This window comes from Carettochelys insculpta, chromosome 15, assembly GCF_033958435.1.
Source record: "Carettochelys insculpta isolate YL-2023 chromosome 15, ASM3395843v1, whole genome shotgun sequence".
Taxonomy (NCBI): domain Eukaryota; kingdom Metazoa; phylum Chordata; order Testudines; family Carettochelyidae; genus Carettochelys; species Carettochelys insculpta.
In genome coordinates, this window is record NC_134151.1 from 38676746 (window position 1) to 38804700 (window position 127955).

General features: G+C 55.9%; 9 protein-coding genes across 18 annotated transcripts in view; 5 read left to right on the forward strand and 4 right to left on the reverse strand.

Moving 5' to 3' along the window:
* Window positions 1-1728, forward strand: part of CPLX2 (complexin 2) — a 12901-nt gene extending 11173 nt beyond the window's left edge. Inside the window, exon 4 of the mRNA XM_075009673.1 lies at window positions 1-1728. This exon is cut by the window's left edge and continues 1336 nt beyond it. The gene's annotated coding sequence lies outside the window, so the exon portion shown is untranslated.
* An 18666-nt stretch (window positions 1729-20394) lies between these two features.
* On the reverse strand, window positions 20395-28412 carry THOC3 (THO complex subunit 3). Its single transcript, XM_075009968.1, has 6 exons — window positions 28138-28412; window positions 27268-27424; window positions 25248-25452; window positions 23747-23908; window positions 23564-23664; window positions 20395-23275 (listed from the first exon to the last, which is right to left on the reverse strand). Exons 1-6 carry the CDS (start codon window positions 28318-28320, stop codon window positions 23112-23114), a joined length of 972 nt encoding a protein of 323 aa, XP_074866069.1. The 5' UTR covers window positions 28321-28412; the 3' UTR covers window positions 20395-23111.
* A 116-nt stretch (window positions 28413-28528) lies between these two features.
* SIMC1 (SUMO interacting motifs containing 1) lies at window positions 28529-41834 on the forward strand. Of its 4 annotated transcripts, none has more exons than XM_075009963.1 (10): window positions 28529-28916; window positions 33738-34460; window positions 35965-36194; window positions 36814-36883; window positions 37637-37785; window positions 38133-38315; window positions 38834-38962; window positions 40363-40519; window positions 40595-40679; window positions 41460-41834. In XM_075009963.1, exons 1-10 carry the CDS (start codon window positions 28824-28826, stop codon window positions 41675-41677), a joined length of 2037 nt encoding a protein of 678 aa, XP_074866064.1. In that variant the 5' UTR covers window positions 28529-28823; the 3' UTR covers window positions 41678-41834. The 4 variants fall into 4 exon arrangements, with proteins under 4 accessions (XP_074866064.1, XP_074866065.1, XP_074866067.1 ...); XM_075009964.1 differs by having other exon boundaries at window positions 33738-34139; XM_075009966.1 differs by having other exon boundaries at window positions 33738-34001.
* A 3069-nt stretch (window positions 41835-44903) lies between these two features.
* KIAA1191 (KIAA1191 ortholog) lies at window positions 44904-57602 on the reverse strand. 4 transcript variants are annotated; one of them, XM_075009969.1, is made up of 7 exons: window positions 57390-57602; window positions 55051-55241; window positions 53452-53578; window positions 51490-51614; window positions 50238-50344; window positions 49676-49824; window positions 44904-46481 (listed from the first exon to the last, which is right to left on the reverse strand). In XM_075009969.1, the coding sequence occupies exons 1-7, from the start codon at window positions 57415-57417 to the stop codon at window positions 46273-46275; spliced, it is 936 nt and encodes a 311-aa protein (XP_074866070.1). In that variant the 5' UTR covers window positions 57418-57602; the 3' UTR covers window positions 44904-46272. The 4 variants fall into 4 exon arrangements, with proteins under 4 accessions (XP_074866070.1, XP_074866072.1, XP_074866073.1 ...); XM_075009971.1 differs by having other exon boundaries at window positions 57370-57602; XM_075009972.1 differs by lacking the exon at window positions 57390-57602 and adding an exon at window positions 56827-57355.
* Window positions 57603-57716: 114 nt separating this feature from the next.
* ARL10 (ARF like GTPase 10) lies at window positions 57717-64060 on the forward strand. Of its 2 annotated transcripts, none has more exons than XM_075009668.1 (4): window positions 57717-58328; window positions 59971-60139; window positions 60688-60863; window positions 62464-64060. In XM_075009668.1, exons 1-4 carry the CDS (start codon window positions 58185-58187, stop codon window positions 62638-62640), a joined length of 666 nt encoding a protein of 221 aa, XP_074865769.1. In that variant the 5' UTR covers window positions 57717-58184; the 3' UTR covers window positions 62641-64060. The 2 variants fall into 2 exon arrangements, with proteins under 2 accessions (XP_074865769.1, XP_074865770.1); XM_075009669.1 differs by having other exon boundaries at window positions 57724-57790.
* Window positions 64061-64252: 192 nt separating this feature from the next.
* Window positions 64253-70960, reverse strand: NOP16 (NOP16 nucleolar protein). The gene is made up of 5 exons (XM_075009670.1): window positions 70780-70960; window positions 70447-70561; window positions 66291-66360; window positions 65010-65116; window positions 64253-64620 (listed from the first exon to the last, which is right to left on the reverse strand). The coding sequence occupies exons 1-5, from the start codon at window positions 70884-70886 to the stop codon at window positions 64477-64479; spliced, it is 543 nt and encodes a 180-aa protein (XP_074865771.1). The 5' UTR covers window positions 70887-70960; the 3' UTR covers window positions 64253-64476.
* Window positions 70961-71087: 127 nt separating this feature from the next.
* HIGD2A (HIG1 hypoxia inducible domain family member 2A) lies at window positions 71088-72760 on the forward strand. Its single transcript, XM_075009671.1, has 2 exons — window positions 71088-71290; window positions 72397-72760. The coding sequence occupies exons 1-2, from the start codon at window positions 71152-71154 to the stop codon at window positions 72561-72563; spliced, it is 306 nt and encodes a 101-aa protein (XP_074865772.1). The 5' UTR covers window positions 71088-71151; the 3' UTR covers window positions 72564-72760.
* Window positions 72761-76900: 4140 nt separating this feature from the next.
* CLTB (clathrin light chain B) lies at window positions 76901-81982 on the reverse strand. The gene is made up of 7 exons (XM_075010110.1): window positions 81976-81982; window positions 80968-81030; window positions 80835-80881; window positions 79190-79307; window positions 78487-78598; window positions 77972-78025; window positions 76901-77072 (listed from the first exon to the last, which is right to left on the reverse strand). The coding sequence occupies exons 1-7, from the start codon at window positions 81980-81982 to the stop codon at window positions 76901-76903; spliced, it is 573 nt and encodes a 190-aa protein (XP_074866211.1).
* Window positions 81983-86122: 4140 nt separating this feature from the next.
* FAF2 (Fas associated factor family member 2) lies at window positions 86123-120875 on the forward strand. 3 transcript variants are annotated; one of them, XM_075009432.1, is made up of 11 exons: window positions 86123-87216; window positions 103702-103770; window positions 106278-106412; window positions 107218-107294; window positions 115706-115844; window positions 116787-116872; window positions 116954-117045; window positions 117992-118169; window positions 119035-119206; window positions 119464-119607; window positions 120077-120875. In XM_075009432.1, the coding sequence occupies exons 1-11, from the start codon at window positions 86182-86184 to the stop codon at window positions 120257-120259; spliced, it is 2310 nt and encodes a 769-aa protein (XP_074865533.1). In that variant the 5' UTR covers window positions 86123-86181; the 3' UTR covers window positions 120260-120875. The 3 variants fall into 3 exon arrangements, with proteins under 3 accessions (XP_074865533.1, XP_074865534.1, XP_074865536.1); XM_075009433.1 differs by having other exon boundaries at window positions 106278-106355; XM_075009435.1 differs by lacking the exon at window positions 86123-87216 and adding an exon at window positions 95699-96210.
* Window positions 120876-127955: the final 7080 nt, after the last annotated feature.

Genomic DNA, 127955 nt, shown 5'->3' on the forward strand with positions numbered 1-127955 from the left:
TCCCCTTCTCCAGGGGTTGCGTTTGCATTCAGATTGCGTTGGAGAGAAGCCACAAAGTCCCCTTCCGCATCCGTGTCCTGCTCCGATAGTTAAAGCCATATCAGTTAGACTGCAATACTTCAAGGCACTCCAGCGAGCTGCGCTCCCCCCCAGGTGAGCAGCTGCCCCGGGCAGGGCCTCTGCCCCCATTGTCCACGTCTCAGGCCACCGTCGGCCCGTGTCTGTGTCCACATCTGTGTCTGTGTAACGGGTAAACCCCCCACCCTCGTCATGTCTGCTAGTCACTGCTCAGATGCTCACCGCATGGCCCCTGGGCCGGGCAGGGAGGGGGACTCGGAGAGGGCTGGCACTGGCCCTTGGGCCCCCTGGGGGGAGGGGACAATTAATTGGGCTGGGAGCCTGAGGCTGGGCAGGACGGGTGACGTGCAGCCTCCCTGCTCCCATTTCATCCCTCCCCGCCCTGGTATCCCGCCAGGCCTGCCCCCAGCATGCCATGGGGGTGAAGTGCGGCGCTGTGGCTGTGTATTTTCTCTGCATGATCACGGGGCGGGGGGCTGCCCTGGCACCCCCAGCTCATTTCACCCGCTGCCGTTCTCTGCTGCTCCCCCGCCCAGCAGCTGATGCCTGAGAACTGCAATAAACACAAACTCCACCACGGGGCTAAGGGCTGATGAGCCGGGCCGGGCTCCCCTGGGCGGCCTGCGTTCGGTTTCTACTTCTCCCACTAAACCCGGAGGTCTGCGACCCTCTGCAGAGGAGGTGGCTGGAGCTGGCTGCTCCGGGGTCCCGCCAGGCTGGGCGACGCAGAGGGCCAGCTGGCAGCTCCCAGGCGTGTGCACAGAAGGCCACGTCCTTTCCCAGGGGCAGCGAGGACACCGCCCGCGGCCGGCCCAGCACACAGCACCCCCGGTTTGTGCCACACAGGCGTTTCGGTGTCTCTTCCCGTCGCCTGCGGTTCCGCCCACCCTGGGAACCGGCGCGCCAGGTGCACCAGTCTCAAGGGTTTGCGTGTGACAGCTTCTGCGTTTGTAGCTTTGAGTGTGCAAATGTGTGTCCGAATACAACCATTTGGCACACTGGTGCATGCATGCGTCTCAGCCAGCGGGCACACCCTAACGCTGCTCCCGGGCCGCTAAGTTTGTCTGGGAAGGTGTGACGGGGGAGTGAATGCACACTTGCCCACGCTTTGCTTGTGTCCCTGAGGGGCAATTGCCAAGTGCAGGGCCTCCCCGTGGACCCCTGGCCAGCGGAGCAGTGCCAGGTACATCCGCTAGCCACAGCTGGCCCTGGAGCTGCCCTGCCCCGGCGACTGTGGCTCTCACCCGCTGGCAGCGAGCGCTACCGGGTGGCTGATCCCCTCTCCCTGGCCCTGCACGTGAACCCTTCAGCCTGCTTGGCCTGCCTCCCCTGCCCGGGCCCCGGGCTTTCCCCAGCCACAGCAGTGCACTGCTATTGGGGCAGCTCTGAGCCCCCCACCCAGGGGGCTGGCATCTGAAAGGGAGGGGGCTCTGGGGAGCCCACCAGGCTGGGCTCCTGCAGCTGTGGGACGGCAGCCTGGTGTGCAACCCTCTGGCTCCATCCCACCCACAGTTCCAGCCTCTCAGCAGAGCCCCAGCCTGACCCTGCCCCAGTCTGACGGTGCTTACACCTGCCGGAGCCATACTGGGGGCAGGGGCCCTCGCCAGCCATGCGGTGACCATCCCACTCCAACTAGTCTTTGAAGAAACAATAAAATAAAGGGATTTGTACATTGCCAGATGTCTGCTCCATGTGCGCTGCGCCCCAGCTAGCGACAGCCCCACCCTCGGCCCAGCAGGGCTCAGCGCAGGGCCCCCAGCGTCTTGCGGTCTCCTCCAGGGCCGGAGAGGAGGGGGAGGAGTTGCAAAGGAATGCCCCGCAGCTGGCGGTGGGTAACACAGAGGCAGGTGGAATTTCAGGTTGCTCAATGCACTTTGAAAGCAGAATCCCCACGGGGTGGGCAGACATGGGGGCTGAAGGCTGTTACCTCTCTTGGAGGACATCTTGGAGTCCTGGGGGACCTTCTCCGAAAACACCTGCTCAAGGCGCTGCAGCAGCCAGAAGAGCGACCCGAACGGTGAGACCCTTTAGGAAAGGGACCGGTGAGAAGACAGACTGTGTTACTCTGCCGGGATGTAACCCGCGGTGCACCCGCAGCTCGAACTGCAGGCCCGGCACAGTGCCTCATGGAGAAAAAGCAACAGCAGAATTGGCAAAGCTGAAGGGAAGGGCTGGGCCATGGACATGACTTGGGTAAGGAGCAGCTGTTGCTGGAGGAGGAGGAGGGATTAGAAGTTCACAACTCCCCGAGGACAAGCCCATCAGTGAAGAGTAGCCAGGCTGGGCAGAGACACGCTGACAGGGTGTGATAGGGTTCGGGGGTCCCCCAAGCTCTGCACCCCATCCGCAGGCAGGAGAGTCTCTCACTCAGCAGGAAAACAGCGGGTTTATTAGCCGACAGGACACAGCGTCGTACAGAGGAGTCAGTACAGCAGGCAGAGACAGCCAGTCCCATCCATGTTGGGGAGAGGAGGCCCCCAGGGGCCCCCAGAGCCAGGGCCTTTCCCCCTCCTTGGTCTCTGTCTCTCCCAGCCCAGACTCACTGCTTCCAACTCCCAGTTCCAATTCAAACCCCTCAGGCTCCACCTCCTCCTTTGTCTGCAGTACAAAGGTGTTACCTGGTCGTCAGGGTTACCCTCAGCAGGAGCCCCCCACCCTCTGTGAGCCCCTCACACACACACAGGTATCCCCCACTCCATCACATCTCTCCCCCCTTCCAGACCGAACTGAGCGGCGTCACTCAACTGGTGACCTGGGGAAGTTCGGGGCTCTCCCCTTGTGACAGGGCATCGGCTGTATCCTCTGTTCTCCCCTCCATGTGCACCACCTCCACATCATAGTCCTGCTGGGGGAGGCTCCAAGTCAGGAGCTTGGTCTTGGCCCTTTTCATGTGATGCAGCCGGGCAAGTCCCTTTAGGTCCCTTGGGTTGGTTGGTCTCCCTGCTTCGGCCCCGGTCCGTCAGCCACGTTCTCAAGTCGGGCAGGCAGAGCCCATACAGATGCTGCAGCACCAACAGATCAAACAGGTCTTTTGTGGTCTGGGTCCTGCCCCATCTGACCACCAGTCCATACAGCTGCTCCGGCAAATGTCTGGAATTCAGTTACAGTCCAGTAACGGAAGGTACAAATGCTTCCACCCTTGGCATTTAGCCAGACCACCGGACAGAAGGTTAGGGTCCCTTTCCTCCCTTCTGCTACCAGCTCCTTTATCTTCATCAGTCAGCTTAACGCCATTGCCCATCTGTTCTTGTGTCCTGGCGAGAGGATGACTGGTAGGACAGAGTCCTCTCACCCCCTCCCAGTAACACCTCAGCATCAGGCAAAGAACAAGTACCAGAATCGTCTGGTCTCTGGGATTCCCTGATGATACTAACTGGATCAGACCAAGTTAAAGCATCATCCCCCCTGAGAGACACAGAGGCAGGCCCACTTCCCATCTGGGCTTCAGCTGCCCTCAGATCCAGCTCTGGGATCTGGGGCTCTCCATCTCGAGCCCCCACAGCCTCAGGCAAAGGATTCACTTCCCCAGAAGCAGAAGCACTTTTTTTGCACCAAGGACCAGTGTCCTTAGCAGGGACACCACTGCCCATCCCAGAGCCATTCCCTCTGCTCCAGCCCCCATGGCTGGGTTTAGGCACACCTGGAATGCTCTTTCCTGGTGGTTCCTTCTCCAGCCACCCCAGGCTGGGGAAGTCTTCCTTAGACAATGGGCTAGTTTCCTCATTGGCACCTTTTCCAAACGCAGGCTCTGCTCTCTCCCCAGGCTGCTGCTGCTGTTCAACACAGACAGACAATGGGAGACACTTTCTCCTTTGTCCCAGCCCCCCGGCTGGTCTCCACACACACAAAGGTGAAGCAGCTTCTCTCAAAGACAACTTGCCATTCCCAGTGGACAAGCTGCTTTCCTGCACAGACACACAGGCACCTTCCTCGGCCCAGGCCTGGAAAACTCTTCGCAGGTCTGTCTTGGCCACTAGTAGATGATGGGTTGGAATTGCTCCTTCCCTCCTTGAGCTGTGGCAGGCCACTCGGTTCAGAGCTCCATGCAGTCCAGGGTTCCCTGCCCCGATCCAGGCTCACCTCTGCAGGATTTTCCTTAACCCTCAGCTCTGCCACTGCACATCCACGCTGCCTTGTCCAGCTTCTTTAATCTCGATTCGGTTTCCAGGTGCTGCCACTTCACAGCGGAGTTGCTGAGCGTGGTTGCAGGCTCTCAGGCTGATGCCCTCTGCACCCCACGCTTCCTGGAAGAATCCCTTCAGTGTGCCAGGCTCCTTGCGGGTCACAAGCTCCCCGGGGTTAGGCCGTAGGCCCCTCTGCCCTCTGGGACCGACTCCAACAGACTCTCAGAGGAACCCCTTCTTCAGTGTGACACCCGCTCTCAAGGACCATAAGCACCCTGTCTTGGGAAGAACTCATTCAGCATCAGCCTCTTTGTGGGTCACTTGTTTTCTGGGGGTTGGGCCCTCGGCCCCTCCACCTTCTGGGACCGACTCCAAAGATTCCCAGGAGTAACCCCTGCTTGGGTGTGGCACCCCCTCTCGAGAACCACGACCGCAGTTGCTTGGGTTCGGCCGCAGGCCCCTCCGCCTTGGGGAGCTGCACCTCACTGCCCTTCAGCACACCTGGGTCTCGCAGGCCCCACTTCTTCCGGGGCCCCGGTCACTTACTGCTGGATGCTCCATCCTCAGGGTGCAGAACATCCCACTCCTGACACCAGTGTGATGGGGTTCTGGGGTCCCCCAAGCTCTGCACCCCGTCCGCAGGCAGGAGAGTCTCTCACTCAGCAGGAGAACAGCAGGTTTATTAGCCGACAGGACACAGCATCGTACAGAGGAGTCAGTGCAGCAGGCAGAGACAGCCAGTCCAATCCATGTTGGGGAGAGGAGGCCCCGAGGGGCCCCCAGAGCCGGGGCCTGGCCCCCTCCTTTGTCTTTCTCTCTCTCCCAGCCCAGACTAACTGCTTCCCAACTCCCAGTTCCAATTCAACCCCCTCAGGCTCCACCTCCTCCTTTGTCTGCAGTACAAAGGTGTTACCTGGTTGTCAGGGTTACCCTCAGCAGGAGCCCCCCACCCTCTGTGAGCCACTCACACACACACAGGTATCCCCCACTCCAACACACAGGGTTTCTGGGCACAGCTAGAGAAATCAGACCAGGGTGCCTTTAAAACCAGGACATTTTCTGGGCTGGGATTTCCTTCTCACTGAGGCAAATCCAGCCAGCCACAACAGCACCTCTGCCAGCCCCACTGGCCAGCCAGAAGCCACACCAGCAAAGCCAGAGACTTCTCAGTGGCTAGACCAGCCCAGACCAACCACCCCAAACTTGGGTGAGAGGTTATTAAACCTGTTTCACCAAACCCACACAGATTCTTCCAGGCCCCCAAGGGTCCAGCTATGGTCCCTGGTCAATGTCTACTTGGATCTTACCCAAACACCATGCTCACAAATCCTTCAGACCTAAGTGTCTAAAGGTTTAGTAACAAGAAAGAAGAGGGTTAGAGAAAAGACTTGCTAAAGCCCTGCTTCCCTTACAGCTACTGACGCAGCCAGCAATGTGCTTTGCCGATCCTTGAAAGTCTCTGAAAGTCCATTCCTGGTGACATAGTTTTAGTTACTGGAGCATTGTAGATCTGGCCAGCTGGAGTCAGCAGGCTGGTGCAGAGGTCCTTGGGAACGGGATAGCAGCTTCTCTCCCCAAGGTGGATGCTGCTAGGTCCACCTGATACTTCCCCCTTGTGTTTAGGGACCAAGCCCTTTCTATCAGGCCTTTGAGGGGCTATTGTGACAAACCGCCATTGGTCACTGGTTCGGCCAGCACGCCCCAGTCAGTCACATGGCAGGTGGGATGATATCTGGACATCTGATTTCAATTCCTTTGCTCAGCCCAGGTCACCTGGCTGCATGCCAGCGACACGGCCCAAGCCTCTGGGATGTGGGTTTGGCGTCTGAGCAGCTGGTTTCCACCCCACTATTCAGCCCAATGTCCTGGCTGGGGCTGAGTTCACCCCTATTGTGACGCTCCGTACTGAAGCATTGCTAATACAGCCACCGAGCTAGGATCTGTAGCTCTCCCTAAAGCAGGACACAGCCATACAAGTAGCACCCACAGACTCAGGGCAGCATCAGCGTTCATTAGACACCGCACGCCGCTCCCTTGGCACAATATTTGGGGCCGATAGCTACATTGGACTCATAAAACGGCTTCCATATGCAATATAAAAATCCGGCACGTGCCATACACCCACGCTGGGAGCCCTGCAGGCGGGTCGCAGCGCCCCGTTGAGAAAAACTGTGGTAGAACTGGAAATCCTTCAGGGACGGGCTGGGCCACAGGCAACTAGGGCGAGGAGCAGCCGTCGCCGGAGGCGGAGGGATTAAGAGACCGCTCAGCGCCCGGAGGACAGGCCCATCGGTGACTAGTGGCCAGGCTGGGCAGAGACACACCCATCTGACTGCGGAAGCTTGGCCCGGAGGCCGGGGCCTGGTTGCTTGGTGGCTGCCCTGGGCTGAGCCTTTCCTTTGAGGCATGGATGGACCACTCCCTGCCCCAGGAGGGCTGTTCTCATGCTCTGCCAGCAGCCCCCTGTGCTCCTCCGCGGGGCAGAGGCCTATGACCTTGTTGGCCTCACTCTGGGGGCCATTTGGGGCCCATCCTGCCCACAGCTCTCTGCCTCTCTAGGACAGGACAGGCCCACATGGTCTCTGCTCTCACCATCCTCTGCACAGCCGGGCAACGGGCCTGTCGCCGCAGCCCAGCTCTGGCAGAATGGCCACACCACCCCAGCTGGGCTGTTCAGGCCCCCCTCTGGCTGCAGCACAGGGCTTGGGGGAGAGTCCATGGCAGCATCACAGCCTGACCCAGAGGCACACAGCATCCCCAGCCCCCAAGGCAGGTGCCCCTCCCGCACTGCTCCTCCCATGGGCAGAGCCCCACAGCCAGGCCTTGGCTCCAGGAGCTGCCTGCGCCCTGGCTGCCCGTCCCTGGGGCACTGTGATGGAGCGGGGAATACCTGTGTGTGTGTGAGGGGCTCACAGAGGGTGTGGGGCTCCTGCTGAGGGTAACCTTGATGACCAGCAACGAAGGGTCCTGTGGCACCTGAAAGACTAACAGAAAAGTTTAGAGCATGAGCTTTCGTGAGCTAACTCACTTCTTCAGATGCTGGTCCTGGAAATCTGCAAGGTGATCAGGTGACACCTTTGTACTGCAGACAAAGGAGGAGGTGGAGCCTGAGGGGTTTGAATTGGAACTGGGAGTTGGAAGCAGTGAGTCTGGGCTGGGAGAGACAGAGACCAAGGAGGGGGCAAGGCTGTGGCTCTGGGGGCCCCTCGGGGCCTCCTCTCCCCAATCTGGACTGGACTGGCTGTCTCTGCCGGCTGTACTGACTCCTCTGTACGACGCTGTGCCCTGTTGTCTAATAAACCCGCTGTTCTCCTGCTGAGTGAGAGTCACTCCTGCCTGCGGACGGGGTGCAGCGCTTGGGGAACCCCAAACCCCATCACACTGGTGAAGAATCCCTGGAAGAATCCCTTCAGTGTGCCAGGCTCCTTGCAGGTCACAAGCTCCCTGGGGTTAGGCCGTAGGCCCCTCCGCCCTCTGGGACCGACTCCAACAGACTCCCAGCGGAACCCCTTCTTCGCTGTGACACCCACTTTAAAGGGCCACAACCACACTGTCTTGGGAAGGACTCATTCAGCGCGTCAGCCTCCTCGCGGGTCACTTGTTCCTGGGGGTTGGGCCCTCGGCCCCTCCGCCTTCTGGGACTGACTCCAACGGACTCCCAGGAGTAACCCCTCCTCGGGTGTGACACCCCCTTTCGAGGACCACGACCGCAGTTGCTTGGGTTCGGCCGCAGGCCCCTCCGCCTTGGGGAACTGCACCTCACTGCCCTTCAGCACACCTGGGTCTCGCAGGCCCCACTTCTTCCGGGGCCCCGGTCACTTACTGCTGGATGCTCCATCCTCGGGGTGCAGAACATCCCACTTCTGACACCAGTGTGATGGGGTTCTGGGGTCCCCCAAGCTCTGCACCCTGTCCGCAGGCAGGAGAGTCTCTCACTCAGCAGGAGAACAGCAGGTTTATTAGCCGACAGGACACAGCATCGTACAGAGGAGTCAGTACAGCAGGCCGAGACAGCCAGTCCCATCCATGTTGGGGAGAGGAGGCCCCGAGGGGCCCCCAGAGCCGGGGCCTTGCCCCCTCCTTTGTCTCTCTCTCTCTCCCAGCCCAGACTAACTGCTTCCCAACTCCCAGTTCCAATTCAAACCCCTCAGGCTCCACCTCCTCCTTTGTCTGCAGTACAAAGGTGTTACCTGGTTGTCAGGGTTACCCTCAGCAGGAGCCCCACACCCTCTGTGAGCCACACACACACAGGTATCCCCCACTCCATCACAGAAGTGGACCTACCTCTGTCTCTCAGGGAGGATGATGCTTTAACTCGGTCTGATCCAGTTAGTATCATCAGGGAATCCCAGAGACCAGATGATTCTAGTACTTGTTCTTTGCCTGATGCTGAGGTTTTACTGGGAGGGGTGAGAGGACTCTGTCCCACCACAGTCATCCTCTCACCAGGACACAGGAAGAGCAAACTGGCAATGGAGTTAACGCTGACTGATGAAGATAAAGGAGCTGGTAGCAGAAGGGAGGAAAGGGATCCTGACCTTCTCTCCGGTGGTACCAGCTGTCTGCCTGGAGGGGGATTATGTAGGAATCTGCCTGATGGGCCAGAAGTGATCCTGGGTGTAGGTGAACCCCAAGAGCTGGTTGTGGCTCAAGGGAGCAGTGCCCCTGTGGATGCAGACAGGGGTGAGTTGTTGTTTGGGGGAGCTCTTGAGGAAGAGAATTTCCCTGAAACTTTTCCTGACCCGTCTGTGGGGACTGCAGAAAATGGGAGTGAGGTGAAGGAAAATAAACAGGAAAGGTGCTTGTCTGTCTGTAAGAGCCAGAGCAGCCCTTTGCCTGTGGAGAAGTTTGTTTCAGCTCCTGATAGCCAGGACCTGCCTGAGTGTGAAACCACTGGCTGTGCTCTGCAAGGGTCCAAAGCAGCCAGAGAGATCAGATTTCCACCCCAGGGGGCAAGGGAGAAGATTAGAACTTGGTGCTAAGAAAGGCCTCAGCCATTTATCCCCAAAATACCAGATTCTCAAGGATGTTACACAAAGGTTGTGGTCTACCAAAGAGCAACATAAATGTGCAGTTGCAATGGGTTTGTTCTGTTACTCACGCTGACTGCTGTAACCAAGGGGTGCTGCTACCAAAAGCTGTAGAATTGTACCATGCACTGAATGTTTGGAAAGAGCCATGTGACATGATGACATTGATGTATATGCATGAATTGTGTGTGTGTGATGGGGTTTTGGGGTCCCCAAAGCTCTGCACCCTGTCCGCAGGCAGGAGAGTCTCTCACTCAGCAGGAAAACAGCAGGTTTATTAGCCGACAGGACACAGCATCGTACAGAGGAGTCAGTACAGCCGGCAGAGACAGCCAGTCCCATCCATGTTGGGGAGAGGAGGCCCCGAGGGGCCCCCAGAGCTGGGGCTTTGCCCCCTCCTTTGTCTCTCTCTCTCCCTCAGCCCAGACTAACTGCTTCCAACTTCCAGTTCCAATTCAAACCCCTCAGGCTCCACCTCCTCCTTTGTCTGCAGTACAAAGGTGTTACCTGGTCGTCAGGGTTACCCTCAGCAGGAGCCCCACACCCTCTGTGAGTCACTCACATACACACAGGTATCCCCCACTCCATCACAGTGTGGGAGGAGTTTGTAATTCTGAAATGTCACCGTTGTTCCCTGTAACTAGTCTTGCAACCTCTCACATGAGAAGGAACATTCCAAACCTATTGTGTGGCATGGAAGGGGAAACTGAGGCACACAGCCATTGTGGTGGTCTGGCTAAATGCCAAGGGTGGAAGCATTTGTACCTTCCCTTACTGGACTGTAACTGAATTCCAGACATTTGCCGGAGCAGCTGTATGGGCTGGTGGTCAGATGGGGCAGGGCCCAGACCACAAAAGACCTGTTTGATCTGTTGGTGCTGCAGCATCTGTATGGGCTCTGCCGGCCCGACTTGAGAACGTGGCTGACGGACCGGGGCCGAAGCAGGGAGACCGACCAACCCAAGGGACCTAAAGGGACTTGCCCGGCTGCATCACATGAAAAGGGCCAAGACCAAGCTCCTGACTTGGAGCCTCCCCCAGCAGGATTATGACATGGAGGTGGTGCACATCGAGGGGAGCATGGAGGGTACAGCCGATGCCCTGTCACGAGGGGAGGGTCCTGAACTTCCCCAGGTCACCGGCTGTGTGACCCCGCTCAGTTCGGTCTGGAAGGGGGGAGAGATGTGATGGAGTGGGGGATACCTGTGTGTATGTGAGGGGCTCACAGAGGGTGGGGGACTCCTGCTGAGGGTAACCTGGCGACCAGGTAACACCTTTGTACTGCAGACAAAGGAGGAGGTGGAGCCTGAGGGGTTTGAATTGGAACTGGGAGTTGGAAGCAGTGAGTCTGGGCTGGGAGAGACAGAGACCAAGGAGGGGGCCAGGCCCCAGCTCTGGGGGCCCCTGGGGGCCTCCTCTCCCCAACCTGGATTTGACTGGCTGTCTCTGCCGGCTGCACTGACTCCTCTGTACCACACTGTGCCCTGTTGTCTAATAAACCCGCTGTTCTCCTGCTGAGTGAGAGTCACTCCTGCCTGCAGACGGGGTGCAGAGCTTGGGGAACCCCAAACCCCACCACAGGCATGCTGGCACCACCCGGGAAGGAGCCCAGGGTGCCAGTTACATGGGGGCCGGGGTAAGAGCAGCTCTCCAGGCTGGAGGGCCCAGTCGTCTCCTAATGAGAGTAATGTACTAGCCAGGCTCAGGAACGCAGGCAGCGCTTTACCCAGCAAGCACCCACCTCTGCCCTGGGGAACTGCTTAGGCTGAGCCAAGGCTGGGCCTTCCCGGGCACCTCACCCCCTCTGCGGCCACCCCGGGCAGCGCCAGGACCTGCGCACACTGCAGCGTTGCTGGCACAGAGCAGCAGAACGCAGTCCAGACGTGGGCGCACGGCAGCGGCCGGCAAAGGGCCTGGGAGGTGGCTGGCATTTTGCCACCCCTGCCCGGTGCGTGTGCACAGCTGTGTGATGGAGTGGGGGGAGTGCCTGTGTGAGTCAGGCAGGATGTGAGAGACAAGCAGAGCCGCTCCCAGTGGCTAAGGATGACCCTGGGGCTATAACCCAGGCTGGCAGGTAACACCTCTGCCCTGAACAAAGAGGAGGGAGGAGCCGAGCTGGTTTTTGAATCAGGCGCGGCAGTTGGAGGCTTGGGGGAGAGGGAGCTGGAAGGCAGCCAGCCTGAGGAGGGGGAAGCTACACCCCAGAGGGGCACCCCTCGGGCTCCTCTCCCCAGGACGGGCTGGAATGAGCGTCTCTGACTGCTGTACTGACGCTTCTGTGAGAAACTGGGCATCTGTTGCCTAATAAACCTCCAGTTGTACCTGCTGAGTGAGAGTCACTCCTGCCAGCGGACGGGGTGCAGTGCAGGGGGACCCCTGAACCCCATCACAGGCTGCGGGTCCTGCGGCTGGGCTGCCATGCAGCAGAGCCAAGAGACCGTCCTGTGGCGCCCACTCCAGCGCCAAATGGCTGCCCCCTTCCCAGCATCGCAGCCCCCAGTGAGTGCCCGTCGTCCCTGGCCTTTGGCAGGTGCCCGCTGGTGCCGGTTACACGGGCTGATGCTCGTTTAATATCTTGGCGCCAGTTCAGGCCTGCAAAGCACCTCACACCAGCGAGCACTGGCAGTAGGGGAGGGGGGAACCCGCCTTTTCATCGCAAACGCCTGATGCGCCTGCGACGCCAACCGAGCCTGCCAGGCCGAGGGACGGGGGGGCATTGTGGCTCAGGGGCCACAGGCTGGCATGCCGACCCGCAACAGCAATTGTCATCAGCTAATGATTGCCTGGCCCCACCCCCACTGTCTGCCCGCCTCAGTCTAGCCCCACCCCCACTGTCTGCCCGCCTCATTGTCTAGCCCCACCCCATTGTCTGCCCACTTCATTGTCTAGCCCCACCCCATTGTCTGCCCACCTTGTCTAGCCCCACTCCCCCATTCTCTGCTGGCCTCATTGTCTAGTCCCACCCCTGTTGTCTGCCCGCCTCATTGTCTAGCCCCACCCCCATTGTCTGCCCACCTTGTCTAGCCCCACCCCCCATTCCCTGCTGGCCTCATTGTCTAGTCCCACCCCTGTTGTCTGCCCGCCTCATTGTCTAGCCCCACCCCCATTGTCTGCCCACCTCATTGTCTAGCCCCACCCCCGTCTGTCCGCCTCGTTGTCTAGCCCCACCCCCACTGTCTGTCCGCCTCGTTGTCTAGCCCCACCCCCCACTGTCTGCCCACCTTGTTGTCTAGCCCCACCCCCCCCATTCTCTGCTGGCCTCATTGTCTAGTCCCATCCCTGTTGTCTGCCCGCCTCATTGTCAAGCCCTACCTCCCACTGTCTGCCTGCCTCATTGTCTCGCCCCCACCCCCATTGTCTGACCTTGCCCCATAATCAGGGGCTACTTCCGCTGTAGCACCCACCCACGCCCCCGCCTCTGCCCCCAAAGGCTCTGCCCCCTAACCAAACTAGCTAGCAGAGCTGGATGGGGAACCCTGGCCCCTCCACCTCTCCCGACCTATGTCCTTAGCCCTTGGGCCTCATGTCCCAGGCAGGTGGAGGGACCCCAGCTCCCCACAGAGGCCTACACGGCTCTGACCTGGGCCAGGCAGCAGGGTCTTAGGGGTGTGGGGGGAAGAAGAGAGCCAGGGGGTTGGGCCCTGGCAAAAAGTGGGCTCAGAAATGGGGGACTGCGGCCTCCGTTCCGCTGCCCCACTCACAATTCCCCACAGCTGGGAAAGGGTTAAATCCAGAGCCTGCGGACGGTGCTTCACAGAAAGGACGGTCATCTCAGCACCCCCCCGGCTCTGCCACGCCCCACCTCCTCCAGCCTGGGACTGCCACTGCCCGCCCTCCTCCAGCCCGGCGGGGAGCAGGAAAGAGCCGGGGGTGGGGGCATTGCTGGGGTCGGTGCTGCCCTGGCTATGGGGGTGCCCAGAGCACAAACCTGGGTCATCTGCACTGCGACCAGCACTGGCCGGGTGGGGGGCAAACTGGGTAGGGGAGAAATAAGAAGGGTGCCGGGGGGCGGGGCTGAGGCACTCTGGTGGGAAGTCGGGGAGATCCCAGCACTGCAAAGGGGGGACCCAGGCTCCTCTCTGCAGCCTCTGGGGCCGGGAGCTGGGCAGGCGCTCCAGGTGGCCCTCCTGACCGTCGTGTTCCCCTACTCTCGCTGGGAGCAACCCCCTGCGTCTGAGGCAGCAGGAGAGAGCTCAGCCCCTGAGAGCCGGGTGGGCAGACAGACCCTTTGCCCAGCAGTGCAGAGCAAGGCGAGAGCAGGGACCACGCGGGGTGGGCCCGTGCTAGAGAGGTGGAGACAAGAGAACTGGCCATGACCACTGCTGGGGGGCAGGATGGGCCCAGCCCGTCCCCAGGGGGCCCAGAAGGTCCTCTGCCTCTGCCCTGCTGAGCAGCTGTGGGCTGCAGAGCCCCTGGGGGGAGAGCGGAGCTACAAGCCCAAGTGGCTGTCAGCGGGGAGGGCGCCGGCTGGCTGCAGCAGGCATGGGGCGCTGGGGCAGTCACCGGTGAGAGACGTCCCACAGCTCTCCCACGGGAAGGAGACCAGGGGAGCCCCCAGCCTCCCTCACCCACAGGCCGGCCCCATCTCTGAGCACAGGCCCCTGCCCTGTCCCGCTCTGGGGGACCACAGGGCAGAGCCTCCCCGCAGGTGCAGGGGGGCTGGGGAGCATGTTCCTGCTGCCTGCGTGCTCTCACTTCAATGGCGCTTGGCAGGGCCCTCCGCTGCTAGTCGCTAATGGGCTTCCCTGCCCGCGAGCTGGCCGGAGACCTCCCATTGATCCGCCACCCAGCGAGCCGAGCGCGGCCTGACTGCCAGCCAGCACCAGGCGGCAAGCGCGGAGCACTCACCCACAAAAGCCATTTGCTGGAATGCGCTAGAGATGCAGCCCGCCAGGCCTCCATCCGCGAGCCGGGGAGTGCACTCAGCTGGCCCTGCTCCGCGCCTGCGAGACAGCTGGGAGCTCCCTGGGCATGGGGGGAGTGCGCTGGGCTTACGCCTGTCTGCCAGCCCTGAGCACAGCTCCGCTCGGCCCTGAGATTGCCAGTCCTGCATTGGCACGTAGGCCTTGCCAGCCCCTGGGGGGAGAAACTGCCCCAATCCCGGCAGTGCCCAGCCCGGGGGGAGCAGGGGACAGATTCTGGGTCAGGACAGCAGTATGGGAGGCAGGAGCTCCAGGAACCACCCCATCACCTCTTCCCTGCCCCCTGCGAGCTGGCTCAGAGCGCACGGGGTCTCCACTCCCGAAGAGGCTGTGACCCACACAGGGGAGGCTGTGCCCCACGCAGGAGAGGCTGTGCCCGTGCAGAGGGGAGGCTGTGCCCGTGCAGAGGGGAGGCTGTGCCCCACGCAGGAGAGGCTGTGCCCGTGCAGAGGGGAGGCTGTGCCCGTGCAGAGGGGAGGCTGTGCCCCACGCAGGAGAGGCTGTGCCCGTGCAGAGGGGAGGCTGTGCCCGTGCAGAGGGGAGGCTGTGCCCCACGCAGGGGAGGCTGTGCCCGTGCAGAGGGGAGGCTGTGCCCCACACAGGAGAGGCTGTGCCCCACGCAGGGGAGGCTGTGCCCCACACAGGAGAGGCTGTGCCCGTGCAGAGGGGAGGCTGTGCCCCACGCAGGAGAGGCTGTGCCCGTGCAGAGGGGAGGCTGTGCCCCACGCAGGAGAGGCTGTGCCCGTGCAGAGGGGAGGCTGTGCCCCGTGCAGAGGGGAGGCTGTGACCCACGCAGGGGAGGCTGTGCCCCGTGCAGAGGGGAGGCTGTGAGCCATGCAGGAGAGGCTGTGCCCCGTGCAGAGGGGAGGCTGTGCCCCACGCAGGGGAGGCTGTGCCCCACGCAGGAGAGGCTGTGCCCCGTGCAGAGGGGAGGCTGTGCCCCACGCAGGAGAGGCTGTGCCCCGTGCAGAGGGGAGGCTGTGCCCCGTGCAGAGGGGAGGCTGTGCCCCACGCAGAGGGGAGGCTGTGCCCGTGCAGAGGGGAGGCTGTGCCCCACGCAGGAGAGGCTGTGCCCCACGCAGGAGAGGCTGTGCCCCACGCAGAGGGGAGGCTGTGCCCCACGCAGGAGAGTCTGTGCCCGTGCAGAGGGGAGGCTGTGCCCCACACAGGAGAGGCTGTGCCCCACACAGGAGAGGCTGTGCCCGTGCAGAGGGGAGGCTGTGCCCGTGCAGAGGGGAGGCTGTGCCCCACGCAGGAGAGGCTGTGCCCGTGCAGAGGGGAGGCTGTGCCCCACGCAGGAGAGGCTGTGCCCGTGCAGAGGAGAGGCTGTGCCCGTGCAGAGGGGAGGCTGCACTCAGCACCGCTAGGCCTCCACCAAAGCCCTGTGCAGCTGTCGCTCTGGGGCCTGTTGGGGTCAATGCGCGCAGCGAGGCAGCAGGAGCCAGGCCGGCGCGCCCAGTGTCCCCTGCCCTGCCAGCGTTCTCTCCTGTCCCCTGCCTCACCGGGGCACCGGCCCCACCCGCTGTGTGCAGAGGGACGGCTCTGCCTGTGCTGGGGTGAGGCTGCCAGGTGCATTAGGAAGCCATGGAATGGGCTAACCGGGCGCCTGTGACCTCCCATTGGCTGCACCTCTTCCAGCAAGGCCAACGTGCTGCATGGCGACTCCCACCGCAGCCAGGCGCTTGCCAGGCCGGACCTGCCCCCGTGGGGGGACAAAGCCCAGGGCTCCAGGGCGCCGGCCAGAGAGGGTCTCCAGGGGAGCTGGGGACGCCCTCTCTGATCCCCCGGGGACCCCCGAGCCGCCACCTGCTGCAGGCACAGGGCACGCTGTGCGCGGGAGGAATGACCCTGAACGTAGGCACACAGGCCTGGAAGGGCCTCCTGGGCTGGCGTCCAGAGCCTGTCGCAGCACCCCTGGCCCATCAGAAACCCAGCGAGCTCCAGCTGAAAGCCGGGCAGGATTCTGACCCCGCTGCTCCTGGGGGGCGGCTGGGCCTGAGCCAAACCCCGGCGCTGGTTAGAGCCCTTTGCCTCCTTTCCAGCGCCACTTTGGCGCCCCTTGCTGTGGGGCCAGTAGCCTTCCATAGCCCCCCACCTGCCGCCACAGCCCCAGGGAGGGAACTCAGCACCACTGGGGGAAATGCTCCACAGGAACACGCCCCTCCCGGCACCGGCGCTCCCCGGCCGTGGTGGGAAAAGCTCAGTCTTTCCCCCCTCACCCCCAAGTCCTCCATGGCCCCTGCTGCCCAGCGGCCGCTCAGGGCGTTTCCCCTCCAGGCCTTGCAGACAGGGGTGGGAGTCAGAGGCTGCACTGCCAACTCTCCTGGCCACCGCTCAGTGCTGTGGCCAGCGGCTGTTTTAAACAGGTCAGTTCCCTGGTGGGAGGGTCCATCCTCAGCTGGAACTGAGCCAAACCAGGGCTGGGGCTCGCCCAGTCTGTCGGGGCCATTATTTTGCCAGGTGCAACGTTGCACCCAGCTGGCCTGACCTCCTGCTGTCGCACCAGCGGGGCAGAGTCGTGCCACGTCTGGAAGTACAGCTAGGCCTGGGGCACCCAAACACCTCACCCAGCACTAGCAATTGCTGGGTGCGGAGAACCCCACGCTGCTGTTACCTGCAGTGCCGTGCTGGGAGGCCCCACCGCTGCACCCAGCCCTCAGCGATTTCCACCGGCGCCGCAAACCAGCTGTGGCTCCTTCACCACCATGCTGTGTGCACCCCAGCTGGGGCCCAGCCCCAAGCAGTCACTGCAGCTCCAGTGTTCCCCGAGAAGTCACGTGCCAGCTCCGACCCCACATGCTGCAGCTAAAGCCACAGGGCTGGGACAATTTGTCATGGGATAAGAGGGAACGTCCTTTTGTGGACTGAGAACTGGTTAAAAGACAGGAAACAGGGTAGGCACAAATGGGAAATTTTCCGAATGGAGAGGGGTAACTAGTGGTGTCCCCCAGGGTCAGTCCTAGGACCAATCCCGTTCAACTTATTCATCAATGATCTGGAGAAGGTGGTGAGCAGGGAGGTGGCAAAGTTTGCAGATGACACTAAACTGCTCAAGATAATCAGGGCAAAGGCAGACTGTGAGGAACTTCAGAAAGATCTCAGCAAACTGAGTGACTGGGCAACAAAATAGCTAATGAAACTTAATGCAGGTAAGTGTAAGGTAATGCGCACTGGAAAAAAATAACCCCAACCACACTTACACTTTTGTAATGCCGACAGAACTGGCTTGCCAGCCCCAAGGACAGAACCTGCGAGCACAGGGTCCAAAGCCCTGCGCTCTACCGCCGGAGCTAAAAGGCAGCCAACTCTCAGCTGATGCTGTGGAGCAGAGATGAGGTCTCAGTTCCTCTGGTTATTACACTATGATAGGGGCTAATTTAGCTACAACTAATCAGGAAAGAGATCTTGGATTTATCGTGGACAGTTCCTTGAAAACATCCACGCAGTGTGCAGAGGCAGTCAAAAAGGCAAGTAGGATGTTAGGTATTATTAAAAAAGGGATAGAAAATAAGACACGGAGTATCTTATTGCCCCTATATATATATATATCTATGGTACGCCCACATCTTGAATACAGTGTACTGATACGGTCTCCTCACCTAAAAAAAGACACCCTGGCACTGGAAAAGGTTCAGAAAAGGGCAACTAGAATGATTAGGGGCTTGGAACAGGTCCCGTATGAGGAGAGGCTAAGAAGACTGGGACTTTTCAGTTTAGAAAAGAGGAGGCTGAGGGGGCACATGATGGGTGTGGAGAAGGTGAATAAGGAGAAGTTATTTACTTGTGCCCATCATACAAGAACTAGAGGACACCAAATGAAATTAATGGGTAGCAGGTTTAAAACTAATAAAGGAAAGTTCTTCTTCACTCAGCACATATTTAACCTGTGGAACTCCTTGCCAGAGGAGACTGTGAACACTAGGACCATAACAGAATTTAGGAAAGAGCTAGATAAATTCATGGGAGTTAGGTCCATAAAAGGCTATTAGCCACGGGTAAGAATGGTGTCCCTGGCCTCTGTTTGTCAGGTCAGGAGACAAGTCGCTTGATCATTCTCTTCAGTCCACCCCCTCTGGGGCACCTGGCACTGGCCACTGTTGGCAGACAGGCTACTGCGCTGGATGGACCTTTGGTCTGACCCAGTATGGCCATTCTTATGTACAATCTGGCAGCCCAGCCCTTCCCTCTCGAGGGCCAGGCAGGGGCACTGCCAGGGACCTCAGCACAGTACTGCAGCCTGTGTATTTGGGGAAAAGTGTTGGGCAAACGTCAACATGGTTTCTGTAAAGGGAAATCATGTCTTACTAATCTATTAGAATTCTTTGAAGGGGTTAACAAAACATGTAGACAAGGGGGATCCAATATAGTATACTTGGATTTCCAGAAAGCCTTTGACACAGTCAATCACCAAAGGCTCTTGTGTAAATTAAGCTGTCATGGGATAAGAGGGAAGATCCTTTCATGGATTGAGAACTGGTTAAAAACCAGGAAACAGAGGGTAGGAATAAATGGTAAATTTTCTGAATGGAGAAGGGTAATGAGTGGTGTTCCCCCAGGGTCAGTCCTAGGACCAATCCTACTCAACTTATAAGTGATCTAGAGAAAGGGGAAGCTGTGGCGAGGTGGTAAAGTTTGCAGACAAGACTAAACTGTTAAAAATAGTCAAGACGAAAACAAACTGTGAAGAACATCAAAAAGATCTCACCAAACTGAGTGACTGGACAACAAAATGGCAAATGAAATTTAATGTGGATAAATGTAAAGTAACGCACATTGGAAAAAATAGCCCCAAGTATACAATCCATATGACGGGAGGTAAGGGATAATTTAGCTAGAACTAATCAGGAAAGAGATCTTGGGGTTATTGTGGATAGTTCTCTGAAAACATCCACGCAGTGCGCAGCGGCAGTCAAAAAAGCAAATAGGATGTTAGGAATTATAAAAAAAAAAAAAAAAAAGGGATAGAAAATAAGACAAAGAACATTTTACTGCCCGTTTATAAAACTATGGTACGCCCACATCTTGAACAGTGCCTCGAGAGCACCTCAGGAAAGGTATTTTGGCATTAGAAAAGGTTCAGAAAAGGGCAACTAACAGGATTAGGGGGTTTGAAATGGGTCACAAATGAGGAGCGGTTAAAGAGGCTGGGATTTTTCAGTTTAGGAAAAAGGAGACTGGGGGGGAGATGATAGAGGTGTATAAAATCATGGGCGGTGTGGAGAGGGTGAATAAAAAAAGGTTATTTACTTGTTCCCATAATAGAAGAACTAGAGGACACCAAATGAAATTAATGGGCAGCAAGTTTAAAACTAATAAAAGAAAGTTCTTCTTCATTCAGCACATCGTTAACCTGTGGAACTCCTTGCCAGAGGCTGTGAACACTAGGACTCTAAGAAAGTTCAAAGAAGAGCTAGATCAATTCATGGAGTTTAGGTCCATAAAAGGCTGTTAGCCAGGAGGTAGGAACGGTGTCCCTGGCCTCTGTTTGTCAGAGGCTGGAGATGGATGGCAGGAGACATGACGCTTGATCATTGTCTTCGGTCCACCCCCTCTGGGGCACCTGGCACTGGCTGTGGTCGGCAGACGGGGTGCTGGGCTAGACGGACCTTTGTCCAACCCAGTAATGGCTGTTTTTGTGGGGGCCACAGTGCAGAGGCTAATGAGGCTTCTGGGGGGCTGGCATTAGCATCCCAGCTGCCTGACAGACAGCAGCCGCTGCAAATGGGGGACAAGCTGCATTGGTAGCTGACAGTATGGCTGATGGAACAGCCTAATAGCAGCACGGCAGAGGCCCGAGAGCAGCACATGAACCTCATGCGAGGCAACACGCATGTCTCATGGGCTCTGAACACGCCCAGCCCTGCAGGGTGCACACACATGACCTCCAGGACCCGACCTAGCCCAGCTTCTGAACACAAGCTGGCTGCACACGCCACTTGGCCTGCTGGTTCCAAGTGCACTGTGCCCACCCCGACTCCAGCCCCAGCGGCCAAAGCAGGGTACAAACCTTCAGCGGCCCTCAAGCCAACAGGCAGAAGGGGAGCCGAGGCACCGAGCAGCACAACCATTCCCCCGAGGTCACACACTAACTAGCAGAGACGTGTGCAGACCACCTCTCCGCTGTCCTGGCTCACAGCTCTCCCTCTCCTAGCATCTGGGCCCGCTCCCCTGCAGTTTAGTATGAACAGCACAGAGGCCCCCAGAGCTGTATGCCCCCCACCCGCTCCCCCGGCCTACAGGCACAGAACAAATTGCATCCCCCGCACCCACAACCAGGGCAGGTACCAGCGCAGTGAGATCTGTATCCAGCAGTCCTGCTCCCACTGGGATTACCAGCCTACCAGGCCTCTGCCCAGCCCAGGGCTGCTCCCCAGGCATGGGAGAAGGCAGCAGATTCCAGCAGCTCGAGGCACACCCTGGAGCACCCACACACCGTCGCCAGGCTGGGCGTAGGTACGCAGGGTCGCACGCCAGAAGCTGCAGCGTTCAGGGCTTGGGCTTGCCCAGCGGCAGCGCAGACTGCACCGTGCTGCCCCCTGCTGGCACCTGCCCTCAGAGCCACGTGCTCAAGGCTGGCTCGGCCCTGCTGCCGGGAGCGCACCGCCACCCACCCCTGCCAATCTTGTAAGCGAGGACCTGCGTCTCCCTTCAGCAGAACGCCTCAGAGCCACTCGTCAACGAGAGCAAGGCTAGCAGGGGGCACTGTACGGAGCAAACGGGGGGCACTGGCAGGCAGCTGCTCCTGGCTCCCCAAGACCTGGCCTCTCCCAGCAGTGGGCACTGTGGGGAGGAGGGGGTTCCCAGCTCCTCTGTCCTTGCACTACAGGTCTTTGCTGCCCAAGGCACAAGCTCCTGCAGCCCCACTTGCTCCCAGCTTTTCTCTGAGGCAGCTGCTACAAAGAGTGCCCGCAAAGCTGTGGAGAGACAGGCCCCTCCACAGCGGCTGCTGACCCACGGCCCACCCCAGCCAGGCTCCCCTTGTCCGCGGAGGGCCAGAGACAACCACACTTCTGGGGAACTATGGCAAACGGCAGCGCTTGGTTCCTGGACACAGGGTGGGCCGGGAGAACTGCACTGCCAGTCCCTTGTCACTGCTGGCAGGAGGTGCCCACTGCCGCAGAGGGCAGCGCGGGGGGAGGAAGGCTGCAGGGCAGGCACAGCTTGGGCCATTAGCATTTGAAGAGGTGCGGCTGCTGCCACTCCTCCCTTGGGCTGCAGTTCCACCAGCTAGAAGCAGCCCCAGCCCTGCCCAGCTCAGGCTCTGGAGCACTTAATCCCACAAGGCCTGGGAGGTGCCGAGAGCTGGGGGGGCAGCAGCTCCCTGCTAGCGGGAAATGCCGGCAGCACCCGCTGGCTGCTGAAAGCCATGGTCCGAGAGGAGCACAGTACACGGCCATCACAGCTGCCAGCTGCTCCTAGCAGGGGGCTGGGGAGAGAGAGCCAGAGCAGCTGGCTGGAGGAAAGGGCTGGCACGTCTAAGCCGGGGATGGAACCTCCACTTAATTTAACTGCTGAAATTCCCCCCCAGCCTCCATGCGCCATCCCCAATATGCCCCAACCAGGCTGCAGGAGGAAGCCCCAAATCACTGGACTCTCTCCCTGGGGCCGTGTGTGGCCCGGAATCGGTTCTCTTCTGCAGGCCAGGAGCCCCTGGGAGAAAGAAGGTCCCCACCCCTCGTTTAAGTCCAGCCACCACCTCCGCTCTCGGCTCGGGCCCAGATTTTGCCCTGGTGCGTACAAGCCAGGAACGCGCCTGCTTGGGTCGAACAAGCCTGGGGAGATGAGCCGCCAGCCTGCCCTGCCACGCAGATAGCACAACGGGGACACCCTGCCCTCTAGTGTAAACATGGCACAGGACCAGTCTGTGCAAGACACCGGGACCCCAGGCAGCCTGGGTGGATATTCTACCGGGAAGGAAGGGGCCAAGTTCCAACCCAGGCTCTGGCAGCCCCAGAAAGAGCAGGCTGAGGATACGGACAAGGCACAGGAATGGACCCATAAGCCAGACTCCATACCCACCTCCATGACCGAGAGCAGCCCGGGCCTCTCTTTGCAGCAAGATCCATGGGCACACCTCTGAGTGGGGGCTCTCGGCATACCCCTGCCTAGCCCCTTGCTAGCTGGGAAGTGCTTGGAGATCCTCTGGGAGGCCATGGAGCAGGTGGCTCATTCAGCACCTGCCAGTGGGCTATAGAGGACCACACAGACCCCTAGCCTCTGCAGACAGCTGGCCGATGGTACAGGGCAGACACCCTGCAGAGCAGCCGGCACCAGCCTCTGCACACACCATGCACTGCAGACTCCCGGACAGCCAGGCCTGCCTCTCTTTACCGAGAGATTTATCAAAATTACAAAAAGTCATACAAAAAAGACCCCCTCCCCCAAGTCATACCGTGCCCCTCGCCCAGTAGTTTCACCTCCGTCACTGGCGCACGCAGCGCAGGCTCAGCCGCCCACCCCGGTCTGGGCACATACCAGCCCAACACAAAACCCTTCTCCAAAGGGGAGGGATGCACTGGGGCCTGCTGAGGAGACAGCCACGCTGCTGGGAGTGGGGCTTGGGAAGGAAGAGGACAACCATGAAGCTTATGCACAAGCAGTTCTAGCAGCAGAGGGGTCAGCCACTGCCGGCTAGGTCCTTTTGGGGCAACTACAGGCTGGGGCTTCTTTTCCAGAGAGAGTCCATCCTGAGCAGTCAGATTATGGGGACTGTCCCTCTCTGGCTACCAGACTTGTGAATGTGTCTCTCTGCCTCCTGGCGGTGAAGGGGAGAGACAGTCCTGAGACAGGCAGAGGGAGTGCATCAGCCGCCTCTGTGTTCTTGCTAGGCTGAAGGCTGCTGTGTACAAAGGCTCCTGAGTACAGGGTGCTGGCAGAGGAGGACGGAGCTTCCTTATCGGCAGAGGGAAAGCTTTGGCAGTACAGAGCCCTCCTCACTGCCCCTTCTCAGGGACCCATTACGCGTCGTTGGGGAGGCCGAAGAGCTTGACGGTGCCTGCCTCCCGGCTGCTGTCATATTTGCCGTCTTTGTCATCGCAGGCGAAGGCCAGCAAAGGCCTCTTTGGGTGCCAGGCCACGGTGAAGGTGGGGGACTCACACTGCACCTCCCATAGCTTCTCCCCTGCAGCAAGAAGGACAGTACCCATGAACCCGGCCTGGGGCAGCTGCCGGGGGGGGGCAGTGAAAACCCACCTTCCACATTCCTCTCCTGAGGTGCTCTGAGACACGGCAAAAGACGCCGTATAGCTTCCTAAAAAAGACTGCAACCAACAGGATCCAGCCAAGCCTGCTGCTGCAGGCCCAATGCCCACTCCCCTACACACAGATCCTCTCCCTCCAGCCAGACCCCCCCGGCACCCGCCGCTCCTCAGCGGGGCCCTGACCCTGCACCATGGTTACGAGGAGTTACCTGTCTCCACTTCAGCAATGTCGATGAAGTGATCCTCAGATGCCGAGGCCAACATCTTCCCATCATGGCTAAAACTCAGCGTTCTCACGGGCCAGTCCAGCCTGCAGCACAGGGTGAGGAGACAGTGAGAAATCTCCTGTCTCAGAGCCGGGCTGGGAAATGCACAAGGGCAAGGTCGCCTACCTAGAAAAGCACCTCACGCACACCAGCTCGTCCACGTCCCACAGGCTGACCAGAGCATCTGCGCTTCCCGTAGCAAAGTACTTCCCCATGGGGTCAAACTTGATGCAGATGCAGTTTGACGGGTGCGCATTGATAGACTGAATGGGCTTCAGCTCCGGGTAGCTGCAGACAGACAGGAGAGAGCAGGGAGAAGATGAAAGAGCCCATTCATCAACAGTGCAGGGCCCAAGTGTGATGGAGTGGGGGATGCGTGTGACAGTCAGGTCGGACATGTGCGAGATGGCAGAGCAGCTCCCAGTGGCTAAGGATGACCCCTGGGGCTGTAACCTAGGCTGGCAGGTAACACCTCTGTCCTGAACAAAGAACAGGGAGGAGCCCAGCTGGGTTTGAAACGGAGGGGCAGTTGGAAGCTGGGGGGAGAGGGAGGGAAGGCAGCCAGCCTGGCGAGGGGAGAAGCTACACCCCAGCTGGGGGGGCCCTCGGGCTCCTCTCCCCAGGAGGGGTTGGAATGACTGTCTCTGCCGGCTGTACTGACACCTCTGTGCTGAGCTGGGCCTCAGTTGCCTCATAAACTTCCTGTTCTGCCTGCTGAGTGAGAGTCACTCCTGCCTGCGAATGGGGTGCAGTACTTGGGGAACCCTGAACCTCAACACACCAAGCACCCTCCACAGAGGGAGGCTGTGTGCCCTGACCATCACCACATCAGTATGCAGCTGGGCTGCCAAGCCAAGAGCTTCTGCACTGAGCATCAGTCTACATGGGCTATAGCAGCTGAATCACTTCTGATGGTGCCTGTCCTACAAGGACACAGCACTGTAAGAATGGCCAGACCATGTCAGCCCCTCTAGCTCAGTAGCCTGCCTTCTGACAGCAGCCAACACCAGCTGCTTCAGAGGGAATGAGCAGAACAGCAACTATAGCGTGATCTGCCCCATTGTCCAATTTCAGCTTCCGGCACTCGAAGGCTAGGGACACCCAGAGCATGGTGTTTGCTCCCCAGACCATCTTATCCAGCAGCCACCGATGGACCTTGAGAGTTGTGCAACCTTTGCACATGGCAGGCAATTCACTGTGTGGTTTCCCTGGCTCATCACAAACCCCACTACCTACACAGGAACTCCCCGAGTTACAAACTTCCAACCAACCAGTATTTGCACCCAGAAACACTTGCCTGCAGCCTCAGGCAGGGACGTGATCGGGATTTAGGGGACCCTACACTGTACTATTCACAGTGCCCAAGTCAACATCCCTCCTCAGCAAGGAGGGCTAGGGATCAAAGAGCAGCAGACTCATTAGGAAGCTCTCAGCCTTGTCTACCAGCCAGCTTATCTCAGCACACGGGCCCCAAGCAGGCCACGCTATACCCCTCAGCTACTGCCAAGGCTATCAGTTTGTACAAGAGTCATGACAAGGAAATAACTGAGTGCAGAGACCCAGACAGAGGGCACAGGGCAGGAGATGTAAGAGGCAGACAGCCACTAGAGGTCAGGCCAGGAAGTACCTGAGGATGTTGATGCAGCCATTTCCATTGGTGAGGAAGAACATGTTGTTATCATTGTTCCACGAAATCTCATTCACCTCAAATTTAAACTGCTCCTCGGCTTTGGAGCGATGTGTTTTGGCATCAATGAAGGTGACCACATCGTCCTTATTCCCCACCGCAATGGTCTGGCCATCAGGGCTCCAGCAGATATTAATGTTCTCCCCTGGGAGGGAAGAGAGTGCCTCAGATCCTATTGTCACCCAGCCCCATTAACAAGGGCAAGAACCACTCAGATGCTACAGACAGACTTCTGTATTTTTAACCCGAGACCCATTTCTGTCCCCACAAACCTTGTGCCTTAAGTAGCAAAAACAATGACAAGTTTAAAAAAAAAAGACCTAGCTTTGCTTGCTTACCTGTTCCATAACTACACATGTTTTATGGGAAATTAACAAAACTGTGGCTTCAAAACAAAGCATCACAATTACTTCTGTTGCATGTCTCTTGCCAGGCCAAATCTCCCCGCTCAGCCATTGCTCTATGCTAAAGTCATTCAACAAATCGTTACAGATTACTGACACGGGTGCTGGAACAATTTGTGTAGCAGGGGTGCTGACAGCCATTGAACTATACTGTAAATCATAGGCTATACCACAATGCTACAGATCCTGGAACTTTTCCTTGCAACAAGCCCGGTTGCCAGCTTCGTCCATTTATCTATTCTGAAGACATCATCACTGGACCTAACTATGTTAATTACAGAATTGGGGCACATTCTCCTGTTCCTCAGCTAACGCCCCATATGCCACCACGTGCCAACAATGCCCACAACCATGTATATAGGACAGACTGCAAACGCTCTTTGCCAAAGAATGAACGGACACAGAGCAGACATCAAAGATCTCCAACTACACAAACCTGTCAGGCAGCACTTTAATAGAGTGGGCCATTGTGTTATGAGCTGAGAGTTTGTGTTCCACTGAAAAGAGACTCTAACAAATGTCTACAGAGGGGATGCTCAGAACTAACATTCATATTCAAATTGGACACATTAACACGTGGTTTGAACAGGGACAGCAATTACCTGACCCATTAAAAGGCCTCTTTCACATACTTTGAAGTTCAACCTAATTCTTCACTCCCCCGTCCCCACACCCATCTCTCCGCTCTTCTGATTTGCCAACTTCGATAACAATTTTTGGACCTCTGTGCTTTATACATTGAGTCGGTTCTGGTATGGCTGTGATCTGAAGAAGCGGGTCTGTCCCACAAAAGCTCATCATTAAAGTACTACACAACAGCTGTTTTATTTTGATAGAACACAGACTACCACGGCTCTCTCTCTGTCACTTCTGTAAACCCCATATGTGAGGGAAATCACTTCAAGCCAGGGGATGCTGCAGCATCCTCAGCACCTATGTACTGACTGGAAACAATACAGACCCTAACTTTAGAAGCAAAGGTACATCAAAAACAGAAGAGTCTGAGCAAGACTCAACTTTTCCCCCAACCTCTATCCCTTCACCCTGGAGCCACACATACTAGAGAGAGTTTCTGACAGTCTAGGACCAAGTGCACCTCTGTCAGTGCTAACATGCACACGTTCAACACTGCTCAATGTGGCTAATCCTGGGTACACACACAAATTCTCCCTGAAAACGGTATCATGTATGAATAGTAACAGAGAGGTGGCTGTGTTAGTCTGTACTCCAACAAAACAAAGCAGCAGAAATGGAGCACTTTAAAGACTAACAAAGTGATTTATTTGGCCATGAGCTTCTGTGGGACAGACCCACTGAAGAAGTGGGTCTGCCCCACAAAAGCTCATCACTGAATAAAGCAGTAACACGTATGGTTATAATTTGGTACTAAAAGCCAGAAAGACGCAGCTGCCATAGAAACGTGATGTAAAGCGCTCAGAGTTTCCCTAATTCACTCGCAGTCCACGTTGGGAGCAGGATGCATTTGCAAAAAGGAGCAGTATTTGTAACTCTGCTGAGATGTGCTGGCTCTTTGATCTCCTCGCATTAGCACCTACCTTTGGTGTTCACAGTAGCAATGCACTTCGTGGTGCGGACATCCCAAATACGGATGGTTTTATCTCCAGATGCAGTAACAAAGAGGTCTGGGTTACTCGGGTGCCAGCACAGCTGATCCACGCTGTCTCCATGGCCACGGTAATTGTTCTCCTTCACCTAGAAGTAGGTGACCCCCCCGCCCCATAAGCCATCAGACAACCAGGCTTAACAAAGTGCTGCCACACGCCTTCAGGAAACCGGCTTTACACAAGTGCCCGCAGCTGTTTACTCTCCGTCTTCCCAGTGAGGTAAGAAAACACTCAGTGCCCCACTTTGCAGAGGGGAACCTGAGACCCGGGGAGACCAAGCCTGGCCCAGGATCACACCGAACGCGTGGGGGGGACTGGGAAGGCAAACCCGCATCTCCCACTTCCCCCAGAAGCGGGGGCCCAGCACGCTCCCGCGAAACTGCTTCCCACCTGCGGGCAGCCAGGGGCCGCTTCTGCCGGTGCGCGTGTCCGTGCCGGGCGCCCGGGACGAGCCCTTGAACACCCGCACGGACCGCTGCCTGGGGCTGACGCCGCGGTGCCAGCAGGCCCGAGGCGCTGGGACTCCCCCCGCCCCAGCCCGCACAGCGGGAGCCCGCGCTGGCCCCACGAGGGCACGGCGGGGCGCCGCCCGGGCAGCCCCAGCAGCCCCCCCCGCCCGCCCGGGCTCTCTGCGGCCACCGGGGGGGCGGGAGGGACCCGGAGGCAGCGGAGCTCGGGGCCAGGAGACGGGAAAGCGGCGGGGTGGGGGGGCGCAGTTCACCGGGGTACAAGGAGGGGAGCGGCGGGGACACGGAGCAAGGCCGCGGCGGGCCGCAGCGGGAAGGCCCCGGCGCCGCTCACCAGCCGGTCCTTCTCCAGCACGAAGACACTCGCCGTCTTGTCGAAGGAGCCCGAGGCGAGCCGGCGGCCGCAGCAGCTCCAGGCCACCGAGTGCACCTTGGCGCCGTGCGCCGGGAACTCGCGGCTGCGCGTGTTGGCCCGGAACAGGTCCTGCATGGCCAGCACGTACGGGGAGAGCGCCATGGCAACCGACCGGCCGGGCCGGCAACCACTTCCGGGGCAGCGGAGGCCGAGGCGCCGGCCCGGCCAACCTCTGCCCCCGGAGGGCGCGCTCCGCTTCCGCTTCCGCTTCCGGGGCGAGGGGCGTCTCCCGCCGCAACGTCCGGCGCAAGGGGCGCGCGCCGAGCCCGGCTCGGTCCGGTCCCGCCCCGCCCCGCCCCAGTGCCGCTTGTGCCCCCGCCGCAGCCCCGGTGTGGGGCTGAAAACGAGCCACCGAAAACCTCAGGCGGCGGCAGATCAACATCCCGGGGCGCCGTGTGCCGCCGGGCGGGGGGAGAGTCGGGGCGTTGCCTCTGCCCTCCCCCAGCGCCCCGCCGCCGCCGCCGCGGGCACTGCCGGGCGCGTAACAGGCCGCCCTGCCCGCAGCTCCCTGTGCCCCGCGGGCAGGAGGAAGCGGCGCGGCTCGCTGCTCCGGGCACCGGGGCGGGGCCAGCGCGGGGCCCGCCCATGGGCCCGGCCGGGAGGCGATGGCCGCGGGCGCCGCTCGTATGTGCGACTCGGGCTCGCAGGGGGGCCGCTCCCCGCGCCCCCGGACCAGGCAGCGGCCCCCGCGCCGCGCGGTGAGTCACAGTCACGGGCCCGGCCCGCACACATGGCGCGATTCCGGCGGGGCGGGGCGGGCCGCGAGCCCCCAGCCCTGCCCGGCACCCCCGGGGCAGCAACGGACCCCGCAGCCCCGCCCCGCCCCGCCCCGCGGACACTGCAGGGACTCCCTCCCCCACAGCCCCCAACGCCCCCTCAGCCCTTCTGTTTACACTCCTCTTCCTGTCCCCCCACAGCCGCTGCCCCTCAGCCCCCCAAACACCCCCTCAGCCCCCTGCTTCCACTTATCTTTCTCCCACAGCCCCTGCCCTCCAGCTGTCCCCAGCCCCCGCCCTTCCACATACACCCTCCATTCATTGCCCGTCCCCAGAGTGCCTGCCCACCGCACACCCAGCCCAGCAGCCTTGTCCCAGACAGGCCCCCGGCTCTCCCGCCTGGCTGGCCTTCATAAATCCATACCTGACTTGGGGCCCCAGGGGTCCTGGTGATCATGGCGGCTGACCTGCAGGCCAGAGGGTTCTTTGAATTCATTTCCCCTTCAAATCCCTGGCAGTGGTTGCAGAGAGTTTCGCCTTTTTCCTGTGCTCTTGGTTTCACAGTGGCCAGCGACGGAGTGTCTGCTGCCACAGCCTCGGTCGGTGGTCCCCCGGTTAATTACCCTCACTCTTGCAGCTTGCCACCTATTTCGAGTCTGAATGTGTGTGCCTCTAGCTTCCAGACCCTGGATCTTGTCTCTGGCTGGTATGTCCAAGACCCCATCTAACTGCTCACAGAGTGTGAGCAAGTCACCCCGTAGCTGTGTCTGTGTTTAGCTCAGTAGCTCCTGGCCGCTCTCTCGGGCTTGTTTTCTAACGCTTCGCTGGTTCTTGTGGCTCTTCCCTGAGCCCTCTCCAATCCTTTGAGCCTCTTTCTTGAAGTGTGGATGCCAGAACTGGACATGGCACCCCAGCAGGTGCCTAACATCGTCCTCTTTGGCAGCTGCAGCCAAGCAGCAAGGGACTGACCTGGTGGTGGAAGCAGACCTGCTTTCCCTTGGGGCCAGGGCTGGAAAGGCTCTCTGGAGGCTCACTGCTGTTTATTGTGGCCAATTCTGGGCGGGTTCCGGTACTGAGCTCATCCCCGGGGGGCAGGTGGGTGGAGCAAGATGGTTGGGATCTGTCAGGTGTGGGTATTTCTCATCTGTTCTCCCAAGGTGAGGGTGTGCAGTGTTTGGGAGGGCATTGGTACATGTCTGGGCTGTGCTGTCCATTAGAGAAGGCAGGTCGGAGGTGTGTTCCTTGCACTTGGCACAGAAGGTGGGAGGTTTTGGATGGTGCTTAATTGCAGGACAAGCTTTGTATCAGCTCTGTTTTGTGGGCAGAAAATTCGCTTGTGTCTGTGGAAGGAAGGTCAGCTGCAGAGTTCACCCTAGAGCTTTTTGCAGGCCTGGTCCCAAGCTACGAAGTCCCTTGAAAACAAGGATTGGGCCCTTAGTTTGTATCCATATTCTGTAGGAAGCCAGCATAGGAAGTGGAGGACAGCTCTCTTGCCCTCGCAGTAACCACGCTGCTGAAGAGACACACTGGGGCGTTCTGTGCTAGGGGAGTTTCCTAAGGGCCGATGCCACAGGCCCAGGTAGATTGCGCTGCTGTTGTCCAGCTGAGAGGGAACAAAGACACGTATGGCAGAGGCCAGCCCAGCATCTGCCAGAGCGGGACACAGCCTTGTACTCGCCTGGAGGTGGTAGAAAACGCTGCTCACAGACATCACTGGGGTCCAACTGCTCCTACCTGCATATCTCCCGGCGCTGCCACCTTGCAGTGGTTCGGTTGTGCGGAGTGATGCACAGGTAGACCTGCGTGTGGTCTGCATGTCGCTCACCCCTGAGTCCGTCACTTGCCCAGGTCACCTGGCGGCTGCATGCGAACACTGAATGGGACTGAGGAGAGGCCCAATCCCCGACGGCCTTTGGAGGCGAGGTTAGCGGTGGATATGCACTTTCCCATTGGTACTCATTGGATGTGACCCCGTTAGAGCCTTCCCCGGCACCCCACCGCCTCTCCCCCGAGGGACAGCAGCGCAGGTCCCGAGCCTCCTGGATGGAACTCTCTTGGCTGGCCTGTTCTGATGCAACTTTCAAACACCCAGAGGTTCCATTGTGGGGAGTTACTGTGGCAGGAGAACAGGAGCCAGGCCGTGCCTTGGCTTGTGAAGGTCGGACGCCTTCTCCTCCCCTTGTTGGCAACAGGCAGGAGCTCAGCCCAGGCTCAGGGCTTCTGTTTGGTACAGCCGCTTGCCCAGGGGCCCAGGGCAGGGCTGTGCACACATTGTCCCCTCCCGCTAGGCTGTTCTGCCTGGTGATCCCTGACCCTGGGAGGAGCTAGCCCAAGGTCTCACAGTAGGGTTTACACTCAAAACCCCAGGATCTGAGAGCACTCGGCTGCTTGTGGAGCCACTGGGACCTCTGACACTCTGGTGTCCTGGCTACCTGCTAATCAGGGCAATTCCATTCTGCCTCCTAAACCCCTAGGTACTCCCAGCTGCATACCGGACCCTCTGAGCCCTAGGGTTGCTGCATCTCAGTGGTGGGAAAGCTGGCAAAGCCTTTTGGGATCCCCGTACTGTTCTTGAAGTGACCCTACCATGAGAGCACAAAGGTGCCTGAATGCCCCTCTGTGTGCTCAGTCAAGAGGGTGGGTTCTGGCGCCCTCGCAGCTGGTTTCTCAGATATCCTAGTCTGGCTCCTCTGAGCAGCCCTGAGTCAGCCGGACTGTCTCTGCTGGGAGGACGTGGTTTCCCCTCAGGCCTGCCCCGGAGATCTGTAAGTGGCAGGTTTCCCTTCCGTGCTGCGCACCTGCCCTGCTTGCTCATCTCCCCAGCCCCCGAGGGCGCCGTTTCCACCGGGGCCTGAACGTGGGGGTTGCTATGCTGATCGCTGCCGGCTGACTCAGGGGCAAGTAGGTTTGGAGGGAGGCTGCAGTCCCAACTCCAGCTAATTGGACAGTGCAGCCGTAGGGCTCAGGGCTGGATTTCCCAGCGGAGCTGTTTGGCGGAAGGGGGAGTGGGGAAGCTGGGGGAGACAGGATCTCTTGCCAGAGATGGGAGGGAGCTGGGAAGCCTGGATGGGGCAGGGAGCAGCTGGGTGACGAGCTGAGCACTAGCACCTCTAATCCCCAGCCCAGCTCTGCCGGCCGCATGCTGACCGAACTGCAGGGGTGAGGGAGAGAGCAGATTTACTCAGCCCGGCTGCCTTCCGCAGGGGAGGCCTTCATCGGTTGCAGGGGCTGACTCTGTGCGTCCCAGCCAGAGCAGAGGGGCCACCCATCTCGTTCAGAAGGCTGGTGCCACAGGCCTGCCCCCTTGACAGCCTCCATCCTCTGAATGTCAGCACTTCGCTCAGTATGTTCTCACCTCCCACGTGGCTGAGCAGCTCAGGGACCAAATCAGCCCCTGGGATCTCTCTTGCCATGTCTGCAGGACCCTGCCGTCCAGTGCCGGGGCTCTCAGTGTAACTCCAGGGCCTTCCTGGTGCTATAGCACTCACAGAGCAGAGTGAGAGAGGGCCCTGGAGGTTGCACATGGTGAAATCTGCTGTGCTGGGAGCTGGATCCCAGGGCTGGAGTCCCTGCAAGGGCTGAAAGAGCCCAGGCAGGGTTGACAGCCAGGATGGATCTGCTCTCAGGTGGGGCACAGCCCCTTCCAGGAGGAAGAGCCCAGAACCGGGTCATTGTTCTGCCTGTTCGGTGGCCAAACCAACCACCAGTGGTGGCTTTCCCAGCTCTGAGTGTCACGTCCCTGCCTCGTGGGGTGGCTTTCTCGACAGCCCCTTCAGCTCCCCGGCACAAAGGCCTTGCCACCATCTTCCCACTGCAGACACACGGTGCTAGAGCCCTGTGTGTTTGCCCCCCAGGGCCCTGCCCTTTCTGTGCTGTGCTCCAGTGGCTATGCCTTGCCCCAGGCTTGGGACGCCCCCCTGCCTGTGCATGCTGGCCGTGTTGTGCCGGGGGATGCTCACCTGCCTGGCATGGGGCTTGGCGGCATCAGAAGACGTGGCCCCTGTGAGAGCTGGGGTGCTGTCTGAAGCAGAGGCCGGGGTGGGGGTCCCAGGGCTGACATTTGCTAAGAGCTCTGGCCCCACCCAGTGCAGCGGGGGACAAAGGGGTCTGTGCTGGTGCTGCAGGGCAGGGAGGCAGCATTCCTGGGGTGCATGTGGGAGCCGCAGGGCCTGGCTCGTCTCCTCTCTCCTCCACCTTAGCTGCTGTCATTCCGCAGGGGTCAGCGACAACGCCGCCATGCACCGTGCTCAGGCCCCTCTGCAAGGGGGACACTGCTGAGTGGGGCTGCCCGCCCAGCGCTGGCCCAGCCTGGAGCTGCTGCACTGGGGGATTTGGCCACAGTTGAACGTCCCCCTCCTAGTGCAACCCTGGTGGCAATGCTCCCTGCTGCAGGCGGGGGCCCCGAAGCTGAACCCTGCAGCAGCTGAGTAGCAAAGAGTGAGCCTCCGGCCCGGGTGTCATCACCGCTCGGATGCTGCTCCCCGGGATTAGGGTGAGGCAGGCCCCCAGCCGGTGAGCGTCCTAAGCACAGTTCAGCTGTTGCTTTGCCCTGGCAGAGGGGAGTGGTGGGTTTCAAGCCAAGCAGGGGATGGGTTTCTCTGTGACCATCAGCAGGTCCTGACCCTGGGCTGCATGTGATCACAGGGGGCTGGTGGGTGTGCACCACCTCCCCTCCCCTCCCCTCCCCTCCCTGCAGCCTGCTTGTTAACCCAGGGCCCTGCGGCAGGGCAAGAGGAGGATGGGGGCTCAGCCCTGAGCTCTTAGTGCCCCCTGGCCTGCTAACAGCAGTCTGTCTGTCCCCAGGAAGTCATTGATCTGACGGGAGATGACGTGTGTTCGGAATCAGCCGCGCAGGATGTGATTGACTTGACCGAGGGGGAGGAGGACTGGCCAGCCGACTTCCCGGCCAGCCTGGCGTGCGCATCGCCTCCCCGGGACCCCATCCTCTTGGCCATCAAGAGTGAAGGGAAGGAAGAGCCAGCCCAAGGCTGCAGAGCCCCCTGGGATGGAGCCCAGGGCACCTGCGCAGAAGGCAGCTTCTCCCTGGGCTCCAGCTGTGCGCACTCGGTGGGCAGCCCCAAACTCAGCAGCAGCAGCAGCTCCACCACCTTTAACAGTGACCTGGGCTCCCTGGCCAGCCCCCAGCTGGACTCGGACATGTTCTCCTTGTCCCCCAGCAGCTGCAGCAGCAACAGCAGCTGGCAGGTAGCCTGGGACAGCTGCACTGGAGAATCTCACAGTAGCTGCCAGAGGAGGGAAGACCTGGAACACGGGCCCATCCGCCCCACTCCGAGCCATTCTCCAGCTCTCTCTGGCTGCTCTCCCTCTGGCGCCTGCAGGTCCCCAGAGCAGCCCGGGCTGCAGCCCAGTAGCCTGGGGCTGACTGCAGCAAATCGGGACCCTCCAGAGCCAGCTGGGCTGCGGCCTGTCAGTAAGGCTTGGCTGCATAAGCTGCGGTATTTCAGGAGGATGCCGGTGCATCACTTGTTCCTGCAGGGAGTGGTGCAGGATGAGGAAAGCCGGCAGGTAACCTCGCGAGCGCCCCCCGGATGCAGGTGCAGGGCACTGCTCTGCCCCCTCGGCTCACAGCGCCTGTTCGCAGCAAGGCAGAATCCAGGCACTGCCAGATCTCTGGGGTGGGTCACCACCACTTCTGCTCTGTGCTGGCTCCTCTTCCGCTGTCTATGTGCCCCTTTGATTTCCCATCCTTTCCTCTGGCTGTCTTCTGCCAGCTCTGCTCTGCTCTGCTCTGCTCTGCGTGCTGCCTGTGCTTAGGTTGTCTTGAACCAATGGGCTTCCCCCTGGGACAGTCTCATCCGACGGGGGACAGCTGGGTCCCTGCTCCTGCCTGCTGACAGCAGAGGGGGTAAAACGTGGTGTGTGCGCTGAGCGAATGGGGCCCGTGCACAACCCAGCCCCTGCTGAGCCAGCCTGTGAAATCCACTTCCTTAACGGGGTCTCCTGAGGGGTATGAGCCTTTCCGGCCAAGTCAGTGAAGTACCCGGTGGCCTGGCTAGCCAGGCAAGAGCACCCCACCAGCAGAGGCCTGTTCAGATGGCTCTTGTGCCTGGGGGCCAAGCCAGTCCATTCTGTGGCCCTGGCAGAGCCACAAGGCATCTGTGCTATCCCAGGGCCTGAGCGGCATTTGTTCAGCTGCGAAAGCTAGTGCATGGCTTGCTCGCTGCAGGGAGACGGTGGTTAGCTATGCTGACCCTGGGCACAGGCGGCCGGGTGTGTGTGCAATGACCATCCGGGCAATGCTCCTCCCAAGACCCAGTGACCAGAGGGCACACTGCTGCTCCTGGGGCTGGGGAGTTGTCCACGCTGGCCCCACCTCAGTGACTGTGCAAGGCCCCTTGCCTTGAACCCTTCTTGCTCCTGGGTTATGGAGCGGTCCCAGACAAGAGACCCCTTCAACACCAAGCAATCTAGACCTGCCCCGAGAGTCCTAAATCCATTGCCTCTTCGGGGGGCATGAGCAAACTTTTCATGCCAGGCCCCTCTTTTCATCCCTGCGAGCAGAGGGCCCCCAGCCTGTGTACTGAAATCCGAACGGAAGGAATTGCGGCTGCGTTCCTACGGGAAAGCAGCTTTCCGGTGCATGTGAGAAAACACGTCTGTCAGATGGACAAACTTTATTCAGTGGTTTGTAAATGTGAATCCACATCCATGAAACCATAACACGTTTCAACGTTTGTAGAGCGATGGATGAGCCTGAGACCCAGCAGCAGATCGTGGTGCACCCCCCTTCCAAAATATTCTCCTCGAGGGGGCGTAGGGTAAGGCTAACGCCAATCTAAGGTGTAGCTTGGTGCTAGCAAACTCCATTGCCACCCGCTCAGCTCAGCAGCAGGGACAGAGCATGGCACCAGAGCAGCAGCTTGTACCTGTAAAGGCAGTGCAAACTGGCACTGCCTCGACCAGCTGGGTCTAGTCGCCCGGTCATAGAGGGGTCTCCCTCGGGGAGGGGGGTTCTTTGTCCCTTGCTGTGCCCTGCAAACCAGGCTGTCCTGTCTTATCGCCTTGACAGAACACCCGCCTGAAGGCCCAGCCCATCCCCAGCAGAAAACTCAGCATGGTCTCCAGCACCATGGAGGAGAACTTCCCCAGGGGAACACTGCAGTTCCTCATGGACTTCGTGTCCTGCCAGCACCACCCGCCGAAGGAGATCGTGTCCCACGTGATCAGGAACATCCTGCTGAGCTCGGAGGCTGGCCAGATGCTGAAGGACGCCTACGTGCTGCTGATGAAAATTCAAATGTGTGTGTGTGTTGCATTTGCCTGGGTCCCAGCTTCTCCGTGCTGCCGGCTGGTTCTACGGAGCCAGAAATGGGGGGGGGGGGCATGTGACCAGCAGGAGGCACTAGGTAAAATGGGCTTTGGAAAAGTGGCTGTAAGTACTTCGCATCCGCACGTTTCCCGTGCAGTGGGGCCCATTCTAAGGCTGGGGCTTACAACTCTGCTTCAGCTGGCAGTGACAAGGTCGTGCATGGCAGCAGCCAGCCGGAATGGGAGGGACCTGGCCTGAGCTCCTGGATTGTTCTGCATGGGACAGTGCAGATTCCCCTTTCGCCACAGCCGGAGCTGAGCTGCCCCGCCCCGAGGCTCCTAAGCCTGCAGACTCTGCGGCCCAAAGGCTCAGCAGTGCCAGTGCCCTGGCCGGGCTGTTCTCCAGCTGCAGGGGCAGAGGGAGCAGGAGGAAGGGAAAGGGGTACTCGGGGCGGAGGATGCTGCAGGACGAGGTGGCCGGCCCAGAGCAAAGCCCCGGGGAAACGGGGTCCAGCAGTGAGTGGCAGACGGGCTGCTGTGTTCTTGGGCTCTCTTTGCCTTTCATCAGGCTCCCCTCGTTCCGTAACCTATTGCCAACGTCTCCTTTCAGGCTGCACCCAGCTACCGCCGCCCTGGTGGGATGGGACTGGCAGCTGCTGCACTATGTTATGGAAGAACAGGTACGGGCTGGGGGTGGGCAACGTCAGTGTATTTTTCTTGTGCAAAGGGGGTCACAGTGACTCTCTCGGTCCCTCCATGTGCAGTAGGGGGATGCTGCAGCAGCACCTTCCTGGGCCATTTCAAGTAGCCCAGAGCAGCCTTTGGCTCTCAGCCCAACAGCAAGGCCCTGGCAGAGACCCAGGCCGCCCCCGCGCCTGCAGGAGCTCTAGCAAGGCAGCTGGTGTGCAGCGAGCCCTCCCCAGGGTAGCTCAGGCTGCTGGTCAGTTATGGGGAAAGGACAGAGCCCAGCCATGCTTAGCTCCTGCCATGCTGCTGGCCAGGGCTCCTGTTGGCCCCCGTGTTCCTGCTGGCTCGCTCTGCCATGGAGCGGCACAGGCTGGGACGTGGGAGCAGCAGCGCAGAGCGCTGCACCCTGCCCTTTGCCGGCCATCGGACTGGTGGCTCGAGCAGTGCCTGAGTCCAGCCACTCTGCTTCTCCTCACAGCCCCACCAGCGATGGTGGGTGAGCTCGGCCACGTCTGTGCTTGTTTCTTCGCCGGGGACAGCGGTGGTGTTTAGAACCCCACTTACCTCCACCCACTCAGCTCCCCCCCATCCCCTGCAGGGCTGCAGCCCCAGCCAGGGTACTGCCTGAGCTGATGCGATTGCCCTTTCTTCTCCCACCGGCCTCTGCTACCTGAGGAAAGCTCCTTGCTCTGCCTGGGCCCCTCCCGTGGGCCTGGCTCCATCTCCGACTGGCTCTGCTCCCGTAGGAGGAGAAGCTGCCGGGCCGTCTGCTGTTCCTGCAGTACGTGGTGCAGACCCTGGAGGACGATTTCCAGCTGAACCTGCGGCTGCGCTTCCTGCAGAAGTCCATCGCCAAGAAGGTGCTCTCCTGTGACCAGTGCTTCAGCAACGTCAAGTAAGGCGCTGCCCGGGGGCGGGCTGCACGCCCAGGAGCTTTGGTGTAAAGCATCCGGACTGCCCAGAGAGCAGATACCTGGCCCTGCAGGAGGCTCCCGGCACAGCAGCTGCTGGGAGAGGGCTGGGAACGCCTGGCCCCATGGACCTGGGAACAGACCACCCAGGCCAGGAGCCGTTCGTGCTGCGGCCCAGGGGTTCTGAAGCGCTGTGCGGTTCCCAGCTCCGCTGTGTCCTACCCCACGCCCCACCCTTGGCCTTCGCTGCTGGGCTGAGCGGCCCCAGGGCTTTGGACGCACCGCTGGAAAGCTGGGCCTCTCCCAACTCGCATTCCTGTTCCCGCCCCAGGGAGGTGATCGAGTGGCTGGTCGCTGCCGTGACCGGACTTGGATTTTCCCAGCCCCAGGAGCAGCGGCACAAAGCAGCGTGTCCCTCGTCGGACTCCTCCAGGGCTGACGACAGCAGCCCCGGATCCAGGCCCAACTCAGCCACGGACGACGGCAGCACCTTCCCAGCTCCCCTTTCCCAAAAGTAAGCCGAGGCAGCTGGGGCTGTGGAGCTGGGCTCCCCGTCAAGTAGGACAGTGTCTAGTAGCACCAGCCAGGTGGTGCTCACAGTGCGGGGGCCCGGCCTGCCAGTAGCCTAGGCTCAAGCCCCTCTCCGGAAGGGAGTGAGGCATGCAGCCAGGAGCCTGTCCTGCCCCAGGAGGGCCCCCAGGGATCCTCTGACAGCCGCACACTGGGGGAGGCAGACTTCTGGGGAGCAAGCGGGGTGGCACGAGCAGCAGCTGTATGTTTCCCCTCACCTGACCGTGAGGAGTCCGCTTCCGAGGACGCTGGAGCCAGGGGCTTTGGCGTACAACAACCACCGTCCCCGAGAAGCTACCGTCAGTCCCCCATGGCCGCTGCGGTCACGTTAGTCTCTGCTGTGGGCAGACTAGAAGCAGCACTTACCTCCTGGCCCTCTGAGGTTGCAGGAGGCCACCTGCTGTTACGCTTCAGCCCCAGGCAGGCGCCCGGCCATGGCCTTATGCTCGTGCTCTGGCCTAGGCAGGTGCTGCTCCTGCAGAGGATGCTGGCCATGGCCGCGGAGGTGGACATGTCTCCCAACTGCAGCACCAATAAGATGGCCGAAGTGATATTTCCATACGTGTTGAACATCCCTCTGAGGAGCCAAAGGTGAGACACAGCCCTGCTCCTTCCTTGCTGGGAAGGGCGGGGCTCCGGTGCGTACGCCCCAGCCCCCTGCAGCGCACGCCGTTGGAACGGCGCCGGCCAGCGCCCCAGCGGGAGGGAGAGCGCGACGGCTGCTTTTGATGATCATGCCCAGGATCAGCTGCAGCCCCACAGCGGTTGTGCTGGGGGAGGCACCCCCGGCTGGGCGAGGGCTGCATGGTCGTGGCAGACATCAGTGGGCGCTTCAGCACCAGGTCAGCCCCTTTCAGTTTCCATGTGCGTGAGAGATGCCCAACCTAGGCCCTGGCCACACCAGTTCCAGGCAATCAGCCCCTTTCCTGGCCCCAGGGACACAGGCAGGTCTCCTGGCCATGCTGAGCCACTCACCGCCTTCCACAGCGCAGGGCGCAGGCCTTCTCCAGGTCGCTGTTCTAGGCGGGGGCGCTCCGGGTGCAGCGTAGGTAAGAGTCCGGCTCTCCAGCTGCCCCACAGCTGCCCGCAGGCTGCTGGCCTGCTCTGCACATGTCCCGCAGTGGTGAGAGCACCCGTTAGCCGCGGAGTTCTCCACCTTCTTCTCGTGGGACGGGGTGGGGCGTTGCTGCCAATGCGGCGGCTAACGTTTTCCATCCACATGCAGAATAAGTGTTAGGTGCACCACACACACAAGCACGCTGCTAGCCCCTGGGCGGCCTCTGCGCCTCTGCGGTGGCCACCCAGGTGCTCAGCTTACAGGGGACGCTGGGGACTGCCCATCCCTCCAGTAATCAGTGCAGGGAAGCTCTCCAGCTGGCTTCTCAGGGACCGGCTCCCCAGGACAGAGATCAGTCTGCCCCTCAAAACTCTGCTGCCCCCAATGCAGCGGAGCAGCACGGGGGCACTAGCAGGAGGCCCCAGGGGCCTGGTTCTGTCTGCTGCTATCCCTACCCTGAAAGCCATTTCAAACCCCCTGTGATTCTGGCAGGGACCCGAGCAGGCAGAGCAGGACAGCCCTGCCCGGCAGTCTGACGTTCTGCTTGGCGTGCCCGTTGCCCCAGCGCCGCTCGGGCCGGGGGAGCACGTTCCAGGGCCCGTGCTGAACCCAGCCCCGGGTAGCCTGGCCGGGCTGCAGGCAGCTTCGCTTGGCGAAGGGTCTGCTTTCGCCGTCCCCAGCGCGAGCCAGCACGGCCCGGAGGTGAGAAAGGGAGCAGCTGGGGCAGGCTGCCGGCGCTGGGGAAAGCTGCTGGCTGCTGTCCTTGCACTCGGCGCTCCAGCAGCCCGGGTAGTTGGGCGCTGTGGCCACTCAGTCTCTTTCCCTGCTGTCTCTGACCCACACCGCTGCGTCCCAGGGGCAGGCAGGGCCTGGCGTGTGGCTCAGACGCTGCCTTTGCCTGTGCGTCCGACCCAGTTCCCCTCCTCTCTCCCAGGGAGGCCTTCTTAACCAGCATGGAGAGCCACCTCCTGCGCTGCAAGGTGCTGGAGCTGCTGTTCCACCACAGCTGTGCCACGCCCGCTGCTCTGCAGTTGTCGCCACCCAAGGTCCTGTACTTCCTGAGACATGACTCTCCGCTGCTGCAGTATCAGGTAGCTACCAGTCCCCCTGCCCCCTGCCTCGCCTAGAGACCCCGCTCGGTCATCAAGTGCCATCTCTCTGCACAGGACCAAGAAGTAATGTGGCAAAGGTGGGAGGAGATGCTGCAGCACTTGAATTTACTGCTGATAAGTTACCACCACGTTGTGCTGGGTAAGCAGCCTCTGTCAGCGGCCCAGGAGCCTGGCTCCGCCGTAGCGTGTGCGTCCCGAGTCAGCCAGACCGCCCCAGGCCGGAGCCCCTTCCCACTAGGGCAGCTGTGATACCGCTTTTCAGTGGAGAGAGCTGGGGGGGTTCTGCAGAGCTCCTCTCCCAAGGGGCAGTTCAGCCCAGACCACCAAAGCTGAGCCCTCAAGAAGTGGCCTGTTCCCTGAGGTCGTACAGCTCCGTGCACTGCGAGGTGTTTTGTGAAGGGATCAACCTGCAGCTCTGGCCCTGGCCAACATTAGGGGAGGCATGCCAGCCAGCTGTGCTCCCCGGCGGAAGAGAGGTGTGACCCCAGGCTGCTCCAGAAACAGGACACTTACAAAGGCCTCTTCCCCGCTGTGAATCTTGCAGCCAATGGGCTTTGCATACACCCCACCCCGCTGCTCCATGCACTCATAGCATCAATTCCACCTGCCAGCACCACAGCCTGCCCCCCAAGCCTCCCACAGCAGAGACTTGGCCTAGCAGGATGGCCAAGGGGGGAGGCATTTTAAAGCCTCAGTGGGGCTGGAACTCTCCTCCCTTCCAGAGCCTTGGGCAGCTCCCAGAGGGGGCACACCCCGCTCCCACGGTAGGTCAGGACGGAGAAGCTGAAAGGTGGCCTGCGATCGGAGGGTACGTGCCTCCTCCTGCACGACGCCTCCTCCTGACCAACCGCAGCGCGGCCAGACCCTGCCCCCGCCCCTTCGTACGACAGGCCGACCGTACCAGCCTTTCCTTTTGCAGGGCACTTGAGAAGCTCGCTCAGCGAGCGGATGGATTTAATCATTTCAAACACCAAACCCAAAGTACAGGCCACTGACAGGATCAGCCCGGGGGACATCGACCTGCACATCCAGGACTTCAGCAGCCGGCTGCTGCAGACCCTGGGGGAACCCCTCCCCCAACCGATCAAGGACAAGGTGCGGATGCTTCAAGCCCTGCTGCTCACCACCTCCACCTGACAGGAGGCTGGAGGGAACTGGGGAGTGCTGCAGCTTTCTACCAGCACAGCGTGGAGCTGGCTTTTCCTCCCCGGCCACGGCCACCTGCAGAGGTCCAGCGCTGCCCCTCTGCAGCCTGTCTGTACAGATCTTATTAAATTATTTTCCTGGTTGATGATTTTTCCCACAAGCTCCCAGTAACTGAATCCCCCCCGTGCTAGAGCTGTATCCTGAGCATCAGGCCACCTGCCACAGCAGGGCTGGCCTACTCTGAGGGGGGAGGACATGGAGCTGGCGTAGTTCAGCTCCAGCCGGCTATCGGCGGCAGGGGCTGGAAATACAAGAATGGTTGAGGATGGGGCCTGTGAGATGGCACCACAGAAGTTGCAGATCCGCTCGCTCCATTAGAGGGGAGCGCCTGTCGCTCTTGCGGTCTTTCAGCTGCCCAGTCAGGCGGCACTGGTTCCCAGGGAGCAGCTGCACATACCAACCGCCGGCACGAGTGGGAGAGTGGCACACGAACCGCTATTCCTCAGCCCTGCCCTTCCTCCCCCACACAGCCGGGAGCTTGCTCAGCGCCAGGCGCCCGTGGATTAACAGAAGACCAGCTAATGCTGCCAAGCAGCACCTACAGAGAAAAGCGGGGCATCTGCGTGCATTCCTTACTGGAGCGCTGGTCGACAGGGCTAGTGCTGACTTGAGAAAGTAGAGTAGCGCCGGCACTCGGTCGTACCTGGAGGGCAGAGTTCGACGCTCTGCCGTGGAAAGGTTGCTGTCAAGATACGGCTGCACAGCACCAGCCCAGTGACTGGAATCTCTTCTATCAGCCCTCCAGTCCTACGTAATAGAGGACAGTTTTCACTACTGGCCAGAGCAGTTTGAGGTGTCCTGCCCCTGCAGAGGAGGGAGCCGGAGCCAGGCCTCCCTCAGTCACTTCTGCCTCAGCATCTGTTCCTGCAGAAGTCTAGTCCCGGGGTGCAGTGTTCAAAGCTGTCCAGCTCTCCCCCCCGAGCTGAGGGCGCAGCAGCTGATCCAGGTTCCCATTTGGCCAGTGGACTTTAGGACAAGGGCAGTAGGTAAAGCAAGCTGGCCCCCAACTCGCAGCTGGGAGAGCAGCTAGGGCTGGGAAGTGCCACCCCCACCCCGCAGGGTCGCTTCGTTCCTTGCTGCCGCTGCCTCCTTGCTCTACCCTAGGTGAGGCAGAGCCAGGCACTAAGGAAAGGCTGGCTGTTCTCCCACTTACATGGCCCCACTCTCCCGCTCACGGCCCCCACCCCCCCCACCAGGGGATTTACCCTCCCAGCCCCTGGGGTGGGCTGTAAAATGGCAATAATGTAAATAGCGGGTCCTGTTAGCCCTACCCCATCCCTCCAACCCTGCTGACGAGACACCAACTGGAGGCAGGGTCGAAAGGGGCCCACACAGCTGGGGGTGGGGTGGGGTGTGGGGAGCTGGAGAGGGCAGACCAACCCTGCAGGCTCCTCCCAGAGGCACTGGGTTGTATACCGAGCCTAGCTGGGGCTGAAGGGTCATTTCCTTTTCCTAGAAGTGCAAAGTGGTGGCAAGAAGCTACCCAGGGAAGGCAAGAGAGGGTCCCCACCTCCCCACCCCAAGCACTGACTCTCCTAAGGCCATGGGGCACAGCTCAGTGGAGTGGACAGGACAGGCTCCCCCACACTGAACACTGACCACTAGACCACCCAGCTTCAGCTTCCCTTCCACCCATCCCCAGGGATTTAGCACAACTCCTCCATAGCAGCCGCTGGTCGCGCCATTTGCTTTTGCTACTGCTGCCGTGGTCGGCAACGCAGCTACACCGCCCGCATTTCACTTCCGCCTTGTGCGCATTGGAAGGACAGGGCATACACACTGGTGTGCTTGGCAGCCGGGGCACTCAGTGACCTACTCGGGCGATGAGCCTGCCTTCCGGGGACCCAGCCACTCCAGGTCTGAAGACGAAGCTAAGGGCGGGAGTGAGCCCGTTACAACAGCACTTTGCTTTTACATGCATCTGCTCAGTTACCGCCTCAAAGACCGGCCCAGATCACCTACCTCGTGGGTGTCCAACCTTTTGGCTTGCCTGGGCCACACTGAGTGAAGAGGAATTGTCTTGGGCCGCATATATAATATAGTTAATGTATATAAATCACATAATAATGTTAAAAGTTTACGATCTTGTGGGGCCGCATTACTAGCTGTCCAGGGCCACATGCGGCCCGCGGGCTGGACACGCCTGACCTACCCCAAAGACAATGGATGTGTCAGCAGCCCCAGGAAGTACACCTGGGGGAGGGGAAGAGCTCTGCCTTGCAGGATAATGCCCTGAATACAATGAGCGCCTGATGCTGTTGCTGGGAGACTTCTGTGCCTCCCAGCTGGCAAGAGCATCTATACGCCTTCTCCAGGGCTTGGAGCTGATTCCCAGCCTTGGTCTGTGCCTAGAGGTGATGAGTTGGAAGAAGGGAGCGTAGCTGGCTCAACCCATTTGAGTACAAGAACCCAGCAAAGAAAGAAGCGGTTTATTTTTGCTCCCCGCTTCCAAAATACCCCAGGGACTCCAACACCCACTGCAGCAAAGCCACTGGAAGTAGAGCTCCCATCAAGAGAGAAAGAGCTAGAAGCAAAGGCCCTGCTGACAACTGGGGCCGAGTCCATCGCCTTCTAACTGGTCAGTTACACTCTGAGGAAGTGCAGTGACTTTACAGTTGTAACGTTAAGTTCAAAGTGAGTTCTGCTACAGGACTTATCCAGCATTACAGCCAACTACAGGCTGAACAGCCTGGCAAAGAGACAGCATTCGGTCAAAGCTACCACCCAGAAATAGGTTACACAGGACTCCCCACCGCTGCCACACAAGCGGTTTTACAGCCCTCGACCACCACTAGCCTATTTCCCAGCAGGTGGGCAACCCGCTTACAGAAGAGGTGAAGGCCAGGTTAGTCCCATGCCATTTGCTTGCCCAAGAGGGGCGCACTATCCCAGTACAACTTAAGTGAGCGAATTGAATCCCCCAGCCACAACTTACCCATTGGCTCTAGTGTGATGAACATTTCTACTGAGTTCAGTAACAGAACTGGACCGTAGAAAGCAACGGCCATTTGTAATGCAAAAAGAAAAAAAAAAAAAAAAAAAAAAGCCACCCTGCCCAACCTTCACAGGTTACACGCAGAAGAGCTAATCAGTTTGCAAGGAGCAAAGAGTCCTGCGGTGCTTTATCTGCTGTGCTGCTGCAAAAAACCACCAAATATTTCCATCCACGAGGGCTTTTATTCTCACATAACAGCTAGGTACATTAAAAAAGGACATGAGCACGAACAGCACAAATAAATTAAGTGAAGTCAGAGAGGTCTGATCGCCACTGGTCATTCACACTTCCAAACCATGACGACAACAGATTGCTAGGGTAGGTGGCCTTGGTGCGATCAACGCAACGCGTGTCAGGTGCGATCACTGGTGAGGAAGCTTGAAACAAAGCTGCCTACGCACCACGCTTCTTCAAAGGGGGGCACATCAGTTAACCTCCACAGCGTGGTCAGGAAAGGGCCCCTCTTTGGTGTTCCAAGGAAAGATATTTCAGTACAAGAGGCTTTTAAAACTAGTTGCAATGAGATTGGACCCTACAGGCCACCTGACTGCTACAGTGACCACTAAGGAAAGGGTACAGTTCAGGCCAGTACCTGCTAAGGATCTAAGGACTATGGCATGAACAGTTTGCCATGGGGCAGGCGTGGAGACTGCATGCGAGCCCTCCTTCCACTGCTTGATGAATTAGAGGATGCTTAGACATTCCTTCCCCACCTCTGTGCAGGAAGGAAGAGACATTGTGTTGACTGGTCCCCATGAATCTGTAGAAATCTAGGCTAAGAAAAAATACCAAGTGTTGCTCGCGCACAAGAGCAGTGTAAGATTAAGCTCTCCCTTTGGTCCTCCTCAGCACCTGCAAGTATGGGAAATAAAGCTCCTACGCAAGAGACTGTCCACACCACTGTCGCTGCTACAGACCCATCACATATACTTAGTTGTAAGGGAGCTCCAAATCGAAGTGCCACGAACGTAGGCCCACTTGTGCTCCCTCCACAGGGAGGGCAGCAGAATGGTTGGAGGGAGAAGATAATCAAGGGTTAATTCAAACAACACTAGGTCTCAACATTTCCCATCCCTCAGCTCACCAAGCAACAGTTCAGACCTGCACTGCAGAAGGTACCACTGAGGGCTGATCTTCAGAATGGTCACTGTTCACGGGCCCACTATCCCTTTCACAGACACTACATGTGGAACTGCTATAAGCTCACAACGCAGAGGAGCTAGATGGGCAGGCAAGGGAATCCTCGGTGAATGCTCCAGTTCTCGACGGGCATGGCAGGAGGCTTTTTGGTCTCTGCTGCTGTTGTCCTAGAGAGAAGCAAACCACCCTGCCGGCGACTTGGCCAGGGCACTGAGGCTTTGCTGCAGGAGGGGTGGCTGTTTTCCAGATCTTGTTTCTATCTCACTGTGCTCCGACACGAAGAAAGATTTCCACAGGTCATTGTGCGGGAGACTGGGATGGGGAAGCATCCTATAAGCCACCCTTTAATCCAAGACACCAAAAACACCTTTCCTTGGAGGCAACAGTGTTCCTAGAACCCTGTGGGAGTGAGCACATTCATATCCCGGGGTTTGAGGTTATGGGACCGTGCTGGCTGTTTCTTCCCCTCCATAATAGGAATGTCCATCTTGGGTGGTTTGAAGGTAGCTGGGTCCTCCGCCATCCTGGTGGCCTGGGCACGGATCAGCTCCATTGGGGATGGCTTCTGGGCACCCTTGTAGGGCTGGACGGTAAAGGCCCCTAAGGAAAGAAGTTGTTACAGCAGAAGAAACAAGCAAATCAAGTAACGCTTTAAAAAAGACTAATGAAATAAATTATTATGTGATGAGCTTTTGTGGGGCAGAACCACTTCCTCTGATCTGGAGATGCGGCATTTCCGGTACAGCAATGACTGTTTTATAACACAGCTTCAAACCTGAAATAAAAACTGACAAATCAGAGACACAACCAATGAACATCAGTCTGACTCACTAGATTCCCCCCTACCAACACCAAATGACAAAGAATTCTCTTAGACTCCTCCCAACAGTCATAATGACTCTCTAGCTTTTTATACTCAATGCTTCCACAACCATGCACAGCCTGACATTATGTGCAAACGCCAATAAGTGACACAATCTCAACCGTGCTGAACGTGGTGCTGTCCAGAGTCTCACAAATAACTCAGACATTGCAATCAAGCCGGCTAACAAAGGGGTGCTGTTGTCATCATGAACAAGTCAGCCTATGAACACGAGGCAGCTGGACAACTATCCAACACCATATTTTGTAAACCTCTCCCCTCTGATCCTGCTTTAGAATTCCAAAAGAAACTACACCATCTTCTTAAAGAACTCCCTGCCTCTGCTCGGGACCAAATTCACTCAGATGTGCCATCTGAGCCCTGACCCAGATTATTCTATTTCCTTCCAAAAAAATCCAGAAACCTCAAAACCCCGGACACCCTATCCTTTCGGCTACTGGCACCCTTACCACCGGAACATCCTGCTACGTAGACTCCCTCTTCAAACCCTACACCACCAACACTCTTAGGTATCTCCGAGGTACTACTGACCTCCTGAGGACATTGCAAAACATCGGAAATCTTCCCAAAACCATCCCTGCCACCATGGATTTCGAGGCTCTCTACACCAATATTCCACATGAAGATGGACTGCAAGCAATCAGAAACACCATTCCTGACATTACCAGGGCAAATCTGGTGGCTGACCTATGTAACTTTGTTCTCCCCCACAATTATTTCCAGTCTGGGGACAACCTATACCTCCAGATCAGCAGCATTGCTACGGGCACCCGCATGGCCCCCACAGTATGCTAACATTTTTATAGGTGACTTAGAACGTTTCCTGGGCGCTCATCCCTTATTACCGCTCCTTTACTTATGCTACATCGATGACATCTTTATCATTTGGAGCCACGGAAGAATTCTACAGAGATTTTACCAACCTGCACCCCACCACCAATCTCAGACTTGATAATGCCACATGAGAGCACCATTTCCTGGACACCACAGTACAAATCACTGATGGCCAAATCAACATCACGCTCTACCGGAAACCCACTGACAGCAACACGTACCTACATGCCTCCAGCTTCCATCCAGCTCACACCACACGATCCATTGTTTATAGTCAAGCCCTTAGATAAGCATCTGTTCCAATCCTACTGATGGAGACCAAAAGCTTCTAGATCTCTACCAAGCATTCGGAAAACTTAATTACCCACATGGAGAAGTTTTAAAAAAAAAAAAAAGATTGGCAGGGCCAGACGAATACTCAGAAACCAACTTCTTCAAGATAGGCCCTAGAAGGTCAACAACAGAACACCACTGGTCATTACCTACAGCCCCCAGCTCAAACCCCTGCAGCACATCATCGAAAACCTGGAACCTACTGGAACATAAGGGTACACTCTGAGACGCCTGTTCTCTCTTATAGACAACCACCTACGCTCTGGAAAATGCTCACTAGCAACCACAGGCTACACCACAGTAATAATACTAATCCTGGAACTTCTCCTTGAAAGAAATCCCCTTGCCAACTTTGTCCGCATATTTATTCTGGAGATACCATCACTGGACCTAACCAGGTTAATGACAGGATAAGAGGCTCATTCCCCTGTACCCCAACCAATGGGATATATTCCATCACATGCCAGCAATGCCCCTCTGCTATGTATGTTGGACAAACCGGACGGTCACTTTGCCAGTGAATGAATGGGCACAGAGCAGACCGTAGGAATCTGAATACAAATAAAGCTGTCAGTGAGCATTTCAATGGAGTGGGCTATCCTATTAAAGACCCAAGAATCTGCATCTTACAACAGAGACTTTAACAGCAGATTACAAAGCGAGACGAGTGAACTGTAGTTTATGCTCAAATTTGCTACGGTAAGGCTAGGCCTTAATAGAGATAACAATTACCTCACAGGCTACAAAGACAGTTTCCCTACCTTTGATATTCATAATGATCTCAGGCAGGACACTTAGTATTTTGCTCCCCTCCTCTTTCAGTGCTGTGTATCTGGAGGTCAGTTTTTATTTCAATTTTTTTAATCTCTGTGTTATAAAACCGTAAGTACTGTACTGGAAATGCTGTATCTCCAGATCTGAGAAACTGGGTCTGCCCCACGAAAGCTCATCACCTAATAAATTATTTTTGCTAGTCTTTAAAGTGCTACTGGACTGCTTGTTTGTTTTGTTAGAATACAGACCAACATGGCCACCTCTCTGTTACTCTTGTTACAGCAGATGAGGAAAAACAAAGAACCCAATATTGAATAGTTCACGCTGTTTTACAGAACATTCACATTATCAAGGCCTGCAACCTAAGAACCAAAGGACTATGTTAAGAAGTATTCATATGCTTCTGAACACATCCTGCCTCATACAGATCCAATAGCCACAGAAATACACAATGACCATGATGGATGCGAAGCACACACAATAATTTCACTTTGCTCTCCCTCCCAGCACAGACGGTTCCGGCTAGAGATCGCTCCCTTCCTGCTACGCAAGCAGCAGAAGCGGCGTAATTTCAGAATTCACAGCCAACACGCCCGGTGCAAGTTGGACAGGCTACCTTACACCCAGCTCTGAAGTACATCCTCTGCCACAAGGGAGAGGCTGCAGAGCGTCGATTCTGTCACTAAAGAGAACAGTGGCCACCTGTCAGGTGTCTGTTTCCACTGGCACATCCACCAGATGCTGGGGAAAAAGCCTGGGCAACAAAAAATGCAGCTACAGATAAAGGCTGTTACCTGGCAGCTAAGTTCCTAGGAAATCTATTTATGGCCACTTAGTGCTAGTTTTCACTGAACAGCCGGCGTTCAGGGTGGTGACGGAATTTACAAGTCACCCACGTGAGCACTCTCTGTCATCTCCTGCTACCTCTGGCGGCTTCAAGAAGGTGTCCCCTCCTAGAGAGGCCACATACCTGTGTCATTAGCCGATTTCTGGACAGCCTTGGGTCCAAAAAGGCTCCATTTTTCAGAGGACGTTCTGTCTCTGTCCCCACCACTGGAATCCATGGACAGCCAGTCTGAGCCAGTGATAGAAGTGGAGGATCCCTGATTAAACCAACCCCTGGAAGAAAGTAATAATTTTGGAGTAGATAATAACTGAAAGGGGAACCAGTTTAGTCTTTGCCAGCATGGGCCCACCAGAAGCATTCGCTCCCCACGCAAGCATTCACGGGCCTCTTGCTTTAAATCCATTTCTCTGCATCCATGGACATGTATTTGTCTGTCCAATCCCAGTAGAAAGAACTTGTATCACCCAGTTCTAGAAGTTCTCTTACTAATGTGGCCAGTCTGACAAGTCAGAGCTGACTATTCCTACAGAAATCCATGCGGGCTCCAAACTCCACCCCTTCAATCAGATATTTGAGTTCTCCAGGGCTGAGCAGACAGGCTAGTTGTTGAAGCTCTTGCTTTAAGTGGCCTGAAGGAAACCGGCTTCTCCTGAGAAGCAAGGGACTGCCCTGTGTGGGACTGTACCTGTGTTTCTGTTTGGGAGAGGAGTGGGGGCTGCTGCTTGGAGTGGATTGAGTGGAAGATGCCTGTTTGTCTTCTTTGGCCATCTCTCCACTCTGCATCTTTAACTTCTGTTAGAAGGGCAAGAGGAAGACAAAAGCAATATGAACCTTTCAACAGAGGTGTTAGGAATAAAGAATGCCACTTCCCCTTTAACTGATGGACTACTATGCCAGGAGTTACAGCTTGGTGTGTTACAAGGTCTGCAAGCAAAAGTGCCTATTAAAATGTATTCAACCCATGAAGAGCTCCAATGGTAACAGTTCAAAGTCATGCACTCTCAAGGTGGTTCACCCTACTCTGTCAGTGCATTGTTAAGATTTTGCCTGACACTTCTAAAGGAGTCTGACTCCACAGCGAAGCTAGTTTATCCAGAGAACTAGCTGGATAAAGTAGCTGTATCCTGGCTGTACGCATCGACAGGACACTCGTGGCTAGGTGCCACAACACCCACTGGCCTCACACAGTCGTGGTTTGAATCTCTCCCCCTCATCTGGCTCAGTGACAGCTGGCGTATTACAGGCAGACAGACTGCTGCTGCCTTCTCTTATGAGTGCTGGAGAGTCGATCTAAGAGTTACCTGTGTTCTCTTCTGGCACGTATGGAATAGACAATTCAGCAGTTGACAGGCGCCACACTACGAGTGGTGGCTGTGGGCTAGCCGGGAAGAACAGTTTGATTTGACATCCTACGTTGTTTGCTGCCAGTGCAGTTAAAGCACTTCTGGATTTGTAAACCAAGCAGGTTTTCTATGGAAGTGGAAAATGAGATCGTGGGAGTTTGTTTTCAAAGAGTCACTTCCCAGAGAAAAACTGCACTCGCACCCATTGCCTTCTTGACTCCCGGTGTAACGAAGTCCGACAGAGTCTAAGACGAAGACAATGAAGCCACGACTAGGTGAGGTGAGGACATTCAGTGCTCTGGAGCAGAAGTGCAAATACATTCAGACCAGGATGGCTAGTTTCGGAAGCTTCATCTGTCAACCTCTGCATGACTACAAAACAAAGCCAAGGCAGGCTATTTAACGAGAAAAAACCCTGCCATTGTTACCAGTTGAGTTCTCCTGACAGCCATGAACAGTGAGAGTGGGCCCCTAAACAGTTCCGTGAACCTTTGCCGCATTCTAGGGACAGTTGAGTCCCTCAGGGGCAAAGGTGAAACTCAAACAAACTACAAGAAAGCCAAAGCAAAGCAGAGTACAAGACAAATGTCTTACATGGAGCGCCTCGGCCACCCGGTGGTACTTTGTCTCCTCAGCGGTGAGGCCCTTGTGGGGAGTGTATCCAGCATCTCTCAGCCCTGCCTGCTGTTCAAAGCGCTGAATGCTCTCCTGAGTCTGCTCTAGAATGGACGAGATGACACAGTCACACAAACCAAAGGAAAACGCTGCTGCCTGCCTGCAGTTCTAGCAAACGCAGAGGCGGCAAGAGACATGGGGTTTCCATTATCCGTAAGCTAGCTCTGTGATGAATCAGCACAGAGACAGAATGCGACAGACCGGTCAGAGGGGTACAATTTCTAACACAACCGGTCACAGACACACATGAGCCGTTGGGGTTCTAAGCAAACAGAACAACTTGGAACTCTGCAATAAGACTGCCCCCAAATCACAGGCTTGTCATACACCCATCTCTCCTGGAAAGGGACGAGCTAACGGTGCTGCTTTAGCACTGTCTTTCTAAAACCCCAGGCAAATCAAACAACCACTCAGAATAATCCTAATTCATCCCAACGCCCTACAGACAAATGTTGCTGCCTGTTCTTCGCCTCAGGCGCAGGCGTCGGGAACAGCTAAAGTAGCAGTCTTTCAGAAACCTTTGTCAAAACTGTTAGTTACTTCTGAAGGTTTTAATTCTCGTTTATGACTACTGGATTGTGTAAAGTGACGGGAAAACTCTGGTTCAGAAGTCTCAACATCTCACAGGCCAGCGTCTCCAATTTTAGTTATTACAACTGGAAAGAGACAGCCTTACCATTGCTACCAGCATGGGATTTTACACTGCGTCCCTGAGATACAACCTTAGCAAGAGTTAAGGCTCTTCCTTACGTGGCATAGCTACGGAATCCCTCTGTTAAAGGTGCGTGTTCTTTGGATACGATTAATTCCCCCAACGAGAGCTCTTAGGGCTATTGCAAAGCAATGAAATGGGCTTGCCAACTGGTTTGAAAATATTTTTGTAAGCTGTGGAAAAAACTAGGTACAGAATTGCTCAGCTTGGTGTTCTTTACTATAAAAGAGACTGCTTCCAGTACAGTGTAACTACTTGGGGAACTACGCTAACCCCTCATTAAAGCAGTACAGAGGCTATCCTTCTGCTAGACCTAGGTTCCTTACTGCTGACTTTTTTGTAAGGCTTCTATCAAGATGCTCACGTCTGCCAGCTAACGACAACATGTCTCTTTGGGAGCTTCCAGAACCATGAGTGAAGACAACCCCACCTAGGCTGGAAGTGTTGATTGCATATTAAAGTTTGAGCTTTAGATAGCCAGGCAGCGATGAAGTAGGAACCAGGACTAAGTTACAGCCTCGCGGTTAGAAGCTACCCGTAAGGAGCAAGCCGACCCTGCTGCGCTCCAGAGCCAATCACATTCTAAAGCCTCATTGTGAGCAGCACAAAGTTCTTTTAATGTTCAAAACAACTCCACTGCTGACGGGGAATACATGCAAGCCAGTGACTTATACTTTAGTACTCTATTAGCTTGATGGCCCAGTTCTTCTCTTGGCTCTGGTCCCATTTCAAATCATGCTTATTGGTTAAACAAAATGAGCTACTAAGCAAACACATAACAGCTTGGGAGCACCTGCTCTCCTGACCCCCGTAACAAAAATAAACCTATTTAGAAACCACTGCAGCAGACATTCATTGTAGAAACCAGTTTCTCCACAATTCTACCACGAAGCCAGTTCCAAGCAAGTTTCAGATTTATTCACTCAGCATTTGATTTAGCGCAGCATTTCCTGCCTACTTCCATTAGTGCACCTGCAAAGCTTGCAAGGCCCCCTCGCGCATGCGCAAATTTCTCTAGCCGACACAAATTCCCCAGTTTGGTCTCTGAGGCTGGCTGAAGCAGTAGGTCGCGAAGTCCAGCCACATGTTCTACAGGATGTTGTACGTGCTCTCAGCACATACCCCATTCCCATGCCTGTTAAGCAGCCTAAAACAAAGGGAGTTCTTACTTGTAATGAGAGAATTCATGATGATATGAGTGGCCTTGGCCTTCACCACTGGGACCTTGTTCACACTTTCAGTGGAAGATGAGGGGGTTATGACAGGTGGATACATGCTAGCCTCCCCTTCCTCAACCTGTGCAGAAGAAGCGAGGTACAGTTTAAGACAGAGGAAAGAAAGTAACCTCTTGAACATTACACACCTTCCCTGAATTCTCGTCATGAGGGCTTGAAACACCACGTAACCAGTTTAAAAAAAAACAAAAAAAACAACCAACTTGTATCACTTAAGAGTCATGATTAATCATAACCAGTACTTCCACGTTCTAAAGGAACTAGACATGTTAGAATCCTTCCAAGATAGAGCATTCCTGTTATCAATTGACATGGATTTGGAAAGCACTCAGCTCATAGCCAGCAGGCTGTTAGTCTGAGTGGCAAAGGTCACTAGGGGAAGAAACTAGAACCAACCACTTCTCTTTCCATTCAGGGCCCAATCTGACCAAAACACGTGACAGGTTTTTTCCTCCACAAAAGGAGATTCTTTGATAAATGGCACTAAACTTGCTAGCCAGCATCCTGACTGGGGAGAACAAATCCACATAAAAGCCAGGGAGCTCAAAGTTTCATGTTATTACTCTAGGCCCTACTCCAATACTTGATACTGGGTTTAAGACGTTCTAAACTTAGTCAAGCGCCTCACAACACACACAGTTTTGCCCAACTTCACAAGACTCTGAGGACCATCTGCTGGAGTCTAACTGTTTACTTTAGAAAACGAGAGCATCTTTTGAAGTGTGCCGCCTACGCCCCATTCAAGTTGCAAGCACTGAATACTCTTCTCGTTGCTGGGCCCTGGCTCTTTGCACTGTGCTCCAACCAAAGGCTTTATCTGCACAGGAAGTGCCACCAGTAGACTAAATAACCAGTTTACGCAGACGCAGTTAAGCCAGTTTAAAAGACTGCCTGGACACACCATCCTGTATCAGCGTGCCTTGCTTCAACTGAATCAACCTGCCCACGGAGCATTCTACGGTCAGACACTAGAATCCGAGAGGACACATGCCCACCCTTCAGAGGCTGCCTTGAAAAACGTTGAACCGTGAATAAACCACTGGAGTTATGCGCCTTTGTTTCTTTATGATGAAAGAAGGCCTGAAAAAAGTTATTTCACCACCACCCAAAGAAAGGGGGCGGAGGGCAGGAACGTCAGCTCTGGCTTTGCCAGCACTTTCAGATGTTTAAGGGGTAGACTTTTCACGGTTTCGACAGTGGCGGTCTGGACTAGTCTTTAGTGCTCCGTCCATGTTAGCCGAGATGCCGGGTAGTGGTCTGACTAAAGGTCACTCCTTGGTTGGCCAGTTTTCACTCGTGATAGTTAACTCTTTCTCCAGTCAGACGTATAAGCTGAACAGGAGACACACTTTTCACGTTGAAGTCAACCAGGAAGTTGTCCTTGACCAGAACACTCTCAGTTTTGATCCACTCCTGCAGGGCACCTTCAAGCAGTAGCCACCTGCTGACTCCAGAAACGTTCCTAGTTTTTATCCTATTAGAACCCAGCAGACGTCTCCCTGCCCGTCCCCTCACCCACTCTAAAGTGCGTACCTTTGAAAGTTCCTGGTACTTGCGCTCAGGGATGACAGGCTGTTTCCACAGGACATTGGAGTGCATATCTGAAGGGGGAGGAGTCATCGGTGCTGTATCCTCCAGGGCATCATCATAGCTGAATGCCCGACGATGCATTCCAATTGGCAGGGACATCTTTCCTAAGAGCCCTCCAGAGCTATGCTCAATAGCTAAGAATAAAAACAGCAGCTTTCATGACGGGACGCATCCTGGACATAATCAAACTGTGCTATTTAAGACCACCAATTCTTTAAGACCTAACTGTTCAAAGACGTGCTACAGCTCACACCACTAAAAATGACTCCCAAAAGAAGCAAGTGTTAGGAAGCTTCTCTTAAGCAACTACCCAAAGGACCAGTAAAGTCTGTGGTAGAGGAAGGGACCTTCAATGAGCAGTTACCTTGAGGATATTTTGATGCGATTATTAAAGAGACTCACCCTTAGCACAACTTTCACTATTTTGAAAGAACAGGTTTTGACATGCAAAATTCTAGGAGCTGGTTTTTGTTTTACTAGCTCATTCCAAAGAGTCAGATTAGATGGGACACTTTAATCACAAGAAAGTTATCCTATAACTCCTGCTTCAAATCATAGAATGCTAGGACTGGAAGGGACCTTGAGAGACCATCGAGTCCAGCCCCCTGCCCCCACAGCAGGACCAAGTACTGTCTAGACCATCCCTGATAGACATTTATCAAACCTGTTCTTAAATATCTCCAGAGATGGAGACTCCACAACCTCCCCTGGCAATTTATTCCACTGTTTGACCACCCTGACCGTTCGGAACTTTTTCCTAGGCTACGTCTACGCGAGCACACTACATCGAAGTAGCCTGTTTTGACGTAAGAATATCGAAATAGGCTACTTCGACGTGCATCATCTACACATCCCCCAGGGCTGGTGCCATCGACGTTCAATGTCAAAGTAGTGACGGAGATCGTCGAAAGGAGCCGCCCCGGAAGGAAATGCGGAGCGTCCACACACACACACACACACACACACACACACACACACACACAAGCGCTCCCCATCGAAATAAGGGGCCAGCAAAGCCACAAGCCGCTCCCTTAAAGGGCCCCTCCCAAAAACACTCGGCCTGCACAGCACAAGATTCACAGAGCAGACAACCGGTTGCAGACCCTGTGCACGCAGCATGGACCCCCAGCTGCAGCAGCAGCAGCAGCCAGAAGCCCTGGGCTAAGGGCTGCTGCACACGGTGACCATAGAGCCCCACAGGGGCTAGACAGAGTGTCTCTCAAGCCCTCAGCTGACGGGCGCCATGGAGGACCCCGCTATTTCGAAGTAGCGGGACGCAGATCGTCTACACACGCCCTACTTTGACATTCACCGTCGAAGTAGGGCACTATTCCCATCTTTGGGCAGTAATAGCAATTTCGATGTCTCGCCGCCTAATGTCGAAATAGCACACGGCACACGTAGACGCGACACGTGCTATTTCGACGCTGCGCCGGCTACTTCGAAGTAGCCGACTAGTGTAGATGCACCCCTAATGTCCAACCTAAACCTCCTTTGCTGCAGTTTAAGCCCATTGCCTCTTGTTCTATCCTCAGAGGCCAAGAAGAACAAGTTTTCTCCCTCCTCCTTACAACGCACTTTTAGATACCTGAAAATCTGCTATCACGTCCCACCTCAATCTTCTCTTTTCCAAACTAAACGAGCCCAGTTCTTTCAGACAACAAGTCTTTGCAGTAATTCAAGTAGCAATTTCTTAAGCAACTGCACACAAAGGCTCACCAGCCGCTACACAAAACCTGCCGTTGAACGGGCTCACAAGTCCGATCGGGGAGAAGCAGCAGCGCAAGTGCTTTCAGCAGTGCCGCTTCAGAGAACAGGGCTGCCGGCTCTGTGCGGGCCGAGGCCGGGCCTAAAGCGACCTCGCGGGGAGGGGGGCAAGACAGCAGGGCCTGCGGCACTTTAAAGACTAACACCACACAGGGCTCCGGTTCCGCCGGACACACCCGCTTCAGGCCGGGGAGATTCCGGTGAGTGGCAGCAGAGGCGACGGGAACGTAACAGACAAGCGGGGCGGGGGGGGGGGGGGGGGACGAAATTAAAACCGACAGCTCAGCTCGCCCGGCGAGACGCGGGGCAGGGGGGAGGGGGAGGGGCAGGGGGGCCGGCAGCGCTCGGGCTGCTGCCCGGGATCGCGGCGGCGGCGGCGGCGGCGGCGGGCGCGCAGGGCACCAGGCAGCTGCCGTCTCTGCTGGAGGGGGACGTAACACACCCGAGACCACGTCACCCCCCCGCTGGCCCAGCGCGCTACCAGGGGCCCCGCACCAGCCTCGGCGCTGCGTTACCGGGCACGTCCGGGGGGCGGGACGCCATGGCCGCGACCCAGCCGAGTCCCGCCGCGGGCAACGCAGGACGGGAGGCCCCGACAGCCCCGCGCGGCCGGACCTGGGCTCCGCCCGCCGCTAGCAGGCCCGCCGGGGCCGCGGCTCGGGCCGCAGCCGGAGGCGAAGGCCGGCGGCGGGGCAGGGGGCGGCGCGGCGGGCGAGCTCCATGGCGCGGGGGCGGGGCGGCTGTGATCTCGCGATACGTCGGCACGTAAAGCGCAGGTGGGCGGGGGGAGGGGGGCGCCGTGAGGCACGCTGGGAAGTGTAGTTCGCCCCGCGGCGCGGCCAGCGAGCATGCGCGGACCGGACCGGCGTCTCCGGGCGGGTCGGAGCCCCCGGCGCTGCAGTGCCCGGCCCGGCGGGTCGGTGCCCCGGGCTCCCCGCGGGCAGAGGCTGGAGCGCGGCGCGGCGCTGCGCCCTCCCGGGGAGCCGCGTCTGGCCAGCTGCTCCGCGGGCGGCGGGAGCCACCCGGCCGGTACCGCCTCGGTCCTGGCCCGGCAGCAGCGGCGCGGGCAGGGCCCGGTGGCCCGGGCCAGCCGGGGAGCAGCACGCGTGGGAGCGCGGCGCCGGGCAGGGCAGCGCAGGCTCCCGTGGGGCTCGGCCCCTCCCTTCCGCCCACGGGGGCCACGTTAGCGCACGCACCCGGCAGGAGCGGAGCCGAGCCGCGCCGCGGTCCCGGCTGCCAAGGGCTCGGTGCGGCCCCTTTAAGGGCCCGGCCTGGCCACCTGCGGCGGGCCGCCGGGAGCCCGAGCTCCCATGGGCCCTGCCGCCGCCCTGGGACACCTCAGCCTGGCGCTGGGCGCCGCCGTGGCCGCCCTGGGCTCGCTCCTCTTCATCGCCTGGAGGACGTACTGCTCGGACGGGGCGCGCTGGGAGCCGCTGCTGGCCGCGGGGCAGGAGGTGGGCCGGGCCGGGCCGGGTGTACAGGCTGTCCCGGGGTGGGGGGGCGCCTCCCCAGACGTGTCTGCAGCCAGTGGAGCCCAGGCTGGGCGAGTCCTGCTGCCAAACGAGCCTCTCTCTGCCCCACTCCCCGGGCGTGTCTGTCTAACCCCCAGGGACTGCAGGGCCGATAGGGAAGCGCCTCTTCTGCCCGGCCCCACCCCCGTCTCTTGTACCTCCAAAGCAGCCAGGCTGGGCAGCCGCTAAGGTGAGCCTGGGGGAGGAACCACCCCTCCGTGGGGCTCTAAGACAGCTCTTCCCTCCCCCCCCCCCCAACTTCCGTCCTGCCATGGCTTTGCGTCCCGGGCACCTGCCCTAGTTGTGGCCGTGCCCTTCCATCGGTTGACCACAGGGCGGTGGGGGTGCCACCTCTGGTGGAGAGCGGGGACAGCCTGGGCTCCTGGAATCCCAGGGCTGGAAGGGAGCTCAGGAGGTCATCTAGTCCAGCCCCCTGCTTCAAGCAGGATCAGCCCCCCTAAGTCATCCCAGCCAGGACTTTGTCAAGCCGGGACTTAAAAACCTCAAGGGATGGAGAATCCACCACCTCTCTAGGCAACGCACTGCAGTGCTTCACCACCCGCCTGGGGAAGTAGTTTTTCCTAATATCCAACCTACACCTCCCCCTCTGTAACTTCAGCCCATCGCTCCTTCTTCTGCCATCTGACACCGCTGAGAACAGTTTCTCATCCTCCTCTTTAGAGCTCCCCTTCAGGAAGTTGAAGGCTGCTATTTAATCACCCCTCAGTTTGTGTGAACTAAACAAGCCCAAATCCCTCAGCCTCTCCTCACAGGTCTTGTGCTCCAGCTCCTTAATAATTTTTGTTGCCCTCCACTGACCCTGCTCCAGCAAATCCACATCCTTTTTATACTGAGGGGCCCACAACTAGACACAATATTCCAGATGTGGCCTCACCGGTGCCAAATAGAGGGGAACGACCACTTCTCTAGATCTGCTCAAAATGCCTGTCCTAATGCACCCTACTATGCCGTTAGCCTTCTTGGCTACAAGGGCACCCTGTTTACTCATACCCAGCCTTTCATCCACCATAACCCCTAGGTCCCTTTCCATCGTACTGCTGCTGAGCCAGTCAGTCCCCAGCCTGTAACAATGCTTGGGATTCTTCCGCCTCAGGTGCAGGACTCTGCACTTCTCCTTGTTGAAACCCATCAGATTTCTTTTGGCCCAGTCCTCCAATTTATCCAGGTCACTCTGGATTCTCTCTCTACCCTCCAATGTATCTACCTCTCCCCCTAGTTTTGGAAGTGGCCGCAGGCTGTGGTTACAGGCTGGCATCAGTCCTCTGCCTGCAGCACTGCCAGGACTGCCCTGCTCCCAGCCCCTGCAGGAATGGAAACGGACAGAGCCCCAGGCTGTGCCAGGTCAGGATGACCCCTGAGGCCTGGACTGGGCAGGGAGATGGAAGGCCTGGTACTGAGCTGTCGTTCTTACACGGAGCACAGGGCAGCATGTGGCCAGTTGCTTTGCTTGTGCTTGGCTCAGGCCTGGGCAACATCTCTTCCAGCTACCTGGGAGCCTGGCATTGCCTCGGGGACCCTGCATCAGCCACTTGGCTGCTCTGATTCATTCCTTGTTCTCCTGCAGCTGGATTTGTGCATGAGGCAGGTCCTGGTGCTGGGCCTGGATGGAGCTGGGAAGAGCAGTGTTCTGCACTATATCTCCAGTGAGGCACCCAAGGACCGCACAGCCCCCACCCAGGGCTTCAACTCAGTCCAAGTGTGTGCTGAAGGCTTCCAGATCGACCTGCTGGAGTGTAAGTCTGTCCCTGGGCTCCCTTGGCAGGGCAGAGCTGACAGCCTGGAAACTAGCCCCCAGAACTGGCCCACCCAGAGAATCCCAGTACTCAGAGCCAGGCCGCCTGGGAATGGTCTGCCCCAGGCTTATCTTGCTCCCTGTCTGCTAGAGCACTTGTGTCAGAGCTTCTCTGTGTGGCTGGGGATGCCGAGGTCCCTGTGCACTGCTTCTGCTGCAGGAGGGTCTTCTCTTCCCATTCCACAAAGCACCAACCCTCTGACCACTTTCCAGGCTCAGCCTGGGGTGTTGGGCTCTGGCACTGCAGCCCCAGCAGCGTGCCCTGTCAGGCGAGGGCTTGGGTGGCCAGCCAGGAGAGATTCAGGTGCTGCCCAGTTGATTAGCAGAGCATCCACAGCTGGCAGCCTGTGTTCCATAGGTGGTGCAGACCTGCACATGCCTTGGTAAATATAACCTATACCACTCACGGAAGGATAAAGCGTGAGGGATGCTGATCCCCAGGCCTGGCTCCTGGGCTGAGCAGCTGACTTCTGGCTCTGTGTGTCTCAGTGGGTGGCAGCCAGAACCTGCGATTCTACTGGAACCAGTACCTGAGGCACAGCCATGTGCTGGTGTTCGTGGTGGACTCTGCAGATGGGCCGCGCCTCCCCACAGCTCGACAGGAGCTGCACTGTCTGCTGGCTGAGGATCTTCAGTTGCCCTTGATCATCCTGGCCAATAAACAGGTCAGCATCTCATCCCTCTGGCAGCTTGTTAAGGCCCTGGCTGGCCCCAGGCAGGCACTGGCAGCAAAGGATTTTCAGAGCTCCAAGGCAGAGCTGCTTGGGCACAAAGGGGGACCCCCGTGCAGCAGGAGCTGGAAGGGACCTTGAGAGGTCATCCGGTCCAGTTCCCTGCCTTCACAGCAGGGCCTATCACCACCACCACCACCATCAGTAACCGTGGGCTCCGTGCCTGTTGGTGTCTGATGCCTCTCTCACTATGTCCATCTTTCCCTATCCAGTGCAGAGTGGGTTAGTTTCTGTAGACTAGCTCTGCACCAATCTACTACATCATCTATGCGTTCTCTGGGGGGTCTGCCTCTCCTATTCGAACCATCCATTATGCTGAATACCAGGGCCTTGATTTTTCATTCGTTGTTCATTCTGCAAATATGTCCAAATAGTTGTAGCTTCTGTTTCATAACCTTCTGCAGCAGGTTCTCTTTCGGCTGTATCTTCCTATATAATTTCTCATTGGTGACCTTCTGCATCCATTCTATTCTCAGAATCCTTCTATAAACAACTCCTTTCGAATGCCAATGTTCTTTTCAAATCTTTCCTTATCACCCACGTCTCACATCCGTACAACCAGCTGCTGAATACGTGTTTTCAAGACGCCCAGCTTTGTTCTTAACCTAATCACTTTGCTTTTCCAGATCTTACCCATCGCCTTCAAACTCGCTCTTGCTTTTGCTGTTCCCTTCTTACAGTCTAGGTCATACGTTACGTTGCTCCCCAGATATGTGAGCTTCTCTACATTTTCTAGTTCAATACCATCCACACTGATCTTCCTTATCTCCCAATACCTTTGTTTTTATGGATGTTCATAATCAGTCCCTACCGCTTCCCTTCTTGGTTTAACACCTGCACCGTTTTCACTAGCTTCTCATCTTCCTCAATGACAACTGTATCGTCCGCGAACCTCAAGCTAATTCTTTTCCCATGCACAGATACCCCTTCTGCCTCCTCCTTGATCTTGGCCATCGCTCTCTCCAGATGTGCGATGAAGATACTTGGCGATAATGGATCTCCTTGTCTCGTACCTCTACTTGTTTTAAACCAACTTCCCAACTCCCCACATGTTCTCACCGCTGCCTCCGCATTATCACTGATATCTTTCAACAACTGTATCAGTCTGCTCTCCGCTCCGTATGACTCCAACACTGCCCAAGTCACTTTCTGATCTGTACTGTCAAGTGTCTTTTGAGACATCGACGAAGCAAGTGTATATGTTTTTGTTAGGTTCCCCCCCGCCCGATCCCTAAATGCCGCCCTCGAGGCTTGAGCTCACAACTCTAGGTTAGCAGGCTAGTGCTCGAACCACTGAGCTATCCCTCCCTTCAGCTGGTGGGCTCTGAAGCTACGGCAGAGTGCAGCCTGACTCTTTCTAGAGATGCCCTTCCCACCACCAACGGGAATGAGCGCCAGCCCCTCCATTTGTGTGGGGCCCCGTCCAGCCCCAGTGGAGCCACGTGGCCAGCTCTCAGCCCTGGAGGAAGGGGAGCAGGGTGGCTTGGCAGGAGGGTGACACCCTTCACACCCAGCTGGTCCTGGTTTCTCCTAGGACAAGAGCGGTGCCCTGAGCGTGGTGGAGCTGCACCAGGAGCTGGCCCTGGACACACTGAATAGCCAGAGGGAATTCTTCTTGCTGCCCACAAGTGCCACCCAGGCCGCGCTGGCCACTGCCACCAGCATCCGGCACGTGAAGAGCCTGCTGCTAGAACTGCTGGCCCGGCTCTGAAGCCTTCTCTACGCCCTAGGGCTGACCAGGTTGGACAGATCCTGCCGCTCCCGAGGCACCAGCCTGGGGACTGAAGCTGCATGCTGCGATCTCCTCTCAGAGAGGCTGGGCAGACGCACCCCCTTGGGGCACAGGCAACTGGCCTGTCTGGGACCCCGGCGAGAGGGAAGAACAGTCTTTGTCCCTGCTGCTCTGGGGTGAGAGCAGCCCCTGTGCTGCCAGCACTGGCTGAGGCGGCACAGTCTCGCTCAGCATAGTGGAGCGGGGGTGCCGGGGGGTCCCTTTGGACAGCTTTTCTCCCAGGCCTCACAGGGACTCTTCCCTTCCCCTGAAACAGCTTTGCAGGCAGGTGCCATCCATGGCTGTGGAAGGGGGAAGCTCCTGGAGTAATGGATGGCCCAGACCATCCTGCCTGCAGGGGGCAGCTGCCAGACCGAGGCACTGGGGCCAGTCACGCAGCTGCCGGCTGAGAAAAGCAGTTGCAGCTCCTCTGGGCCTGTGCTGGGCCCACCGGCTGCAGCTGCAGCAGGAATGTGAGCAGCCCCAGGGCCGAGGGCTGCAATGTTCCTGAGCAGCCCCAGGTGCCAGTCCTGGGGAGGGGCTTGGGCTCGGTGGAGAGGTGCCTTGCTGGCAGGCGAGGGAGGCACCTGCTTGTCTGCCTGACTCCCGCTGGCTAAGGGAGTAACGGCAGCTGGGGTGTGGAATCAGCTGCTCCTGCCAGATCCAGCGGAGGGAGAAGGGGACAGAGGCAGTGCCTGGAGCAGTTTAGATGCTCCTCAGGGAGTGAGGCCCCTGAGCTCTGCCACCCACCTCCCTGCATGGCAGAAGTAGTGGGGGAGGCCCCAAGGAGCCACAGCCCCCCCAGCACTGCTGCAGTGCCACCCTAATGCAGTCAGGCCCTGTGCTGCCACCACCGAATGACCAGGGTGGGGCAGAGCTGGGGGGGCAGGAGCGGCTCTCTGCTGCCCAGGGGATGGTGCTCAGCCTTTCGCAGGGAGTCTGTACCCACCAGACACACTTGGGAGGAGGGCAGGGAGCTCTCCAGGGCCGGTGGTGCTCAGCCCAAGGCACCAGCGTTCCCCGTGCTGGTATTAAAACAGGGACTTTGTGACCGAGCACTGCAAGTTATTAAAACTGAGGCGACTGTGGCTGGAGCTGATGACACTTGGTCAGTCATTCTGCTGTGAACATGATGTCCATAAGCCAGTTCCCCAGCCCATTATGGCTGTAAGCGGAACAACGAATTCACACGACTACAACTGATGGCTAAGTTGGCGCCTGGTCCACTCGGGCCTGCGTATCCCTGGGAGATGAGGGGGAGGGCATCCAGGCAGGGGGATGTAAAGCACAGGGAAAGGCAGTAGCCCCAGGCTACCCCCGCACCCAGAACTGCTGTCCCAGAACGGCCAGCAGCCCAGCCCTGCGAACTCTTGCGTACAGACTGACCGATCCAGCCCCATTACGGCTGCAGGTGGGGGCCACTCCTGAGGGGCCTGAGCAGTTCCCAGAAACAAAGGCTTCCGTGGGCCAGTGCCAGGGCCCCCTGGCTCCGCCCCGTGCAGCTGGAGCCAGCCAGAGGCGGACTTGTGGTGGTTTGGAAGGGGATGATTTATTGTAACAGAGCTGGTCTCTTCCCTTCACCTGTCATGTGGAGGCGGCGGTCATGTCCCACGAGGGCCTGCTCATTCCCACCTGCTCCAACAGAGAGTTGATCCTTCCCCACCCACAAGAAGCTCCGTCTAGTTTAGTTCTGTCTGTTCTCGAGGGCCCCAGCCCATCTTCCCTTGTTTGCCTGGAGCGCGGCAGCTGCGGCTCGGTCGGGGGGGGCGGGAGCCGTCACTGCTGGTCCATCTGGACCTGCTGCAGGGAGGCGGTGAAAGCCTGGAACTCCTCAGGATAGAAGCGCTTGTACACACTGATCTTCCTCTTGATCTGCTTGGGCGTGTCCTGGTAGTAGTTCTTCTCATCACGAGCCATTTCCTGGGGTGGAGAGAGGGGAGTCAGGGAAGCTGCCCCACTGGGCGCAGACAGACTTCCAGCAGACCGCCAGCAGCCCAAGACCAAGCAGCTCTGCAGCCAGGTCCACCCAGCACAGTGTTGGCACTGCGAGTTCCCCGCCCCATGGCCGTCACAGGCAGGCATGATTAAAGGCTGGGTGAGGTTTCATGCAGCCCAAAGGTGAGTCAGAGGCAAGCCAGGAGATTCAGAAAGCCACTGCCCTGTCAGAGCAGTCAGGCAGTGGGATGCAGGCCTTAGGACATGAACCACCTCTGTCTGCTTCCTGGCACTTCCCCTCCCCACAGCGGCCACCAGCGCAAGGTTCCCAGCTGTCCCCTGAGCCTCCCCCTGCAAGGGCAGAGATCACCCACCTTGTAGTTCTCGCCATGGTTCTGTATCATGTACTGCACATAGTCGATGAGGTCTCTGGAGAGCGTCTCCGACTTCTTCTCTGGGAGGCTGGCCTCATACTCCAGCTCTAGGCAGCCACAGGACAGAGAGACAGTGAAGCAAGGAGGCCAGAGACAGAACCCTGCAGCATTTCTAAGAAGCCCTGATGCTTCCAGAGGTGGAACCTGGTATCTATGGAAATGAGGCTGAGCCATGCATCAATGGCAGTAGCTGATCTACATCAGGGATTCTACTTTGACCTGTCCAGCGCAAATGGTCACTCCCCATTAGAGGAGGCAGAGACCCGAACAGTAACCCATGGCTCTGCAGCTCTCCTACCTAGAGCAGGGAACACAGCAGCCAGATCCAGTGCTCAGGTACAAGAGCAGGTAGGAGTGGGACGGACGTGAAAGACAACACTTGGGATGTACCCCAAGATAGAGCTCTTAAGCCCGTACCCCAGCGCAAAAGCTGGCAGCACAGTAAGGGCCTTTGCAATGTGCCAGGCCAGATGCTGGAAGGCGATAAGATGGTAAAGCTCACAAGCTAATGAATCCTAAAACCGAGCAGGGCCATGGTTCAGCTCAGACATCAATATGGGACAGTCTCTTCCTTCACATCTGGGTCTAATGCAATACAGGCTGTTCACTCCTCAGTGGGGAGGAGCTGCGCAGCAGGAAGCTTTCCAGGATGCTGCTGGGGCTTGTAGCTCTGCTACACAAACCAACTGCCTCTCTCATAGGACAAGCCAACAGCTGTGCCTCTTGGTCTCCTTGTTGCAAAAACCAGAGAGGATCAGCGAGTCCCTGAAAACGATCACAGCCCAGAGCTCCCCCGGGGAGGTGGTACCAAGGCAAGGCCCAGAGGCGTGGGAAGGGGAAGCGGAACCCACTGAGGCAGATCCTGCCCGAGGGCACAGGGCAGAGAACAGGGGTTGTTGGCTACTTGAGCACTTGCTGTGGGCCGGCTGCACAAGCAGTTCATTTCAGACATCTGTGAGAAAGCAACAGCAGGAAGAATAAATCCCAGAGTGAGAGCACAGTAGGGAGCCCGACTTCCTGGGTGGCAGGTGCATAATACTGCAGCAGCAAACACCCAGGCTTGGCACATTACCACCACATCCTGGCACCTGAGGCAGGACTTTGTTTGCACGAAATTAGCACAGTGGGGACTGCAGTGCCCAGAGGCTGCATCTCTGCTCTGGAAGGCTGCAGATGCCAGCCAAGCAAGCACTCTTACAGCCAGAGGACTGTGGTACCAACCAGCTAGGACGTACGGCTTCTGCACAGTCCTCGTCCCTTCCTCTGGGCCGTCAACCTCCATGGCCATCACCTGCATAGGATGGGAGGAGATGAGAGCTCAAGAAAGTGCCATTCAGCTGGGGCTCTGGAAGCTGAATAAGAATATAAACAAGTATATGGAGAGACATCTCATGGAATTGGAAGGGACCTCGGGAGGTCACTGAGTCCAGTCCCCTGCACTCTTGGCATGAACCACCACCACCCAGGACAGATTTTTTTTTTTTAAATCTATTTGCCCCCCAGACCCCTAAACAGCCTCCTCAAGGACTGAGCTCACAGCCCTGGGTTGAGCAGGCCACTGAGTTATCCCTCCCCACAATCTGGCCAGAGACAGTCTTAAATAGATTTTCCAGTGCAAGTAACTATCATCACCCTGGAGTTCAGAAAGCCTCATTCACTGTTTACTTCCTATGCTGTTTGGCTGGCCTAGAGTCACTGTCCATGTTGAACATACGAACGGCCATGCTGGGTCAGACCAAAGGTCCATCCACCCCAGTATCCTGTCTGCCGACAGTGGTCGGTGCCAGGTGCCCCAGAGGAGGTGAACCGAAGACAATGATCAAGCGATTTGTCTCCTGCCATCTGTCTCCAGCCTTTGACTGAAGGCTAGGGGCACCATACTTTACCCTTGGCTAATAGCCATTTATGGACCTAACCTCCAAAAATTTATCAAGCTCTATTTTAAACTCTGTTAGAGTCCTGGCCTTCACAGCCTCCTCCGGCAAGGAGTTCCACAGGTTGACTGTGCGCTGTGTGAAGAAAAATTTTCTTTTATTAGTTTTGAACCTACGACCCATTAATTTCATTTGGTGTCCTCTAGTTCTTATATTATGGGAACAAGTAAATAACTTTTCTGTATTCACTTTCTCCACACCATTCATGATTTTATATACCTCTATCATATCGCCCCTCAATCGCCTCTTTTCTAGACTGAAAAGTCCCAGTCTCTCTAGCCTCTCCTCACGCGGGACCCCTTCCAAACCCTTAATCATTTTAGTTGCCCTTTTCTGAACTTTTTCTAATGCCAATATATCTTTTTTGAGGTGACGAGACCACATCTGCCCGCAGTACTCAAGATGTGGGCGTACCATAGTTTTATATAGGGGAAGTACGATATTCTTCGTCTTATTCTCTATCCCTTTTTTAATAATTCCTAACATCCTGTTTGCTTTACTGACTGCCGCTGCACACTGCGTGGATGTCTTCAGAGAACTATCCACTATAACTCCAAGATCCCTTTCCTGATCTCTTGTATCAGAATTTGCCCCCATCGCACTGTATGTATAATTGGGGTTATTTTTCCTAATGTGCATTACCTTTCACTTACCCACATTAAATTTCATTTGCCATTTTGCTGCCCAATCACTCAGTTTGCTGAGATCTTTTTGAAGTTCTTCACAATCTACTTTGGTTTTGACTATCCTGAACAGCTTGGTATCATCTGCAAACTTTGCCACCTCACTGCTTACCCCCTTCTCTAGATCATTGATGAACAAGTTGAACAGGATTGGTCCCAGGACTGACCCTTGGGGAACACCACTAGTTACCCCCCTCCATTGTGAAAATTTACCATTTATTCCAACCCTTTGTTTTCTGTCTTTTAACCAGTTTCCAATCCATGAAAGGATTTTCCTCCTATCCCATGACCACCTAATTTACATAAGAGCCTTTGGTGAGGGACCTTGTCAAAGGCTTTCTGGAAATCTAAGTATATTATGTCCACTGGATTCCCCCCGTCTGCATGTTTGTTAACCCCGCTTCAAAGAACTCTAATAGATTAGTAAGACACGACTTCCCTCTACAGAAACCATGCTGACTTTTGCCCAACAAATCATGTTCTTCTACATGTCCGACAATTTTATTCTTTACTATTGTTTCTACTAATTTGCCCGGCTCTGACGTTAGACTTACCGGTCTGTAATTGCCAGGGTCTCCTTTAGAGCCCTTTTTAAATATTGGCGTTATATTAGCTGTCTTCCAGTCATTGGGTACCGAAGCTGATTTAAAGGATAGGTCACAAACCACCATTAATAGCTCTGCAATTTCACATTTGAGTTCTTTCAGAACCCTTGGGTGAATACCATCTGGTCCTGGAGACTTGTTACTGTTTAGCTTATCAGTTAGTTCGAACACGTCTTCTACTGACACTTCAGTCTGGGACAGTTCCTCAGATTTGTCACCTACAAAGGACGGCTCAGATTTGGGAACCTCTGTAATATCCTCAGCCGTGAAGACTGAAGCGAAGAAATCATTTAGTTTCTCTGCAATGGCATCATCTTCCTTGATTGCTCCTTTTATATCTCTATCATCCAGGGGTCCCACTGCTTTTTTAGCGGGCTTCCTGCTTCTAATGTACTTAAAAAACATTTTACTATTGTTTTTTGAATTTATGGCTAACTGTTCCTCAAAATCTTTTTTGGCTTTTCTCATTACATTTTTACACTTAATTTGGCAGTGTTTATGTTCCTTTCTATTTGATCACTAGGATTTGACTTCCACTTTTTAAAAGATGCCTTTTTATCTCTCACTGCCTCTTTTACATGGTTGTTAAGCCACGGTGCCTCTTTTTTAGGTCTCTTACTGTGTTTTTTAATTTGGGGTATACATTTAAGTTGGGCCTCTAATATGGTGTCCTTGAAAAGTTTCCATGCAACCTGCGGGGATTTTAGTTTAGTTACTCTACCTTTTAATTTCTGTTTAAATAACCTCCTCACTTTTGTGTAATTCCCCTTTTTGAAATTAAACGCCAGAGTGTTGGACTGCTGCGGTGTTCTTCCCAACACAGGAATATTAAACGTTGTTATATTATGGTCACTATTTCCAAGCGGTCCTGTAATATTGAGAGAAACATCCATGGGAACATTGGTGCTTTCAGACTCAAGATCACAAGCCCAATATGACAATATTTATTAGTGCCAAGTTCAGCCCGACAGCATGTTGCTTTAGCAAACAGGGGCACTTCTCACTATTTTATGTGCCTGTAATCCAAATGAAGCACCTCCATGCTAACCGCACAGGCCCTGGCTAATGAACTGCTTGCTAAAAGACTCACTCTCAGGGGAGAAAGACTGAGACACAGCAGATCTCACTTGGGTCCACACCTCTCCTATCAAGACAGGGCTCGTTAGTACCTCATCCAAACTAGTTGAGGGTCTCCAACTGCAAGTAATAGACTAAACAGGTATTTTGGAGCATAAGCTGTCATGGGTAAAGACCCACTTCATCAGATGCATGAGTTGCGGGGGGGCGGTGTTCAGAGGAGTATGTAAAGAGGGGGGTCCCAGTAAAAGGGAGGCCCAGGGCTGACAAGCTCTATTCAGTGAGGGTGGAAATGGTCCATTATCAGTAGTATACGTCAAGGGAGGAGAAAAAACCAGTCAGATCAGTCAGGGCCACTGTCAGATTGTAATGCGGAGGTGTGAACTTCCAGGGCAGAGAAACTGCTTTTGTAAGGGGCCAGCCACTCCCCGTCTCTGTTTAATCCTTGGTCGATAGAGTCCAATTGCAAATGAATTGCAGCTCAGAGACTTCTTCTCTCTCCATTTAATTTTTGAAATTTTTTGTTGCAGGACTGCTACTTTCAAATCTGTGACAGAGCCTCCAGGGAGACTGAAGTGCTCTCCTACAGGTTTCTGTCTGGTGCCGTTCCTGGGGTCCGATTTACGTCCATTTATTCTTTTACGTAGAGACTGTGCGGTCTGGCCGATGTACAGTCCAGTGGGTCGCTGCTGGCACACGATGGCATAAACTGTATTAGCAGGTGTGCAGGTAAAGGAGCCCTGATGCTGTGAGGTCCTGTGACGATATCGCTGGTGTAGATACGCGAGCAGACTAACGCGGCTACCTCTAAACTTTTCTCTAAACTTTTCTGTTAGTCTATAAGGTGCCACAGGACCCTTCGTTGCTCTACGGCTACCTCTGTGATACAACGGCAACTAGACATCCGCGAGGGCCCTTAGAGAACCGTCACCCAGCCACCTTGGGGAGCGTTACCAGACAAAGCAGCTCCTATTGTCCCTCACCCCTTCCCCTCCATTCCTCGGGCCCACCCTCTGCACCGGGGGGAGTTTCCCATCCCGGGAGAAGCCTCCTGCCGCCGCCGCCGCGCCGCGCTTACCCGCAGCTGCTTTGTCCGGATGGGAACCGCTTTGTTGGGGTCCACAGCCAGGCCCATGTCTGCCAGGTTCTGGGACGCGGATTTGGAGCTGTCCCACGCGTGTCTCACGGGGGAGCTGGCGGAGACAAGGGAGTGAGCGAAGGGGCCATCGCGGGCGCCGCCGCGCACCGAGAGTCCCGGCCTGGGGCCAGAGGGCGGGGCGGGCGGGCGCCTCAGGAGCGCCCCCCACTGCACCCCCCCCACCCCCACCGCGGGGCCGGCCCGACGCCCCCACGAGCGGGGTCCTTAGTACCGGCGCAGCGGCCGGGACCCCTCTGCTCCCGCCCCGCCCACCATTCGATGCGGGGCGCCGCCCGCTTGCGCACGCGCCGGTGCAGCCGCTTGCGGTCGACGCTGTAGCCGAACCGCCGCCGCCGGCTTTTCCCTTTGGCTTTGGGCATCGCGGCGGCTCCCGGCTCACGCGGCCGCAGCGGCCCAAACGCGCGGCCGGCCGGGCGCGGGGCGCGGGGCGCAGTGGGAAATGTAGTTCTACTGCGAGGGCTCCCCCGGGGTCTCCGCTAGGGCTCGGTCCGCTGAGGACTACATATCCCAGCAAACATCGCGCGAACAGGAGCGCCAGGCGGGGCCGCTTGACTTCCGCTCGCGTACGGTGGCCGAGGAGGGTCTACAGCAGTCACCTTCTTGTGCGGCGAGCGGGGCTGGGTCATGGCTCAGAGCTCCCCGCCGCCCCTTGACCCCAGCAGCGCCCCCATCATGGAGGGCTTCGTCCCCACCCCCCTGCACCGGGAAGCCTTCCGGGCCAAGTTCCTGCGCAAGATCCGCGAGAACCCGCTGGTGCCCATCGGTGAGCGGGGCCGGGGAGCCCTGTGGGGCGAGGGGTAGCTCTGAGAGCAGTGGGGCGAGGGGAGCTCTGGGGGAGGGGAGCTCTGGGGAGCGAGGGGTAGCTCTGAGAGCAGTGGGGGGAGGGGTAGCTCTGAGAGCAGTGTGGGGGGGAGGGGAGCCCTGGGGATTGAGGGGTAGCTCTGAGAGCAGTGGGGCGAGGGGTAGCTCTGAGAGCAGTGGGGGGAGAGGAGCTCGGGGGGAGGGGAGCCCTGGGGAGCGAGGGGTAGCTCTGAGAGCAGTGGGGCTCTGGGGGAGTAGGGGGCGGGGGAGGGGAGGAGAGGGGAGCCCTGGGGGGCGAGGGGTAGCTCTGAGAGCAGTGGGGGGAGGGGAGCCCTGGGGAGCGAGGGGTAGCTCTGAGAGCAGTGGGGCTCTGGGGGAGTAGGGGGCGGGAGAGGGAAGGGAAGGGAAGGGAGGGGAGGGGAGCCCTGGGGGGCGAGGGGTAGCTCTGAGAGCAGTGGGGGGAGGGGAGCTCTGGGGGGCGAGGGGTGGCTCTGAGAGCAGTGGGGCTCTGGGGAAGTGGGGTTCCAGGAATCTGGCGAAACAGGAAGAGTCAGGGGTCGGGGGCTGTAAGGAATTGGGGGATCGGGGAGGGCCAGAAGGGAAGAGGAGGAGTTGGGCTGCTAGATTGAAGGGTGAGGGGACCTAGGAGGCTGGGGAGAGCTGGGGGAGGGGTCCAGAATCGGGGCAGAGCTGATGAGGGGAGCAGGTGAGATGAGTTTCAGGAGCCAGAGCCAAGTGACTGTCCTCCCCCTCCCCAGTCCAGCAACGAGGGTGGTGGAGATGCTCCGGAAATGAGGCAGAACAGGGGGGCGGAGGGGGGGGGGGATCTAGGCCTGATGCCCTCCTGTGTGGGGCATTCTCCCATCCCGTCTAGCCCTGCGGGTGGGGAGAGGGAGCCAAAGCAGGGAACAGAGGTGGAGAGAGGGGAGATTTTGAGGTTTGGAGAAAGCAGGGAGAAAGTGAGGGGTGACACCCTGCCTCAGGTCTTGAACCTGGCCCAACAGACCTCAGCCTGACATCCCCCAAGCCCCCACTAACCTGCTAGTGTTGTTCCTCTGTCCTCTGCAGGCTGCCTCACCACTGCAGGGGCTCTGACGTATGGACTCATTTGCTTCCACAGAGGCAACACTCGCCAATCCCAGCTGATGATGCGAACTCGAGTCGTGGCTCAGGGCTTCACCATTGCTGCCCTCGTGGTGGGGATGGTGGCCACAGCACTGAAATCTCAGAAGTGAGCTGCAGCCCCCTGGAACGGGCAACCCGCCTGTGCTTCATGCACTAGAAATGGACCTTTTGGCCCTGGAGAGAGCGTGCCTCTTGTCCAGCTGGGGGACCATCTCAGTGATGGCGATGATGGAGCGGCTGTTCAAGATCTACTGAGTTCTGGAGTTTTGGAAATGCAGCTAATACACCTGAATGATTCAGCCTAAAACCTGTGAGATTTTCTGACTCTGTGCAGGCTTCTCCTGTCCTAGGGGACCCAGAGGCAGCATCTGCATAAGGCCTTTCCTTCCCTAAATGACCGCTGTCCCTAGCACCCAGCATGCTGCTGGCTACTGAAACCACCGCCTTGGTGACCGCCCCCAGCAGGGAATGGGCTGTGCCAACGCTAAGGCACAGTCTAGTGATGCACTGTTCTGGGCAGTGAGTGGGAGACACTGTGGATGGGACAGAGCAGTCCCTCTCTCTGCGGTTAGAGCCCATTTACCGAGCTCCCAGCCCAGGGCTGGCCTGGACGGTGGGGGTGGTTGATTAGGTTACCGGCCATAAGCCAACTGCACCCATACTTAGTAAAGAGAAAATGACAGCAAGAGTCTGATCAGGGCACTGAATTCCAAAGCAGAGGAGATTGTGACAGGTTCTTGCCTGCTATAGAAAATAACTGCTCTCCTGTTACTGTCATGATGAAGACTAGGACACAGGAACTGCAGCTCCCTAGTTGTTGGGTCAGATAAGTTATGTGGGCTTTTCACTCTTACTTTGGGTGCAGTTTAACTTGTGTGTTGAGTTTTGCTAGACCTTACTGCACCCTGAGTCTCTGATGTCCAACAGGAGTGGTTTTCCTTTTCTCCTGGCTTAAGCTTCCCAGCAGGGAGGTCCACCTGAAAAAGGTCTCTGAACGTCAATCAGGAGGTGTTTAGGATTCACAGTGAATGAGGGGAGTGGGAGCAAGTAGGGGCAAAAATCTCAGTGAAATAGGATCCTTCTTCAGCCAATATTGATGTAACTCCAAAACATTACAGTGCTTAAATCCTTCGACCCCAGCTCTGCATGGCCAACATAGAAAGGGTCTGTTGGATCTAATCATCACGTCTGCTGGGTGTAGTTCCTCCTGTCCTTCCTTCTGGCAGGTGCTTAGTGCAGGAGTCTGAGGAAGAAAGTTGCTGTCAAACCTCCTGCCTAACTGGTGCCTGGGGTCCTGAGCTGAGCAGCTGACAAAAGGAAGGACAGGAGGTGATGCACGCAGCTGGTGCGATCATCTGTGCAGGTTTGTTCCATTGCCATCTTGCGTCCAGGGAGTCTGTGGTGGGGAGGGCCCTGGCTTGCGTCTTAGACGCCAGGAGGGTTCCGGCCCCGTACTGGTAAGCAGAGCCCTGTGGCTTAGAATCTTTGGGAGACAGGGATTGTGGAAGGCAATAGAATAAAGCGGTTTAGAGGCAGGGCTGGGCAGAAGGCAGCCAGGAGACACGCCTGCTGCGTCGGCCTTTGGGACAGACGGGTGAGAGCATGGTGGCTTTGAATGTCAGGGAAGGCTGAAGGGATTGAGGGGTTGGACTGACCAGCGCCTGGGTCATTGTTCAGGGCTCCAAGTGCTGGCCTTGGCTCAGCTCATCTCCCCCAGCCAGGCTCTGCTTGGATCTCAGGTAATGGCACAGCCTCCTGAGAGCTGAGACCCCAGTGCCAGGCATGTTGAGGTCCTCATCTGTGCTGGGGCTAAAGAGAGCTAGGCCAAGCGAACCTCCCCTTGAAAGGAGCCAGTCAATTCAAGCCAGGGGAGCTGGTGCTGTCTTGTTACACCCTGATTCTGCAATGTGGCCTGCAGGAGGCTGGTGCATGCGTCTCTGTTCACAGGCGAGATGCTGAAGTATGAATGGAGTGAGACTCCCTGCTCTGGGCAAACCAGCTGACTGCAAGGGCAGCAGCAGAGCCATGTGGGGAAACCCCAACCCAAAGCAAAGTCCTGATTAGCTCTCAGCTTCCCCGAGGCTGGGCATTGAGCAGCCAGCCTGAGCTGCGCCCGCAGCAACTGTGGCTAGCCAAGCTGTAGCATGAGCCCAGTTCCTGCCCCACCCAGCTCCCTCCTCACGCTCGGCAGGGGAGCTGCGGTGGATTCCTACCCTCGCCTAGAAAGAAAGCGAGCAGCTGCTCCTTGCCGGGTTGGAGTCATGTCAGTTTATTTGTAACAGGTAGTTTTACAAGGTCACAGAAACCAAAGCCAGGGAGCGGGGGGGGGACGCAGCACAGCCCCAGGCACAGCGCACCCCAGAGCCGCCACCTGCGACGGAGGAGGAACCGGATCCAGGCCCCCTGCAAAGCAGCAGTTCCAGCTATTCCCGCAAGGGCCTGTGCCCTGCTGGCAATGGGTGGGTAACGGCCAGGCCCTGCTTCCTGCTGGTAGGGGAGGGGACTCTCCCTTGAACTAGCAGGACTGGGCTGCCATCCTGCCCACACAAACAGCCTGCCCGGCCCGCCTGCCACAAGCATGAAAAGTCAGAGCCCCCCCTCCATCCGCGCAAGCGCTGGGCCCGTTCCCAGGCTGCTGCTGTACAGATCTGGGCAGCGGGGGGCAACCCTAACTGCACCGCAGGGCCAAGCTGCAGCCGGCGAACTTGGCAGCCATGGCCAATCAGCTCGCGGCCCAGGCTCGGGGTGCAGCGTCTGCCTGTGCCTGCCGCGCTGGTGGCTGAGGGACCGGGCCCCGAGCTCCCGGCCAGGGTCTGCTCCCAGCCTGCTTCCCCACCCACGCTCCAGGCCTGGGCCCTTGGCGAGGGCCCCAGCAGCGCTGCCGCCCAGGTGCAGCAGGAGTGGGACCGGGCCCCGAGCTCCCGGCCAGGGTCTGCTCCCAGCCTGCTTCCCCACCCACGCTCCAGGCCTGGGCCCCGCCACTCCTGCCCTGGGGGCTGCCCTGGCCACACCAGCACCTCAGCAGGTGCAGGTGGTGGGGAGCTGAGCCCCCTCCTCACAGGGCAGCACTCGGGGCAGGAGAGCCCAGTCCCTCTACTGGCGCTCCCCTTACTGCCCCCCCAGGCACCCGCTCCTCCCCCATTCCCCTTACTGCTCCCCTTACTGCCCCCCCGGCACCTGCCCCTCCCCCGCTCCCCTTACTGCCCCCCCCACGCTCCCCTTACTGCCTCAGCTGCCCCCCCAGGCACTCCCCTTACTGCCCCACCTGGCACCCGCCCCCCCAGCACTCCCCTTACTGCCTCAGCTGCCCCCTACCTCCAGCACGCCCCTTACTGCCCCACCCTGCACTCACCCCCCAGCAGTCTCCTTACCGCCTCGGCTGCCCCCCCAGCACCCACCCCCCCAGCACCTTCCTTACTGCCTCGGCCGCCCCCTCAGCACTCTCCTTACTGTCCCGGCTGCCGCAGGCCCTTGCTGCCCAGGGCCCAGCAGTGGGTTGGAGGGGGCAGAGCATTTCTCAGGGAGGAGCTGGCCCAAGTGGGGCCGGGGGGAGGCTCTCCCAACACGTGCAGACAGGCATCTCTGAGCCCCTCCCTCCCAGCCCCCTGCCCTTCGACACAGAGGTGGCACCAAAGCCGCCCAGCAGCACGTGCTCAAGGGAGGGCCAGGAAGCTCCCCTGGGGGTGGCTCCTCCTGGCCTTGCTCCATCAAACCCACTGAGATGCCCTCGGCATCTTGGGATAGCCACAGCCTGGGCAGGCCCAGCCCGTGAGCGCCGCGATCTCCTGCGGCGAGGAGTTCCGCAGGGCCGCTCCCCCTGCAGTTCCACTGCCACAGCATCATACTAGCCCAGGGCGGGGGGCAGCTGCTCCCCATGCTCCACCTGACTCCCCTCTTCTCTGCCACCTTGCGTCCTCACAGCTGGGCAGCCGCACAAGGCCAAGGGCCCAAGAGAGCTGGGACCAGGCAGCCTGGCTCCCTGCCCCACACGAGGACACAGGCACCCCTCCCTCCCCATGCTACTGCCACGCACCCCAGGCGGGAGGCAGCAGGCTCGCTCCCACGCGGGGCTCGGCTCCCCACTCTGTGGGCAGAGGCTGGACATGGGAGGGGCAGAGGTGCAGGAGTCAGGGAGCAGGTGGGCCAGAAGACCCCAGGATCAATTGCTGTCAGACACCTGCGCCTGCCCCACGGGTGTGGGGGGGAGCCCAGGCCGCCGCCCAGGGAACCACCATGGTAATAAATAAGTGTAAAAAGAGACCAATGCACCTTTAAGCAAAGGAGAACCAGGGAGGGTTACAGCCAGCGACCCAGCCAGGCACCCCAGGGAGCAGCGGGAGCGGAGGCAGGGCGGCGGCGCCCCGGCTGGTGTCCAGGCGAGCCAGCTGGCAGGGGAGTGCCCGGGGCCCGCCCCACCCCCTGCTCTTTGGTAGCGCGGAGCAGGCCGCTAGCGGGACAGGGGCGCCTGTTTGAGGGAGATGAGCACCGAGCGCATCCGCGACACATCCTTGCATTGCTTGCTGCTCTTGGGGTTGAAGTCGCACAGCTGGGCCACCTTCTCCCACTCTGTGCCAGGGCTGTCCTCCTTGGACTCCTTCAGGAAGGCTTCCTCGGAGGCCCTGCGGGAGACGGGGGAAGTCAGGCCCTGAAGGAGAAAGGGCTGCGGGCTCACCCCTCCTGAGATCAGGGACGTTCCTCTTGGGTAGGACCTCAGGTCTGACACACCCTCTTCGCCCCCAGCTCCTCTCCTCTCCTCGGACTGGGCAATGCCCCCTCCTTTGGGGCCACACAGGCCTGGCCGCTGGGGGGCAGAACGAGGGGAGATCAGGGGCCCCAGCCAGCTGCGCCCCGCAGGAGAGATGAGCAGCCCACACGCATCTCCCCTTTGCTCTGGGGTGCGGGAGATGTCGGTAGCCCAATGTCACACACAGCAGCCTTGGGACCAGCCTGGCCACTGCTACTTGACAGCCCCAGAGCCAGCCTGGGGCCAGCCCTGCCCTGGAGAGAGGGAACATCTGTTCGCTGGGCTGGGCCAGCCAACCAGGCACCCCGCCAGCCTGGAAACTATCCCCCTCTCCAGCCAATGGCTCATGCTTCCAGCTCTGCAGGTCAGAGGCCCCTGGCTCCCATGCCCCTGGGTCCCACTGCAAGCAAGGCTATTACAAACCTAGGCAGAGCTGTCTGCAAGGCTGCCCACCACGCTCAGCCTCCCCGCTAGGGCCAGCACTCAGCTGGGAGGTCGCCCGGCCAGCCCTGGGAGGCTGGTGCAGACCTCTCCCAGGGACACCAGCCCGGTCTCCCAGCATGGGGGTGGGCTCTTGAGGGGGCAGCTCCCCCAGGGGCACGATCCAGACCCCCAGTCGCCTCTTGTCAATCTGCTAGAGGACGTGCTCAGCTGGGCAGCCCCACCCCCAAGGCCAAGCACCCGGGATCCCCCCTCGGGGCAGCGCGGGGCTCTGAGGTTCGGAACCCCCCAGGGCCCTCTTCGGAAAGGACAGAGACAGCAGGTGAGACGTACACGAAGCCGATCACGTCGGCATCCGGCTGCTGGTAAAAGGCTTTGTCAGCGATCCTAGCAGAGAGCAGAGGCAGAGCGGCCAGGCAGGCAGAAGGTTAGAGAGAGAGAGCTGGGTTAGTCCTTCTGCAGCGCGAGGGACCCTGGAGCTGAGCAGCTCACCGGGCTCCTGGCAGCAGGGCAGATACACAGAGCCCCCGGGCAAGGCAGGCAGTGAAATCGGACGGACTCCATGCTTGAATCCCCACAGAAACCATCACCTTGCAGCATCCCGCTGGGAAGAGACCGGCCAGAGCGAGCACCCCGCCGGCGCTTTCCTGACAAAGGTCCCCACGACCACTCTGCTGAGCATCCCACCGCAGCCGGGGACTGAGGTACCACTGACAGTAACTAAAGCTGGAGAGGGGCACTGTGGAGCTGGCATCGGGTGCGGGGGAATCAGCCCCCAGCACCTCCTCTGGCTGCACCCAGGAGCGAGAAGCTCCCAGTGCCCCAGCCACCCCGCGCCCTCACCCTACCTGTTGTTAACTCGGTTCTTCTCCACCTGCTCGTTCTGACGCACGTGCCACTCCTCCAGGTCCTTCCTGGCCTTGTCACGCCACTCCTGCTCCAGCGCCTTGGAAGCAGCGTCTAGCACACCGGCAGCAGAGTCAGCCGGCAGCCAGACAGCAGCCAGCCCCACCCCCAGCCCAGCCTGGGACAACTCCCCTGCCCTGCTGGGGAGGAGACCAGATGCAGACAGAACCGTCCAGGCAGCAGAGCTGTGTGTCCTGTGGGGGATCCCCCCCGCCACGCACTGGGCAGATGCTCATGTCACCAGAGCAGGCTGCTGCTCCAGGACAAGGTGGCAAGGACATCCCACCCTGCCAGCTACTTCGCGTGGCCAATGGGCTCCGCAACCCCCACGGACTAGGCCCCTGGGCATGGCCACCTGCCTGGGACCCTCTCCCCCACCGCTGGCAGCAGCGCTCCCTCTGCACAAACCAAGCGGCGCGCAAGGAGGCCTCAGCAAAAGCAGTGCTGCCTGCCGGGGGCTGGGACTGCTGAGAGCCTGGCCTGTGTGCCAGAGCCCAGCCGCAGCCAGGGAAGGTGAGCCAGAGGGGAGGGCCCGGCTGTCTCCTCCAGGTGGCTGCTGGGAGGCTGGCAATGGGCCGTAGGTAGCCAAGGGTGGAAAGTGCCCAGGCCTGCCGAGCTGCAGGCAGGAGCCACCTGCCCACTCACCCAGCTCCTGCAGCCGCTTCTTCTGCTCCTCCCGCCATCGGCGGATGCTCTCGGGCTCCTGGGTGAGCCAGTCAGCCTGGGCGACGGCCGCGTAGGCATCCCTGGGGCCGTTGGCTTCCTGCAGGACACAAGCACGGCCCATGAGAGTGTCTTCGGCAGCCCCTGCCCGCCCCCAGACCCGGTGCCAGCACGGCGCAGCTGTTGGGGCGGAGGAGACCCCCCAATGGACGTCCTGCAGGGGGTAAAGTGTGATATCCACCTCCTGCCAGTGACGCCCCCCCCGCCCACCTGGTCTGACCCCGCGTGTCCCCTGAGTAGAGTGCCAAGGGGGAGACACCAGGGGCCCCTGAGGCCAGCTCGTATGCACCAGGCTGGCACCGTCTGGCAGCTCCGCATCCCACCGGCCTCCTGCCAAGAGCCCCTCACCGGCACAGCCCTACAGAACTCGCCATTCGCTGCCAACATAACTCTCAGGCCCGCCCGCCACGCCCCCACTGCAGCTGCTCTAGGGCAGGGCTACGGGCAGGGGGGCCTTTGTGACGTCGCCGTGATGTCAGAGTCACGCTGATGGGACATGGTCCTGCCACTGCTCCCTCCACCCCTCCCCTGCCTGGAACCGGATGCCCTGGTCTCTGGGCCTGCCGTCACACTGCTGGCTTCACACGTGCCCTGGGGGAGGAGCCTGGTGCCCCCCAAGCCCCAGAGGGAGGGGCTGGGCACACTTACAATGCCAAGGGTCTTACAGCTACAGCCAGGCGGGCGGGGGACAGCTGGAGCCCCAGCTCAGCCCTGGGACCTGCCAGGCAGAGCTGTTCTGCCTTTATATCGCTTCAGCCCCACACCCCCTCCAGTCCAGGCAAGTCCCTCTGCCAGCCCCACACGGCCATGGGGCCCAGCGGGGGCGGCTCCCACAGAGACCCCAGGCAGGTCCAGCCCCACACGGCCGTGGGGCCCAGCGGGGGCGGCTCCCCATCACTGCCAGGTTCAAAGGGATGAGGCTGCAGGTCCCTGTCCTGGAGAGAGGGTGGTGCTTTGGGCCCTCGCCTGCAGCCGGTCCCAGAGCCCCCCGGGCGTGGTGAGGGGCTGCCGGGCAGAGCTGCCATTCAAAGCTGCCCAGCAGGCCAGCACCCGAGGGCCGAGCACTGAAGTCTCCGGGCAACACAGGTGCTCGGCCCTGCGCGGAGCCAGCCACGACGGGGTGGGGCGTGCGCTCTGCCCCCAGCCGGCTGGCGGGACTGCGCTCCTCCCTGGATCACAGCGAGTGGCTTCCAGCCCTGCTCTCCCCAGGTCCGGTTAAGTCCGTCCCGCTGTTGGGGATCACCCCCCGCCAGCCTGGCAGTCCTGCCCCCCCATTCAGCTCCTGCAGGCCGTCCCAGCTCCGGGCCCTTTGCCCACTGCAGCTCCCAGCACCCCCCCGCCCCCCGCACTGGAGCAAAGACCCAGCAGGGGAAAGGTGGAGGCTTTAACCCAGCCCGCGCAGTCAGGCACCCCCAGGATGGTGCTGCTCAGTCCAGGTCTGCCCCAGCCAGACAAGGCAGCCAGGGAGCCCCTCGCTTGACACTGCCACACCAGGGGCGCAGGCAGGATGCAAACCCGCTGGCTGACGCTGCCTGAGGCAGGACAGGGCGGAGGGGCTGGCTCTCACCTGAAAGACGTCCCCGTTCACAGTCGCTCCACCGTCCTGGAGCCCAGCTGCACGGGAGACAAGAGAGAACGCCATCACCCAGCTGTTGGCAGCTCCTGAGCGCCCCAAGCCTGCTGCTTTCCGCTTGCCTTACCATTGCCGCGGCAGCGCCATGGGCAGGGCGAGAGGGGAGCCGAGAGCTCGAGGCTGACAGGCGCTGGGGCCAGCACAGAGGGGGGCTGAGTCAGAAGTGATGGGCGCCCGCAGAACAGCCCGGCTGGGGCTGCCTAGGGCGGGGGGAGGGATTTTAAGTTGCCACATTGGAGTTTAAAGCCCTTATGGCAGAGGGACCCCAGCCCTGGTTCCAGCAGAGACATCCCTGAACCGCCTGCTGGCAGGAATCTGGCCTCTTCCACCTGCTCCTATCTCACAGAGCTGGAAGGGACCTTGACAGTATCAGGTCCAGTCCCCGTCCTCCCTGCAGGACCAGGCACCATCCCTGGCAGGTTTTTTTTTTGTTTTTAATCTCTTTCCCCCAGGTCCCTAAATGGCCCCTCAAGGGCTGAACTCACAGCCCCGGGTTTAGCAGGCCAGTGCTCAAACCATTGAGCTCTTCCTCCCCTGGGCTTCGTGCGAACCCCTCTCTCCCCGCACCACAACTCCCCCTAGACACATTTGTTCCAGATGGCTCCTGGGTGTATTTGTATCTTTCTGATGCTTTTCCTGGTGCTTCATCTTATCTAGTGATTAGCGCAATTGCAGGGCTCTGCTCCCACGCAGCCAGGCCGGGAGGCTGGCCAGGTTTAAGTGGCACTGACTGTTATTAAAACTATTAGTAGTAGCCACAAATATGCCCTCATCTTGCAAACATTCCAACCAGATGCCAGGCCCCTGAGCTGTCAGGTCAGACATGGGTACGTGCAACTGATCACTCAGAGGGACAATCAGATGATCCCCTCCAACCAGCTCCTGGGAATCCCAAACAAAGGCTTGACTTCACTTTGCCTGTGCTATACAGGGAAGTAGGCAGGACAGAGCTTCCAGGGGAGGGTCCCAGAGCCCTTGGCAAGGCAGCCTGCAGATGGGCTGCGCTGCCAGCCAGGCACCGGGGATGGCGCTTCTATTAGGGCCACATGCGGGGGTCAGCTGCTGTGTCTCTCACCCTGCATGCCCCTACTCCATTAAAAGGTGAACCCCGCTGCTGTAAGAAAGCTGTTGGCCAGCAGGAAGCAGAGGAGGAGATAAGGAGGAAAGACCTTGGGAGAAAGGAGGTTGCGCATCCTATCTGGATTAAGTGTAAAAACTAGGGTGAACCGTCTCCAAGCGTGCGTCAGCGAAGGTGACGGTGGGCGATGGCTGCATTCATCTACCGGGGAAGCAAACAGAGTGACGGATTTGCGGGTTCTTTATCAGACCCTGCGTCATCCTGGTAGAGGAACACACTGTGATAGCCCCGGGTGGGATGACTGCTTAGTTTTAGGCAGTCAGACACGCTTAGAGCAATTGTATAAAATATAATTTGGCCTGTGGACTTAGAGGGAATGTCAGCGTCGGCCGTCTCCCTTATCCACGATTTCTAATCCTGCTAATAATTCCAACAGAGGTGAAGGGCACGTGGGGGCAAAGGGGAGCCAGATTCCAGCCAGCCTTGATGGCCCTGGAGGTGTAACAGAACACCCAGGGGAGGCCCCTGCCTCCCTCTAGTGGGCTCCGGGCTCTCTCCAGGTGACATGCAGGTCTGCAGCCGAGATGGACTCCTGTGTGCTGGGAGAACAACAAGAAGTCCTGTGGCACCTTACAGACTAACAGATATTTTGGAGCATGAGCTTTTGTGGGCAAAGACGTGTGGGTCTCTGCCCACGAAAGCTTCTGCTCCAAAATATCTGTTAGTCTGTAAGGTGCCACAAGACTTCTTGTTGTTCTCGAAGCTACAAACTAACACGGCTACTCCTCCGATCCTGTGTGCTGGGTTCACACTGCCAGTGCAGCTGGGCCTGGCTCAGACCATCCATGGGCCTCTCAGCAACTTTCCTGGGAACCCGGTAACTTCGCAGCTGCAGCCTGGCTGAGCTCGGGCCTCTACGGGAGGGGAGGTGGGGACAGACAGCAGGACACAAGGGCAGGCTTAAGAACATAAGAACATAAGAACATAAGAATGGCCATACTGGGTCAGACCAAAGGTCCATCAAGCCCAGCATCCCATCTGCCGACGGTGGCCAATGCCAGGTGCCCCAGAGAAGGAGAACAGAAGACAAGTGATTTATCTCCTGCCATCCATCTCCTGCCCTTGTTATGAAGGCTAGGGCACCATACTTTATCCCTGGCTAATAGCCATTTATGGACCTGACCTGCAAAAATTTATCAAGCTCTTTTTTAAACCCTAATAGAGTCCTGGCCTTCACAGCCTCCTCGGGCAAGGAGTTCCACAGGTTGACTGTGCGCTGTGTGAAGAAAAATTTCCTTTTATTAGTTTTGAACCTACTACCCATCAATTTCATTTGGTGTCCCCTAGTTCTTGTATTATGGGAAAAGGTAAATAATTTTTCTATATTCACTTTCTCCACACCATTCATGATTTTATATACCTCTATCATATCGCCCCTCAATCGCCTCTTTTCCAAACTGAAAAGTCCCAGTCTCTCTAGCCTCTCCCCATATGGGACCCTTTCCAAGCCCCTAATCATCTTAGTCGCCCTTTTCTGAACCTTTTCTAATGCCAATATATCTTTTTTGAGGTGAGGGGACCACATCTGCACGCAGTACTCGAGATGTGGGCGTACCATAGTTTTATATAGGGGAAGTATGATATCTTTTGTCTTATTATCGATCCCTTTTTTAATAATTCCTAACATCCTATTTGCCTTACTAACTGCCGCTGCACACTGCGTGGATGTCTTCAGAGAACTATCCACTATAACTCCAAGATCCCTTTCCTGATCTGTCGTAGCTAAATTTGACCCCATCATGTAGTACGTGTAATTTGGGTTATTTTTTCCAACATGCATTACCTTACACTTACCCACATTAAATTTCATTTGCCATTTTGCTGCCCAATCACTCAGTTTGCTGAGATCTCCTTGTAGTTCTTCACAATCCCTTTTGCTTTTGACTGTCCTGAACAACTTGGTGTCATCTGCAAACTTTGCCACCTCACTGCTTACCTCATTTTCTAGATCATTGATGAACAAGTTGAACAGGATCGGTCCCAGGACTGAGCCCTGGGGAACACCACTAGTTACCCCCCTCCATTGTGAAAATTTACCATTTATTCCAACCCTTTGTTTTCTGTCTTTTAACCAATTTCCGATCCATGAAAGGACCTTTCCTCCTATCCCATGACCACCTAATTTACATAAAAGCCTTTGGTGTGGGACCGTGTCAAAGGCTTTCTGGAAATCTAGGTATATTATGTCCACTGGGTGCCCCTTGTCCGCATGTTTATTAACCCCTTCAAAGAATTCTAATAGATTAGACAGACACGACTTCCCTCTGCAGAAACCATGCTGACTTTTGCCCAACAATTCGTGCTCTTCTATGTGCCTTGCAATTTTACTCTTTACTAGTGTTTCTACTAATTTACCTGGTACTGATGTTAAACTTATCGGTCTATAATTGCCAGGATCTCCTCTAGAGCCTTTTTTAAATATTGGTGTTACATTGGCCGTCTTCCAGTCATTTGGTACCAAAGTGGATTTAAAGGATAGGTTACAAACCACTGTTAATAACTCCGCAATTTCACATTTGAGTTCTTTCAGAACCCTTGGGTGAATGCCATCTGGTCCTGGAGACTTGTTACTATTCAGCTTATCAATTAATTCCAAAACCTCCTCTAATGTCACTTCAATCTGAGTGAGTTCCTCAGATTTGTCGCCTAAAAAGGCTGGCTCAGATTTAGGAACCTCTGTAACATCTTCAGCCGTGAAGACTGAAGCAAAGAAATCATTTAATCGCTCCGCAATGGCACTGTCTTCCTTGATCGCTCCTTTTATATCTTTATCATCCAAGGGCCCCACTGCTTTTTTAGCAGGCTTCCTGCTTCTAATGTATTTAAAAAACATTTTACTATTGTTTTTTGAATTTTTGGCTAGCTGTTCCTCAAACTCTTTTTTGGCTTTTCTTACTACATTATGACAGTTAATTTGGGAGTGTTTATGTTCCTTTCTATTTTCCTCACTAGGATTTGACTTCCACTTTTTAAAAGCTGCCCTTTTCTCTCTCACTGCCTTTTTAACATGGCTGTTTAGCCATAAGAAGAGGACTCTGACCTCCCCACTGGACAGCTGCTCCAGCCCCAGCCAGGCCTTAGATCCCCTGCACAGCCACACCCTCCCTTCTCCTCCACCCCCTCACACACCCCTAAGTGGGTGGCTACACCCAGTCCAATGGTTGCGGGATCCTGTCTGGCAGCTTTTCCAGCCACCGCTCCCAATGACTCCAGAGGCCAGGAGTCTGGATGTGCTGAGAACACACCCACTGACCCATCACTCAGTGGAGACAGAGGAGAGCCAGGCCTGTTGCTTACAAGCCCTGATGGGTGTGATAAGCGGTGCATCCCCCTCACAAGCTCACCCCACACGGCCAGCACGAGGGGCCCTTTACTACCTGGCTGAGCCACAGAGCCAGGGCCTCCTCCCTGCCACAGGGGTCAGAGCCAGGCTGCGTGGGACAGCTGCCCTTGCCTTGCTGCTGTCAGACACCAGTTCAGCCGGGGGGCAGGAGCTCGGGGCAGGGTGCCTCGCACTTTGCTGATCAGCAGCAGTGGGAGAGCAGAACCCAAAGCCGGCAGCAGCAGCCCTTACCAGGGCAGCCTGTGACGCTGCCCACTGCGCTCCAGGGGAACCTCAGCTGTGCTCGGGCAGAGCACCAAGGCCTGCACAGACAGGGCTGGAACCCTGAGAGCCGTAATCCGCGGGCGGGCGGGCGGGCGAGGGAGCCCTGGGTACTCACCACAGGGTGGGAAACAGAACCCAGGAGTCCTGGCTCACAGTCGCTCGATCCAAAGGGGTCTGGTCGCACCCTAAAGGCTCGTGACTTTCTCAGGATCCACTTAACCATGGGACCGCGGCCCTGCGGCCAAGACCTCACTTCTTTCTGTGGGGCAAAGCAGCCACTGCCCATCTCCATAGGGCTGCCGGCTGCGCTACCAGCCCACCTCTGATCCCAGACCCTTCCCTGGCCTAGGGCAGCACAGGAGTTCTGCACTCAGAGCAAGCCCTCTCCCCACAGCACGGCGCGACACCCCAGGCCGGGGTACCCCACACGCCCCCAGCGGGGGCCCCAGGCTGCATCCAGCCTCCCGCTCTCACCCCGCATCTCCGGGTCCTGCCCCGGACCCCCGTCGGCCGCGCCGAAGCCCTCGTCATTCTCGATGCCGGCGATCTCGCTCTCCTGCTGGGCCAGGAAGGCGGCGGCCGGGTCCTCCTCCGCGGCGCCGCTCTCCGACGAGGAGAAGAAGCCGAAGTCGTCGGCCATGCTGGCGCCGCCGGACCGGGCGCGGGGCGGGGCCGCTGTCACTGCGGCGGCGTCGGGCGGAGCCGAGCCGAGCCGAGCCGGTCCGGGGCCAGACCGAGCCACCGGGGGCGGGGCCAAGCCGAGGGGGCGGGGCCGGGCCTCCCTGCAGCTCAGGGGGCACAGCCCGAGCCAGCGGGCACCAGGGAGCCCCGGCCCTGCGCCTCCGCACACAGCCGGCGGGATCGCGACCCTGGGCCGCAGGAACCTGCCCTGGCTGCACCGGGCGGGGGGCCTCCCCGTGGCGGCCCGGCCCCCCGCAGCAAGCCGACCTGCTCCCAGCTCATCGTCCCTGCTCCCGTCTCCGCGCAGCTCTACGCGGAGCGCTCAGAGCCCGCACGGCTCCCGGCCCCAGCAGCCCCGGCTCGGGCAGCTACTCCCACGTGCCCCACGGCGGCCAACGTGTTCGGCCCGCACTGGGATTTACTGGGGGGGGCGGGGGGCTGTACGAGCGGCCCAGGACCCCCGTCCCACGGAGAGCCCAGGCTGGGGCGGGAGTCACACTGGAACCACGTGCTCCGAAGTCGGGAGCGGCCTTCGGGCACGTCCGGCCATTTCCGTGCCCAGTTCGGGAACTTCCGCCAGCGGTCCTGCGACACCTGCCGGCGAGCGGGCATTTCCGGACGCTCCCGAGTGCGGTTCGGGCATCTCCGGATGGCGCTCGGCCGTTTCCGGCTGGCCCCGAGAAGCGGCGGTTAGCGACGCGTCTGGCCAGTCCGACAAGCGCGGAGCCAGCGCCCCCCTCCCGCGTCGCCGCCAGGGCGGAAGTGCGGGTGGCGTGTTACGTCAGTTCCGGAGAGTGACGGAGCGGCGGGTCAGAGGCAGCAGCAAAATGGCGGCGCCTGAGGAGCGCGAGCTGACGGCGGAGCAGACAGAGAAGCTGCTGCAGTTCCAGGTGCCGGCCGCGGGGAGCGACGGGCGGGGCCCGGCCAGCTCCGACCTGCCCGTCGGGGCCTCTCTCCGAGCGGCCCTGAGCTGCACCGCGCCGCGGGCTCGAGCCGGGGCCGGGGCCGGGGCTGGTTTGCGCGCGAGGGCCCCCGGGCTGTGCGGCCCCCGGCGCTCGGAACAGGGCCTCGCCTTCCCGGCGGGCCGCCCGCGAGCAGGTGCGCTGCCCCCCCCGCCCCACGCCCGCGCTGCCCCGGCGGGTGCGGCGCGCAGGGCTCGGCTCTGTACCGGCTCCGCCGCGGGCGCTCCGGCGCCTTAGGAAGGCGGCGAGAGGGGAACGAGTCCGTGCACCTGCCCGCGGGCGGATCCCCCGCCCCAGCCCCAGCCCCAGCCCCGACCGCCCCGGCCTCCTCAGCTGCCCGGTCTTGCACAGCCCTGGCGCGCTGGCCCGTGGGGGGCGGAAGCTCTCCGTGGGCGCGACCCAGCGGGCAGCTTCTTTGGAGCTTAATCGTTCGCTGCCCTAGGCAAGTTTCTGGCTTTACCTTTAAAGGGCCCCTTCGCATAAGGGAATCTGGCCTAGAACGCGCCAGCCCGGAGCCGCTTGTCAGCCGCGGGTTTTGCTTGAACTACGCGGTTTTTGGTTTGTGTAGGTCGGTGGTGGGCACCTGGGTGAAATGCATCACACTGGGCTGCCACCTGCAGACCCGGGCTGTCCCTCTGCCCCCCACATCACTAGGGCGCTGGAGTTCCCCTTCCTACGGCTTTGTTTCTCTCCCGGCGCTTTTGGAGTGCTGCCGATAACGTGACCTGCTCTCTGCCTCTGCTCCTCTGCCTTCCTCCCACTGTTAGAATCCCACAGATCAGACGTTCATGAAGTTCCAGCTCTGGGAGGGGTGAGGACAGAGTATGGATGTTAAAGCGTACGGCTTACTGGTTAGAGTTAACTGGTAGGGGCTGAAGCAGTTCCCACAGACTGTGGCCAGGAGTTGCTTCAGGGCCACTCCAGGCAGGCCAGAGTAGGCCTGTCCACGGTGGCCCTGGGGAGGCAGGCTGGAGTGGTCCTCCTGCCACAGACTGGGCCTGCTCTGGCCTGATTTGAGTGCCTTTGCCCCTGTGTGTGTGTGAGAGAGAGAGAGAGAGAGAGAGAGAGAGAGAGAGACACACACACACACACACACACACACACACACACACACACACACACACACACACACACACACACACACACACACACACACACACACACACACACACACACACACACACACACACACACACACACACACACACACACACACACACACACACACACACACACACACACACACACAGTCGGTGGAGACTGATCTAGCAGTGTCAAAGTGCCCCCTACCTGCATGAGCACCGCGAGAAGAGATGTTCCAGAGGGCCAGAGCAGCTCGAGTGCACTGTGTGTGGCAGTGCTGTTGGACCCTCCCCACACATACACCTGTTTAAGTGGTTAACCAATTAAATGGAATCTAACATCCCTAGGATGGAGCACAAATCAGGTGATTTGTATGCTCCAAACATGCTGGGAGGGAGAAGCAGATAAGTGCTGGACTCTAGTTCCCTAGTGTGTGAGAAGGGCAGGGGATGAGGGCACTGGGGAGAGGCAGGTGGAATCCCAGTGCTCTCTGGGCTAGTGCTGCCCAATGAGGTAAAGGAGGGACACTTATGTGGCCATCCACTACTGATAGTTGCCCCACCCTGGCATAGGTTCTTATCCTGCACTCGTCAGGACAGAATGTACATTAGTTACGTGCTTTAGTAACTAGGACATACCTTGTAGAAATGTAGCCAGTCTTCTTTTAAGATTCTTACACGGGGAGAATCTGTAACCCAAATAGCCTTCCAAATATAATTTGCATGTAAACTGATTCAGTTTTGTCATCGTGAATCTACAGACAACTCCAGTGCTGGTGCTACTGCTGCTTCTGAATTTTGTTATGCAGCAAAGTGGCAATTGAGAAACCAATTAGTTTAATTGCAGCTATTCATAAACCTGTTAGCAGTAGCAAAACTAAGTACAGTAAAGATTTTGTTATTGTAAATATTAATTATAATTTCAATTGGGTGCTCTTTGTAAAGCCATGAATTATAGTCTAAGCACTGAGGCTGTTGCTCCTGGACCATGCTGATTGTCTTTCTTAACCCTACCTTTTCAACCTTCTGCTCTTCAATATCCACTGTTTAGTCAGTATTGTTCAGCAGGTGCCTCAAATGGTACAACTACTTTGCATTTCAGTAGCACCTTGCTACTGAGGAGCTTGGTGCTTTGACTCATCACAAGGGGTGGGCAATAAGCAGCCCGTGGGCTGGATGTAGTTTGCCAGCATTAGCCCCAGTGGGCTGCTGGCTCTTTCATCACCCCGCGTGTCTGCGGGTGCTGTTGCTTGTAGCTCTCATTGGCCATTGATCACTGTTCCTGGCCAATGAGAGCTGTAGGAAGTGGCATGGACCTGGATACTGCTTCCTGCAGCTCCCACGGGCAAGGAACAGTGATCAGCAGCCAATGGGAACTGCAAGTGGCTGTACCTATGGATGTGCAGGTAAATAAAGTGCTGTCAGCACATAAGGGGCTAACCCTGGTGAAGTGCCTCCATCATATTGCCCAGTCCTGCTCTTAACTAATCCTCCTTCTGGACATTAAAATAATTATTCCCATTTTATAAAGGAAATCCTGAAGCAAGGTGAAGCATAGTGACTTGCCCAGTGCTGTGCAAGGAATATTTGATTACTTAGATTGGGTTACGGTTCATGATAGGAGTTACTTTTGTGCTACTGTAATACAAATAATAAAGCCTGAGTTAGAATATGAAATAATTCCTGACCTTCAGATTCCCAGTTCTGCATTTAAACTACTAGACTATCCCTGTCTGAGGGTACTGGAGGAAGTTAGTTATGTAGGGAGGCAGGGGTTAGTCACTTGTGTCTGTAAAGTGCTATCCTCAAATGTTGCACTGTATAAATAACTATGGAGAGATTGGTATCCTGTTGTAAGCATGATTTTGAGCCCTCACCATTGACTTCACCAAAACCAAGCTGCTTGCATGACGTTATGCATTCCAGTATTAGTTCACAGTAGCATTAGCCAAAGCAATTTGAACGTATTGCTGTTGAGACTGGGAACCATCTCTTTGGAAATGTTTTCAAAATGGCTTATCTTGCAAATAAAACCCAGTTTATTCTAGTGCTCTTGTTGAAAAATGGAGACTTAGTAGGAGAGCCATTTTTTCCCTGAGGCCAGAAGAAACCCTTCTGATGATAAAACAACACAGCAGAAATGCAGCACTTTAAAGACTAACAAAATGATTTATTCACTGATGAACTTGCTTGGGACAGACCCACTTCATCACTGTCCCACGAAAGCTCGTCACCGAATGAATCATTTTGTTAGTCTTTAAAGTGCTACATTTCTGCTGCTTTGTTTTGGTGGAGTGCAGACTGACAGAACTACCTTTCTGTTACATTTTGATAATGTAATCTTACCTGTACAACACAGGGCATAGAATTTCACTCAACCACAACTTTTGTTTATGGATGTGGAGCACAATTGTTTTGACATTAGCTGTGATTTTTCACATATATAGTAACATTTGCCTGTTAAAAAGCATATATTGAAGATGTGACCCCATGAGTGCTTTGCAAAGCATGCCTGGCCCATGTATATGTGAACATGGTGGGAGGAAGTGGAGGTCATGAGCCCAGGTAGCATATAGGAAAGAGACATTGATACAGTGGAGGCAGGAGCCCATTCATGTGTGGTTTGCAGGGTCCACATGAATTTTTGTCACTGATCAGTTCTTAAATGTTTATAAAGTTCTAAAGACATTCTTAATTGGGAAAATAAAATTAAGTGTACTTTTTTTAGTGGCAATAGTTTAACAGTTCCCTAGCTAAATGTTAAACCATCAGTTCCTGTAGAATTGAAGCTTTAATTTATTTTAAAAAATTATCCTCATTTTGTAAATATAACCTTCCAAATATGAAGCTTTAAAAATTTGTACAGGGTTCCCAAATCTTTAGTCAGGCAGCGGCTCTGATCAGTTTCACTTCTTCAAAACCCAGAGGGAAGAAGTGAAATGGACAAGAATTATACCAATATCATGCAGCTCATTTAGAATGCTATTAATCATAAAAGCGTGGACTCAAAGTATTCATAAAGGGTGTGAACAATGACTTAAAACCCCCCACAGAAGGTTGGGATATAATACTGAGTCCTCCTCCCTCTTTGCAATAGCCAAATGACTGAGTCCGTTTGGAGGGGAGAAGAGACAAGACAGCTGCTTTGCTACAGACATTTCAGTCTTACAACACACCTACTAGCCAGAGACCAATATGAAAGATGGAATCCCCTACTGGGCTTTGTGGCCAGAACCATCTCCTGTCTCAACAGGAGGAGGTACAGAGGGCTGACTTTTCTGTAGGATTACCCCTGGACTGCATGATAGTATCCCCAGCCTCGTCTTTCATATTACACCTAGTAGTGGGTCTGATCCTCTCTAGTGTCTGATACCTTTGTAACTGCTGGACTGGCTTTGTCATTTGCCCCATATTGAAATATTTGTAAAGAGTTGTGAAGGCATGCAGCATTGTATAAATGTGTTTAATACACTTCAAACATTCTTGATAGATTGGTAGATGTCCCAAAGGATGAGTTTCACAAACCAAACAGACAAATTTGAATTTTTCTGAATAGTCTGTACAAGACTATGAAAACATAAAGTAGAAAAAGTAATCTGTGTTACACCACAGATTTACAAGGCACTTCACACCCACCCACCCTGCTTACAAGGTAAAGAATACAAGATATAGGACAACAGGTAAGGAGAAACAGGACTGTGTAGAAAATGAGAGGGTATCTAACAGATGACTAGCTACTGTTTCAGTGATTCCTTTTTCACTCCATTCTAAGAGTGGGCAGCGGTGCCTAATGGAGTTGGAAGAAATACCCGATAAGTGCTCAAGTATCGGAGGGGTAGCCTTGTTAGTCTGGATCTGTAACAGCAACGAAGGGTCCTGTGGCACCTTATAGACTAACAGAAAAGTTTTGAGCATGAGCTTTCGTGAGCACAGATTCACTTCATCTGATGCATCTGATGAAGTGAGTCTGTGCTCACGAAAGCTCATGCTCAAAACTTTTCTGTTACTCTATAAGGTGCCACAGGACCCTTCGTTGCTAATAAGTGCTATGTTTTATGGCTAGTTAGAATTTGTATAAGAATAAAGGAAAAAACTAAGCGTTTGGTATCCCTAATTTGTCCTGTCCAGTACTGTATGAGCAAATCAAAGGTTCTTAATTTGTATTTGGCTGAAGGCTGTCTTTAGGCAGTTCTGTTTGTTAGGAGCTAGAACAAAGTGAGGCTGCTTGTCTAGGATTTTATTATTGATCCCCGTTCATTATGATTCTGGGTCTCAAACTTTTGACTGTGTTCTAATGTGATGATGGTTGAGCATTGGCTGTCTTCTGCAGAAACAGAATGGGATAGTTCCTGTAGTGATGAGAATAAATTTGCTTTCAAAGCTATATTGCCGCTCAAAAAGGCAATGAACCTAACTTTAATACATACTGATCTACAAAAGTAAACTAATGGCATGCAGGCTGAAAGGAATCCAACATTTCTTTAGCCCAAGAAGTGGGGAAATATGGAACATTAGCAAGCAGCCTCTGTTATTTTGGGCATCACAATTCACATAAAAAGTCTGAATAAACACACTTGTAACTTATAAAGACATTCTTTTCTAAAAAGATTGAAATTCTTTTGTGCTGCTACACGTCAGATGCTCTTGGCCCTTGGAGACATAATTCTCTGGAATTTGGCAGTGGGTTGTGAACTAACAGTAGTGCCAGTTATGAGGGCTTGCATCTTTTATGTGCTGTTTTAACATATGGGTCTTCCAAAGAATGAGCAACTTCCTTAAAGTCTAATACATGATCTCTCCTGCCCCTTTTATTTAAGCTAGTACCAACTTATTCAGCAAATGTGCCACTGAAACATTGAATTCCGCTTCTCACTGCTTTGATCTGAGAAGCTTTCAGGGATTTTAATCTGTACCTCAAAAATGAAGGCAACTGACTGTCCCACAAAGCAGGCTCAACCTTTTTTTCATCTCGTTCTGTATCTTATATGAGAAGTTGAAGTAGTATATAAGAGGCAAATGTTGAACTTTCTGGATGCTTGTTTTTGTTGGGGCTTTTGTGCTTCTTGATAGTTTAGTTTTTGAAAGTTTTTGTTATATAGTGCATTCAGCGTGTTCTGAGCCTCTATATTAGGTTGCCTTGTTCGGCTTGTGGGTGCTGGTTTGCTTGGTTGTTTTTTTTGTTACCTCTTAATATTTGTCCAAAGGTACAGTAAGAAGTAAAAAACAAGTCCTGTGGCACCTTATAGACTAATAGAAGCAAAGAGAATTGAGTACAAGGAGAATGCCTGTGAATTCAGAGAGAGGTACAATATGTCGATTCTCTGTTGATGGAAGGCTTCTGCCTCACTGGGGTCTCAGAGCTGGGTCTTGCAGGGAGAACTGGGACTGAAACAGGCGCTCTCCTCATAGCTAATGTCCTGGTGCCCCCGTAGGGGCTCTGAGCCAGGAGTGGAGCTGTGGGGCTGAAGCTCTGCCCCCCATAGGGCTGAAACTAGGAGTACAGCTGCAGGGCTGAAGCCCTGATTCCTGGTCTGGAGTCCTGACTCCCCCACCAGCCCCTGTAATCCCGCAGCTGCGGTCACAGCCTCTGTGGCGCTACTACCTCAGGGCTTCAGTATTTGCTGTTCGAAGGCTGCCTGATTGATTGACTTCGGATTCCAAAGGTTGTCCAGTTGATCTGTAAGTCTGTAACCCTGGTGTTGACATCTTTGAGATTCTACTGTGTAGCAATAATTATGGTTAAGTGGCATTGTTTTAAAATGTCACTTAGGCACTTGAAACTAAAGACTAGTAAAATGTGCTTCAATAGTGCAATTTGCAGGAAAACCTTTACATGATAGGTATCTGACAGATACATGAAAGATGCTGAAAATTAAAGCTGACTGCAGCTGAAGTGCAGTTTTTATTTCAGATTTCTAACATGGTCTTTCTGGCTAATTTTTTTTTAAATAAAAAGCCTTGCTGTTAATATAAGCAATCGAGATACTACATCAATATTTTGCCAGCAGGAATGGTCTAAACATGGCTCCCGACCAAGAGTTTGAACTTAGTTATACCAGGCCTTAACATTTAGTGGGAAACTGCTCAAAATGAATGAGAGAATTTATAAACATGTCTGAACTATGTGGCCTCTGCACTGGAACATGGTGGTAGGAGTGCTGATGCCAGTACCTGAGGTTGCATCTATGCAGGCAGTTTTAGGGGAAGTCTCTTACTATCACAAGTACATCTCCATTGTTCGGAACAGTGGTGGGACCACTAATGCGAAATGCTTTTGAAGAAAAGGTGACAGAATAGAGTTAATAAATGCAGCAGAGAGTAGGGCTGGCAGGCAGGAAGCTGAGGCACCACCCCGATCCCTGCTGCAGGAAGTTGGAATGACAGACTGGGAGTGGAGACACCTCCCAACAGCCCTGTGGTGGGAATCCTGGCCAGGAGGGGAGGGCCTCCCTTCTGGCAGCGTGGGAGGCAGAGAGTAGGGCAGAAGCCAGGAGGGGAGCCTGGCCAGCAGCATCCTGGCCCCGGAGACCTTACTTCACCTAGTCCAGCAAAGCTCCTTGTTTGGGACTGCACAGGTCTCAAGGGTGCTGGATGGTGGAGGTCCAACCTGTACTGTATACTGCATAACTTTAAAAGGAAAGAATGGTATGTCAGGGCAGGCAATCCTGTTAGCAGCACCCAGTGGCAATCCTCATCTACTAGAAACAAAGGTGTGAACAAGTTTCTGAATCTTGTAAATGTGCAATAACTAGCAGCATTTCAGGGTTATTAAAAGAGGTGGTAATCAGGAGCTGCACAACACATGCAGTTCAAAGGGTTAGATGCTTCATTGTAGAAACTCAAAGGCTGAACAAATAACGGCCACAGGATAGTAGATGTGCTTGTGTCTGCTCAAGTCCAGTGCATGGCAAACACATCCAGAATGCACATTCATTGACATCTGCACTGCACTGCAAAATTACGTCAAAGTAAGCCACCTTGTAATAACCTACTGTTTCTACTTCTGCATGTGTCTACACTTAGATGTGTCTCCTGCCTAGGTAAGCATGCAGTTACTGTAGTGCAGTAACACCACCTGCCCAAGTGGCTTTGAGCTATGGTCAGTGAACTGAGGTCAACACGATACAAGTGTAGAAGCTGCTTTACCTGTGTTATCTTTCTCAGTCTTTCTACTGCTGTTTCAATGTGCTGGAAACAATCACTCTGGTCACAACTGTGAGTGAGTTCCATTGCTCAGAGATCAAAGATCTGATGCCTCCTCTTCCATCAACCTGTTAAGACTCTGCAGATTTTTGAAATGTATTTTTCTGGTTGTCCAGTTTGGCAAACACACCTGTCAGCTTTCCATTGTGTGCAACTGACTATACCAGCTACTGACTCCAGATGCATTCTTGCTTGCAATTCAACTAAGGAGGTGGCTTTCCTGGGCCTGTGGGGAGAAAGACATCTATGAGCAGATTACATTGCAGATGCAAGGAGAAGGGATCTAGCAGGGAGCAGCAGCAGTACCACATGGAAGCAAGGGAGCTGCAGCAGGAATATCAGAAGGCCACAGAGGCCTCCAATTGATCAGTGCTGAGTTGCAGACCTGTTGCTTTTACAAAGAGCCATATGCCTACTTGTCAGAGACCCAACCCACCCTCTGCATACCAGCATGGATACCACCAAGAAGCCCAAGTCACAGCTCCTTGTTTGAACAGTGAGGAAGAAGAGTAGAATGGGGGACATGACTGGGTGCTCCTACTATGACATGACTCAGAACTGTTTGAAACTCCACTGCAGTCCACTGGGTCCTGGCAGTAGAACGTGGACAAAATCAGTGCAGAGGAAGGAATGGCAGGTAGGTAAGGGTGTAAATTTATTCCCATTACAGTGATGTACTGATGGCATCCCCAAACCTAACAGGACACAGCTATTGACTTTTCGTTAGCTTACTCATACGAGAAGTAGCAGCAGTACAACCCAAGCCTGTGGGTCCTGGTGGCTTTGGGACCAGAAGCAGCTGTGCTCCCTGAGCCTGTCACCTGCAAGTGTGAAATATCTGTAAAATCACTACTTCATGGAAAATGGTTGGAGTATTGAGTGCCATTGCTAGTCTGTGCTGATAGGCTGGAATCTCTTTAATTCAACAACCCTGGGAAACAGGGCATGCCAAATTAAAGAATTTGCTGGACCAGGGAGGGTGCTGTAGGATTTGGGCATGAAGGGGATGGGGGTGGGGCTGTTACCTGGCACCTTGCTCTCAGAGGTACATGTGGCTCCAGGCACCACCACCCCACCAGTGGCAGAGAAAAGCCTCAGGGGAAGCGCATTACTCTGCTGCTGTTCCCCCAGCTGGGGCAGGTGCTGCTTCTGCCTGCCAGGGTCCCTATTTCTGATGTTCTCAGATTAGGGACCCAGAGTGCAGCAGTTCAAATATAGTTTGAGGTAACTGAGCCATTCCCTCCCCCTTTTCCGCACCATGGCTGGCTCTGTCAATGAGCACATCTTCTTTAAAACTTTGTGGAAAAAGGGAAGGGAGTTCTGAATCTTAACTCTTTCTGTTGTGGCTGTACTGACAGTGGAACGCTGTGTGTGTGGTCAGAGCTCATGTAAGCCAGTGCTGCATCAGACTGGGAGCAGAGGGCCTGGAGGGTGAATATGGCAGACTCTTGCCAAAGGGTGCATCTTGCAATTGCTATGAAGGACAGAGCAGACAGAAGAAGGGTGCAGAACAAGGAGAGAGAGATGCATCAGGCTGTAGTGGGGCTTCTCTGACAGCACGCACAGATTTGCAGTGTCTTGTGAAGCTACAGGTTCAGTGCGGGATTGCTCCCTTTTCAGTCCGTGCAGCAGTACAGTGCGGTGCCTCCCTACATCCCCCTCAGCATTCCAGGGGTCATCGGTGGGCCACATCCTTGTCCTGACCACTCTTCCCAGGAGACATTAAAAGCAGCCACACCTTCCTGTGCATTGACCTGTGAAAGCCATGGTTGCTGTATGAGTAGCTAAAATGGAAGTGAATGTTCCTTCCCCTTTTAAAGTTCTTTTTCATTAATTTATTCAGCTCTGAATATTTTTGCCTTTAACTTGTATTTTGCTTTGCACTGGCTTTGTTGTTCAATAAAATCGTGTTTGGAAAATAACATATTGTAGAGTAGCTAATAGGACTGAAAGCACCTGCTTGCTTGTTGTTATACAGTGTGACACAACTCAGGATCAGAGACACAGTCTAATCGTAAATGTACAGTAAGCACCACAAAATTAATAGCTACTTTTACAGTTATATTCGTAGATGTACACTAAGCACCACACAATTCTTAGTAGGCCGGACAAAGCCCAGTATGTTACAACATGTTACTGTGACTCATTGTTAAAATGCTTGTGCAAAGCTTCCCAGAGTTCCTTGCTGAGCTCATCTGATAGCCCTCCTGTCTGGGGGTTCAAAGTCAGCGTCCACCCACTGACTCCCACCCAATGGCAACTTTTCCCCCGTCTCTTCAGAGGTATTACGTAGGCCAAGCAGGCAGTTGTAAGCACTGGGATATTTTTCTCACTGAGATCCATCCATTCTTTTGAGTGAACATCCTCAGCATCCCTTCAGTCTACCAAAAGGGTGTTCAAATCATTCTGCATCCGCTTGACTGGAAGAGAGAGCTGGTGTGTGACTTCATGAGTGGAGAGTAGGCTGGGGCCCCTTGGATCACTATTGTACTTTGAACATTGCAAATGGGAATTGGTTGGTTGGGAAAGAGATCACCTGCTCATAGCTTTCTACAGGGCTGTGTTTAAAATGCAAATCAGCATGGACATTGATGACTCATCCCTGGTGATCCAGCGATGCTTGCATAATCATAGAAAAGTAGCCCTTTCTGATGACATACCTCTTGGGTAGAGTTACCATGTTTCACCTTTCGAAAGAGAGGACATGCCTGAGAAGGAGTAGATCTGTGTCACTATCTGCCCACCCATGTTGTATTAATGTACTGTATATACCGTAACAAGTAATACAATGTGAGTGCGTAGATACTGATACAGGCCCTCTCGGGTGTCCTCTTTTTTAATATGGTAACCTTGCCTTTGGCAAGGTGATCTCGTTCCATACTTGGGATGTGTTGTCTTTTTCCTCTGCAGTTTGAGACCCACATTGCCAAGAGCAGTCTTGCAGAACTGGAGACATCTAATAGCCCTGTACGCTTGTAGGACAGTGGCTCCCATGGTGACTTTTGCAACTCTAAAATGTCTCCATATTGACTGGTTGCAATCCAGCACTGCAGATTACCATAGTGTGATTGTCACTCCCATGAGGGCAAGGAACTGGACTTGATGACCTCTTGAGGTCCCTTCCAGTTTTAGTCATGTATGAGTCGTCACTATCCATGCTGCTCTCGTTCTGGTGTCCCTGTGCTGGCAGGCTGGGTCAGGTTCAGCACATGGATCCAGGAACGTGGCCTCGTGTATCCAAATGTTCTGCAGTCCCTGTTCATCTTCATAAGCCACTGTTGTGATACGAGCCCGCCAGTCAGTGCTCATTTCTCAGGCCCAGAAGTGGCACCTTTGCCATTTGCAGCTGCCTCATAAATGCCACCAACAGTCTCCAAGTGGTTCTCGCTGTGTCCCACAGCAATCTGCCCTCCAGCAATCAGTCTCATTCCCTGTGGCTCTTGTAGCTTTGCTTACACTGGAGGATTGTCTTGTGCTTGCAAGACTTGGAATAGCAGTGCAGAGTTGTTTAGGCTTCATGACTGTGTCAGAGATAGTAGAAAGCAAGAAGAGCTGCATGGAAAGACGTGGGCTAAAGACGACTTGGAAGCTGGGAAATTGACACGTGGCTCCCACTCACCCCAGCACGGCTAGTTTCTGCCCCACCACACATTGCAAAAACTTCCCAAAAGGCAGTGTGCTGGATGGTGTCATGTTGTGCTGGGATGCTTGTCCCTGGGACGCTGTGCATTGGCACAGCTGCTCCTGGTGAGCGTGCACAGTACAGATAAAAGGAGCTAAATATGCATGTTCACAAGCAGCATACAGACTCTGGTGGCCTAAGGCCAATGTCACTTGTGGAGGCAAAAGATTTTGTTGTAGACATGCCCTGAGGAACATAGCTTGTTATCCGTGTCCTGGTTTCAGAAGGCTAGTTCATAATGACAGAAGTGTGGCTAGGCTTAAAAGTATGGAATTTAGTTGAATGACAGCAGTTTTTGCAACTGACCCTTAAAGCCATGAAACTCAGGAAGTCAGTCACGGTTTCCATGACTTTGAAAGACCTCCATGACGCTTTCTCCTTCAGCCCGGGGGGGGGCGGGGGTGGGGTTGAAGCCCTCAGCTAGTGAGGGGCCCCAGGTCTCCCAGCCACTGTGGGTGGCAGAGGAGCTGTGGTGTTCCCAGCCAGAGTAGGGCTCCAGCTCTCTTCCCTCTATCTCCCCATCATTTTTGGTAAAGTTGCGGGTCATGGATTCTGGGACTTGGTTTGTTCCTGCAACCCTTCTGTGACTTTTACTGAAAATAACTGAGACAAAAGATAAGTTTCGCAACAAAAGCAGGTATAATTGAATGGGAGATCTCAGATGAGCAAGAGTGATACTCAGACTAAAAAGAAAACACCTGATTTAAATGGCCGAGGGCTTGTTTACATTTGAAATGCTACTGCAGTGGGGCTACGTAGCTCCCGCTGTGCCATTGTCCAGTTCAGTTAAATGCTACTCATGCCGGGAGAGCTTTTTCTGTAAGTATTAAAAAATTTTTCTCCCCAGTAGGCAGTAGCTGGGTTAGTAGCATGATTCTGCTATCCTACACTGAGGTGTGGGGGCGGTGGTCAGGTGTGTGGCTTTTTCATATATGAGTGACTTCGCGGGGTGGATGAACTTTTTAGTGCTGACCTGAATGGTACAGTTGAAGGTTTGTGAATGTGTTTTTGTATGGTCACTATGACTGAGTGGTGTCAGGCTAAGGAAAACTAGTTCTGAATTACCATGAAGTCTCCTAAGGGAAGGATAGGTTGAATTGCTCTACTCTTCTAAGTCAAGGAAACAGTCCAGTCTTGTAGCTGTGGCAAAGGGTGGATGGTTACAGCAGGAGTACTCAGGGGCTGCAGAGTCCTGATTAGGCCAAGTGCTTAATCTTGAGCACTGCTCTTGTTTACAAGGCAAATGATAGTCCGGGAGAATCCAAAGTGTTTGAACGTGGGGAGAAAAGTCTGACTCCTAAAACAGATGAGCCATCCATCTTCAGTATGGCAACCGAAGTCCCTTGGTCCTCAGAACATTTGTAACTGGACAACCAATTGTTTTCAAGAGGGCCTGGCAATCTGCTCTAAAAGAACCACGTAACATGGAGGATAGTAAGCAACATTTAATAATTTAATTTAAAAAAAAAAGAAAAAAGAATGATTGGGAGGTCATCTAGTCCAGGAAGAGCAAGAATGGGCAGGAGTGACATGTGCATGGATGTAGGAAATGGGTGACTGTAACTCGGGACTGCCCAAAGGAATTTATATCAGACTAGAGGATTTACTCGCTGTTGCTCAGGCCCTTGTCAGGGGTGCGGGAGTCAGTACAAGCAGTTGGGTATGTGGGGGCTCGGGGGTAAGGCTTTGGGAAGTGTTGGAAGGGGGCTTTCTTGGGCTGGCTTAGTGGCACGCTTGCTGAACTCCTGTGGTCATTCTGGGGTATAACAGTCCCTTGTGTCAGAGCCTTCCCTTTCTGTTTGATGAGAAACCCTTCCATTCCATGCACATCCCATTGCCCTGGCACAACCAAACCCCCAGCCTTGCTTTCAGTTTGATAAGAGGAAGCAGCATACCAACTTTGGGGGTCCTGGCTCTTACCGTTAAGGAGGAGTTCTTGGACAGACAGCCTCAGGCAGAAGCACAAGCGATCAAATATATAGCAGATTTCAGCTCCACCATTGCAGCCAGAGCATGCTGCCTTTTGCAGTAAAGCAAAGCCGTCTTGCATGGCAGGTTGGAGCTTGTCGGGTTTCTGTAAGGGTCGGTTTCCTACTTTGAGCTTAACCCAAAATATTTTCAAGTATTAAATGAGAACTGACTTAGTGAGTGGGAGGAGGGGGTAGCTCAGTGTGTAGAGCATTGGCCTTGCAAATGCCAGTTTGTGAGCTCAGGCCTTGAGGAAGCCTTTCAAGGGTTTGTGGCAGGTTAGATTTAAAAAAAATTTCTGTCAGGGTGATGATGGGTCCTGCCATGAATGCAGCAGCCTGGACTCCATGACTTGTGGAGGTGCCTTCCAGCTTGTCTCACTGTTTTACAGAACTGGGAGTCAAATGGCAGATAAGATACTTGTGAGCCAAATGCAGCTAACAGACCCTCTGGACCTCAGGAGGCTTTTTCTGCAATGAATGATGCGCAGTTTAGGCCTTGGGGACTGTAGCACTAAGCAGACGTCCTCTGCAATATAGGGCACCTTCCAATTTCTGACACCTGACAGCTCCTTATTAGATACCCCCAGCACCTAATACCTCAGCAGCTTTGGATAGGAATAACGATCCTGGGCTTTCCTCTGGACCTCACTGCCGGTGCATGTCTGCCCTTCTTGTTACTACCTGTCTGGCTAGCAGATTCAATCCCGAGGCTAGATGTCCACTAAATTTTTCAGGCCACTGTGCTAGGAAAGAAACACTACCTAGACGGCCAGTCAGCCCAGAGCATGAGCTACATAGTCTTAGTAAACCTTTGCCTTGCAAGAGCTCTTGCTGAGGGGGTTGGCGTGAGATATGAGGCAGAAGGGGCAGCAGTGGATTCTGGCTTTAAAGGGTCAATACTCACTGGAAGGCATCCAAACTAAAATGAATCACATCTCTTCCCTTGCCACTCACCCCCTCCTAAAATAATGTTACTACAAACATCTGCTTTCCCTGGGCGCTTCCAGCTTAGCAAATGCAACAGGATTTTCTGACTGTTTTTTAGTGGTGCAAAAACTGAGACACTTTATTTACTTTTAAGTTGTGTATCAATGTCACGTAATGATGTTTCTCGTCGTAAGCCTAACTTTCACTGACTGCTTCAAACAGTTGCTTCTATAGCAGGATGTTTGTGGTTTTCCGTTAATCTATATATGTGCTGCGATACCATGGTGATGGGCACGGTATAAAATAAAACCCTGCTATGTGTTTTATAAGAGGCTTTTAGTGGGTAGTCTGGGAGACTTTTCTCTGACATGGTGACATGAATTCACTTTAATTGTAACTGAGAGATAGCTGTGCTAGTCTATATACTATCAAAACAAAAAAGCAGTCCAGTAGCTCTTTAAAGACTAACGGAATAATTTATTGGGTGGTGAGCTTTCATGGGAGAGACCCACTTCTTCAGACCATAGCCATACCAGAACAGCCTCAATATTTAAGGCACAGAGAACCAAAAATAGTAATCAAGGTTGACAAATCAGGAAAATATTATCAAGGTGAGCAAATCAGAGAGCGGTGGGGTGGGGTGGGGTGGGGGGAGTCAAGAACTAGGTTAAAGCCAGGTGTGCAAAAGAGCCCCTATAGTGAGCTAGAAAATTCCCATCCTAGTTCAAATGAAGATTTTCATCCTCATCCAAAAGTTATGGCAATTTTGATACCTTATAACATTGGACGTCCACATCCCTGTCATTTCTTATGCAGTTGTTTTGATTAGCAAGGAGTTGTGCTTCCTTGGTTTTGAATGAGTGCTGAGAGCCCCCTTGTCTGTGAGATCTGTAGGTGGTGGGTTGGTGTTTTTTGCATAAGTACTGCACTTCAGGTCACATCGTAATATATTTAGAGTCCTGTATCCGTGAAACTGGAAGATGTGCCTGTGCCGTGCACTGTAAAGCTGAACAATGTTGCATCTTCAATAATATCACTCACTTCATCTGAATCGCTTTAGAGTTGCAATGAATTGGGGTTGAAGTCACAGGCTTGGCAGTGGTTTCCCACGCTCCGTGCTATAGGAGGAGCTCTGGGGCCAGTATTTACATGTACTGATTTTTTAGAAGTAGCCCCCCCCGCCCCTTCCTTCTAGAGTGGAGGGGAAGGCTCCCAGGCAGTAAGGCTGAGTGGATTTTTCAGGCTGGCTAGAAGCCAGTAATGGGGTAGGATATGTACCTGCCTTGCAGGAGCACCAAGGCTTACTTAATATTGGGAGAACATGAAGTCCTGCCTGAGAGCTCAGCGTATCACAGCAGAAGTAAGAGTATCTACCCAAATTGCTTGATTTTCATGAGCAACTGCTGGAAGCATTCGGTGCTGAATAGGGTGGGGGAGCTTTTTAATCCTGGGGTCTGGTTATTAATTGTTATGGTGACACCCCTCTGTTCAAAGACAGTAAAGACCTTTTCTTGGCACTTATCTTCTGGTTTGTTGTTTCCTTCTCCAGGACTTGACTGGCATAGACTCTATGGACCAGTGTCGTCATACCCTGGAGCAACACAACTGGAACATAGAGGTACCAGTTAGACGTATAGTTGGGGCACTTTTATTTCAGTGGCTTAAGATGAAGAGACTGAATAACTGTAGGTCTTTCAAAGTAGAATCTCCTTTCTCAAAGTGGCCTTGAGTGGTACGAGTAATTATCCAGGCCATTTGGTATCACCAGCCTACTCATACTTCACAAGTAATCTTCCAAGCTCCTAATCAGCCCCTCTGTCCCGCCTCCCCCAGCGAGATTTCTTCCTCTGCCTATTAAGGACCCTAGGTGGTCTCATGTAATTGTTTTCACATTTTCATTCTGAGTTGCTCCTTGAACTGCGCTTGTATCCTCCAGTCTCTAAACTGCAGTTCTTTATCTCACGTTCTTTTTCTATTGGTCTCCAAGCGCAAGTCGGAAAAAGTATACCTAGTGGATGCAGTCATGTCTCGCTAATGATGGGGACATGATGGCAGCTGTCTCTGACCCCAGGATCTGGTCTGTGCTCCAGCTTGTAACCAGTCCTTTGGAAGTGACTGCTTTAGTGTGCCCCAAGGACCCATGTGGTCCCACAGGGGCGGACCCATGGACTCCAAAACTGGACCTTCAGGCATCAGTGATCCCTGCCTGTCTTCATGGCTCCCTGCAGTGAATCCAGCCCAGCAAGACTCCTGTGCGAGACTTGTCCTGTTTCCCTTCAGGGTGCAATATGCTCAGTGAGTGTGTGCAGCTACCCAGGTGACCTCAAAACACACCCACCTGGCTCAGGAGCTGAAAGCTCTTAAACTAGCAAAGAGAGGCAAAGGTTGCGGGAGTTCAGCCTGGCCAGTAGCCAGCCTGGGGTCCTTTGAGCAATGCTGCTGTTGCAGCCATCTTGGCTGTCTTTTCCTGTCTCTGTGCCTTTGTCCTTCCTCCCAGCCAGCATCTCTCTCCAAAGGCCAGCTCTGAACCTAGCCACATGACCCCTTTCTCTTTGTTCTCCACCTGGACCTCTGCTTTCCTGCAGAGGAGTGGGGCAAATTTTCCTCCACTTGGCCAGGAGTCAACATGCTGGTGACTGGGGCTCCTCCTCTTTCCACGTGCTTTGTTGCTGTGAGTTGGTTTCAGCCAGTCTTTTAACAATCCAGATGAGTATGCGAGGCACCCGCCTCATGTGCCCTGCTCGCCTCCAAAGAGCTTTTTAACCCTTCACACTCTGTGTCGAGCAGTGCAAAGCAGCACAGTGGAATCAGAAAAAATATGACCAAAATTCCCCCTGCACAACACCTCTGAATTGCCCTTAGCCCACTCACGCTTGCTGTATAGCTTAGTGGTATTACCACATCAGTCCATTTCCCGTGAGGCTGCCCCATTTGTTTTTCTGCTGCATTGAATCTCTGTACTGGCCTCTCTGCAGCTCTGCTCCCATTTATCTCTCCTCTTCCTCTTGCAGCCTTCACAAGCACCCAGCCGAACCACTCTGACTTCAGCACCTCCCCTGCACCTCTACAAGCTTTCCAGTCAAGATGCATGCAAGTCTGTCCCTCTGCTTTTTAACGCCCACTTAAATCATGACACACAAGAATGATCCTAGTAGGTCAGACCAGTGATCCGTGTAGCCCAGTGCGCTGTCTTTTGACAGCGGATGGTGCCAAATGCTTCCAAAGGGCTGAACAGAATACAGCAGTTGTCACCTGATCCACCCCATCAGCCAGCCCAGCTTCTGGCAGTCAGGGGCTTAGGAACTCCCAGAGCAAGGGGTTGCACCCTAGTCATCTTGGCTCATATCCATTGTTGGACCTACTTCCATCAGCCTGTCGGGTGCTTTAGGCATCACCGTAATTCCAGCTTTTGCTCCGTCCCTTGGAAGTGCGGGTGACAGGCTGTGTTGTGTGAGCGATACTTCCTTCTGTTTGGTTTAAACTTTCTGCCTATTCACGTCATTGGATGACTCCTATTGCTTGTGTTATGGGAAGGGGTCATTAACACTACTCACTTTCACCTCTGTCATATGCCCTAGAGTAGTCTCTTTTTCTAAGTCCCAGTCTTTTTAACCCCTCCTCATAAGGAATCTCTTCCATCTCCCTAATGGTTTTTCTTGCGTATTCTGAAACCCGGTATGTCCTTTTCAGAAAGGGACAACGGGAATTGCATTCAGTAGTCACGTATGGGTGTGCTGTGGATTTATACAGTGGGATTCTATAGCCTCTGTTAATCTAACCCTTTCCTAAGGGGGTCTGAGATTTCATTTGTGATCTCCTGCCACGTGCCTGCGGTTTTTTCCTGTACTACCACATTGATCCCCTAGACTGGGACATGGGACTATGAACAGATTGCTTGTCTGGCACAGCTGTACAGCACCATGTAAGCTCAGCGCTGTGTAGATACGAAGCTGGCAGTAGTTTCTTTATATGGATGTGTTTGTTGCCCATGTCCAGAGCCCTAGGCCCAGGGAAAACCCCAAGACCTACCACAAACTTCAGAACTGAATCATTGTATGTTCTCTAACCTGCATATATCCATTGTGACTGCTGATGGGCCCCTTTTTGTTGCTTTTCCTATGACAGGCAGCTGTACAGGACCGGTTGAATGAGCAAGAGGGCGTCCCAAGTGTCTTCAATCCACCACCGTCCCGGCCATTGCAGGTCAATACAGCTGACCACAGGATCTACAGCTATGTTGTTTCAAGGCCACAACCAAGGGCAAGTGATTTACTAGTTTGGGTTTGTCTCTGTGCGGAATGGGTAATCTCTCTGGAGAAGGAAAGAAATACATCAACAGGGACAGGAATTCTTTGTTACCTCACCAGATCCGCTTTCTTGGTTCTAAATATTTTTTTTTTTTCTTGAAAGGTACAAACGGTACAGCTCCCAGGGCAGAACAGTTCTTGCTCCCACCCACACTATTACTTTGGGTGATTTCCTTTCTGGTATTTTTCACAACACACAGCACACGCCTTCTTGTCCGTACCGCTGGGAGTGAGGGCAGAGCGGAACTCCAGCTCGTATTGCCCAGTTCAGCTAGAATGAAAGTTTGTTCCTGCTGTATGATGATCTCTTTGTATGACAGCCTGCTGAAGTAGTGCACTCTGCTTTGGCTCCTAGTATAAGATGTCAATTAACATGACTGCAGATGATTAATATGCAGCACTTCTATAACACTTCAGTCTTCACAGATCCTCTGTAAGATGAGTAAGTGCTGTTATCCCTGTTTCACGGGTTGGGAAAGTGAGATGGGAGATTAAAGCCTAATTTTTGAAAGTGGCCATTGGCTTTAGGTACCTAAAATGTCTCCGCTTTGTTCTCAAAGTGAGACAACTGTTGAGGACTATACAGAAAACTTGATTTACCTGAGGTCACGCAGCTTACGGGCCTGATTTCAGAGCACTTGCCCCACGCTGTATGTTTCACGTGTATTGCAGCATGCTTAATGCTGGCTAGAGGGATATTTGCACTCCTGTGTCTCCGGGGCAGGGATAAATACTTAACATGGTGTTTGTCATTTCAGGGCCTGTTGGGATGGGGTTACTACTTGATAATGCTTCCATTCCGATTTACCTATTACACGTTACTTGATATATTTAGGTAAGTATTTTCTGGGCTGGTTTGTTTCTTGATTATAGCAATGCAGACTCTAATTCCCAAGTATGGCTGCATGGCTTTTGGCTGGAATTTTCTGTTAAATCTAATAAGATGTCAAGTTTTGTATTAATTAGATAGATAGTTACGCATCCAGAGTTCTCTGTAGCATTGCATAGTTTGTGTCATGGAGATCGAGAGCATAGCAGTTAGTAACAAATGAATGTGGTTTAGCAGGTAATAGATTTCAAGTAAGTATTCTCTTCAGGAAGTCATGGAAGATGGGTGAGGTCACAGAGGACTAGAAGGGGGAACCAAGAGGACCCAGGGAGTTATAGACCAGTCAGCCCAACTTCAGTTCCTGGAAAGATAGCGGAACAAATTCCAAAATAATCATTCTTCTTCAAGTGTCCCCGTGGGTGCTCCACAATAGCCCGACACCTATCGTGGGTGCTCCACAATAGGTGTCGGGCTCGCCCGGCGCCGCAGATCGGATCTTCCAAGCAGTTTCTGCCGGACCGCGCATGCGCCGGCGCGCGCCGCTCCCTTGCGCGCTCCTGGCCATGTGCGCGATCCGGTCCCCGCCAGTTCCTCTCAACTGCCGTCGGCTGCAGACAGAATCCAACTAGGCTAAGGCCAAGTAGCGTATTCAATGGCTTAACTGTTTCTTTTAAAGTTTCTTTCAAGTACTTAGGCTACTGCAAGTTATCTGGTTGTTATTTTTACAAAAAAAAAAACAAAAGCAAACTACAAGCGGGACAGCTTCACCAGTCCCAGTAACAAGCACCGGAGGCCAGGAGCATAGGGCCATCAGCCCTCCTGCTGCGGCAGGCCATCGCAGGGGGAAAACAGCACAGAGAAGGTGCTAAGTACCCGTTTAACACCTGAAAGACTCACCAACAATGTCTTCTTCAGGATTTAAAAAATGTGAGTCCTGCCGAGAGGCGATGCCAGCGTCCGATGGGCACAGTCTATGCATAAGGTGCCTTGGGGAGTCCCACGTTGCACAGAAATGCTCCTTCTGTGCTAAACTAACAGCCAGAGCAAGGAGAGACAGGGAGATGCGGCTTAAAATGCTGCTTTTTGACAAGGCCCTCCAGCCAGATGTGCCGGAGCGGCCGCAGCAGGAGGGACCCTCCGGGGCCCATAAAAGGAAAGCTGCCTCCCTCACCCCATCAGTGCAAAAATGGAGGAAAGCCTCCCCAGCCCGATCCCTGCCGGCAGCAACAGCGAGCGGGACGGGAGGAGCGAGCAGCCCCCAGCCGCAGCAACAGCTGATCGGCGGCGGCATGGAGAGCCACGTGGATGCGGCTCAGCCTCCGATAATCAGCCAGCCGCCCCGCACCGCAGGCAGGGCGGCGGCTAAACAAGTGCCGGTACCGGCGGCACCGCAGGCAGCGGCACCGACCCCCAGGGAACCGGCGGTGCAGAGCGCGCAGGGGCACAGCCTGCAGGCACCGAGGGACACTGCACGTGCGGCACCGCCCTCGAGCGTGCCTAGCACGGTGCAGACGGGGCCGGCATCCCCTGTGCGTCAGGGGGCGGAGTTAGCTCCTCCAGGGAGGGGGAAGGCTGCACACAAGAGGAGGCATCGCAGCCCCTCTCCGGACAGGGCTGTGGAGCTGCTCTCTCACAGCCCTCTGCTTATGCTGCAGACTCCAACCAGAAGGCAGGGGTCCCCCCCAGCCTACCCGGAGCCCCCTTCTCCATTTTTGCAACCGGCCTCACCCTGGCTGGAACCACCTTCACCCTTCCTGGGGTTCGAACCGCTGGACTATTATGCAAAATCGCTCTCTCCAGTGTCTCGATGATCTCCCTCCCCCAGACGCAGAGGGTATGCACCAAGGGAGTGGTCTAGGTCACCCTCCCAAGAACAGTGCCTATACTGCCATGGTCGCCCCTACCACGCGGGGCATAGACACCATTGGCAATCTACTAGGGAAAGATCCCCACAGACGATCCCGTACCCCCGAGGGCAATCGCGACCGGGGACAGAGACTCAAGCATCTCAGGGGGGACTGGCTATGGAACCCCGAGACTTTCCCTCCCAAACCTCTAGCGAGAGGGTGTACCATCAACAGCAGGAACCTGAAGGGTCCAGAGAGACGTATCCCAGCGGTTCCTCGCTCTCCTCCCCGGACGAGGCTACGGCCCCGGGGGACGTCCATCCTCCGGACGATCTCAAACAGTTTCAAGAGCTGTTTAAGAGGGTGGCCTTCACGCAAGGCATCCAGACAGCAGAGGTGCAAGAGAAACACCATAAGCTCCTCAAAAATTTGAGACCTCCGGCCTCCTCCAGAGTAGCAATACCACTTGATGAAGCGATCTTAGAGTCCGCCACTACGATATGGCAGACCCCTGCGACTATTCCGCCTGTCCAAAAGAGAGCGGACAAGAAATACTTCGTGCCGGCGAAGGGCATGGAGTTCCTGTTCAGCCACCCACAGCCAAATTCCTTGGTGGTGGAGTCGTCGCAACAAAGATCAAAGACATCTCAATTCAAGACAGGGGGAACAGACAAAGATGCCAAGAAGCTAGAGCTGTTCGGCAGAAAGGTCTACTCCTCCTCCACTTTAACGCTGCGCATGGCAAATTACGCAGCGCACTTAGCGAACCATAATTTCGACAACTATTCCAGGTTAACCTCCCTCATGGACTCGCTTCCAGAGGACAAAAAGCCGGTGCTCAAGGCCATAGTGCAAGAAGGCTACACGGCCTCGAGGACGGGAGTTCAGATCGCCCTGGACGTTGCGGACACAGCAGCACATTCCACAGCTATGGCAGTGGTGATGCGAAGGGAGTTCTGGCTCCAGACTTCGGGTATACCGAGGGATGTGCAGGCGAAGATAGTTGACCTTCCCTTCGACTCGCAGAAGCTGTTAGCTGAATCAACCGACTCGGTCCTTCATTCAAGTAAAGACTCGAGCCACACTCAGGACCCTGGGGATTTACACCCCTCCATACACACAGAAAAGGTACTACCCTCAACAAAGACGGTACCAGTACCAGCAACAGCGCCCCCAGTACCACAGGGGTTACGAGCAAGGGCGACATCAACAGCTCCAGCAGTACAGAACTCCCAGGCGACGTTCACAACAGAGCCGTGCGTCCTCGGGGCGGGGCCAAAGGCCACAAGTTTGACATACAGATCCAGGGCTGCGCCATCACTACCATCGCACAAGGTCATCCGAAGCAACTATTCCACCATCGCCTCCGACCATTCTACGACCAGTGGCAAAGGATCACCACAGACAAATGGGTGCTGGAGATCATAGCCACGGGGTACGCCATCCCCTTCCAGTCGCTCCCACCGTCACGACCTCCACCCAAGCCCCACCTCCAGGAGGCCTCCCATGTAGCGAGGCTCAGGCAGGAGGTGGACCATCTCATGCTCATAGGGGCAGTGGAAAGAGTGCCGGAGCAACTGCAAGGGAAAGGGTTCTACTCCAGGTACTTCCTCATGGAGAAAAAGACAGGAGGCTGGAGGCCCATCTTAGACCTTCGCGGCCTCAACCGGTACCTGCGCAAGCAACGTTTTCGGATGATCACAATCGCCTCCATCCTTACAGCACTGGACGATGGAGACTGGTTCGCAGCCCTCGACTTACAAGACGCGTATTTTCACATAACTATCCATCCGGCTCACTGGCGATTCCTCCGGTTCATGGTAGGCAACGAACACTTCCAATACAAGGTCCTACCGTTTGGCCTCTCCTCGGCCCCCAGAGTCTTCACTAAGACCTTGGCAGTGGTGTCAGCCTACCTGCACAGACGGGGTATTTATATTCCCGTATCTGGACGACTGCCTGCTCAAAGGGGCCTCGAAGGGGGAGGTTCTGCGCATGATACGTGTCACAGCAGTCACGTTCTCTTCGCTCGGCCTGGTTATCAATCTGGCAAAATCAAAAATAGACCCCACACAGGACATAGAGTTCATAGGGGCTCGCATAAACTCGGTTACAGCGAGAGTGTATCTACCAGAGACTCGCTTTCGGGCCATCGGCTCCCTCGTGCAGGTCATCACCTTCAGCCCTACGGTGCCGGTCCTGACGTGCTTACGGCTGCTGGGCTACATGGCAGCGGCGACGTTCGTAGTACAGAACGCCAGGTTACACATGCGCAGCATGCAGCACTGGCTGGCGAGTGTATACAAACCAGCAGCACACACCGTTCACAGGGTGGTGTCGCCCACAGCGGGGGTGCGCAAATCCCTACAATGGTGGGTAAACCCCAGGAACCTGCTAACAGGGGTACCCTTCCATCAGCCGCAGATATCGGTTTTTCTCACTACAGATGCCTCCCTCATAGGGTGGGGAGCGCACATGGGCGAAGAGGTGACTCAAGGACTGTGGTCACCCGCGGAACAGTCACTACACATAAATATACTGGAGCTCAGAGCAGTGTTCAACGCCTGCAGACACTTTCGAGACCGCATACAAGGCAAAGTCGTCGGGATCAGTACAGACAATACCTCCACCATGTTTTATATAAACAGGCAAGGAGGAGCTCGATCCCGTGCCTTATGCGCGGAAGCAATCCGCTTATGGAACTGGTGCATCGCCAACAATATAATCTTGAAAGCCTCATACTTGCCGGGTGCGCACAACGTGAAGGCAGACCAGCTGAGCAGGCGTTTTGCGCTCACACATGAGTGGCAGATCCGTCCCGATCTGCTACGGCTGATTTTCCACGCATGGGGTTTTCCCCAAATAGACCTGTTTGCCACTCAGCACAACAAGAAGTGCCCACGATTCTGCTCCAGGGCAGGACTGGGATGGGGGTCCCTGGGGGACGCGTTCGCGATCCCGTGGAGGGGCCCCCTGCTTTATGCATTTCCTCCCACAGTGCTGATCCACAAAGTCTTGCAGAAAGCCAGGAGGGAGAGGGCCCGGATGATCCTGATAGTCCCAACGTGGGATCGACAACAATGGTTCCCCCTACTCCTGCGCATGTCAGACCGTCCACCGATGCCTCTTCCGGTGGCGCCGGATCTGCTCACGCAAGCCCAGGGGTACATAGTGCACCCGCACCCCCAAAGCCTGCGACTGCAAGCGTGGTTAATCCATGGCTCAGCTCCCTAGAGAGCACATGCACAGTGGAAGTACAGCAAGTCCTAGAAAGTAGCAGGAGGACTTCCACCAGGAAGACCTACAAGCAGAAATGGACTCGCTTCACGGCATGGTGTTCTACCAAACAGCTGGCCCCCCTTTTGGTGCCTATACCTACAATACTAGAGTATTTACTGGACCTCAAGAGAGGAGGACTCTCGCTATCCTCGTTGAAGGTCCACCTTGCCGCCATCTCGGCGTTCAGACACGAGGAGGAAGGGCACACGGTGTTCGCCCACCCTATGGTTACCAGGTTCCTCAAAGGGTTGGTGAACCTATACCCCCCTCGGAAACCGATTCCACCTTCGTGGAACTTGGACCTGGTGCTTACCACGCTAATGGGACCACCGTTCGAGCCCTTGGCCACGGTTCCCCTCCGCCTCCTTACAATAAAGACGACCTTTCTTCTTGCAATTACGTCAGCTCGTAGGGTGAGCGAGCTCGCGGCAGTCATGGCAACGCCACCCTGCACTGTTTTTTCCAAGGAGGCGGTAACCATACGGCTGCATCCAGCCTTTGTTCCCAAAGTTTCTTCCAAGTTTCACATTAACGAACCTATTGTTCTACCCTCGTTTTATCCAAAGCCTCATAACTCCAACGAAGAGGCGCGCCTACACCTCCTGGACGTGAGGAGGGCGCTAGCCTTCTACGTAGACAGGACCAAGTCCTTCCGGAAAACGGATAGACTCCTAGTCTCCCTCGCTCCCAAATCGAAAGGAGAAGGTCTCTCCTCGCAGAGAATCTCAAAGCACATTGTATCCTGCATAAAAATGTGCTACGAGCTCAGAAAGACTCCTTTATCGGCCACTCCCAGGGCTCATTCCACTAGGGCGGTGGCGGCATCAACAGCCTTTTTCAAGGGCGTTGCGTTAAAAGACATTTGCAGAGTGGCGACCTGGTCATCCTGTGACGCCTTCGCCAAACATTACGCCCTTCACAGGGTATTCCAAGAGGATACCCGTCTCTCGACAGCGGTCCTCTCGGGGACAAGCTGCACATAATCCGATTACCCACCTCCTATCTTGGGTTACTGCTGGGTAGTCACCTAATGTGGAGCACCCACGGGGACACTCGAAGAAGAAAGAGAAGTTACTCACCGTAGTAACGGTGGTTCTTCGAGATGTGTCCCCGTGGGTGCTCCACTACCCGCCCATCCTCCCCGCTCCGGATCTCTGTTAGTGTTTTGCAGGGGCACCCGAGGCGGTTGGTCGAGGAACTGGCGGGGACCGGATCGCGCACATGGCCAGAAGCACGCAAGGGAGCGGCGCGTGCCGGCGCATGCGCGGTCTGGCAGAAACTGCTTGGAAGATCCGATCTGCGGCGCCGGGCGAGCCCGACACCTATTGTGGAGCACCCACGATAGGTGTCGGGCTATTGTGGAGCACCCACGGGGACACATCTCGAAGAACCACCGTTACTACGGTGAGTAACTTCTCTTTTTGGAAGCACCAGGATAAGAAGGTTGCACAGAATAGCAAGCATGGATTTGTGGAGAACAAATCACATCAAGCCGACTTAACTTCCTCTTTTGGCAGGGTTACTGGCTTAGTGGATGAGGGGAAATAATAGGTATTGTAGATCTTGATTTTAATAAGGCTTTTGACATGGTCCCCTGTGACATTCTCACAATCAAACAGGGGAAACGTGTCTGGATTTGAATTGATATAAAGTAGGCGCACAGCTGGCTGGAAGACCGTACTCAGTAGTTAACAAGGGCTCACAGTTAGACTAGGAGAGCTTATCTAGTTGGATCCCACGGAGTTCAGTCCTGGATCTGATACTGTTCAATATTTTCATGAATGTGTTGGATGGTGGAATGGGAGCGTGTGCTGGGAGGGGTCTGAAATGAGGAGGAGGACAGGATTAGAGCTGAAAACAAGCTTGACAAATTGAAGATTTGGTCTGAATTCAACAAGAACCTTTAGAAATTAAAAAATCAAAGTGAGGAATTGCCTAGTCTCTGCCATTGCTGAGAAGTACATGGTATTATAGTGGTTCACAAACAGAATATCAGTCAACTGTGTGAAGGTTCGCATAATTCCTGGGGTATGTTCATGGACATGTCATACAGAAGACAAAGGAGGCAGTTGTCTCTGCTCAGCACTTGTGAGGCCTCAGCTGGAGTCCTGGGTCCAGTTGCAGATGTTCCATTTCATCAGGAATGTGGACAAACTGGAGTAAGTCTAGAAGAACATAACAGAAAAATGAAAGGGTCGGAAAACCTGACCTGTGTGTGAAGGTTTAAAAAAAGAAAAAAAAAAACTGGGACAGTTCAGACTTGAGAGGGATGACCGAGTAGGGGGCCTGATTGGTCTTGAAATATGTTAAAGGCTGTTATTAAGACGTTGGTGATCAGCTGCTTTCCCTGTCCGCTGAAGATAGGGCCACAAGTTTAGGACTTACTCTGCGTCCAGGGAGAGTTAGGTTAAAAATCAGGAAAACGTTTTTTACTCTAAGAAGCGTTAAAGTCTAGAATAGGCGATGGAGGTTTGTAAGAACAGGTTGGAAAAACTCTCGTCAAAGATGGTCCAGGTTCAGTTGTTGCAGCCCCCTGTGCTGCGGCAGGACGTGATGATCTCTCCAGGCCCCTTCCAGTTCTATGATTCCACTCCTACCAGTGTCTTATCAATCTGTACAGGAGGCAAACAGATTTAGTTGTAACTCAAAGCCGGGGGCCTCTTGCAGCTCTTAAATATGAGACAACAGAGACCAAACAAAGAATGGGCCTATGTATTAACATCTATGGGGGGGGTGCCCAAAGACTCCCCACCGGAAGAAGCAGTGTAACTTAGCCCCTGCCTTAAAGTTTACAACCTCAGGAGCCAAGACACAATGATCTTCTCCCTGATGTAATCTCCTCTTCCAGCTGCTCCCTAAAATAAACACTTGTGCTTTAGACCCTCTGTGCAACAGAACTGCAGTTCTGGAGGAGATTTGTCTGATCAATTTCATGTGACGAGCTAGGTAATATAAGGCGAACCATCCCTTAAATCTGGTATCTCATCTCTGGATGTGGCTTATGCCCGATGTTTGAGGCTGTTGAACCTTCCGCAAACAGTGTATCTGGCCAGTTATGCAGCGCTGTTCGTGGAGGGCGTGCGGGTGAGGAAATCCATCCTTATCTCTGGCAATCAGATGATACCTTCGAGCACGGAACTCTGCCTGTCTTAGGTTTTTCTATAGGGCGCTTGTTGTTGAGGTTTCAAGATGGAGTAGTCTAGTGTGTTAGATAGCTGTAAGTGTGGCTCAGAAAAAGTTCTTCAGAAAGTCTGTAAGCAGAATTTCCAGTGTCCTTTGCTTTTCTCCTAGGTTTGCTCTGCGTTTTGTACGCCCCGACCCTCGCAGTAGGGTCACGGACCCAGTGGGTGATATTGTTTCATTTATTCATATGTTTGAAGAAAAATATGGGAGGATACACCCTGTCTTCTACCAGGGGACTTACAGCCAGGTCAGTACAGCAGGTTGGTGCAAGGGTCGGTGGAGCTAGGTTGCTGGTATTGCCTGGCATGCTGGTCCTAGAGAGGAATGACAAAAGCCATTTTACATTTTAAACGTCCGATATTAATGCTCAGTCTCCGTATCGAGGTAATGGAGATCCTGATTCTGAGCGTATGAGGAACTGGAATCCATCCCATTTTAGGCATTTGCCGCCAAGGTGGGTCTCGGGCAGGCTCAGCGACCTGCCACATACCTGAAGCTGGGAAGGAAAAGCTGGTCTGGCAGTTCCTTAGCTGTTGTGGTGGTTTGGAAGTCCACACCTCTGCTTTCATCCTGGTGGTGCTGGTTTTATAAGCAGACACGGTGCGCCAAAGTCGGGCAAAGAAGACGAGTTTGGATGATTCAGGATCCAGCCTTCAGACCACACCTACGAAAACATTTGTTCAGCTGCTCACAGCGCCTCCCGCCCCTTCTAAGCTGAACCTAAAACTACATTGCCGGGGGCAGTTAGGCTATTGGCTGCTCAGGGCCAGTTAAACAGAGTCAGTCATACACTGCTGGGTTTGTGGGTGGACTCAGGCAACTACGGAAGTGAAGTGTTTCACCTGGAAAATGGAGCTAAAAACGCCGTGTAATTCTGGGCCATGCGTCCCCCTGAGGCCTGAGCCAGCGAAATCCTCCTGGGTCACTCGGTGTGCAGTGCTCCCCGCCTGACAAGGAGGCGTGAGGCAAGCACGCTCAAGGGGGGGCCTTTCTTGTGCACAGACTTCGCTGGGCGCTCTCTTGCAGCCGGAAGTCTGGCACGGCAGTTCTGCTGCTGCGTGCTCTTCAGTCGGTGCCCCATTAGACCTAAACACAGAGACCCTTGGTGGCTTGCCACTGGACCAGCTGTTGTACTCAGTGGCAGTCTCCAGCCCCCTCTAACTCCAGCTTTCCTGTGCTCCCTTCCAAGGCGCTGAATGATGCCAAGCGGGAGCTGCGCTTCCTGTTGGTTTATCTTCACGGCGACGACCACCAGGATTCCGATGAATTCTGTCGGTAGGTTGGAGAGGCTTTTCTTACTAACTCCCGTGTGTTTGGGACACAGCTCCATGTCTGCCACCTCTTCTCTTCCTCCAGCAATACGCTGTGTGCACCAGAGGTGATCACCCTCATCAACACAAGGATGCTTTTCTGGGCTTGCTCCACAAACAAACCAGAGGGGTACAGAGGTGAGTGTGTCCCCCTGCTGAGCTCTTCCTGGTTCTTGATAAAGCTGGAATGAACAAGATGGGCATTGCAGCCAATCTGTGTCTGTTCTGCAAGCTAGATCATTTCCTGGTGCAAGGGAGTAAGTAGCAGGCCTCGAGATAAGCCCGTGATAGCCTAAGCTAAGCCCTGCCACGTCCTATGTAACAAAGGCCGTACCTGACATCTCTGGTCACCTCGCTTAATCCTGGCTATTCCCAATCATGTCTCAGCAGAGTAGCTGCTGGTCCTCCGCAGTTGACATGTTGGCTTCCCTCAGTGGCTTTGTCATTGGGGTATTACGCTGAGGGGGAAAGCAGGTGCCTAGCGACTGTGGGTTGTGATGTGCCCAAGGACAAAATGGCCACAGGTGATTTCTTTGAGGTTCTTTCCCTCCTCTCTCTCTCCCTCTCCCCTACTCCTATTTCTTAGGGTCCTTCTTAGGACTGGATGAGAATATCCACCTACACATCCACAGCTAGGCTGTGCAGCCTGCACTGAAGGTCACTTAAAACCCCCTTCCCAGACATGGGCAACCTGCCCTTAAGGTTCCTGCTCGGGATAGTGCTAAACAATGCGTATCCTCTTCCGAAGGCTGAAAGAGTGGCTTGTTGGGGAGTTTGGGCCCTTCTAGGCTCACAGAGTGAGCAGCTGCGAGGCTGCTGAGGCCTTGGAGGTGTCACCGTCTCAGGAAGAACACTTGCATCTTGGCTGAGATGCTGTGGCTTAGCTTTGCTGGTTCACAGGTCCCTTCTAAAAATGAACTCCTGAGCTGGTTGGCAGCCCTAGTGTCTGACGCTGTGTCCTGACCAGCAAAGAGCCTGGTAGGACAGCAGTGCTTGGGGAGCCAGGCAGGTCTGTTCTTATGACCTCTTGGCCTCGCCGTTGGGAGTGCCAGTGATGGTGGTGGTTTCTGTGCTCATCCCCCAGTGTCCCAGGCACTGCGTGAGAACACATACCCGTTCCTGGCCATGATTATGCTGAAAGATCGCAGAATGACAGTGGTGGGACGGCTAGAGGGCCTTATCCGGCCTGATGACCTCATCAATCAGCTGACGTTCATCATGGATGCCAATCAGACGTACTTGGTGTCTGAGCGCCTGGAAAGGTAGGAGGCTGGGACCTAGGGGCTCCAGTGGAATGGGTCAGGTCTGATTCAGAGGGGTTGGGGGCTGCCCCTGGTTGTGTGGTGCATTCCGTGGCCAGTGGAAATGCCTGTGTGTGCTACAGAGCCCAGCACGCATTGCTCCCCCCTGAGCTGTACATTCAGGCTAGACCACCTTCTGGGAACTGAGGTCTTGATGGGCCACCTTCCTTCCCACAGCTGAGTAGCTGCCATCTGCTCTGTGCTTTGGACGTCTGGGGCAGCCTGGAGCTGCTGGCACCTGGCAGGCAGGCGGGCTCTGTGTCAGTGGCCGAGAGTGTATCTGGGAGCCAGGCGACTATCTGCAGCCTGCCCTGGAAGGCAGTTGCCTGCTCTGGAGCTCCAGCTGAGGATGGCCGCTGTGCTGCTGAGTTAAGGCCGCCTTTGTGGTGTCCTGTTGATACCTCACTGACTTGTCCTCCTGTCACTGATGTGGGCTCCAGGCAGAGTGGGAGCTGGCAGGAGACCAGCTGCACGTCTCATTGCCTTACTGCACCCGTCAGAGCAGGCCTTTCTGGTGCTCGGACCTGGGGCCTTCTGAAGAGTAAGGAGTGGGCTAAGGAAACAAGGGAGTCACTAGCCGCATTGGCAGGCAGCTGAGCGGTATGTGCCTGGCACCTGCTCGCCCTACAGCCCTTGTTCGGGCATTTAGTCGGAGCCGTAAGGCAAGGCCTCTTGTGCCAGGAAGTAGTCAAGAAAGGAACTTTCTGCATCGTCTGGGTCCTTTGAGCAGGTGCTTGTGCTGCTGAGGCTGCTGTACCCTGGCCTGGCCCTGCCCGTGTTTCTGTTCGTCTTGATATTAACCACCCATGTGCCCTGATGTTTGCAGGGAAGAGAGAAACCAAACTCAGGTCCTGAGGCAGCAGCAGGACGAGGCGTACCTGGCTTCCCTGCGGGCGGATCAGGAGAAGGAGCGCAAGAAGAAGGAGGAGCGGGAGAGGAAGAAGAGGAAGGAAGAAGAGGTGCAGCAGCAAAAGCTGGCGGAGGAGAGGCGGCGCCAGGTAGGACACGGATGTGTCTGGGGTGCAGGGCAGCAATGCGGGGTGCACGCTCCCTGGCTAGTGCTGCCTCCCTCCGTCCTCGGCCTGCCCACGCCTTCCCCGCCAGGCACTGCGGCTGTGTGGTTCTGCGTCTGCCCCGTCTAGTCGTCCTGGGAGCTTCCCGGGACACACCGTCTCCCGCGCAGACGTGCTCTGCCTTGGCCGTGAGGCCCGCTCCATGCAGGCCTGGGGCTCTGATCTTCCTCGCTGCTTTTCAGACGCTGCAGGAGGAGAAGGTGCGCAGGTTGGAGCGTCTGCCCCCAGAGCCGCACCCCGATGACCCCGAGAGTGTGAAGATCATTTTCAAGCTGCCCAACGATTCCAGAGTGGAGAGGCGATTCCATTTCACGCAGTCATTAACGGTGAGGGGCCGGGGCTTGGTTGTCTGGGGAGCAGAAACACAGTCCCAGATTCCCAGGCTGGCCGGCCGGCTGGGCTGGGAGTGGCCACGCTCAGCGCTGTCAGGCTCTCTCCCGTGGTAGAGCGTCCGTAGGCAGAGATGTGCTCACGTGAGCGAGGAGGTGTAACTGCGCTTATCCACCCCGAAGCGTGAGCTGCTGGGAAGCCTGTGCTCTGGATTTCCCAGGAGTACAGAGACCCGCATCCGGTTTGCTTGAAGCAGGGGCTTGAGAAAACAGCTGTCCCTAGTGGGCAGTCTGAGCACTGGCCTCGGGCAGGATTCACCTGGTGTTGTCTTTAGCGTTCGACAGACCAAATGCACCAACTGCCAAGGGGCTCTCAGCCTGGTCTCCACACCGGCTGGGCCTGTTAGTGCAGGAACTGCTCTGTGCTGCTTCCCCATTGGCAAATGCCTCTGCACTTCGCTTCCAGGTAATCCACGACTTCCTGTTCTCCTTGAAAGAGAGCCCAGAGAAGTTCCAGATCGAAGCCAACTTCCCTCGCCGCGTCCTGCCCTGCCTCCCGACGGAGGAGCGGCCCACCCCCCCCACGCTGCAGGAGGCTGGCCTCAGCCACACGGAAGTTCTCTTTGTTCAGGACCTCACAGACGATTGACACTTTCCCAGAACCCGGTGGAAGGAGGAATGCAGATGATTATCATACAATATTTTTTTTAAAGACTGCTGCGTACGAACGAGGGATCAGAGACCGTGTCACCTGCGCCAGCCACGTTGTGTCTGCGGTGGCGGGAGGAAAACTGTGCGCGATCCATGGCTCACCCGCCCCAACGCACAGCCATCCCCCTAAGCTCGAGGGCAGCGAGGGAGGGGGCCACCATTACCTACTGCCCTCCCCAGGGAGGGGCAGAAACGGCAGCCCTCGCTCCACATTGCTTTCATTGGGAGTACTTTGCTCCAAGGCCTGCCGTCTTGTGAAGATTTGATACTTTGCTGCTCCTGGTGGCCAAAGGACACTGCATTTGTGCAGGGGCTGAGGGCCCCCCTGTGCAGGGGAGGGGAGGGGAGGGAAGGGACAGACAGAATTTCTTCCACTTCCCGCTGTGTATAAGTACCTTCCTTTTACTAGTTCTCTTGCTTTGTAATGACCAAAGGAGACTGGAGTTGACAATGGTATTAATTTTTGATAAAGAGCTGGTTGAAGTTCTTAACGCCGCGGGATCTTGCCCAGGGTTCTTAGCCTGCGTAGTGTAATAAACTCTGCCTTTAGCGTGCGAACGCCTCGTGGTGTCAGTGCTTTACGCTCCCACGGGCTGCTCCCAGTCTGCTTGCACAGCGCCCATCCGCCACAGACCGCACGCTGCAGTGCCCGGGGCACGTGGAGGGGTCGTCTGAGCTGCCTGCACACATCTGGAATGAAACGTCTTTGGCTCGGTAGTGCACGGTCATAACGGCCACACGGGGTGAGACCAAAGGCCCGGCCAGCCCCGTGTCTGTCTGCCAACAGTGGCCACGGGGAGTGAACCGAACAGGTAACGATCTCTCTCCTGTCATCCACCTCCAGCTTCTGGCAGAGGCCAGGGACACCTTTCCTACCCATGCTGGCTAATAGTCGTTAATGGACCTAACCTCCACGAAGTTATCTAACTCTCTGTTTTTAAACTGTTCTAGTCCTAGGCTTCAGTCTCCTCTGGCAAGGAGTTCCGCAGGCTGATGGTGCGTGTGTCCTCTAGGTCTGACGTTACGGGAACAAGTAAATCATTGTTCCACGTTCACTTCTTCCACCCCACTGAGATTTTATAGACCGGTGTCGTCATCCCCCCTTAGTCTCCTCTTTTCTAAGATGAAAAGTCCCAGTCTCTTTAATCTGTTTATACGGGACCTGTTCCAAACCCCTCATCATTTTAGATGCCCTTTTCTGAACCTTTTCTAAGACAAAAAGATCTTCTGTGCGAGGAGGAGACCACATCTGTACCCAGTACTCTAGATGTGTTGTTCCAGAGTTTTGTATACGGGCAGTAAGATTTTCTCCATCTTATTAAGGGTTCCTGACATCCCGTTTGCTTTTTCTGACTGCAGCCGCATGCTGCGTGGGTGCGTTCAGAGACGTACCCATGACGACTCCAAGATCTTTCCTGATGAGTTGTGGCTAAATTAGCCCCCATCATATTGTCTGTGTACTTGGGGTTGTTATTCCCCCCTGTGCATTACTTTACTGCAGACTCCTGAGCTGTGGAATCTAGCCCCAGACTCATTTCCAGCCAGCCCCCTTGGCCCCTGCGTTTGTCACATCCTGTGGAATTGCAGGAGTCGGCGACTGTTAAGGTGGATAGAAACAGCTGATGCCGCTGAAGAGGCCCCATGATCTAGGAGCTGCGACTGGCTGGGGCCCCAGCAAGTGCAGGAGCTGGCCCTTGGGGAGGGTGTCTTTGCTTTGCTGGCTGGCCCAAGATCCCACACTTGCCCAGGGCTGAGACTGCCTAACCAGAGCTGGCCAATGCGGAAGGCGGCTGCCTCTGCTAGTGCCTGTGCTTGCCTGGTGTGGCGGGGAGAAGAGCGTAGGCAAACCCCTTGTTCTGCAGCCTCGTTCCAGCCAGTGCCGGGTGCTGTGGCCAAAGGCAGGATGCACACACGAGGCGGGGCCTGTGGCTGATGGACGTCTTACCAAGCCCCTGATCCGGGATGCACCATTCCCTCGTGCTGCCCTCCATCTGCATGGGGGCGGTTGTGACCTCTCGGAGAGAGGGGACCCTGGGGGCTGGGGAGCTGGCATGATGAGCAGCAGGTGCAGGAGCATGTTACACTGGTGCTAACTAGAGCCCTTAACAACTGCAGCCTCCCTTCCCCATGTTGGCTGTGATCTCTCCCCAGCAGAGTTGCAGGCCCTCGCTAGAGGCACCCCCTGTTGCTGGGTCTGCGTTCCCAGCTCTGCCCCACAGGTCTCCGGGAGAAGGGTTGTGGGACGGCGACTCCAGGTTCTCACGCTGAAAACCGCGAGCCGTGTGTGTGGTGGCAGCTGGGGGACTCGGCGTGAATGCGCTGCCCATGCCCTGGCCACGCTTGGGTTGCTGGAAGCCTAAACACCACCTCCCAGAGCTTCATCCACACCAGGGCTCCTCCCTGCAAAGCTGCAGAGACGTGCTAGCCACCCTCGGAGGCTGTACCTGTACACTGAGGTGAGTGCTGGCAGCGGGGCAGGGCTACTGTAAGATGCTGTGGGTTTTAATGGGCAGACAAGTCAGAGCAGAGCACGGGAGCATTAAAAGGGCCCTGTACGCAAGCCTGTCTAACCTGTCCTGTGGATTGCAGGAACGGCTGGCTGAGTGCCCTCTCCTTTGGCCAGCTCATGGCTGCGGCTCTCCCCAGGAAGGACCCAGGAGCCTGTGCAAGGGAAGGCAGCTGGAGCCTGCCAGAGGAGGGCTTGTTGGTCCACTCCCTGTGCGGCTGCGGCTCAGCCAGGCTGCCTGAGAAGAGCCTTGGCTCTTCGGCCTGGGCCTTTACGCTGGAAGACTGGACTTGGCTCTCCGAGCGCCCTCCGCCAAAGCCACGGTGCTGGGAGCTGCTGTCCTGGCTCCCTGCAGCTGGGGGCATCGGCCTCAGCTCACCTCTTCCCTGCAGCTTGGGCCTGTCTGACGGCCCCACTCCGCTGCCATGGGGAGCTTCCGGCAGGGGCAGCTCACACCCTGGTCCGTCTCCTGCTACTCAAGTGAGCAGCCAGGGTGAAAGGAGGAGTCGCAACAGCTGCAGAGCCAGGGCCTCTGCAGTCCCAGCCGGGCACTGGCACCTTGGGACCAGCCTGCAGCAGGGAGCTCCCGCTGGTGCTCCCGCCCTGACCCCTGCCTCTCCCCCTCCCCAGACAAGCTTGCAGGGCCCGTGCTGCCTTCCTGCAGGGGGCCCAGAGCCTTGCGGGCCAGATCTGGCCGCAGGGGGTGGAAGTGGCTGGGCAGGATGATGATCCCCTCGCGCCCCACTGGGGAACAGCAGGGCAGGAAACTCTTCACCTGGAGTCTTTCCCCACCGCTCCCATTGGCCAGAATTGCAGCCAATGGAGCAGCGGGGTGTGCGCAGCCAGGTAAGTGCCCCCCACCTCACGCTGCCTTGCACCTCGTCATGCATCCTCCCCACTGCACCCCTCACCTTCTGGCCCCTCCCCGCAGCCAAGGACACACTCAATCTGATAGCCCCAGGGCTCCAGAAGAGTTAAGTGGGACTGGGCGAAGCCTGGAGCCCCCCAGCCCCTTGGAACCTCTGCTTGTGGAGACAAACGGGTGTTTGACTTACCACAGCTTGGGGGGCTAAGGTGGTCGAGGGGGCAGTCAGGTCTGATGCTGCCCCCGGCGGGTCACAGCTGCGTATGATGGAGCTATGTGGCAGCTACCTGCTGGGAGTACCAGTATTGAAAGAGAAGCAAAGGTGCTTTGGCACCGTGGGCGGGGGAGTAGCTGGCAGCATTGGAAAGGGGTGCGTGTGTGTTTGGGGGGAGGGGAGGGGAGGGACCGGACCTGTGGCCCACAACGTTGAGAGCCTCTGTGACCACTGGGGCACTTCAGCGGGATGCTGCCAGCGTCTGCACCTGCAGCTCCTGGGTCCCACGGTGGCACAGGTTCCCTTTCAGAAGGGGTGACATGCAGCCTGGCCAGCTCCTGGCCCCTGAATGTCAACCCGGGGGCTCAGCAGGCAGGAGGGGCTGTGCCTCTCCAGCCAGCGCCTTGGAGCGGGGGCTCAGCGTTGCATGTTGCCTCTGTTCTCAAACAGGGCGCGGGGCTGGGCGTCCACAGCCGCAAAACTGGTCGTGGGCTGTGCTCCTGTAAGCTGAGCACGTGGGCACCTGAGTGTCAAATCCCTCCCGGCAGCTTGCTGCAGGCTTCCATGGGCCTCTGTGTTCCTGCTGGCGGTGCACATGCCTCCATGCATGTAACAAAACTTGTTCTGCCCATGGATGGAGACAGTTAGCAGGAGCATTGATCCCTGGATATCCCCTGCCCCGGCCGCATGGCCTCGGGCCCCTTTGCTGAGCTCTGCAGCTAGCGCAAGCTGCTTGTGCAGGTTGGGGGGGGCGGTGCCAGCTGGCTTCTCCAAAGGGGCAGCGGCTTTCCTGGGCGAGCGGGGAACAGAGGTGGCGGGGGCACCAGGGTCAGTGTGTCAGGCTGCAGGGAGGGTGCTCATTAATACCAGCTGCGAGCTAGGCCCAGCCTGGCAGCATCGGATGCAAGCAGCCAATGCCCAGTGAAAGGTCTCGTACTGTAGAAGAGCAAGGAGAGGTTTCGCAGGCCACCAGCGCCCAGGAGAAAGAGTTGTGTTGTATTGGCCGATGGGGGAACGCTTATGAGCCGGCCGTGCACCATGCCTGTGAGAGAGGCCGATGCCATCCTTACCACTGTCCCACCCGTGCTAGCCCCAGCTGAGCGCCAGCCTGGCTCCACACACACACACCCCGCCCCCCGTGGCTGGTGGGTTCCTGCGGCAGCCGGTGAGGTGGTGCCGGTGCCGACGCCGACAGCGCCATGCTTGTACCAGTCGCCAGGGCCCTGGCACCCTGCTAGCCTGGGGGGGACCGATTCAGCCAGAGCAGACTGGCTCGGGGGGCTGAGCCAAGGAACGGACAACCTACTGCCTGTAAGCGCGTGTCTGCCCCCGTGGGCCAAGGAGTTTGCGCTCGGTAGGGACCGCAGCGGGAAAAAGAGCAGCGCCTGCAGAGGTGGCGCTCACAGGGCAAGGCTGGTACGAGAGCAAATAGATATCACCTGGCCATCCCCGCTGGGTTGGAATTAGGTGCCAGGTTCTAGCCCTGGGAGGGGAGGGCAGTGGAGAGGGGTAAGTCTCCACCCTGAGCTGCTGAGGGCCCTGCCAGAGGGAAATCACCATTAGCTAGTGCTGGGACTGGAGCAGGGGAGGGCTCCGCATTACCCCAGGGAATTCTGTCCTGGGGGCTGGCGGGGAGGACTCCCCCTCTGCCCCCAAGGGCCACCTGCCGGCCGGAGCTGCCGCAGGGCAGGGCTCGTCCCCGGCGCTGGGGGGCACTTGCAGGGTTGCCCAAGTGCTGCTGGTGGGTTCTGTGCACTGGGGTGTTAACCCAGACTGCACACGCTCAGGGGGCAGTTGAGGGGCCATGGGGAGGTTCTGGGTTTGCAAAGGGCTGGGGCTAGATCCCTGGTGGCCTTATGTGCTGCAGGGGAGGGGGGGTGACAACCCTGGTTTGGCTGCAGTAACAGCAGGGGCGTGCCTCAGTTTCCCTCAGCACAGCATCAGTGCTGCTGCTCTCTCAAGCCAGCCCCTCCTTTGTCCTGGGCGGGGGGGGGGTAGGGCAAGGTGCTTAGGTTACAAGAACCCACTGCTATGTGAGGAGTCACCACACAGACAGGGCCCCTCACCACTCCACACTGACACTGTGCCTAGGGAAACTGAGGCGCAGGACAGCAGGAACCACACACAGCTGAACCAGGGGCATCAGATCCCCACAGCCCCACCTCGTCCCCGCCTGCAAGCAGCCTCCTGGAGTAGGGGGAGTTACGAACAACCACGCAAAAATGACACGAAGCTGGGCCAGCCCGGTAAGATGAGGCGAGCACCGTGAACAGGCGCAAAGGCCTGGGTTGGAGCCCAAGGCACAGGGGCCAGGTACAAGCAGTCAGCTGCTGCCCTGTGCTGCCAGGTCCAGTGCAATGGGGTGAGGGTGCAGGAGACCCTGCGTGAGACCTTTGCCCAAGGCCTGCAGCGACCCTCCCATCCACCTTCCCAACCACACCCCCCTCCTGGTCCCCACCCCGCACACACTAGGGACTCAGGCTTAGGGTTGGAACAGTAACTTTTACTGGGGTTTGTTAGAAAGAGCACGTTTGGGATCAGAGGTAAGGTCTAGCCAAAAGCTCAGAAAGCAACACCAATGGGTTTTTACAGTACATCAGACGCAGGAAGCTGCTCAACAACCAGTGGGGCCCCTGGACAACCGAGGGCCAAAAGGGGCACTCAGAGATGACAAAGCCCATGTGGAGAAACTCCACGAATTCTTTGCTTCAGTCAGCACAACGGAGGCTGTCAGGGAGACGCCCAAGCCTGAGCTGGCCATTTTAGGGGACAAATCCGAGGCATTCTCCAAGCCCCAAGTGTCAGTAGAGGAAGTTCTGGACCTGACTGATAAGCTTACCAGTAACAAGTCACAGGGCCCAGCTGGCATTCACCCCCGCGTTCTGAAAGAACGCAGACACACAACTGCAAACGGCGAGCAGTGGTCTGTAACCTAGCCTTTAAATCAGCTCGTGTAACGCCAAAAGGGCTCGAGAGGTGATCCTGGCAGCTACGGCCTAGTAAGCCTAATGTCGGTCCCAGGCAAGCTAGGTGAAACCAGCGTAAAGAATAAACTTGTCAGATGCCAAGAAGAATGTAATTTGTTGGGCGAAAGTCCGCTTGGTTTCTGTAAAGGGAAATCGCATCTTACTAATCTATCAGAAGTCTTCGAAGGGATCCACAAACATGCAGACAAGGGGGATTCAGTAGCTATAGTATACTTGGATTTCCAGAAAGTCTTTGACACAGTCTGTCACCAAAGGCTCTTGTGTAAATTAGGTTGTCATGGGATAAGAGGGAAGATCCTTTCATGGACTGAGAACTGGTTAAAAACCAGGAAACAGGGTGGGAATAAACGGTAACTTTTCTGAACAGAGCTGGGTAACGAGTGGAGGTCCCCCAGGGTCAGTCCTAGGACCGATCCTATTCAACTTACTCATCAATGATCTGGAGAAAGGGGTGAGCAGTGAGGTGGCAAAGTTTGCAGACGAGACTGAACTGCTCAAGATAGTTAAGACCAAAGCAGACTGTGAAGAACTCCAAAAAGACCTCACCAACCTGAGTGATTGGACAACAAAACGGCAAATGAAATGTAATGTAGGTAAGTGTAAAGTAACGCACATTGGAAAAAATAGCCCCAACTATACATACAGCATGATGGGCCTGTCTGGGTCTCTGACACCCCCCATGCCCTCTGGCAGCTCAGCGCCCAGCAGCCCTGGGCCATGGATGGCAGGAAAACCACCTGCCCAAACTCCCTGACCAGTTTGTCAGAGGCCTGGGGTGAGGAGGTGTTAGCAGGCCAAGCAGCTCAGCAGTGGGAGGCCACAGGGGGCACAGGCTGCCACCCAGGTCCAGGCTGAGCCCATCCTCAGGTCCCACCCTCTGCTCTGCATCCCAGCACATCAAGCACCTTGTCTCTGCAACCAGGCCCCAAAGCAGCAGAGCCCATCGGCAACAGCCACTGTTGGCTCCTTGTGGCCTGCGGCACCTGTTTGCTGGTGCCCACGCACGGGGCCGCTGGCGCTGGCTGGCTGCCGGCTGTCTCGTTTCTGTCCTCCAGGTGTTGA

Coding starts and splice junctions, on each gene's coding strand:
- THOC3 (XM_075009968.1), bottom strand. CDS start 28,320: ATGGCGCTCTCCCCGTACGTGCTGGCCATGCAGGACCTGTTCCGGGCC. Junction 23,909..25,247: donor GGCTGCATCAACATCCTCAG/GTACTTCCTGGC, acceptor GTCTGTCTGCAG/CTACCCGGAGCTGAAGCCCA. Junction 23,276..23,563: donor CATTGCTGAAGTGGAGACAG/GTAACTCCTCGT, acceptor TTCTTGCTGCAG/GGGAGAAGCTATGGGAGGTG.
- SIMC1 (XM_075009963.1), top strand. CDS start 28,824: ATGGCCGCGGGCGCCGCTCGTATGTGCGACTCGGGCTCGCAGGGGGGC. Junction 36,195..36,813: donor CTGCTGATGAAAATTCAAAT/GTGTGTGTGTGT, acceptor GTCTCCTTTCAG/GCTGCACCCAGCTACCGCCG. Junction 40,680..41,459: donor TTACCACCACGTTGTGCTGG/GTAAGCAGCCTC, acceptor TTCCTTTTGCAG/GGCACTTGAGAAGCTCGCTC.
- KIAA1191 (XM_075009969.1), bottom strand. CDS start 57,417: ATGGCGTCCCGCCCCCCGGACGTGCCCG. Junction 55,242..57,389: donor CCGCCCCCCGGACGTGCCCG/GTAACGCAGCGC, acceptor TTTTATTCTTAG/CTATTGAGCATAGCTCTGGA. Junction 53,579..55,050: donor AGTACCAGGAACTTTCAAAG/GTACGCACTTTA, acceptor TCTTCTGCACAG/GTTGAGGAAGGGGAGGCTAG.
- ARL10 (XM_075009668.1), top strand. CDS start 58,185: ATGGGCCCTGCCGCCGCCCTGGGACACCTCAGCCTGGCGCTGGGCGCC. Junction 60,140..60,687: donor CCAGATCGACCTGCTGGAGT/GTAAGTCTGTCC, acceptor TGTGTGTCTCAG/TGGGTGGCAGCCAGAACCTG. Junction 60,864..62,463: donor TCATCCTGGCCAATAAACAG/GTCAGCATCTCA, acceptor GGTTTCTCCTAG/GACAAGAGCGGTGCCCTGAG.
- NOP16 (XM_075009670.1), bottom strand. CDS start 70,886: ATGCCCAAAGCCAAAGGGAAAAGCCGGCGGCGGCGGTTCGGCTACAGC. Junction 70,562..70,779: donor GCGGCGCCCCGCATCGAATG/GTGGGCGGGGCG, acceptor TGTCTCCGCCAG/CTCCCCCGTGAGACACGCGT. Junction 64,621..65,009: donor ACCATGGCGAGAACTACAAG/GTGGGTGATCTC, acceptor TCTCCACCCCAG/GAAATGGCTCGTGATGAGAA.
- HIGD2A (XM_075009671.1), top strand. CDS start 71,152: ATGGCTCAGAGCTCCCCGCCGCCCCTTGACCCCAGCAGCGCCCCCATC. Junction 71,291..72,396: donor GAACCCGCTGGTGCCCATCG/GTGAGCGGGGCC, acceptor TGTCCTCTGCAG/GCTGCCTCACCACTGCAGGG.
- CLTB (XM_075010110.1), bottom strand. Junction 78,599..79,189: donor GAAGCGGCTGCAGGAGCTGG/GTGAGTGGGCAG, acceptor CCGGTGTGCTAG/ACGCTGCTTCCAAGGCGCTG. Junction 77,073..77,971: donor GCCGACGTGATCGGCTTCGT/GTACGTCTCACC, acceptor CGTCTCCCGCAG/GGCCTCCGAGGAAGCCTTCC.
- FAF2 (XM_075009432.1), top strand. CDS start 86,182: ATGCCGGCGATCTCGCTCTCCTGCTGGGCCAGGAAGGCGGCGGCCGGG. Junction 106,413..107,217: donor TTTCAAGGCCACAACCAAGG/GCAAGTGATTTA, acceptor TTGTCATTTCAG/GGCCTGTTGGGATGGGGTTA. Junction 115,845..116,786: donor ACCAGGGGACTTACAGCCAG/GTCAGTACAGCA, acceptor CTCCCTTCCAAG/GCGCTGAATGATGCCAAGCG.